At 39.0% G+C, this 144,179-nt stretch overlaps 2 protein-coding genes across 5 annotated transcripts; both read left to right on the forward strand.

The window, feature by feature from the left end:
- Window positions 1-5,553: 5,553 nt before the first annotated feature.
- On the forward strand, window positions 5,554-51,455 carry LIPA (lipase A, lysosomal acid type). Of its 4 annotated transcripts, none has more exons than XM_012454737.2 (10): window positions 5,554-5,650; window positions 8,679-8,790; window positions 10,508-10,625; window positions 28,407-28,605; window positions 29,791-29,900; window positions 31,330-31,466; window positions 34,294-34,440; window positions 35,529-35,600; window positions 42,016-42,087; window positions 49,353-51,455. In XM_012454737.2, exons 2-10 carry the CDS (start codon window positions 8,680-8,682, stop codon window positions 49,584-49,586), a joined length of 1,200 nt encoding a protein of 399 aa, XP_012310160.1. In that variant the 5' UTR covers window positions 5,554-5,650; window position 8,679; the 3' UTR covers window positions 49,587-51,455. The 4 variants fall into 4 exon arrangements, with proteins under 4 accessions (XP_012310160.1, XP_064230192.1, XP_064230193.1 ...); XM_064374122.1 differs by lacking the exon at window positions 5,554-5,650 and adding an exon at window positions 7,993-8,175; XM_064374123.1 differs by lacking the exon at window positions 5,554-5,650 and adding an exon at window positions 8,035-8,052.
- Window positions 51,456-55,511: 4,056 nt separating this feature from the next.
- CH25H (cholesterol 25-hydroxylase) lies at window positions 55,512-57,495 on the forward strand. The gene has a single exon (XM_012454701.2). The coding sequence runs from the start codon at window positions 56,149-56,151 to the stop codon at window positions 56,965-56,967; it is 819 nt and encodes a 272-aa protein (XP_012310124.1). The 5' UTR covers window positions 55,512-56,148; the 3' UTR covers window positions 56,968-57,495.
- Window positions 57,496-144,179: the final 86,684 nt, after the last annotated feature.

Raw genomic sequence — 144,179 nt, forward strand, 5'->3', positions numbered from 1 at the left:
CAACCCACCAAAAATCTCTGGTAGTTTCTCACAAAATGGAGCACTTAGTAAGTAAAGTCTAATACCACTAACATAACCTTCTCCTGCTTTTATAATTTTTCTAAAGTTGGAATAAGGTCACCATCCCTGCAGCAAAACCAAACCTGTTGTCATCTAGTAGGAATTCAGGATCTATTCATGGACCAATAGGCTTGCAGTTCACCGAGGAAGTTTTGGAGGTGGTGAAGGGCAATTAGGAGGAAGAGAAGGGAAAGTCAAAGCCAAATTGGCCCTGATACCCTCATATCTATTTTGTATGGGAAAAGCAGTTCTAGGAAGAAAGGGGTAAGGAATTCATGAAGACTTGATGGAATCTCTAGTTGCCTATCCCCTTTATTCTGCCTCAGCTGCCAATAGCAACGTTAGTATGTTTTAAAGTAACTCCAACAACTGCACATGTGATTGGGCTTGGCGGTTTTTATTGTTCCCTTCACAAAAAGGGATTGTCAACTGAGAGGAATGCTAGACAAGGGCCCACTAGGATTTCTGAGGAAATATGTGGAAAGTGTTTGGAATTGTTTTGATGAAATTTACTACAAAGATGAAAAATACATTTAATAGGTAGAATCTTGTAGAGAGTGCTTCTCAAACATTCCTCATGTGTCACCCGGGGATCTGATAAATATGCAGATTCTGATTCAGTAGTTTGGAGGTGAGGCCAGAATTTTGGCATTTCTTACATACTCCCAGATGATCACAACGTGCTGGGCCAGGGGTCATTCTTTGCGTAGCAAGATTGTAAAAAGGCTGGGATAGTCTGATGACATCCGCAAACTGAAGATATAAAAATGTCAAGGTTTGCTTAGCAAAGCTGTGATTCAGACAGGAAGAAAGATATTGAGTCTCGATGACCCTTTGCTTATTGTGGGTTCCTATAGGAGCCTTAGGCTGTGGGTATAGAGAGACAAGGAAAAGAGAGACTCCAACAAGTGCTGAATGGAGAATGCAGAGACAAAGAGAACAGCTTGTGAACTGACTCCAGGATGGCCTGAGGCCACTGAAGGAAGGCTTTCTAGACACTCAGTCCTGTTTAATTCATGCCTTATTGCCTGTATAGTAGCTTGCCGCTGTCAGAGGGTATATTCTGGTTTTTTTTGGAAAGTTCAGTCCATTGGTGTGTGCTAAATGAGAGTGCTAGCAATCGTGTACCTTCCCATAGGGAATACCAAGAGTATGTGTGTCCTCAGCCCTAGTCAGGTAACAATAAAAATCTTTGTTTCTATTATCTTATCTTTTCCTGATTCTAGCTTGAAGAAGCCAGCAGTAAGCATTGGGTAAATGGGTAAGGAAAGACCTGGGAAAAGGAAAAGAACAGATAACATACCTCTTCCCATGGCTGGATTCATCTCAAGCAGTTTTGAAATAAAAGAGGGGGAGAAACTTTGAATTGAAAAATGAGATTGGAATTGGACTGGTTACGGCAAAAAAAAATCAACCTAAGGGGCTGTGAGGGGTTAAGGAGGGAGCTCAGAAATAGCACGGTACGGGACAGTCATAGAGAGAAAGAATTTCTTGATGTATCCCAGCAAGTTCGGCCTATTCAATATAAATTAGTGTTAGATGCACATGTTTGAACAAGGAAGAGTAAGAATAAACTACAGAAGGTACAGGATGAGAATAGAGTTCTATTCTCCTCTGCACTGAGAGGGACTGGACTTGACCTATGCCAATACGTTTTCCCACAATTCTAAGACATTTATTTTATTTTATAATCAAGAGCTAGCATTCTCTCTGTTTTTCAAGAGAAGCCAGGATTATATATTTTTATGTGAGCACTTCTGATTTTTAACTGTTGACTACTAGTTCAAATTTCTACAACAGCCAGAAGGTCCAGCTATGTTGACAAAGGATGCATATCTGAGGGCCTCTGGGTATGACCTCTGGACTAAGCATCACACCCAGTTACTCACATTTATGTGGGAGGGCACTGAAAGCTTGGACTTAGTCATTTCTGTGTCCTCAGCTCCGGGCTAATTCTTTAGTAGGCGTCCATAGGTGTTAACAGGAATCAAAGGCAACTATGGGCTGTAAATTAAAGGCCCTTAGACAATAATTTCTAGAAATTCTTCCGGTGCTAAAATGTGTCACTGCTAGCTACCTCTCACTTTTTGTGATGAAACTGACTGAGAAGCCCAGCATAGGAAAAGGAAGAGGAACCCTAGCTCACCATCACGGGTCAAAGCCTGGAGTGTCCTGGATACATGAACACCATCTTCAAATGCATGCTAGTAAGCGCTTCATCAGCACTTCCAATGGAAAAAGACAGAACAGGACATGCTTAAACGGCCTCCCTTTGGGAGGCAGGGCAGTTTGCCCTGTGTATCAAACATGTGCTACCTTTCCTGTGCGTACTAAGTAAATGCCTCCCTCCCTTTACTGAGCACATGGAGATGGAGAACCTTGAATTCTTAAGCACTAAAAGGTGTGCAGAGGTGGGAAAAACATAGTCCACCAGAGACAGCCCATTGAGACACTGAGGCGCCAAGTACCAAAATGTGTCAGGACCTCCCAGGAGGAGCTCCAAACTTGCATAGGCCCAGACCCAGTCTTCCTTGGGAACTGCTGTCCCCTGCTGGCAATGAAGGGTGAGACAGCATTCAGTTCTAATTAGCTTAGCCAATCTTCTCCACAGCTACCCAACCTCTCATCCACAAGCCAGGTGAGCTGGGCCTTTCTGTTTTGAGTCTCAGGTTCTCCAGCTTCTTGCTTCCTCCACTATTCACTGAGGGCAGGAGCCAGGTATCCTTGTTCAGCTCTGAATCTCCAACCCTTAGGAGAGTGGCCTGTCACTGAGGGTTGGAGATTCGGAGGCGAACAAGGATATGAACTTGTTGAATGAAAATGGGTTAAATTATTGGTAGTTAAGAAGAGCTGGATCTGTGGCATCAGGCTACTTGAGTTTATATATCATCTTTGTGACTTGAGTCTCTGTATCCTCATCTGAAGAAAGGGAAAACACCTCTGTTGGATGGTTACTGGTTCAACAAGACAGTGAATACAAAGTGTTAGGATTGTATCTGTTATGTAGTAAAAGCTCAAAAAATAGTAACTGTTAATATTTTTTAAAATAGGCTTACCAAAGTATGACTGATGAAGATTAAACTGCACATATTTAAAGTGTACATTTTGATGAGTTTTGACGTGTATATACCTGTGAAACCATCACTACAGTGAAGATAACAAACATATTTATTCCCTCCAAGTTTCCCCATGCCCTTCTGTCATCCAGCCTTCTCTTCTCCCCCAAGAAAAATATGCACATAGTGTACTATGGCACACTCCGACCTCAGAATGGTAGATCCACTGACAGCTCACACTGTGAACCTGGAAAAGCTGCAGACACTCAACACAAGCCTGTGAAAGCAGCCAGGAGGAAGGCTGTACCCTGGAAAGCCATAGGGGTGGAGCTGCCCGAGATCATGGGAACCCACCTCTTGCATCAGTGTGACCTGGATGTGAGACATGGAGTCAAAGGAGATCATTTTGGAGTTTTAAGAATTGACTGCCTTGATGGATCTGGACTTGCATGGGGCTTTTAGCACCTTTATTTTGGCCAGTTTCTCCCATTTGAAATGGGTGTTTTCATCAAATGCCTGTACTCCCATTGTATCTAGGAAGCAACTAATTTGTTTTTGATTTTATAGGCTCATAGGCGAAAGGGACTTGCCTTGTCTCAGATGAGACTTTGGACTGTGGACTTTTGAGTTAATGCTGAAATGAGTTAAGACTTATGGGGACTGTTGGGAAGGCGTGATAGGTTTTGAAATATGAGGACATGAGATTTGGGAGTGGCCAAGGGCAGAATGATATGGTTTGGCTCTGTCCCCATCCAAATCTCATCTTGAATTGTAGATCCCATAATTCTCACATGTTGTGGGAGGGACCTGGTGGGAGATAACTGAATCATGGGGTCAGTTTCCCTCATACTGTTCTTGTGGCATTGAACAAGTCTCACGAAGTTTGACGGTTTTGTATGAGGAAACCCCTTTCACTTGTTTTTTTCTCTCATGTCTGCTGCCATAGATGTGCCTTTCGCTTTCTGCCATGATTGTGAGGCCTTACCCAGCCCTGTGGAACTATGAGTTAATTAAACCTCTTTCCTTTATAAATGATGCAGTCTTGGGTATGTCTTTATTAGCAGCATGAGAACAGACTAATATACCTTCTAATTTGTCTCCCTGGTTCTGTAGTTCAGAGTGATCTTTCTAAACTATATTATGTTGCCCTTCTATTGAAAATTCTCCACTGGCTTCTCATCTTAGTCAGGAGATGTGGTAAAATCTTGACAAGTGCTCCCAACGCACCAAACTTCTAGGACTTCATGTTCTACTACTTTCTACTATGTACATTCTGTTTTAGCCACAAAGACCTCACCACTCTGGCAAGGGCCCACCAGAAATATTCCTACCACAGGGCCTTTGTTCTTGCTATTTTCACCCAGCATGTGCTTTCTCCAGTATCTAAGGCTGTTGACTACCTCCTTGTCTGTGCTCAGATGCCACTTCATCAGAGTCCTTTTCTGATTACCATACACATATCATTCTCCTTCATTATCCCTGTTTTGTTTTGTGTTTTTGAGGTGGAGTCTCCGTCTGTTGCTTAGGCTGGAGTGCAGTGGTGTGATCTTGGCTCACTGCAACCTCCACCTCCCTGGTTCAAGAGATTTTCCTGCCTTGGCCTCCTGAGTAGCTGGGATTACGGTGGCGCACCACTATGCCCAGCTAATTTTGTATTTTTAGTAGAGACGGGATTTTGCCATGTTGGCCAGGCTGGTCTTGAACACCTGTCCTCAGGTGATCTGCCCTCCTCAGCCTCTCAAAGTGCTGGGATTACAGGTGTGAGCCACCGTGCCTGGCCCCTTGTGTGTGTGTGTGTGTGTGTGTGTGTTTGCTGTTGTTGTTCTTTATAGCACTTATCACCACCTCAATTATTACATAGTTATTCATGATCTGTCTCTTCCTGTCAGAATATAAACAAGAGAACAGGAGCCTTGTTTGGTTGGTTTCTATACTTCTACTGTCTTACCAATGCCTGGCATTTAGTAGGTGCTCAATAAAATCTTTGTTTCAAGGAATGATTAATAAATAATAGTGCATATTGAATATTGTTTCCTCTTTTAACAAATCTTTAATAATAATAAAAAATTAAAAGCAGCAAAATTGCTCTGCATCAGGCACAATGATAAGCATGTTAAATAGAGCTTATGATTCACTTTCATTTATAGAGCCCGCATGCTCTCCGCCAGGTGCAGAGGGTGCCAGCCCTGCAGGAGCCGCGGGGGCGGAGCAGAAAGCCGCCTAAAAGAGCCTCTGCTAAGAGAGCAGGCGTGGGCGGCGAGCTGGTAGAGCTGGGGACCCGCCAGCTGGGGACCCGCCTACGGCGCATGCTCTGCAGGATCAACTGCTGGCTGGCAAGTGGCGACTCTGGGCCGGGGCGGAGTCTCCGGGGCACTTCCCGGTGGCTGACTGCTCTGATTGGCTGAACAAATAGCCTGAGGGTGGTGGGCACCCGCCCTCCCGCCAAGGCCGACTAGGCCTTCTGCAGGTGCCCTATCCGCACCCTCACCCCTGCCCCTGCGACTCGAGACAGCGGCCCGGGAGGACGACTCCAGGTGAGTGCCAGCTCCGCGGCGCTGCCAGGTGCGGGTGAGGCGTGGAAGCTGGTGCCTCCACCAAGGGGAGGGCCGCGCCCCTCTCTCGGGTACTCGGTCCCCGCGCCCCGCGACGCTGCAGGCCAGCAGGACTCTCTGCGTTTGGACCCCGCGAGTCTTGCCTGGGGGGCCTGAGGGTGGCTTTTCTGCAGGCATTGGCTCAAGGCATCTGCCAATCAACCGGGAGTCGGGGGCTCTCTGAAGTTGCCCACTCTTCCCTGGGCGCTCTCCGCTTTCCTGGACAGGCGCAGTCGGCGGTCAGTGAAGCTGCCCAGTGCTCCTGGACTGAGGGGACAGCAGGGATGCCTGATTCCTGTCTCTGCATCCTCGTGCCTCCTCCCATTAGCTTCTCCAGGCATAGCGTCCCAGCTCTCGTTAGCCAACGGCGTGGTCGAGAGCAGACTTGGGCTTCAGTCCTGGTTAAAATCTCAGCGATACTGCCTTTTAAGCAGCTGACAGTTTCCTGAAAAGTGGAATTAATGGCACTGCCATAGGGTCGGTGGAGAAGTTTGACATAGTAGATCAGAAGTGCTGCCTGCGGTGGCTGGCGCCTCGCAAGAGCTTAAATGGGAGTCTTAATAATTGTTACTAGAAAGCTAAATGGCATGCTGCGTTGGGGCCTTTTCTTCTGCCACGGAACTGTTGGACTGCTCCTATCTTTTCAGAATCTGTACTATGCATCTAATATGTACGTGACATTTCGCTGGGTCCTGGGGGTGCAAAGTTGAATCAGACTCAGGCTGTGCCCTGTGGACTGGGTGAAATGAGCGGACACAAGTATTTAATTGGATTGTTACGAAGTCTAAAGAACTGAGATAAAGGTGTTGATGCAGCCCAGAAAAGCACACAGAATTCAGCCTGGAGGGTCCCCCCACCACGACTTCAAGATTTTCACAGTATCTCCTTCTTTGTAGGAATTGCTTGGTTTAGTATGTTGAGAAAAACATACTAAGTATGTAGTGTTGTGTTGGAAGGGAAACTTAACTGGGTGAGATTTTCAGTTGAGTAGCTTTAGCTGTTACTCCCATGGAGCTTCCTCTGGGCAGTTGGTGCAGGTTCTGTAGGAAAAGCACTGAATGAATGCAGCTACTGCAGATGCTACTCTATTTTCTATTGTGGTAATTCCTTTAATTTTTTCCCTTTTGGTTTACTCCTTATTCTCTAGTAATAATAGACTTTTGGGAGGTTGCATTTATGATAAAAAGAAGCCTGGGGCTGTACAATCCTTCCTAGCTATCATAAAGAAGTGCAAAGTTGTAAGTGGAAGTGGCGGCCTTGCTTTGCCAATGTACCCTGAAGATAATGTTTGCTCCTGTTTCGAATTTCAGGGTTAACTACTTCTTGGAAAAATAATCCCAGGAGGAATTGCATCAACAGAAGGGATTCAGTTTACTTTTGCAATCTCCTGAAAAGCATTTTCTTAAGACTTGTGGAATACTCAGTTTAAACCCAAGACTGTTTAAAAACAAACAGCTGTATTGGAGTATTATTGACATACAATAGCATGACATATTGCAATTGTACAATTGTGTAAGTTTTCACGTGTATACGCCTATGAAACCATCAGTACATTCAATATTACGAACCTGTACATCACCCCCAAAAGATTTTTTGTGCATACCTCTTTGTAATCCTTTCTTATTGCCCCTTCTCTCCCTAGGAAAACATCGATCTGCTTTCTGTCAATATAAATTAGATTGCATTTTATGGAGTTTTATATGAATGGGGTCAGACAGTACTTATTTCTTTATTTTGATCTGGCTTCTTTTAGAATAATTATTTTAAGATTCATCTATATTGTTTTGTGTTCATTCCCTTTTATAGCTGAGTAGTAGGTATATACCACAATTTATCCAGTCACCTATTTAAAGCATTTGGGTTTTTCCAGTTTTTGGCTATTACATCCAAAGCTGCTATAAACATTTATATACAAGCCTTTGTATGGGCATGCATGCCTGCATCTTTTTAAGTGATTCTACTTACTTTTTAAAAATGTAGAAGCTCTGGGCTCTAGTCCTAGGTTTTTCTCTAACCATTTGTGTGTTCTTAGGAGAGGCATTTAACTTTGCCTTCAGCAACCTCAAGGTCTTTGCTGTGATTTTGAGTCATCACTGCCAGAAACCAAGATGGTCTTTGTTGATTTGATGGTTAGAGAGTTTCAGAAGGAGATAGATGGGTCAAATTCTTCCTCTCTCTTTCTTTTGAAGGCTCTATTTTCTTTCATTTCACTTTTTTTCCCATGATGACAAATTTAAATGCTGACATATAATTTGGGGCAAGAACAGAAGTGGTTAAATAAGTAGGAGGAAGAGCTAATAGTGGTTGAACTTAAACATATCTAAATCACAGACGGAGGGCAAGAGGTGGGAAATAAGCAAGCTCAGAAATTTTGTGGCTCTTCCTTTTTCTCAAACTATCCTCTTCGAAGTCTTGCCTTTTGTTATTTTTCCAGGAACAATTTGTTTTTTTAACTTTGGGGTTAGGAGGTGAGTGGATATGCTGGACTTCAAAAGTCATATATTAACTGGAGGTGATGGATGGGAGGTTTCTTAGTTAAAAATAATTCTTCTGGGAGGCCGAGGTGGGCAGATCACAATGTTGGGAGGTTGAGACCAGCCTGGCCAATATGGTGAAACTCCGTCTCTACTAAAAATACAAAAATTAGCTGGGCACAGTGGCGTACACCTGTAGTCCCAGTCACTCGGGAGGCTGAGGCAGAAGAAGCGCTTGAACCCAGGAGGTGGCAGTGAGCCAAGATCATGCCACTGCACTCAAGCCTGGGTGACAGAGCGAGACTCCATCTCAAAAAAAAAAAAAAATCCTTATTTTCTTCTTTCAGATATGGCTGGAGTCGTTTGTTTCATATTTTCCCTTCACCTTTTACTTGCCCTAAATCTGATTCAGAACCTTTCATTGGAGTGTTAATCTATGAGAATATTTTTGTGTACTAAAATTCAAGCAAATAATAATGGACTATTTTATTTTACAGAATGAAAATGTGGCTCTTGGGGTTGGTGATCTGTTTGGTTCTCTGGACCCCACATTCTGAGGGGTCTGGAGGGAAACTGACAGCTGTGGATCCTGAAACAAAGATGAATGTGGTAAGTTTCTCAAAGTTTTGTGCTTTTAAAATGCATCTGTGACAATATTATTTTCCCAGATCCAGTTATGTACGCTACATGAAGCCATACATTCATCTCTTTATAACTCCTTTTCTTTTCAATTTCTCTGAACCTTTTTTTTTTTTTTTTGAGATGGAGTCTCACTCTGTCATCTGCCCAGGCTGGAGTGCAGTGGCATGATCTTGGCTCACTGCAACCTCTGCCTCTGGGGCTCAAGCAATTCTTGTGCCTCATCCTCCTGAGTAGCTGTGACTACAGGCATGAGCCACCATGCCTAGCTAACTTTTTTTTTTGTATTTTAGTAGAGATGGGGTTTCGTCATGTTGCCCAGGGTGAGTCTCGAACTCCTGAGCTCAGGTGATCTGCCTGCCTTGGCCTCGCAAAGTGCTGGAATTACAGGTGTGAGCTACCACACCGTGCCCAATTTCTCTGAATCTTAGATTCAGTTTGCTAGACTTTTCTCACCAGGTAATATGTAGTTAACAAACCTCAGTTTACTGTTGTATATACTTCTTAATAAGATAAATTATGATTTTTATTAATTTCATTTTTAAGTCTTACTAAATTTGTTTAAAAAATAAAAACGTATTTAAACTGTGCAAGAACATTACTGCTACTGAGTACTTGTTTTAGAGTACATTGAACAAAGATTGTGATTAAGAATATCCAGGGAATATATTTATATACAGAAGTCAAAGTATCTGAACAAAATTTTGTTAGAATATGCAAAAATAATCACTTGACTAAAACACCTGCAAGTTATTAATCATAAGTAAACAATAAAATCTGGAAGTACGTCATTTAGGCACAAAATATCAGAAAAGTACAAATTATTAAAGAAAACAGCAGCTTTAAAATAGATGTTGCAGGGACCCAGCTGAAGAATCAGGCAAGCTTAGGAACTTGTAGAGAAATTCAGAGTGAGCCAGGAGAGCATGACCTGATAACAGGGTCTTAAAGTTAAGTTTTACTTCTTAGTCCAAAGCTTTTCTTTTACCTCCCAACTTTTCCAACGTTTAAAAGAATTTTTTATAAGAATGATAAAAAATTATTTCAAGTGTTTATCGTAGAGCGGGTATGTGCACTTATCTACGTTAAGTCCTCTAGATAATTGAATTATCCATATCCCACCGAGCTCTTGATTAACAACTGTTCCATGAATCGTTCCTTATAGAGAAATGAAGGTGACCATTCTGTATTTTGTTCAGCTTTTCTTCCATCCCACCTTGACATTGTAGTGTAATTTTTTTAGTCCATTGATAAAAACAGGTTAATACTTTTTATGCTTTATTGGCCAGCAGAGGATCTCTCAAAACAAAGAAAGTGTTTTATACTTTCACAGTTCTAGCTGGAATATTTAGAAAATAAAGAAATGAGTGTTTATTTGTGCCTGGTAGGCAGGATGGAAGCAAAGAGGCCCAAGCTGTGGTAAAGTTAGGTACATCTGGTATAAAACATGCTAGAATGATGAAACTGAAGTGTGATCAAACACCTGTAGGTAGAACACAAGCGTGAAACAAGGGAGGATTTATGCTTCTGATGGGAGGTTGGCCACTAGATTTAGCTGACTAAACTTTTGATGACAAATGCTTTCTTAAAGCCTGGAAAACATAGTTTATCTGCTCCTTTGCTTGTTAATGTGGGGGACTGTTTCAGATTCTGTTCACCCAATTTCCATTGTCCTTTTTCTCTACAGAGTGAAATTATCTCTTACTGGGGATTCCCTAGTGAGGAATACCTAGTTGAGACAGAAGATGGATATATTCTGTGCCTTAACCGAATTCCTCATGGGAGAAAGAACCATTCTGACAAAGGTATGAGAAAGCTCTTAAAAGTAAAAATCAGAATTGAGCCAGTTTTTGTGTTAGTAATCAAGTTCAGATTTAACTTGAAAACATTGAAATGGGATTATTTTTAGACCAAAGCACTAAATGTGTTACAGTTTTGCAAGGCATAGAAAAATACATTTTCTTTTAGAGAAATAAGGGCAAGAGTCATCTAATTTCAAGTTTTGTTCAAAGGTCAGAATCATTTGAGGATGTGCTGAAATCTCTGCAGCTTTGTTTTTTTAAGGAAGCATCTTATTTAATGAAATGTTTTGAGTATTAAATAGATGACTTTCGCTATTTGAAAATTATTTTTTAAAAAGTTCACATAATCTAAAAATCAGAGAATTAGAAGACATACAGTGAAATGCCTCTTTTCTGTCTCACTCCCTACTTCCTACTTTTTTGTGTATCTTTCTAAAATAACTTCATTTTAAAATCTTTTTATTTCCAAAAATCTCATTAGAAACAAATACAAACATAGATTCTTATTTTCCCTTTGCTTCCATTTTAATGCAAAATATGACACTATTTTGGTCTTTGAATTTTTTACTTAATGTCTTAGAGATCTTTCAATACAATACATAAAGCACATCTTCTACAGGCGATGGTATTTCACTGTACGGCTGTATCATGATTTATTTACCAAGTGTCCTATTATTTATTTATTTATTTTTTGAGACAGAGTCTCTCTCTGTCACCCAGGCTGGAGTGCAATGGCATAATCTCAGCTCACTGCAACCTCCGCCTCCCAAGTTCAAGCAATTCTCCCTGCCTCAGGCTTCCAAGTAGCTGGGATTACGGGTGCCTGCCACCACACCCGGCTAATTGTTGTAATTTTAGTAGAGACAGGGTTTCACCATATTGGCCAGGTTGGTCTCAAACTTCTGACCTCAGGTAATCCACTTGCCTCGGCCTCCCAAAGTGTTGGGATTATAGGCATAAGCCACCGTGCTCGCTAATACCAAGTGTCCTATTAATGTATATTTGTGCTATTTCCAGTCTTCTGTTGACAAATATTGCTGCTGTAAATAAGCTTTTGTGTGTGGAAGTTTATTTATAAGATACGTGTCCAAAAATAGAATTTTTGGATCAGAGGATGTATGCATTTGTGATTTTGATATATATTGCTAAGTTGATTTTTATGTGCACGTGTCCTGATAATTACTATTACTAGGAATATATGAAAGTTCTTGGAGCTTTGGCTTAAAAAGTATATATGTACATATATATATATAATTTTTCTGTGTCTCATTTTATAAACTCAAGCAAAATTGCAGTTTCTACTGCAGATAAAGGAATTTCTAGACAAACTGACTGAAATTCTTAAGCAGGTATCGGAAGAAGGATCTGATCTTTATTAAATTATCTCTTCAGATGTAGCTTATATTTATTTATTTATTTATTTTTGAGACGGATTTTCGCTCTTGTTGCCCAGGCTGGAGTGCAATGATGCGATCTTGGCTCACTGCAACTTCCGCCTCCCCGGTTCAAGTAAAATGTAACTTATTCTCTAACATTTTTTGTTTCTGGAAACTTTTCTTGGAGAAATTAAGGTTTAGATTAAGGTAGTTAGTTCACTATTTATTCTTATATGGGCAGAAGAGCCGCCTTTGCCTCAATGCCTGCCTAAATTGTTACTCAGAGCAAACTTAAAAACCCTCTGTGTTAACAGAGGTTTTTAAATCCTTAATGTGTACATTGTATTATTTTCTGCTTTGTTTTTTCTTAGTCTAATCTGATTTAACTTTTTTCTTCCATGTGTTCTAGTTATAATAAGGATTTTAATAATGTTTAGGTGGCCATGACAACCATTTTTTTTTGAAATTTGATTTCTAACTCTTGATATTTTTATGGTTTACAGATATATGACATTAAGCTTCCTTTTTAAAAATAAATACATTATAAAATGAGTGGTGAGTTATAGTGAGAGCTTTTAGTTTTTCCTGTTTTCAAACCACTCAAAACATACATTTTATGCCAGAGTGAGCATATGATCTTGGTTTCCTTCCTTTTTTTTCCCCCCGAAAGAATAACCTCTGTATACTGATTTCAGACATTGTAGAAAGAAAAATGTTTTATATTATTTTTCTTAAAATTATAGTTGTTTAATTAGGAGTGTAAATCACTGTTAGATGATGCTAAGAATCTCAATAAAACATGCTGAGAGCTTTCCTCCTATATCCACCTTCAGGCTTCTCTCTCCATACAGTGGTTAAAACACTTAGGGTCACATGCCCTACCTGTGCATATCACACTGTTGGAGGTGAAGGTGTAGTACCCTGGAATATGAAGAAAGTGAGCATAAATCTTGATATTCTCTCACGTAATAGAAAGGAGACTTAGGGGACCTTGTGCTAGACCTGGATCTGCCCTTGACTTCCTATGTACTTTTTTTTTTTTAACTTCTGTGGGATATATGATATATACTTTTTTTTAATTTTTGGCAGGTGGGTTGGGGGTTGGGAGAGTGGAGAGTCTAGGTCTTTAGAATGGGGGCATATAGACTGAAAGTACTTACTCTAAGCTAGATCTGTTCATAGCATTTGGTCCTCGTGTGCTTTCCCTATTCTGAAGAGGCCCTCCCTGTAGGGGATCAGTGATGTGTATGTCATACCTGCTATGAGCTAACCTCAGTGGGGAGTTTTCAAGGAAGTCTACGGTGAACAACTCTGTTCGCTAAAGGAATTGTGATTTTCCTAAGAATTGCAAAGGTGCTTTTCTGATAGTTTACATTTCTACGATCTAAAACAGAGCATGGATGGAGGCTCTTTACTGTCCTTCACTCCTGTTCAAGAGCAAGGTTGTTGCCACTGGTGTTTTTTGGCTGTTTAAAGGCAAGTAGATAAAAAGAATGGAGAAGGCCTTTCATACCCAAAGTGAAACATGTCCTCTTCTCATGCACGCCACTTCTCCTCCGACTTCCTCCTCTATTATTAATAGCACCAGCATCCTCCTAATGACCTAGCCTGGAATCTGCAGAATCATTCTTGACCATCGGTCCTTTCAAGGCCACCCATGTTAAAATTGCTTCAGTTCATCTTTTTCTTCTCTTTCCCTGACCACCATCCTACATTAGGCTCTTGTTGCCACTTAACTGGGCGCCTGAAATAAACTCGGCAGCTGAGTCTTGAGCCATTTCCATTTTTAAGGCTCCCTGTATTTTAATAAAAAGAATTTCAAAACAGGACTATGGAAATTCAGTCTGCTTATATGATTTAAGAAATTAATGATTTTAATACACACAAAACTACTGCTATACATCCATACTATTTACAAGTAATTATAAAATATATTAAAACGTTATTCGTCTTTTGGTATCACATTCCTTGTGGAACCTGAGTCTACAGCTGAACGGTGAGCATCTTTCAGTCCTGTCGCTGTGGACCTCTGACTAACTGTGTAGCCTCACTTGGAGATCATGTTTTTTATGAACACAGGGCTTGGCCACATGGCTTCTCTGCCCGTGTTTGCCTACAAACTTTACCTAACTGCTGTCTTCTCTGCCAGCCTTCCTGTTCTTGTTCATCCTACATGGTTTTGCAGGAGTAAGTTTCTTAAAGCCCAGCTGTAATTATGTGAAATTGCCATTCAGCAATCTTCGGGGGTCTCAGAAATGAAGATGCACACTCTTCCTTAATATTCTGTCCTGGCTGGTATTTGTACCTTTCACCTATATTCTGTATAGTGGTAGCCCTTGGCTACTTGTGCAGTATATGTATGCTGTTTCCCACTGTTAAGCAACGTTCTTAGGAAGTGTTGAGCAACCCTTGCTTTTTGCTTTTGCTCCTGAAGGGAATTGAAATTCAGAAATTAATCCTTCATAGGGAAGTAGATCTATTTTCATCTGCTCAGCCTTATTTCAGAAAGTCATGGGGAGTTAGCAGTACAGGGATCTCAGATTCCTATCTGGGCTAGGGATTTTTGTTTTTTTTTTTAACACAGTTTGCTGGTGGATGGCAAGGTGGAATTCTTGGTTTTGGCAACCTGTGTTCTAGACTAACACCCTCATGTTGTGGGATAAGACAGCCACGTTCAAAGAGGGAAAGGAATTTGCCTCAGGTTGGAGGGTCATGGCCTGACCTGTCTGATTACAGATTCAGTGATTTTTGAACTGGAGAATGTGGCCTTACATAATAAATATTAACCCAGTTGATCCCATAATTGTCACAAGATAGATTTTATTTGACTAAAACAAGGAAATACATACTGGTCTTGCATTAAATACGTAAAACAGCAACAACAAGGCAGATTTACTTATTGTCTGACTAGGAAATTGGCCAGTCATCAAAACACCAAGAATGGCACATTTGTATCTGAAAGTTATGCATCTGATTGCTGGGTGGGTGAAGTGGCATTCTAGACTGTGAAAGCCTGGAATAACTGCCTTCAGCATTCTGAAACAGGCTTTTCAACTGTGACCTTAGCAAAGATTCCCCAGGGGCTTCCCGCTGAACTGTTAGAGTCCTAATTGAAAATTCACAGCATAATTTGTGAGTTAAGTCTTTAGAAGGAGACCATCAGCTTGTAGTTTGCTTTGATTGTTTATCTTAGGATTCTGCTTGACTTCTAGATTTTTCTTTCCTTATAGAAGTATCCTTCATTTCCAAAGAAATTATTTTTTGAATCACTGTAGTGCTCTAACAGGCTACACTTGGGCCTTAGTAATCTGGTATATAATTCCTCACCCCTGGTGGTGCTGAACAGTTGTGGGTTCATTAATCAATGCCTTAGCTTGGTGACTTGGGCTGAGCTCAGGCTCATGTGGCACCGTGATGGTGCATTGTGTAAGGGATTGTGTTAGCTTTGCTAATGGAGGAGCATAAGTGAGGTCAGCCATACAGATTGTCTTGTAGACCCAGGTTGGGAACAGAGCAGAGAGCGGAGTGGAAAGGAAGACAGTGCTCTGCCCTGTCCCTTTCCCTCCTCTTCCTCCTGGTTAATTGCTCTGACCTGTCCTCTGTCCTCAACCTAATTGTCATCTTCAGGGAGGATTTCTCCAGTCTCACAGTAGGTCAGACCTCTGGCTATCTATTCTCATAGTTCTCTGTGTTTTTCTTCCATAGCAATTAAGACAGTGAACAATATCTTATGTAGGTGATGATGTGTGTGACCTCTGTCATCTTCACCAGACTCTGTGGAGGTGAAGACTTTTCTGATTTTCTTTACCTGGTAAGTTGCTTTAGTTCCAGGCTGCAGTCTACCCAAGCATGTTTCTGCAGCCCTCCTGGGACTGGGTTGAGGAAAGCATTGCAATTTAATAGTGTCCCTTGCTCAAGGCCACACTGCATTAAGGATTCCCTACTCCTGAGCTCCTAGGAATGCACAAACACAACATGAAGGCTCCCTGTGGTGGGTAAAACTTGAAGCTTTATTGCCTTGTGGTTAAGGTGAGCATGTGAAGAGCCACCAGCTGTGGGTGTAAGTTCTAGCTCTACTACTTTAGCTGTGTGACCTTGGCAATTTTCTTTAGCTCTCAAAGTTTTGATTTATTTAATTATTAAACAGAAAAAATAATACTGCCTACTTCATAGGCTGTTGTGAAAATTTGATGAGGCCTGTGAAATATATGCAGTATAATAAGTGCAGGTGATACAGTTTCTTTTAAAATATTTATTTATTTAAAATATTTAAATGAATGAATAAATAAATAGTTTTAAAGTCTTACCCTGTCTCACAGGCTAGAGTGCAGTGGTACGATCATAGTGCACTGCATCCTCAAATGATCCTCCCACCTCAGCCTCCCAAAGTACTGGGATAACAGGCATGAACCACGGTGCCCAGCCTTGGTTTTTAATTTTGAAATATTAACATGGATTTGATGGTGGTCTCTGATATTGGCTTCTTCAGGATTCAGCCCTCCATGACAGGGATATTCTAAACTGTACAAAAAGGAGGAAGATGCCTTTGTTTACAATGGACAGAAATAAGAAAAGTAAGCAATGTGGTAGAACTATGTCTAGGGGTCAGGTGACAGCACTGTGTCCTCTCTAGCCATATGTCCCCGAAGGTGCTTTCTTCTGTGGCCCCTCTGCTCCTTCTGTTGAGGGAGCGTTTTGGATGGGAGCTGGATAATTTCCCAAAATTTGGTCAACTGTGAAACTCTGGAACTCAAGTTGCTGTGTTGCAAAGTTATCTGAAGACAGGCCGTGGTGGCACAGAGGGGCAGGGGAGACAGAAGGGCAGTTTGAGATGGAGATGATGGGCATGTTTGTCACATGACCTAGGTTTGATTCCCAGCTTCATCATATACTAACTATATGTCCTGGGGCCAATTATTTATTCTCACTAAGCCTCAGAGGCCCCAAAGGAGGAACAATGATGTAAATGGCCCAGCACCATCCTGGGTGCATGAAAAACTCTAATTATGACAATGTTCCAGAAAGTTCTGCAGTGAACAAGACAGACCACATCACTGCCTTCATGTTACCTGGTGATCAGAGTAATTAATGCTGGTGGTGGGGAGAATAGCATTCTGAGGTATGGAACAATTTTCTTCCCTGCTCTGTGATGCAGGGTGCTCTTGTGTTCACTCCTTCAGGTCGCCTGCTCCTCAGCAGGGTGACAGTGAAGTGTGAGTTCAGTGGACGGTGCAGTGGCAAAGGCCACGTGACTCTCTGAATATGTCCTGTGGACAGGCCAAGCGCTGTGCTCTGTGTGAATCATCAGGTGAACTCTCATACAATTCTAGGGCATAAGAACTTCTATTACCCCTGTTTTACAGATGAGGAAACCAAAGTTTATAGGGGTTAATTAACTTGCCCAAGATAAAGCAGCTGATGCGTAGTGAAGACAGGAGTCATACAGCCTGTGACTGTCCCTGCCCACTTGGCCCTCTTCTCAGGTCTGAGAACAGCTGTGATGTCCCTGATAAAGTCACACTATAGAAAGTATCTGATTTAGATATTCTGCAGCTTGGCTTCTGCTTACTACACCAACTCAGAGAGCTGTTAGGTGACTTATCTGAGATAATGCATGTAAAGCGCTAAGCGTTTAGCATGGTGCCTGAACATTGTCAACACTTAGTATGCTCTTGCTGTTACTATGGCTATATTACCTGGGCTAAAGAATGCCACTTCACTTTATCCTTCTTCATAGTGGTTATGTTCTAATAATATTTTATTACGTTTATAGTTGACTCTTTAACAACATGGGGGCTATTGACAACTGCATATAACTTTTGTATTTCCCAAAACTTAACTAATAGCTTACTGCTGACTGGAAGCCTCACCTATAACATACATAGTCGATTAACATATATTTTGTATGTTATATGTATTATATATCATATTGTTATAATGAGTAAGCTAGAGAAAAGAAAATGTTATTAAGGAAATTATAAGGAAAAGAAAATGTATTTACTCTTCAATAAGTGGAAGTGGATCATCATAAAGATCTTCATTCTTATTTTAGAACAGGCTAAGGAAGAGGAGGGGTTGGTCTTGCTGTCCCAGGAGTAGCAGAGGTGGGGGAGAGGGGGGAAGTGGAAGGGGAGACAGGAGAAGTAGGCACATTCGGGGTAACTTTATGAAAATACATTGTAATTTCTGTCCTTTTAACTTTTTCATTTCCCTAGAAATGTTTCTGTAGAATAGCAATTCTTCCATCATTTGCTTTAGTTTCGGTGCCTGTGTCGCAGAAGCGTCAGTGTTGTAAAAGAAGTCTTGAATAATTGCAGTTGCAGCCCTTCTGCTGAATTGTCTAATACTGGTTTGTTTTCTGGCACTGCTTCTCCCATGTCCTCTTTCCCATCATCTGGAGCTGTTTCAGAAGCACTCATCTCCATTAAGTCATCTTCTGTTAATTCCTCTGGTGTGTCTATTAGCTTTTGACTTTATTTAAGATGCACATCTTGAAACCCTTTACCTGCTCCCACCCTCCACCTTTTTGCCATATCCACAATCTTTTTCTTGATTTTCTTGATTGGCTAAGTCATGGATCCTGTGAAGTCAAGCATAACATCTGGACACAATTTTCTCCAGCAGGAATTCATTGTTTCAGGCTTGATAACTTTCATAACTTTTTCTGTAACAACAATGGCATCTTCAGTGGTGTAATTCTTCCAGACCTTTATGATGTTCTCTCTGTTGGGGTTCTCTTCCATAACGTTGTCAATCCTTTCCATAGTGTACGTGTGTCATGAGTCTTAAATGTCCTTATGACCTCCTGATTTAGAGGCTGAATTAAAGATGTGTTTGGGGACAAGTAGACCACTTCGATGCCTTTGGTATTAAATTCATGGGATTCTGCGTGGCCAGAGGCATTGTCTAATATCAAAAGATAGTCCCTTGCTGGCAAGGTACTTCCTGACTTCAGGAAAAAAGCATCAGTGGAACCAATCTGGAAATAGTTCTCATTGTCCAGTCCTTCTTACTGTACAAAAGACTGGCAGCTGGTGTCTTATGTTTTCCCTTCAATGCTCAGGGATTAGCAGATTTACAGATAAGGGCAGACCTGACCATCAACCCTACTGCATTTGCACAAAACAGTAGAGTTAGCCTATCCCATCCTGCCTTAAATCTGGTATTTGCTTCTCTTCCTTACTAATAAATGTCCTTTGTGAGTTTTTTTTTTTTTTTTTTTTAAGAATGGAACACTTTCATCTGCATTAAAAACCTGTTCAGGCAGATACATTTTCTTCCAGGAACTTATATGTAGCCTCTTGGTTGGCAGAAGCTGCTTCTTCTGTTTTCTTGACATATTTTTAAAGTTTTTTTTTTAACTTTTTAATTCTTAAAATTAATTAATTTTTGGTTTTTAGAGTCCACATCTTGCCCCTTCACCCAGCTGGAGTGCAGTGGCATGATTATAGCTCACTGTTACCTCTAAGTCCTAGGCTCAAGCAGTCTTCTCACCTAGCCTTCCAAGTAGCTGGGACTACAGACATGTACCAACCATACTCAGCTAACTTTTAAAACAATTTTTGGTAGAGATGGGGTCTCAGTATGTTTTTCAGGCTGGTCTCAAACTCTTGGCCTCAAGAGATCCTCCCACTTTGGCCTCTCAAAGTGCTGGGATTACAAACATGAGCCACCATGCCTGGCCTGTCTTGGCATTTTAAAAGCCAAACCTTTTTGTAAAATTATCAAACCATCTTTTGTTGGCATTAAATTCTCCAGCTTTAGATTCTTCACCTTCTTTTTTCTTTAAGTTGTCATATAATGACTTTGCTTTTTTTTCTTGAATCTTAGAGTCTAGAATTTATTCTTGCTTTTCCTTGAGTATTAGGGTCTAGAATCATAGTAGAGCAATTCTGCACCCACATAAAAGCTGCATTTTCAATATGAGATAAAAGGTATTTCAGAAAAAGTGCCAGGTTTTTGTGCTTGCTGTCATAGCTGCAATGACAGGAGTGGCAGAGCTGCTACATTTCTTTTTTTTAAAAGAAATTTAAAATTTTTTTTATTTTTTTAAAACAGTTGTCCTATGTGTCATTTATCTTGAAGACAATTGAAACTGCAGATCTCAATGTATGGCATATATCAAGCAATTCAACTTCTTGTAATGTCTGGACTTTTCTCTGCTTTTGGGGAGCACTCCTAGATCACTATTAGTTCTTTGCATGGGACCCATGGTGTTATTCAAGGTGTATGATATTGCACTAAACATGATGAAAAACATATAGGCACTGCAAAAGATCGCTTTGTACTGAAATATGCAATTTACTGGAGACATGAACTGCTCATGTGGAGATGATTAGTGTCACGGGAATTTTAAGCAGACATTCACAATACTTGAGCTCACCGTAAGAGCAACAGGCGGCAGCTACAAAATTGTTACAGTAGTACACTATATACTGTAGTTGATTTTATGCATTTGTGATTTAATACCACATCTTTACATTTGTTTAAATTTCTTTGAACTGTGAATGGCACCATGTGTGGTCTGTAAGCGTGTGTCTAAGTTTTGAAAATTTTCTTTTTGGCCAGGTGTGGTGGCTCACGCCTATAATCCCAGCACTTTGGGAGGCCGAGGCAGGTGGATCATGAGGTCAGGAGATCAAGACCAGCCTGGCCAAGATGGTGAAACCCTGTATCTACTAAAAATACAAAAATTAGCTGGATGTGGTGGTAGGCTCCTGTAATCCCAGTTACTTGGGAGGCTGAGGCAGGAGAATCGCTTGAACCTGGGAGGTGGAGGTTGCAGTGAGCTGAGATCACACCACTGCGCTCCAGCCTGGGAGGCAAAGCGAGACTCCGACTCAAAAAACAAAAGAAAGAAAATTTTAACTTTTTATACTTGGTGTATATTTATGGCAATGAATAAAAATTAGGCTAATATCTAAATATATTTTATGCATTCATGACATACCTAACCTTTTAGTAACTTTTCATCATTTCTAGGCTACAGAGTTGGTCTATTTTTCTCAAATTGTTGCCAATCTCCAACAAATTTTTCAATGTTTATTGAAAAAAAATCCATGTATAAGAGGATCTGTGCAGGTCAAACCTGTGTTGTTTAAGGGCCAACTGTATATATGTATTATTGTTACTATCGGGGACCGTTATTTATTCAGCTTTACTACGTATTAACTACTTGATCATCCTCATTTTAGAAAAGGACACCTATACTTCGGAAAGAGTTGAGCAAATCCTGCAAAGTTTTGTTGCCAGGAAGAACTGAGGTCTTCTTCATGCTATCACCCTGGTGTCTGACCTCCTCCTTGTTCCCTCTTTTGGTTCTGCCCTGGACCTCAGCTGGTTTCTCACATGTGTTTTGAAATGTGACAAAGTCCTATCTGGACTCAGCATCCTGGCAGAGAAGGCCAGTGCCTTGGGAGGCAGGAGGAACTTCCCCACCCACTCGGTCATCTTCCTCCTGTGGGACTGTGTGCTCAGCACATTCAGTTTCGGAGCCTGAGTAATCCCCTCCTGGCTTCCACCCACACTGGAAAGGCAGCATCATGAACTGGCACCCGATTTGTCCAAATTAGGACCTTGATGAAATTACTTGCCATCTACAGGCCAAGAAATGATCCTTTAGTCTTTTCCCTTAATCTCCAGCCCTCCTAGAACCACCTGTAGGGCACAGCTGGGGAAGGCAGCCCTTGACCTGTCATGCTGGTTTGTTGCTCAGACAAACAGGACTTCAGGGTGCCTGAGTGCATTGAGAAAGCTGGGCCCTGGAGGAGCTGCTTGAACAGGTGAGGCTGAGTGAGTGCCCCTCCTTTCATTCCCTATCCCCTCCATCTACTAGAGATTACTTTCTTCAAGCACTTTGTCCACATCCTTTCAAAATAGCTTCCTGCCTTCAGTTAGAAGGCCTCAGTGTGTTCTAGAGACTTCTCTCTTGTTAACCTTACTTCCCTAGCAAAGCAGTGAAAAGCATGGCCTGTGGTGTCAGACACACCTGGTTAGACTCCAACTCCTCCACTTCCTAGCTCTCGTTCAGCCTTGGGCAAGTTACAGAACTTCTCTGCCACAATTCCCTGTTCTGTTAAATGGCAGTAGTGCCAACTTCAAAGGATTTTCAGTACAGTACCTAGAGCATATAAGCATACAGTCAGAGCTAGCTATCATTTCAATCAGCTGTTCTCAGCAAGGTGAAGTGAAATCTGAAATAGTTCACTGGAAGATGTGAGTGGCAACAGGTTTAACCCTCCCAGAGAGAAACATCTTTTGCCAGTAAATCCTTAAATCCTTGTTTGGTGGTGGGATGGGAAAGAAGCACGCTGTACCTTACTATCGTCCCCCTGGTGGGAGCAGGTGAGAGAAGCTGGCAGACAGTTGGCTGGGCCTGCTTCCAGTGCCCAGTCTATTCCATACCCTTTGGTATTCGCCCAATGCCTGAGGGAAGGGGCAAGCAGTTTAGCAGACATTTTAAAAGGTTTTCCACCCCAGGATTCGATACTATTTTCTTTGTTGAGGATCCGTCATGCCTAATGGAACCGCTGTCTCTAGAAGCTCAGTAAGTTATATCCTCTGCATCTCCCTCCCCAGAAGGGCCTTTTTTTGTTCTGGGATGAAAGGAAACTGGCCCAGCCTGGAAAGATGTGTACTCCATGAAGTCCTTCCTATGCCCTGTGTCCCCAAGTCAGACGAGGCACTGGACTTTCCTAGTGGTTTCCCAGCCTGGCTGCGCATCAGAATCAGGCAGGGAGCCCTTCATGTGCACCATGGGGTCCCACCCAGCCAAGGCCTGGGTTCGGTGTCAGCTCTCTATTTATTTGGCTCCTGTGCTTTCTCTAGAACCCCTTGTGGAAACATCTGTCTCTTACTTAGGATCTAGGTTAAATGTTTCTCCCTCTGGCTGAGTAACTTTCTCCTTCTTCTGGATCTTCCTGAGTGGTGTTCTAGCCTTCTTCTTGCTGGGTTGGTTATTGTGTGTCTGTCTCCCTAGACGATGGAGCTCCCTGTGGGAGGGAGTGTGGGTTACCCATCTTTGCATTCCCAGCATCTATTAGGTTGGTGCAAAAGTAATTGTGGTTTTTGCCATTACTTTTTGTTTTTGGAGTTGGGGGGATGGAGTCCTGCTCTGTTGCCCAGGCTGGGGTGCAGTGGTGCAATCTCGGTACACCACAACCTCCACCTCTTGGGTTCAAACAGTTCTCCTGCCTCAGCCTCCCAAGTAGCTGGGATTACAGGTGCCCACCACCATGCCTGGATAATATATAGTTTTTGGTATTCTTATTAGACACGGGTTTCATCATGTTGGTCAGGCTGGTCTCAAACTCTTGACCTCAGTTGATCTGCCCACCTCGGCTTTCCAAAGTGCTGGGATTACAGGTGTGAGCCACTGTGCCTGGCCTGCCATTGCAAAAACCGCAATGACTTTTGCAACAACCTAGTAGCACAGTGGCTGCTACTCAGTAGGCATCACTAAAGGTTTACACAAAACGTAATGTATGTTTTCAAATTAGTTCTTGATATTTTAATTTCTAGTGCACTGCCTAAGATACAGCACGTTTTCATTAAAAATTCTTCAGCTGAATGTGGAGGTCACAGCTGAGTGGCCTCCATTACTGTAAAGCCATGCCATTTGTCAGGTGTTTGCCTTTCTTTATCAGCCCCTTTCCTCATCTGTCAGTATTTCCCATGAGAAAACAGTGTGGTCTGCAGTACCCTTTGCAGTGCTTGGCCCAGATTTTCCAGATTTGAAAACATTTAGCTTGCAAAGAATAGATTCACTGTCTCTTTCCCATCTGGTGCATCTTTTATGTCTGTTGTTCATTGAGCTTTTGTATTCAGCTTGAAGTGAGGGATGGAAGAACCCTAACAAACAAACAAGCAAAACAATTAGAAAAATAGTGGCTTTGACTTGTTCTTTCTGTATTACAGATGTCTTAATAAATCCCTGAGTTTTGTCCACACTCTCCCCATCAATCCCACTGGACAGCTTTGCTGTCACTCTGGGGTCTACACCAGCAGGTCTGTTTGTGTGCATGTGCACATACATGCGTGTGTGCCGCTGTGTTCTCTTTATCCCTGAGCTGTCACTCCCATTTTGTGCCCAGCCGCTTGTGGCATTGAGTTAGGGGTAATGAATATCCACAGATAACCCCTTCATGTAAATAGTTTATTTTAATGTTGCTAAACTGCTATTTTCTTTGTTTCTTTTTCTGTCAAACATGAACTCTTTATAACCTATATTGCAGTAATGATTGTTTTGGGCAAGGTCAAATCCACAGAAATGTAATATATGGGGCAAATGCAGGAGCTTTGGGAAAACCTTCAATGGAAGGTAAGGTAAAGGTCTGGGAACTTTGTAGAAGGCTCCTTCAAAGGATGAAGTAACTCCCTGAGAAAAGCGTTAATTAGGTCTGGGTGGAAGGAGGGTATTTACAGGTGTTCTTAGAAGCCACTCAGCTGCCTTAGACATGGTCTCCTGGGTAGCATGTGCTCCAGCTGTCCACATGCAATTGTTCACATGCATTCCTTGCTTTACACTTACCTCCCAGGAAAACTGCAGCAGCTCCTCATTGCCCTTGGGAATCCAGGAGTTATTCGTTGGGGATGTTTAAAGACTTTCCTGATATATCTTTGACTTGTCCACTTCCACATTTCCCCTTCAAAGCTCCTGGAGGTTAGAGAGGGAAGTACAGAGACTTCAGGGAAACTTTAAACATTCCCCATTGAGAGAAGGTGGGGAGCCGAGTCCTGTTCCCATGAGCTGGCCAACATCTTCCCTTCCAGCCTCTGTTCTGGCCTGGCTGCCACACATCACCGTCCTCCTCCTCTCTCAGTTATCCCTGTCCCAGGGCCCTCTCTGGCTTCAAACCATTCCTGCCTTTCTCTGGACACTCTTCCCTGAGAAGTGGAACAGGCAGCCTCAGGTTTTCCACTGTTAGCTACAGAGGCACAGATTGGAACACGTGCCAAGGATTAGGCCACCTATGGAGCCTTCCTCTTGTTTCACTTTGACTCTCCGTCCAGAGGGAAGACAATTGCAGTTGTTTTTGTTGGAAATGACCTGAACTGTGGGAGCATCCTGCTCCTGGCCTTTGAAAATCAAGTTGACTTCCTCATGGCCTAGCCCCCTAATCACTTTAGATGCGTGAAAAGGGTCTCAGCATGCCTAAGGAGCTGTGGCATGAGCAGGAAAGCCCTTCTTTCTAGAAAGTGTTAGGCACCATCAGTAGGGCAGAGCCACTGCATCGTACAGCTCCTGGGCGCCATTCACACTGCACTGTATAGTTACCGTGAGATGAGATGCTGCCTGCAGTTGCCTAACAAGGCACCCCTACTTTGGAGGAACTATTATTCAAAACACTTTTTTCAACTATAATTTAATGATGAATTAATTTTGGTGATTATTATTACTTACACTGAAGTGTATAATTTTGAACTTTTAATGATCATTTTTTCGTATTTTCCTAGCTGGATTATCATCTTCATTGAAGCGAAGAAGCCTGTGCATAAGATACGGTATCTACCACAGTGCCTTCCACATACACTTTTCATAGTAAATTCAGTCTTCTTAATATCGCATGAAAATGAATCTTTGAAGGCAAAGATGAGCTCATAGAGTAGCCCTAATCTTGTCCTATTTGCTTTCTATTTTCTCCCCTTGTCTAGAAGTTCATTTACATGGCCCTGGCATTTCTATTTTGTGATTAGAAAATCACAGCAGCCAGACATGATGGGTCACTGCTGTAATCCCTGCACTTTAAGAGCCTGAGGCAAGAGAATCACTTGAGGCCAGGAGTTTGAGACCATCTTGGGCAACACAGTAAGAACTTATCTCTATGAAATTTTTTTTCTTTTTTAAATTGGCTGGATGTTGTGGTACACACCTGTAATCCCAGCTCCTCAGGGCCCTGAGTGGGAGGATCACTTGAGCCCAGGAGTCTGAGAACAGCCTGGCAACATTGTGAAACATCCTCTCCACAAAACCCACAAAAATTAGCTGGCTGTGGTGGCGCATGCCTCTAATCGCAAACTACTCAGGAGGCTGAGGTGGAAGGATCACTTGAGCCCAGGAGGCCCAAGATCATGCCACTGCACTCCAGCCTGATGACAGACCAAGACCCTATCTCTCTCAATCAACCAATCAATCAATCAATCAATCACATAAGTGAATAAAATGAAACTCATGGTCAGTATAATGTCAGCTCCATGGCGGTACTTTTTTTTCCCTCTTGTCTTTGTTCTCTGCTTTGTTCTCAGTGCTGAGAAGAATGCCTGGCACATAGTTGGTACTCAATAAAGGCTTGTTTCACGAATAACCGAAAGGTCTCAGCATTAGAGAAGCAGCTTGAGGTCAGGTTTCTTTGGCTCCCATGTCTTTGTCTTCTTTCTTTTCTCCTTTCCTTTTCCTTTCCCTTTCCTTTCCTGCTTTTCTTTTCTTTTCTTTTTTTGAGACAGAGTCTCTCTCTGTCACCAGGGTGTAGTGTAGTGGTGCAATCTCAGCTCACTGCAACCTCTGCCTCCTGGGTTCAAGTGATTCTCCTGCCTCAGCCTCCCAAGTAGCTGGGATTACAGGCACGCACCACCACGCCCAGCTAATTGTTATATTTTTAGTAGATGGGGTTTCACCATGTTGGCCAGGATGGTCTCTATCTCTTGACCTAGTGATCCATCTGTATCGGCCTTCCAAAGTGCTGGGATTACAGGTGTGAGCCACTGCACCTGGCCTGTTTTTTTTCTGCTGTATCACTGTCTCAGGTACAAGGGAGTAGAAAATAAATTCTCACAGGCAGACACAGACACATATATTTATGAATTTGTGTGTGTGAGCCTTTTTATTTATATAACTTTTTTATTTAGCTTTAAACATTTGTATTAAATTTTATTTTTTAAAAGAAGTTTTAAGTTCATAGCAAAATTGAGTGGAAGGTACAGAGATTTCCCATATACCCTCTGCCCCCACACTCCCCTGTAATGAATGTCCTCCAGAGTGGAATTGTAATTGTTATAACTGATGAACCTACATTGACACAAGGCCATAGTTTACATTAGGGTTCACTTTTTATTTTTAAGATGGAGTCTCACTCATTTTTTTTTTTTTAAGATGGAGTTTCGTTCTGTCGCCCAGGCTGGAGTGCAGTGGTGCAATCTTGGCTCACTGTAACCTCTGCCTCCTGAGTTCAAGCAATTCTCCCGCCTCAGCTTCCTGAAGAGCTGGGATTACAGGTGCACGCCACCATGCCCAGCTATTTTTTTTTGTATTTTTAGTAGAGACAGGGTTTCACCATGTTGGCCAGGCTAGTCTCGAACTACTGACCCCAAGTGATCCACCCACCTCAGCCTCCCAAAGTGTTGGGATTACAGGTGTGAACCACCATACTCGGCCATTACGGTTCACTCTTTATGTTGCATATTCTATAGTTTTGGACAAATGTATGATGACATGTATCTACCACTTTAATATCATACTGAGTAGTCTCACGGCCCTAAAAAATCCTCTTTGCTATATGAATCCCTTCCTCTCTCTTAACCCCTGGCAACCAGGATCTTTTTTACTGTTTCTCTAGTTTTGCCTTTTCCAGCATGTCATATAGAATGCAGCCTTTATAGATTTTAGTAATATGCATTTAAGATTTCTTTATGTCTTTTCGTGGCTTGATAGCTCATTTCCTTTTAGGGCCGAACAACAATCCATCGTCGGATGTAGCACAGTTTGATCATCCATTCATTTATTGGACAACATCTTGGTTGTTTCTAAATTTTGGCAATTATGAGTAAAGCTACTATAGACATCTGTATGCAAGTTTTTGTGTAAACGTTAAGTTTTCAACTCCTTTGGGTAAAATACCAAGGAATTATGTGGTATTTTATATGGATTATATGGTAAAAGTCTGTTTAATGTTGTAAGAAACTGTCAAACTTTTCCAGTGTGGTGCTACCAGTTTGCATTTCTACCGGCAATGAATGAAAGTTCCTTTTCCTTCACATCCTCATCAGCAATTGGTGTTTTCAGCATTTTTGGATATTGGTCATTCTGATACGTGTACAGTGGTGTCTCATCATGTGTGATCTTTTTCTTTCCTTTGTTTTATTTTGTTAGGAATTACTGTGAGAGATGCAATTACCAAAGCAAATTGTAAAAACATCTTATAAGTTCTTAAAAATATATTGATTTTTGTCTATGCTGCTAAGTAAGTGTGTCTGGTTACTGGACATGCAAAACATGGTCCAGTTTCACTGCTACCTTGCCAGCGCTATTTAAAAAAGTTCTTTACTAATGTCATGTGGGAGTACATCGCTACCTCAGGATTTTAATTTACTTCTAGTTCATTATTTGCTTTTTTATGAATATTCTATTTAGCAAGATATCATGTTTGTTTTGAAGCTTGGTGCTTCTACCTCCTAAACAATGAATGTTTTTCAGGTCCCAAACCAGTTGTCTTCCTGCAACATGGCTTGCTGGCAGATTCTAGTAACTGGGTCACAAACCTTGCCAACAGCAGCCTGGGCTTCATTCTTGCTGATGCTGGTTTTGATGTGTGGATGGGCAACAGCAGAGGAAATACCTGGTCTCGGAAACATAAGACACTCTCAGTTTCTCAGGATGAATTCTGGGCTTTCAGGTATATTTGAATTGATAATGGCATGGCTGTATTTCCTTAGTACTCTTAAAGCAGACAGATTCCAGCAGAAGAGGCAGATAGGTGGGTAACTTTGAAGTTGTATGAGAGGGGAAGCTGGTGTCTTTTGAAAGTTTTTAAATGTTGCGAGGTATTTAATGACTAGCAGTAAGGTAAATTGTAAGTAAATGATTACATTAAGATTTAGATTTAGTTAGGAATTCTTAAGTTATTTTGGCATTTCTGAGAGGTGCTGGGTAAATGTGGTTCCATAACTTTCCTCCTTTCTCCATAAATATGTACTCCAGATGTTCACTTTTCTTCTTTCCAGAAATTATTCTTTCCTCTCTCTTACTTCTGGCTCTACCAATTAATTGCTGTACAACATTGGACATATTACATAAGCCCCCTGTGTCTTGGTTTCCTCATTTGTAAAATGGGGCATAATAAACACCTACCTCATAAGGTCACTGGGGGCTTAAAAGAGAGGATGCAGAGAAGGAGCCTCTACAGAGCCTGGCACATTGTAGGAGCTTGCTAGGTGTTGGCTCTTCTCCTGACAGTGGCAACAGGCACACGCACATGCCCATGCACACCTGGATTTTGGTCTATGTTTTGGTTTCAGGTATTAGACAAAGTCAGCAGCACAATAGCAGCCTCTGGGCTTGCTTCCCATTTGTAAAACCAGCGGCCACTCTAAGGACCTGAAACACAAGAATGAGAGCTTTTACCAAAAAGCATATACAATAATAGATTTATTGTCACACTATTTGTAACGGTGGAAAACAGGAAACTACCCAAATGCATGTCAGCAGTGAGTAGATAAAGTGTTGTATATTTATATAGTAGAATAAGAATGAACAACCTACAATTATATGCAGCATAAAATGGATGAAACCAGATACAGAAGAATACATACCGTATAATTCTACTTACAGAAATATTTAAAAAAGGGTGAAACTAATTTATGGTATGCAAAATGAGGACAATAGTTACCTTTGGGAGACACAATTGTAAGAGTGCCCAAGGGGGCTTCTGCGGTCCTGCTGATGTTGTTTCCTGGACTCATTGCTGGTTTTCATGGCTGTGTTTAGTTTGTGATAACTCATCAAACTGCATACTCAGTATGTGTGTGCTATTCTATTGTATGTACTATTTCAATGAAAGAGTTCTTTTCTTGGATTACAGTTATGATGAGATGGCAAAATATGACCTACCAGCTTCTATTAGCTTCATTCTGAATAAAACTGGCCAAGAACAAGTGTATTATGTGGGTCATTCTCAAGGCACCACCATAGGTATGTATGTAAATAAGATCAGAAGTTGATATAAAGTCTTCATTACAGAGTTTGTACTTAAAAATGAAATATAAAAATATGTTAGTTCAAATACAGTTTATTTTAAAATGCCAAACAGAAATAATGAATAGGATAAGGAATTTTGGTAACATTTGGTCTTCTCTGAAAATTAATGGTATATAGTTTTCTTGAAATTGAAATTAATGTAAGCCACAATGTATTATATGTTTTCCTAGATAAAGCAAGATGGGGATGTGAGAGGGTAGAAAACAAGTAGTTTCTAAATTCAGAGACATTTTAAAAGAAAACAAAAAAAAAATGTACTGCCTTCTGAAGTTAAGTGGAATTTAACTAACTACAGGTACAAGTTACATTTGGTTTACAAAGAATTTTGAAAAGTTATGTGCGTTTTAACTTATGCTGATTATTTAAGTAATGCGTGTTCACTGTAGAAAAACTGAAAATTTAGCAAAGTTAAATAAAATAAAAATTGCCCATAATTATAGTAAGCAAGAGTTTCTACTTGTGCCCTTTGCTCCACTGCTTACTAAAGTGACATTCTGGGGCCAGGTAGCAAGAAGTCAGAGAAGGTTGTATTAGTCTGTTTTCACACTGCTAATAAAGACATACATGAGACTGGGCACTTTATAAAGAAAAAGAGGTTTAATGGACTCACAGTTTAATGGATGGTGAGCTAGGGAGGCCTCACAATCATGGCGGAAGATCAAGGGATGTCTTACATGGTGGCAGACAAGAGAGAGTGAGAGCCAAGTGAAAAGGGGTTTCCCCTTATAAAACCATCAAATCTCGTGAGACTTATTCACTACCACAAGAACAGCACAGGGAGAATTGCCTCCATGATTCAATTATCCTCCATCAGGTCCCTCCCACAACACATGGGAATTATGGGAACTACAATTAAAGATGAGATTTGGGTGGGGACACAGCCAAACCGTATTAAGGGTTAAAAAATATTTTAAAGCTAGGGGATTCTAACTGTGAGTTCCTTTGAAATCATTGGTGGTTTATTTGAACGTGATGTCTGTGAATTGTTCTTTGGGGAAGGGGCATGAGTGGGATAAAGGTGAAGGGGTGAGGCTCTTGGAAATACAGTCTGTGATTTAAATTGGAAATGGAACTGGAAAGATTTTCTGGTTCTCCCAGCCTGGATTTCTTTCAGCACTTATCTAGGTTGAGATTTGGAACTAGCATTAACAAATGCTTGATTTACTAGTTTAATCAAATTCAGTGTTAGGGCACACGGAAGTTCAGAGGGCCCCGTGTCAAGTGTTTTGCCTCTTGCCGGTGGTGTTGCTTGCGTGGTCTCAGGCCACTGCGAGAGGATGGCGCGGGTGATGGCCTTTGTCTTTTCTGAGAAAAAGAAATCCCAGAAGATGGAATTCCTGCTTTCTTCTCTTTGTTCTCACAGGTTTTATAGCATTTTCACAGATCCCTGAGCTGGCCAAAAGGATTAAAATATTTTTTGCCCTGGCTCCTGTGGCTTCCGTGGACTTCTGTACTAGCCCACTGGCCAAATTAGGACGTTTTCCAGATCTTCTCATTAAGGTACTTGGACCCCTCCCATCCCTCTCCTCTCCCTACAGATTTCCTCCTCAGATCAGAAGAACTGGCCAGTGGAGGGAGAAGCTGTGCCTTCCTCCCCTGCATTTTAATATCAGTGGAGCAATGGGCTTTTCTTCTTCCATTTACCCCTCCTTCCAGACCCAGGGGTGGCTGGGGACGCCTGTCATTCCCTGTACACTGGTGCCATGTGTACTCATGGTTAGCATTGTCCGTACAGCTCTGCCCACCTCATAGGGACAGCAAGGGGGGTCTGGGAGAAAATAGTTTAAGCATTGGTGGAGTCGCCCTTTATCCCATTAGGTGAGCCTATGCACAGAGGAGGTAGGAGGAGATGGGAAACAGGAAATGTGCTCTTCCCAAAAGCTCGTCCCTAGCTACACGGAGGGAGACCTAACAACACCATCATTACCATATTTTATAAAATGGCTCCAAAACACAGCCAGTAGCTTCATTAGGGGTCTGCCCTAAAGCTTCGAGACCCCAAGCTCTGTTCAAGGAGGAAATAGATTTCATGAAAAAGAGTTTTAAGCCAGCTAAGGCCAGATGGTCTATTATGCATGCATTATATGTCTTTTATGAAATATATGTTTACACACACACATATGAAATCCTGTATAGAAATATATACTTGAAATCAGGTATAATGTCTCTCATGGGCCATTTAGAAGACTTTAACAGGAAAGATGGCCTACACTCTGATTTCAAAACCTGACTTCACATAATAGGAGATTTACTGCACCAGTGACCAGAGCATGCAGATAAGATGTAGCCCCTCTGACTAAGTTTATTTTTAATGCTTTGGGTAATGGAAGCATGAATTTTCATTGTGAACAGTTCAGAGATTACAAATAAACTTGAGGCTTGATCTATCAAGCCTTCTCCTACTTTTCTCAGAATTAAACACAGCGCTCATTTTGGGGTCTTTTCCTAAAGATCTTATATGTGAATTTATATACACACAGATGCACTGAAAGAAATATATTGTTTTGCTTGTTAGCAACACCCTGATTTCTGCCTTCATCTTCACATGCCATTCTCCCTGTGTGCATGTCTGTCTCTGTGCCCAAATTTCCCCTTTCTGTAGGGACAGCAATCATATTGCAGTAGGGCCCACCCTAATGACCTCATTTTAACTTGATTCCTCTGTAAGGAGCCTATCTCCAAATATGGCTATTCTGAGATACTGTGGGTTAGGGGTTCATTATATTTTTTTAAGGGAGATACAATTCAACTCCTAAAACTGTCTTTATAGGCATTTGGGTTATTTCTGTTTGTCCCTCTAGAGGATAGACATGAGCAAGAGTGTAAATTATAAGGGGGCAGGTTTGGGTTCAGTATAAGGAAGATCTTTATCCTCTTTCCATTGCACAAGTATGTGAAGATCTTCCTTTAGAGTGTAAAGATTGCACTGCAAATACTTGCACACAGGTTCACTGATCATTGATTAGGAACAGTGTAGGCCAGGGGTTGGCAAACTTCTCAGTCAGTAAATGAAAGGGCCAGTCAGTAAATATTTTTGACTTTGTGGACCATTGGTTTCTTGTAAAAACACCACTCTGCCATTATAACATGAAAGCAGTCAGAAACAATATGTAGAGATGAGTGTAGTAGTGCTCCAATAAAACTTTATTTATAAAAATAGGCAGTGCTGTGGGGAGGGGGAATGGGGAGTTGTTGTTCAATGAGTACTGAGTTTCAGTTTAGGAAGATAGAAAAGTTCTAAAGATGATGGCCATGGTTGCACAACAGTGTGAGTGTACTTAGTACCACTAAACTGAACTCTTCTAAATCAGCAGTCCCCAACCATTCTGGCACCAGGGACCAGTTTCATAGAAGACAGTTTTTCCATGGATGGTGTGGGGGATGGTTTGGGGATGAAACCGTTCTACCTAGGATCATCAGGCATTAGATTTTCATAAGGAGCTTGCAACCTGGATCCTTCGCATGTGCAGTTTGTAGGGTTCGTGCTCCGATGAGAATCTAATGCCACTGCTGATTTGACAGGAGGTAGAGCTCAGGTGGTAAGGCTCACTTGCCAGCCGCTCACCTCCTGCTCTGTGGCCTGATTCCTAACAGGCCATGGACTAGAATTGGTCCACGGTCTGGGAGTTGAGGATCCTTGTTTCAAATGATTAAAATGGTAAATGTTATACTATGTATGTTCTACCACAATCAAAATGTTTTTTTGTTTGTTCATTTTTGTTTTTAAACTTAATGAGGTGAGGGTCTTACCATGTTGCCCAGGCTGGTCTCAAACTCCTGGGCTCAGGGAGTCCTTCTCCCTTGGTCTCCCAAAGTGCTGGGATTGCAGGCATGAGACACCATGCCTGGCCAATAAAAAAAATTTAAAAACAAAAATCAAGGAGTGGGCTGGATTTGGCTCACTGGCCAGTAGTATTGAATTAGATGGACACACCCCTGGCAGACATTGCTGATCAATCACAGCTTTGACTGTTTCTTAGAAGTAACCACCGATCCATCAGAGTCAGATGAAAACTACTTGGGGATGACCCTGGGATGGGGGATCATTAAGGCCCTTTCCCATTGTAGAAGTCTGCTGTAAACTTATTTTATTTTATGCCTCCTTCTCTTCATTTGGAGAATTTAAATACACCTCTGTAGTGTGTGATTTTTGCCTTAGTAAACTTTTGCAAAAGCATCCTGGTTTGAATGTCCACTGGCTGCCAGTCTCTCCTGAGACTGTTTGTGGAGACACTGGGTGCTTGTCTCTGCTTCTGAGGTGAGTCATGGCGACCTGTGCACCAGAATGAAATGCTGAGATGTTCTTGGGTTTCTTTTTATTTTGTAGGACTTATTTGGAGACAAAGAATTTCTTCCCCAGAGTGCATTTTTGAAGTGGCTGGGTACCCACGTTTGCACTCATGTCATACTGAAGGAGCTCTGTGGAAATCTCTTTTTTCTTCTGTGTGGATTTAATGAGAGAAATTTAAATATGGTATGCCTGTTTATAGTAAGATTTGATTTTCTTTTATCTGTAAATATGCTTATTTGTGTTGAATGATGTGGGAGAGGCAGGACTGACCTGATCAAAACTCTAAAGAGTCTTTGCTTTGAGAGGCACGAGAATGAACTTTGGCTAATGCCAGGAATACAGTACCACCTGCTGCTATCCTGAGGCTGGAGGCCGTCACCTTCCTGTGTTGTATCCAGATGGAGACTATTGAATGAGGAGATCTGTCACAATTTAAGTTGTAATATTTATATTCATTCTAGTGATTTGTTTCTTTTAGAAATTACAGTAAGTGGTAAAGATGGGAACAATAGACACTGGGGACTCCAAAAGGAAGGAGGGAGAGGGACAAGGGCTGGAAAACTTCCTGTTGAGTACCATAGCCAATATTGAGTACTATGGTGATGGGATCATTAGAAGCCCACATCTCAGCATCATGCAATCTACCCTGGTAACAAGCCTGCACATGTATCTCCTGAATCTAAAATACACAAATTTAAAAAATTACTCTAAGTATTTAAATTTGGAATGGTCATTTACATACACATGTGTGTATACTTGCACACACACACACTTGTGTCTGTGTATGTTTAAAAAATTTTGTAAAATTTAAACCCATTTTATTTTATAAAATGTAAACCCTTGGCCAATACTATGCTGATGTTTCTAAATATATTTGTTAGTTTGTCATGTAGCATTTTGAAAACAGGTGTTAAAATCCTAGAATAAAGGCCCTAAGGAATTTAAGTGCCATTTTTCTTTTGCCTGATAATTGTTATATGAAATTTGGGAAATTCAGGAAAGCATGAAGAAGAAAATGAACATGCCCTGTAAACAACACCCACACAGTCCCATGCTTACCATATTGTTGCACCTCCTTCACATGTACTCTGAGTGTGGTTGTATGTATTTTTATAGGACAGATTTTTAGTCAAATAATTTTCTTCTACCTTTGATCTCATAAACTTGAGATTGTGGCTCTAGATTTTAGTGATTTGAAGGGCAAAACACAATGTTTATTATCAATGCCACCTTAATGCTGTTTTCTTCATTTCAATGTATTTATTTTGCAGTCTAGAGTGGATGTGTATACAACCCATTCTCCTGCTGGAACTTCTGTGCAAAACATGTTACACTGGAGCCAGGTAGGCATGCATGCCAGGAGTGCAGCTGGGCTCATGTAAAATCAACATCAGAAAGGTCTGGGCATGTAAACCCTTCCCAGATAGAAAGACCATCTGCTTACAAATCTGATCTGGTTTTCTTCCCCAGAGTCTTGGGTTTTTGTCATCACGCTTGTGTTGCTTTTGATACCCTTGGTGGGACACACTGTGTTATGCGTGGGTTCACAGACAGCTACTGGGTTGACCTCTTTCTTTTCCCTCCTCTCCCTTCTTCAAGTCTCAGGTTTATGTATTCTCTCATTTTCCTTCTCTCCCCCTTTCTTTTCCTCCTCCTGTTTCCTCCCCTCCATCTGTTTTTCACTGAGTCCTAGATTTATTTTATTTCTGTGTTGCTTCATAAAGAGTGATTTTAAAGTGGTTTTGGAGATAGAAACCACTGTTTCAGCATGAGCTCTGAACACAATATGCTTGGAACAGCAGTGGATAAACTGTAGCTAAACCAGTCATAGATGTGATTGGGGGCCCCTGACTATTGAAATACAGTTTTGATTATTTTATCATGTAAATAAGGCAAGTTCATTCTAGAAAATTTAGAAACTACATCTAGAAAAAAAATCTCCTATAGTGAAAATAAAATCATTCTATAACCCTAGATGGAGAGGAAATGCATATCTATAGATATTGAATGTCTCTACATTCTATTCTATACCTCCTTTCAAATAGATGCTGTTAAAGACATGGATAGCAATAGTAGATGTAGAGATAGATGGATTTTTCTCCTGCTTACCGTTTTACAGCTTGCTTTTCTTTTTTCACCTGACAATATGACAGGAACTTCTTTCCACCTCAGGACATAATTTTGTGCAATTTCTTTTTTAACTAAGTTCATTTTAAATATGAAACAACTCACCATTTAAGCCCTAAACCAAGATACTGTAAGTGTCTTGAATAGTAATTTCCAAACAGCTGGCAGTCACTGCTCGCATAAGAATCACTGAATTGCTTTAGAAAGTACACCCTTCAATGAAACATTGCTTTAAAAAGGTAATAGCAGTTGGGATTATAGTGGAACTCTTGGATTGGCTACCATCCAGGCTTATAAAAACAAAGACTCCTGTGTCCCAATCATTTGGACTAGAGAATCTGTACTTTTATTATTATTATTAATTTATTTTTGAGACTGAGTCTTGCTCTGTCACTCAGGCTGGAGTGCAGTGCAGTGGCGTGATCTCGGCTTACTGAAACTTCTGCCTCCCGAGTTCAAGCAATTCTCTGCCTCAGCTTCCCGAATAGCTGGGATTATAGGCACCCACCACCACGCACAGCTAATTTTTGTATTTTTAGTAGAGGTGGAGTTTCACCGTCTTGGCCAGGTTGATCTTGAACTCCTGACCTCATGATCTGCCCACCTCAGCTTCCCAAAGTGCTGGATCACAGGAGTGAGCCACTGTGCCTTGCCACTTTTATTATTATTTTTAAATTTTTATTGAGGTATAAGTGACATACAATAAAGTGCACAATTTGATATATTTCAGTGTTTGTATACACCTGTGAAACCATCACCATAATCAAGACAGTGAATGTATCATCACCCTAAAAGGTCCCTGCTGCCCCTTTGTGACACCTCCTCCTACCCCTCCCATCCATCCCACTGATCTGCTTCCTGTCACTATAGCTTAGTTTGCATTTTCTAGAGCTTGTATGAGAACAGCCATGCAGTTTATACTTGTTTTTGTCTGCCTTCTTCCACTCAGCATAATTGTTTTGTGATTTACCCATGTTTTGTATGTCAGTAGTTCATTCCTTTTTATTTTTGAGGATTTGTATTTTAAAAAAATCTGCCTGGTAGATTCTTCTGCCCCACCAGGTTTGGGAGTCACTGATCGGGACATCCTGATACTTTCATCTCCTTCTTTAGTTGCCCCAGGAACTCCAACAGTGCTATAGTTCTCCTCTCCATGGGGCTCATCTCTAAGGAACTAGGAAGAGCCTGGCCTCAGGTGCCAGGCCCTTTACAGGAATCAGAAGGCTGAGAGTTAAATGTCAGTTCCTCAGGGGCAGAGTTTGCTGTGGCCTAGAAGAGGGGCATCTGGAATGCAAATAGTTCATGACATGCTAGACAGCACACACTTACCACTTACAGAATTCCCAAAACCTTCAAAAGTTCTCAAATTCATGAATATTGAAGATTTTTGGTTCTTGGTTCAGGTCTCTGCTTGTTTTCTTGGTCACATTTATGCTGATAATCACTTGTTTTCTTCATATACCCTGTCACTAGAATTCCCCTACATTTTTGAGGATGCCCGGAACCTCTTACCTAATGCCCATTTTCCCAAAAGGCCCAATGTCTGTCACCTTAGCAGTTATGGCACCCCCAGAGATGATGGAGGGTAACTGAGTGGGCTGGAGGCAGGTGCTGAGCTTTCCTACCAGCTTAGTGACTGCCAGCAGTCCATGAACAGTCTACCCCAGGCCTCAGCAAAGTACAAATGGCCACCAGACCTGGGACTTCAGAGGCCCTTGGGAATGTTGCAACCAAGGCTGCCCTAGGACAGCTCCAGTTCATATTACAGACCTGCGTTGCTTCACCCTTCTGTGTCTTGGGCCTCCTCTTGGCATGGGGTTTGCAGTAGAGCCATTGGATTGGCTGTCATCTAGGCTACTGCTCTTGTTCCAGCCCTCTTACCCAGAAGCTAGCCAGGGTCAAAGGCTACAGGGTGAGGGCCAGAGCACTGCTCTCTGCCCCATTTGTGACCTGGTAACTTTAGATTATAACTACGCTGGAATATACCTCTAGAATATTTGCAAAGCCCAGATTTGCTGTAGAAGGCGGCCTGGGCCTTTGCTCTTCTGACCACTGTACCATCTTTTGTCAATAAAATGGTTGTTCTGTGCAGCATTTTGTATGATCTTCCCTTTGGCTCTCCCTCCTTTGGGCTATTGGCCAGGGGCTGCCACTGGTACAGGCTGCAGGCTCCAAGAGGCAGCCCAGGAAAAGGCTTCTGTGGAAGGTGGGCAGGTCTGGATGCTGGGCAGGCTGAGGCTAGAATTCAGGTGTGGCATTTGAGGGCTCTTATGGTATGAGTTTGGGGTTGACCTTAAAGGCCATTTTATTTACAGTACATTCAGAAGTTGACTTTTTGTTTAAATAATGCGTTTTAACTTGTTAATAAATGCCACACCTCATTCTTTAGTGGGCTTTTTAATTTAGTGTGCTTATCTTTCCATTCCCCTTATAAACCTGATGAATTTTGAAGCTCCCCAGAGTCGACTTGATATTATTGCTCACTTTCTTACTGGCCCTGCCCAGAGCCCAGGTACTCAAGCCTGTTTGAAGAAAGCCATCCCAACATATCTTTCCAGTGTTGTTCTGAACTACCTAAGGTGCTATTAAAAATACAGATTCTTGGGCCTGAGCCCTGTGGAGACTCTGAATTCCTAGGGCTGTGATCCTGGGATCTATGTTTGAATAAGTACCTTAGATGATACTGATGTGCTCTTTTTTTTTTAAAGGAAAAAAATCATATACTTCTGGTAGACTTCTAAAGAACACCGTAAAAAGGATATTCAGGATTATTTTTGTTATATGTGTAATATGTTTTATGAAATTTTAGAAAATATGTGAGTGAAAGAAAAATGACTGTCTAGCACCCAGCAATAGTCACTATTAATATTTTGGTATAATCTTACAATTTTATAATATAATCATTTCCATTATAAAAGTCAGATCATACTACATCTGCTTTTAAGTAAATTTTCATTTAATGAAATACCATTATGTTTGTTAGATACAAGCTAAGCTGCTGTATTAGAGACCCCAAAATACAGCTGCTAAATAAAGAGTTTCTTTCTTATAATAAAGTTCAGAGAGCAGAACCCCAGATTGATGATAGAGGGGATTGTGGCTGCTTTCTGTGAGGTCATGTAGGGACCTAGTTCCCTCCATACTATAGCTGTGCCATCCTCAGAGTGCTGTCCTCTTCTGCCTGGCTGCAGCTGGGTCACCTCTGTGTCTCTTCCAACCCACAGGAAGGCAGGAGAGAGGTAGCCCAGGGCAAGTGGCTTTGTGTGAAGGAGATAACTCAGAAGTGAGCAGTATGGCCATAGCCTGCCTGCTTGCAGGAGGATGAGGATGTGGTTTCTATCCTGGCAGCCGTGTGCTTAGGGAAAGCTTTAGGGATTCTGTTACTGAAAGGAAGAGGCAAGAATGGGCATGGGGGACAGTCTCTGCCATAATTAAAAATGCCTTTCCAGGATTTGTCATAAAGGGCAGTTTTCTGTTGCTTGAATTTTATTATCATTTTGTTTTTTGCAATGATAGTTGTTTTGCAGTCATATATCATCTGTCCTTATATGTTAGAGTGTTTTCTTAGGGTGATACATTCATAGTAGTAGACAGTAGTGAGAAGGTAGGTACAGCTTTAAGACTTCTGATACATATTGTACTCTAGAAAAGTTGAACCTGTTTACATTTTTATTACCATTCAAGACCTAAATATAATATTTAAAATGTCACTTTAAAACCATTTACCCTAATACTATAAGAATTTCCTCCTGATCATTATCTACATACTCTCTGTGATATGATTATCACAGAAATATAACTTTGATGCAGATTGTTTCATTTTCTTTTTCCATTTAATATTATTTATGAGATCATTTGTAAGCCATTTTCTGTTTCTATTTTATCATACTTGTATTTATAACTGCGGCATACTCCTTGTGTATACTGATATAACGTATTTACCCAAATATCTATTATTGGGCTTTAGCTTATTTCCAGATTTTTGTTACTATAAGTCATCTTAACACTTTTCTTTTGAAATACCCTTTCCAGTGGATAACTTGAAATCCTAAGTGAGTCTGAACACAAAGTCAAATTTAGAAGTTCAGTCTGAGCTATAGGCAAGTTTCACCTTTGTTTTCTATGCTTATGCTGGTGCTTTATATAAATGCTGAAGGATATGTCACAAAGTGATGAACTGCTGTCTGTGTTCAGTGGCAGAATAGTTTGCATCAATATATTTTCACTGACAAAGATGGGGAACAGATTCATTAACAGGTGCTGTGAATCCAAATTTTGTATTGCTTGTTAAATATGCCATAGGTATTTAATATCTGTCATTTGCAATGGCAAAAGCAGATGCCAAACATTTCTCCTGTAGTATATCATCTTACTCTGTCTTTTATTACATCAAACAGTAGAATTTTATGCAGTTGATAAGACGTCACATAAATCAAACGCAGTTTTGACAAAGAATGTGTGGACATTTCTTTTCACCAGGCGCCACCTTGTGGCCAAAACTTACCATTTTCAATTCATTTGGCTTGACAGTTTTGGGTTTAATTCTTGACGTACGTTTGAGAGTGTAGAGGAAATATGGATTTGCATTATTTCGAATTCAAAAAATAAGTGACTTTTTGCTAACATTTTTATGTTATACAATTTTAAATATAAATAAATGTAAATTTCAATGCAATTTCAATTTCATGGCTCTAATATCCCTAACTAGTTAGAACTGTGCCAGCATGCAGTCCTACATGGTGATTGTACTGGTACCAGTACTCAAGAAAAAGTGTTTAATCGATACAGTCATTAAAATTTGACTAAGTAATATAACTAGACAAGTAGAATGGGTAAATAGAAAATATTATACAGTTGTCCCTCAAGTATCTTGCAGACTGGCTCCAGACACTTCCCTCCAAACCAAAATTTAGAGATAGATACTCAAGTTCCTTATATAAAATGGGGTAGTATTTGCATATAGCCTATGAACATCCTTTCATATGCTTTAAATTTTATCTAGATTACTTATGAAGCCCAATACAATGTAAATGCTATGTAAGTAGGTGTTACATTGTGCTTTAAAATTAGTATTTTTTATTGTTTTCTTTTATTGTTTTTTCCAAATATTTTCAATCTGCAAAATATCACTTGGTTGAATCCACAGATGCAAAACTGTGGATATGGAGGTCCAATTGTATAATTATTTTCTCTCTATATATATATCCATCTCTCTATAAATATACATATGTATGTATATATGTATCTATCTGCATATCTCTATTTCCCAAGTAAAATCACTAACTCTTTGAAAAAGTTTAGGATGCAAAGTTCAATAGAAAATGTCAGCATAAAGTTCCCCTAGCAGGAGCAACTGTTGATCAAGTGTAATTCACAGCTTATGTGTATAGCTGCTTTCTTGTATCAGGTAGTAGCTGCTTAAAAATCATACAATGAGAAATTGAGTCATTCAGTAAAGTAGAACAAAACCATGCCATTTTATTTAAAATAATGCCTTGGAAATAGAGTATCTCTGGCTATTGCTGTAAAGTTGGTTTTGAGGTCATGGCTGGCTCCAGCAACCTATCTATGATGTTATCTCTAACTTTGACGTCAGATAACTTTTTTTTCCAAATTATTATCTTCTTTTAGGCTGTTAAATTCCAAAAGTTTCAAGCCTTTGACTGGGGAAGCAGTGCCAAGAATTATTTTCATTACAACCAGGTAAAGTTTTCAGTTTTTTCATTAAGGGGCGCCCTGAAAACTCATCAAGAAAGCCAGTCTGGCTTATTGGGATTCTGGCCAGGCTCAGCTGCTGTGGGAAATGTTTGGGGGAGTTCACTATTGTTTGTTTTCCATCAGTCCATTCAGAACAACCCAAGCTTTGTAGCTGATATTGTGGACTGGGCCTCCTCTCTTTGTCTTTTCCCCAGTTCTAAATAAGAGTCATCACTGTTATGCATTATTCAGAGTGATCGCAAACACAGCCAGTAGAATCAGACAGTCCTAGGTCTGTTATCTGGTAGCTGTGGGGCCCTGGCCAAATGACATTGCTTAAGCTTCTTCTTCCCTGTATAAATAAAATTAGCATTTATAAGCACACTAAATGCGCTGAAGTGTGAGATACTTTGCTCTGTTTTTTTTTTTTTTTAATTCCCAGGACATCTCTGTGGCATAGTGTGATTATCTCTGACTTAAAGATGAGGACAGTAAGGCTTGGAAAATTTCTGTGACTTGTCTTATACTCAAATGGAGGAAGTAAGAGGGCAGGACTCCAAACTCTTTCTAACCATTGGGTTCTATTGCTTTGGGTCTACTACCTATGGAGTACAATGCCTTCTTTGCCACGGATTAAACACTAATTTTGGTGCCCAGCCTACAACAGCAGCCCCACAGCTGTGGCGATTATAATTAGGATTCTTTCATTTGGGGTTAGATTTTTTTTTTGGTACTGGTAATGGTAACTTGAAAAGATACTCAAAGGGATTTAAAAAATTTAGTCTGTGTTGGTGCACAGGATGATCCAAGATGGCCAAATAGGAATAGCTCTGGATTGCAGTTCCCAGCGAAAATGCAGAGGGTTAGTGAATGCCACATTTCCAAATGAATTTCTACTGCCCACAGACCAGGAGATTCCTAGGTGGAAAAGCACCACGAGTCTCCAGCATGGCTGTTTCAGCTGGCTTGGTGGGTCTCCGCACAAAAACTCACACAAATCCAGGTGCCATTTCAACTGGTGACTGGAACGCCTGGGAGACAGAGCCGCCCATTCAACTGAAAGAAAGAGGGCTGAAACAGGGAGCCAGGTGATCTGGCTCAGTGGGTCCCACCCCCACAAAGACCAGCAATCTGAAATGCTCTGGATTGAGAGTTTCACAGCAAGCACAGCTGGACCCGGGATGGTCCAGCTCTGTTGGGGGAAGGGCCTCTGCCATTACTGAGGCAGTCTGCCATTACCAAGGCACTCAGCCATTACTGAGGCAGTCTGCCATTACTGAGCAGTCCACCATTACACAGGCAGTCCGACATTACTGGGGCAGACTGCCATTACCGAGGCAGTTCTAACTATACCTCTATAAACAAAACTGCAAGGAAGTTCACATAGCAGCTGGGCAGAGCCCATGGCAGCTCAGCACTGCCTCTGCTGGCAGAGTATGACTAGGCTACCTCCTCACTGGGCAAGGCATCTCTGAAAAAAGGCAGTCGCACATCAGGAACTTATAAATAAAGCCCCATCTTCCCAGGACAGAGCACCTTGGAAAAAAAGGGGATTATGTATTCCACTGCAGCAGACTTAAACATATTTGCCCAGCAGCTCTGAATGGAAAAATGGAGCTCACAGCTCAGCACTTGAGCTCCTACAAGGGACAGACTGTCTCCTCAAGCAGCTCCCTGACCCCCATATATTCAAAGAGACCTTTCATAAAGGAGAGCTTAGGCTGACATCTGGCGGGTATCCTTCTGGGACAAAGATAACAAAAGAAGAAACTGCCAGCAACCCTTACTGTTCTGCAGCCACTGCAGGTGATCCCCAGGCAAGCAGGGTCTGGAGTGGACCTCTAGAAGTCCTACAGCAGAGGGGCCTGTTAGAAGGAAAACTAAAAAACAGAAAGAAATAACTTCATCATCAACAAAAGGGACATCTACTCAGAGACCCCATCTGAAAGTCACCAACTACAAAACCACAGGTAGATAAATCCACAAAAATGGGAAGAAACCAGTGCAAAAAGGATGAAAACACACAAAACCAGAACACCTCTCCTCCTCCAAGGCATTACAACTCCTCACCAGCAAGGGAACAAGGCTGGTTGGAGAATGAGTCTGATGAATTGACAGAAACAGGCTTCAGAAGATGGGTAATAAAAAACTTCTCTGAGCTAAAAGAACATGTTCAAACCCAATGCAAAGAAACTAAAAACCTTGAAAAAAGGTTTGATGAAATGCTAATGAGAATAAACAGCTTAGAGAGGAATATAAATGAATTGATGGAGCTGAAAAATACAACACGAGAACTTTGTGAAGCATATACAAGTTTCAAAAGCTGAATTGACCAAGCAGAAGAAAGGATATCAGAGATTGAAGATCAACTCAATGAATAAAACCAGAAGACAAGATTAGAGAAAAAAGAGTAAAAAGAAATGAACAAAGCCTCCAAGAAATATGGGATTATGTGAAAAGACTTAATCTACATTTGATAGGTGTACCTGAATGTGATGGAGAGAATGAATCCAAGCTGGAAAACTCTTTGGGATACTATCCAGGAGAACTTCCCCAGCCTAGCAAGGCAGGCCAATATTCAAGTCCAGGAAATATAGAGAACACCACAAAGATATTCCTCAAGAAGAGCAACCCCAAGGCACATAATCATCAGATTCACCAGGGTTGAATGAAGGAAAAAATGCTAAGGGCAGCGAGAGAAAGGTCAGATTACCTACAAAGGGAAGGCCATCAGACTTACAGCGGATCTCTCGGCAGAAACCCTGCAAACCAGAAGAGAGTGGGGGCCAATATTCAACATCCTTAAAGAAAAGAACTTTCAACCTAGAATTTCATACCCAGCCAAACTAAGCTTCATAAGCGAAGGAGAAATAAAATCCTTTACAAACAAGCAACTGCTCAGAGATTTCATCACCACCAGGCCTGCCTTATAAGAGCTCCTGAAAGAAGCACTAAACATAGAAAGGAACAACCAGTACCAGCCATTCTAAAAACGTACCAAATGGTAAAGAGCATTGACACAATGAAGAAACTTCATCAACTAATGGGCAGAACAACCAGCTAGCATGAAAATGGCAGTACCAAATTCACACATAACAATGTTAACCCTAAATGTAAATGGGCTAAATGCCCCAATCAAAAGACACGACTGGCAAATTGGATAAAAAGTCAAAACCCACTGGTGTGCTATATTCAGGAAACCTATCTCACATGCAAGGACACACAAAGGCTCAAAATAAAGGGATGGAGGAAGATTTACCAAGCAAATGGAAAGCAAAAAAAAAAAAAAAAAAAAAAAAAAAAAAAAGCAAGAGCTGCAATCCTAGGCTCTGGTAAAATAGCCTTTAAACCAACAAAGATCAAAAGAGACAAAGAAGGGCATTACATAATGGTAAAAGGATCAATGCAACAAGAAGAGCTAACGATCTTAAATATATATGCACCCAATACAGGAGCACCCAGGTACATAAAGCAAGTTCTTAATGACCTACAAAGAGACTTAGATTCCCACACAATAATAGTGGGAGACTTTAACACTCCACTGTCAATATTAGACAGATCAACGAGACAGAAAATTAACAAGGATATCCAGGACTTGAACTCAGACCTGGACCAAGCAAACCTAATAGACATTTAGAGAACTCTCCACCCCAAATCCACAGAATATACATTCTTCTCAGCACCACATCACACCTACTCTAAAACTGACCACATAATTGGAAGTAAATCACTCCTCAGCAAATGCAAAAGAATGGAAATAATAACAGTCTCTCAGACCACAGTGCAATCAAATTAGAACTCAGGATTAAGAAACTAACTCAGAACTGCACAACTTCATGGAAACTGAACAACTGGCTCTTGAATGTTGAACTGGTTAAACAATGAAATGAAGGCAGAAATAAAGATGTCCTTCAAAACTAACAAGAATGAAGACACAACATACCAGAATCTCTGGGACACATTCAAAGCAGTGTCTAGAGGAAAATTTATAGCAATAAATGCCCACATGAGAAGCAAGGAAAGATCTAAAATCGATACCCTATCATCAAAATTGAAAGAGCTAGAGGAGCAAGATCAAAAAAACTCAAAAGCTAGCAGAAGACAAGAAATAACTAAGATCAGAGCAGAACTGAAGGAGACGGAGACACAAAAAACCCTTCAAAAAATCAATAAATCCAGTATCTGGTTTTTTGAAAAGATCAACAAAATAGACAGACTGCTAGCCAGATTAATAAAAAAGAAAAGAGAGAATAATCAAATAGATGCAATAAAAAACGATAAAGGGGATATCACCACAGATTCTACAGAAATACAAACCACCATCAGAGATTACTACAAACAACTCTATGCACATAAACCAGTAAACCTGGAAGAAATGGATAAATTCCTGGACACTTGCACCCTCCCAAGCCTAAACCAGGAAGAAGTCGAAACCCTGAACAGACCAATAACAAGGGCTGAAGTTGAGGCAGCAATTAATAGCTTACCAACCAAAAAAAAATCAAGGTCCAGATGGGTTCATAGCTGAATTCTACCAGATATACCAAGAGGAGCTGGTACCACTTCTTCTGAAACTATTCCAAACAATAAAAAAGAGGGAATCCTTCCCAAATCATTTTATGAGACCAACATCATCCTGATACCAAACCTGGCAGAGACTCAACAAGAAAAGAAAACTTCAGGCCAATATCCATGATGAACATAGATGGAAAAATCTTCAAAAAAAATACTGGCAAACCAATTGCAACAGCACATCAAAAAGCTTATCCATCACGATCAAGTAGGCTTCATCCTGGGGATGCAAGGCTGGATCAACATACAAAAGTCTATAAACATAATTCACCACATAAACAGAACCAAACACAAAAACCACGTGATTATCTCAATAAATGCAGAGAAGACCTTTGATAAAATTCAGCAGCCCTTTATGCTAAAAACTCTCAATATACTAGGTATCAGCAGAATGTATCTCAAAATAATAAAAGCTATTTATGACAAACCCACAGCCAATATCATACAGAATGGGCAAAAATTGGAAGCATTCCCTTTGAAATTTGGCACTAGACAAGGATGCCCTCTCTCACCAGTCCTATTCAATATAGTATTGGAAGTTCTAGCCAGAGCAATCAGGCAAGAAAAAGAAATAAAGGGAATTCAATTAGGAAAGGAGGAAGTCAAATTGTCTCTATTTGCAGATGACATGATTGTATATTTAGAAGACCCCATCATCTCAGCCCAAAATCTCCTTAAACTGATAAGCAACTTCAGCAAAGTCTCAGGAAACAAAATCAATGTGCAGAAATCACAAGCATTCCTATACACCAATAACAGACTTAAAGAGAGCCAAATCAAGAACAAACTGCCATTCACAATTGCTACAAAGAGAATAAAATACCTAGGAATACAACTAACAAAGGATGTAAAGGACCTCTTCAAGGAGAACTACAAACCACTGCTCAACGAAATAAGAGAGGACACAAACAGATAGAAAAACATTCCATGCTCATGGTAAGGAAGAATCAATATTGTGAAAATGGCCATACTTCCCAAAGTAATTTATGGATTCAACACTATCCCCATCAAGCTACCTATGACCCTCTTCACAGAACTGGAAAAAATCACCTTAAACTTCATATGGAACCAAAAGGGAGCCCACATAGCCAAGTCAATTCTAAGCAAAAAGAACAAAGCTGGAGGCATTATGCTACCTGACTTCAAACTATACTACAAGGCTACAGTAATCAAAACAGCATGGTGTTGGTACCAAAACAGAGATATAGACCAATGGAACAGAACAGAGGCCTGGGAGGCAATGCCACACATCTACAACTAACTGATCTTTGACAAACCTGACAAAAACAAGCAATTGGGAAAGAATTCCCTGTTTAATAAATGGTGTTGGGAAAACTGGCTAGCCATGTGCAGAGAGCAGAAACCGGACCCCTTCCTGATACCTTACACTAAAATTAACTCCAGAGGGATTAAAAACTTAAACATAAGACCTCACACCATAAAAACCCTAGAAGAAAACCTAGGCAAAACCATTCAGGACATAGGCATAGGCAAGGACTTCATGACTAAAACACCAAAAGCATTGGCAACAAAAGCCAAATAGACAAATGGGATCTAACTAAACTCCAGAGCTTCTGCACAGCAAAAGAAACAATCATTAGAGTGAACTGGCAACCAACAGAATGGGAAAACATTTTTGCAATCTACCCATCTGACAAAGGGCTAATATACAGAATCTACAAAGAGCTAAAACAGATTTACAAGAAAAAAGCAAACCCATTCAAAAGTGGGCAAAGGAGATGAACAGACACTTTTCAAAAGAAGACATATATGAGGCCAATAAACATATGAAAAAATGTTTATCATCACTGGCCATTAGAGAAATGCAAATCAAAACTACATTGAGAACCATCTCATGCCAGTCAGAATGGCGATCATTAAAAAATTTGGAGACAACAGACGCTGGAGAGGATGTGGAAAAACAGGAACACTTTTACACTGTTGGTGGGAGTGTTAGTTCAATCATTGTGGAAGACAGTGTGGTGATTCCTCAAGGACCTAGAAATAGAAATTCCATTTGACCCAGCAATCCCATTACTGGGTATATACCCAAAGGATTATAAATCGTTCTATTATAAAGTCACATGCACACGTATGTTCATTGCAGCACTGTTTACAATAGCAAAGACTTGGAACCAACCCAAATGCCCATTGATGATAGACTGGACAGGGAAAATGTGGCACATATATACCATAGAATACTATGCAGCCATAAAAAACGATGAGTTCGTGTCCTTTGTAGGGACATGGATGAACCTGGAAACCATCATTCTCAGCAAACTGACACAAGAACAGAAAATCAAACACCGCATGTTCTCACTCATAGGTGTGTGTTGAACAGTGAGAACACATGGACACAGGGAGGGGAGCATCACACACTGAGGTCTGTTGGCGGGGACTAGGGGAGGTACAGTTGGGGGTAGGGAGTTGGGGAGGGATAACAAGGGGAGAAATGCCAGATATAGGTGATGAGGATGGAGGCAGCAAACGACATTGCCATGTATGTACCTACGCAACAATCCTGCATGTTCTTCACATGTACCCCAGAACCTTAAGTGCAATAAAAATAAAAAATATATATATATATAATTTAGTCTGTTATTTTTAGTCAAACCTAGACAATGTTTAATGGAGATCATGTTTATTATGACTTTGAAAATTAAAACAATGAGGCTTTCTGTGTTTCCTTTTCATTGTAGAGTTACCCTCCCATGTACAATGTGAAGGACATGCTTGTGCCGACTGCAGTCTGGAGTGGGGGTCATGACTGGCTTGCAGATGTCTACGACATCAATATCTTACTGACTCAGATCACCAACTTGGTGTCCCATGAGAGCATTCCAGAGTGGGAGCATCTTGACTTCATCTGGGGCCTGGATGCCCCTTGGCGGCTGTATAACAAAATTATTAATCTAATGAGGAAATATCAGTGAAAGCTGGACTTGAGCTGTGTACCATCAAGTCAGTGAGTACGTCGTGTGAAAATGTGTTTGCTTAATTTCTGTAAAACACTTGTTTTCCTTTCCCAGGTCTTTTGTATTTTTATATCCAAGAAAATGATAACTTTGAAGATGCCCTCTTCTCTCTAGTTACGATTAGAAACACACTAGCTATTTTTTTTCTTTAATTAGGGCTGGAATAGGAAGATAGTGTCTCAACCATGGTGGTGTCTCTTTAAGTCTTTTAAATATTATTAATGTGTGAAAAAGTCATTATATCTATTCTGTTCTTAAAATTTTAAATATACTACATTGATTTTTTGCCCTTCATAGGACAAATTAATACGTATGTTGGAATTTTTAAATTGTGTTGTCATTGGTAAATCTGTCACTGACTTGAGTTAGGTATAAAAGTACACAGTTTTCATGTCCTTGCCTTAAAGGGCTCTCTAGTCTAATGGCCTTGTAGTTAGAGATCTAAATGACATTTGATCACGTTTTCCGGCAGTAGGTGCATAGTCAAATCTAGAAATACCACAGCTGTGCCAGTAACAAAGATTCTACAATGAATTTATCAAACCTAACTGTGACAGCTGTGATTTGACACATTTTAATTGCTCAGGTTACATGAAATAATCTTCTAGAGTCTTCAAAAACAAATTGCACTGATTAAAAAAAAAACAAAATATGTTTTAAATACTTGAAGACTGATACACTCAACCATCTATATTAATGAACTCCAGATTTCATGCCAGGCCATAGTTCTACTTATCTGAGAAGCAAATCCCTGTGGAGACTATATCACTATTTTTTTTTCCTGAGATTAATACACTCTTAGAATCAGCTACTGTCATTATTGATCATATCTGTATGAAGCCAAAGCCCATGGTTGCCCATGAGAAGTGTCCTAGTTCATTTTCACCCAAATGAAGTGTGAATGTGATGTTTTTGGATGAATGCTCAGCTCAGGGATTCATTTTGTCTTAGTTTTATATGTGTCTTTATTTTGAATACACCTGCTTCACGTCCCTGTGTTGGGAAGTCCATATTTTTATGCTTTTCTTGTAGCATTGTTTTTCTACAGTATTGTCCAGTGGACAAAATGACAATTGATATGTTTTTCTGATATAGTTATTTTAGCTGCAGTAACAATACAGTGCTTGGTATTGGCTAATAGAAGCAGGCAGAATACTACTTTGTAATGTTTAAAGTCTTAAACTTTTCAATAAAACTGAGCCTCATAGGCCCAAAGAATTGTGTGTCTGTCTTTTCTCTTTTATTTAATAGACATTCAATTCTTCCCTTTCTCTCTTGGCAAGACTTGGAACTCTTCTTTAAAATAATGTGTTTACTTGGGAAACGAAGGGCTACCAAGTAACGAGAGCGATTTAAAAAAAAAAAATCATGTTTTTGTTTGCCACAAGAGGGCACTCTTGGCTTTTCTTGCAAATCTTCCCAAGCCCCCTTCCCTCACTACTTTTTCTAAGATTTTCTCCAGTGTCTTCCTCTAGGGAAGGTAGAGAACTTTGTTGCATGATGAGCCAGTCGGTAATTTGATGGCCAGCCATGGTTGTATTTCTGTTCAGGAGTATGATTACTTCTTGCCTAGCGGATAACATCTGGAAGACGTTCTCAAGGAATAGCTGCCCCTCAAATGTAAACTGAAAATAAAAGTTTGCCTAATAGGTAAATGACTGATCAGAACTTCAGATGTGGTTGGGTGATGGGTGGCAGGAGGAAAAGGTTTTAACTCAGGCCTCACACATATATAGGACTGAACCCAAATAATGATTATTTTGTGTTTGTAGGTATTAAAAGTGTTAATTTGTTAAATGTAAACATTAAAAATATGCTGTAATTTGATCTCTTTTCATTTATTTTTTAACATATGAAGAGATTTTCAAAAAGAGAAGTCACCCTGATCTGTTGTGACACTGAAAGGCAACTTTGAATAGTAATTATTCTGATTTTTTAAAAAGTTATCCAACCAGTATTTTATTATGTTGTTAGGTGCAGATTTCAAGTTCAATTCTGAACTAAGCAAGTAAAACTCTATCTCTGTCAAATTGTCTTAGCATTACTAAAAATAATACTTTGCATTTTGCATTGTGCCTTGTGGGGTTTCAAAGCCTTTTCATAAGGCTTCGATCTTTGCAATAACCCTCTGACAGGTGAGGCGAGTATTTCTTTCTCTACTTTCCAGGCAAGGGTATGCCTTTTAATGGGGATGATTTTATTTGCCTTAAAATTTTCAGAGAAGTTGATGAGAGTTTCAATAGTATGAGTGAGTAGAAGCACCCATTTGCATGTGACGTGTGATTGAAATATAAAGTGTTTAAAACCAAATATGCACCAGTATTTGGACTACTAGAAGCATCAAGGGAGTGTTTGGAGGGAGCTAACATCCCCACGTTCTTCATCAGCATCTCCTATTGTTTTTGGCATGGCTAATTGTTTTCTGAGTCTTTTGTAAAGTGTCACATAAAAGCAGCTTCCGTGCCCCATTCCAACACCAAATTCCTCCTGAAGAGATACCTTAGAACCAACCCTAGCCCTTTTCTGCTCACTTTGGCTGCACCTTGCTTTTTTAACCCTAGCTAGTCTTGTCTTGACTTTTCTGAGACTGCATTTTTAATCTTTAGTCTTTAAAATGAAGGATTCGATTTTGGTCTTTGAGATCATTCCACCTCTATGAGTCTTCCATGATACACAACACTATACATTTCTAATATCCAGGAACAGTTTTAGTTAGTATCCTTACCTACAAACTAGGCCTTACCTAATTTGAGAAAGAAAAGAAATCATAAAGGTTACTTTAGAAAGGGATTATGTGACTGGTAACAGGCTTTGCTACTACATGTGCTAGTTGCAGGAAGTAGGGGAGCAGTATCCACAGTCTTCTGGTGAGTTGGTGCCATATAACTTTGAGATTGTGATTAGTATGCAGAGACTTGATTGTTGTACTCTCAGAAAAGTGATTTGGCCCCTGTAATAAGCAGAAAATAAAGGATTCCTGTCCTCCAACCCTGCCAGAAAAACCATGCCAAGACAAAAATGATATGCAGGAAGCCATGATCAGCTGGAGAAGAGATATGGCATGGCCAAAGGTCTAATGCCATCTGTCACAAAACACCCCCTTTTGTGGAAAACCATCAATTGAATAAGAAATGGTGTGGCCAAAGTTCTAATGCCATCCGTAAACACCCCATTTTAGGGTAAACCATCTTTATAGGTAAGTAGATCCAATCTACATCAACCAGTACTCCAGAAAAAAAAATTATTTTTTAGCCTCAATTTAGAGCCAATATCCTTTAAAATGAATCTTAAGTCTACAAATATATTTTGAACACTCATTTTATATAAGACGCAGTGCTTGGTACTGTGAGAAAAAGTCCTACAAGAGATACCCTGTGCTTTAAAAAGACCTATTCATCTAGCAAGCTACTAAGTTTTTGTGCAAATAAGAACTGTCTAAAGCTGCAAGTGTGCCAAACTGAAGAAATGATACCATCTTAGTTCTTCATAGAGTTCAATTTTATTTTGGTCCATTAAGCGATGCTATTTTTGGTTACCTGACATATTGTTCAGCATTCCCCATGATATAGAGTGGAGAACTAATACATCTGTAATTCATCATTTCCCCTGGGATGGTTCCCTTGGGATAGTTAGATAAAAACTTCTGTCCTGGTCAGCTGCAAGTGCAAAGATGGCAGAGAAGCTAGTTGCTAGTCTTCAAAGTGCCATGAAGTCAGAGGGGAGAGCCCCGACAAAGCAGGCTGAAGCCACAGCTCTCAGGTTTTGCTGCCCACAGCTTTCTGCAATCAGCACATGGAGACTATTCTAACAGTGATAGAAGATGGATGCACCAAAGCAGAAAACGAATGGGTTGGTTGGGGTGGGGGCGCTCAAAGAAGACAGTCTTGACAGCAAATCTAGCAGCTAAATTCAAAGTAAGCAAACCTGCCAATGCCAGTCACTTAAAAAAAGTCTGCAAGAGCATCCAAAGCACCCAAGCATGATAACTGAGATCACAAGAACAGGACAACGTGTGCTGAAAGGAAGTTTGGGGCTTAACTTCTGTTGAGGGTAAATTTGAGTGATATTTTACTTACAAGCAGAAATCCATTTTTAGTGCTGAGAAAGTGAGCTCTAATGGTTCCTTTGGAGTAGTAAGAAGGAAGCTCTTCTCCGAAACACTGCATCAAGGACAGGACCATGTCTAGTGGGAATAAGAAAGAAAAGTTTCTGGGTTGCCCTAAAAGTGACATGAAAACAGCATTGGGAAAGGGAGGAGATGGGGGGTGTGGGTGAAGGTGAACAGCCTAGGAAGGACAGGTTGTTTAATTGGAAGAAACCAGGGGCCTGCATTATACCTATTTTCTGCTATCTAGAAATCAAAGCAGCAGCATTAGAAAAATACATCCTTGTTCCCTTTTTGCATTGGCTGTCAAGAAGCTCAACGCTGCTTCTGAACCTTTATCTCATTAACAGCAAATATGTCAGTAGAATATAATCATATTTTTATGGCACACTGGGTTAAAAAAGGCGGCTGTGGGACTAGAGGCTACTGCTGAGGGCTCCTGGGAATGAGCATCTAAGGAATGTCAGGATTCCATCAGTGGCAGTTAATGAACACACAGAAGTTAGAAGATTCTGAATTACAAATTGGCCTATGTATCTATATGCTATATATTATATATTATGAATTGGCCTATTACATATGTATGCATATATGCTATATATTATCGTAGTTTTAAGCCCATATGTTGGTCCATATTTTTGTAGTACTTGTTCTTTCCTCATAATAGATGGCTTTGTATTTTTTATTTCTCTTTACATAATCTTACTTGATTTTAATTTCAAATTACTCAGTTATCTTTCAGGTAACATGTGGAGTACAAATTTAAAACTGTATGCATATTACTTTTTGTGTTTGCCATGTGCTAGGGCTTATGATTTTACTGCTGTAAACCCACAGCAATAATAATAATTCTACTTCTTGGCAGGGTGAGGAAGCCAGCTCTTTTGAGGATTGGATAAAATCACTTCAAATAAAAAACATTTAGCCAATGCGTGGCACCTAGTAGGTGGGCTTTACACGGTAGACTTAATATTTTTCCATTTAATATTCTCAATTTCCCTTTGTAGGGAATTGTGGGGATAAGAAAAGGCAAGCTTCAAGGAATGAAGGGCTGACCCCAACCACACAGATAGGAGACACTAAGAAAGAACTGGGAATGCTTCCTGGCTTCAAAGCTTGTGTCCAAAACGTCTATCCTCTAAGGGACCCTTGTGTCGTGTCATGGGTTGAACGCGAGGATTTTTATGCTGTTCCCAGGGTCTCCCGAGAGCTCTCCCTAGCACCGACTTGCTTGTGCTCGGTGTCCCCCGGCCCAAGGACCCCAGTGGGGTGGTGGAGAAATGCAGGGGATAGAGAGAGCCCCCCGTAGCCCAGCGCTGTCGGCCGGGAGTGGATTCGGGGAAGGGAGGCGGAGGGCGGGGGCAAGTTGGCCCAGCGAAGCCGACAAGGGGGAAGGGCAGGGTAGTGGCCACCTCACCTGCTCCTTCAACAGCCTCCAGGGAGGCTTCAGGAAAGCGCATCTCTTTCTCTTGATGAACAACGCAGGTGGTGGTTTGCTGAATTAACAGTTCCCACCCTAAATACAACGGCTTTTTAGCCAGATTGGCGCTGACTGGGCGTTAAATCCAGCATTTCCCCGGCAAAGCGGAGCCCTCTCTCAGCTGTGTGGTGCCTCCCCGCTCCGATCGCGGGCCGGGCGCCCCGGGAAGCGCCCCCGAGGGTAGCTCCGCGGCCGGGCTGCGGCCCCTCCCGGAGAGCCTGCGTGCTGGGGCTCTCCAGCTTGCTGCCCGCAGGCCAGGAAAACTCTCGGGAGAAGCTGGAGCTGGCGGAGGTTCCCATCCGGCCACCTTTCCCGTCTGATTTCCTGAGCTGACGGTCACCGCCGGCGGTCGGGGACCCGCGGTTCCCTCTGCGAAGGGATCATTTCCAGTTCGCGGCTGGATAGACCGCAACACCCGAGCTACAGACCGCTTGCCGCTTTAAACAATTTTAAAAAATGCGGTTATGCTTGCGTCTTTATGAAAGCACATGGATGTAGTTACACGACTGCATTAAAAAATACAAACAGTTCTACATTGATTGGCAAGATGCGCTTTCTGGTGGCAACGGAAACCGTTTAGTTTGAGACTCGTGATGACACACGTGAACTGAGTTGCCAAACTCATAGAAACTCCGCACGGTAGATCTGTACATTGTATCGTGTTAATTGTACATCAACTGAAAAACCAGAACATAGATGAAAAGTACTAAGTGCCCTGCCTGCACGCACGTATAAGAGCCGCTGAGATGCGGCTGTAGATGAGCATGTTTGCAGCAATCAAGCGCCGCTCTGCCGGGTGGATTACTTACTCAGACTTCGCACCGCGGGGAGAGAGATGGAAAGGCAGCTGACGTCACTTGGGGCGGGGCCCGGAGTCCTGTGAAAAGTCGGTGGGACTCGAGCAGCAGAGCAGCTGCTGTCCGCACAGCCTCGCCATGAGCTGCCACAACTGCTCCCAGCCCCAGGTCCTTTGCAGCCCTGAGCAGCTGTTCCTGCAGCCCCTCTGGGACCGCGTGAGGAGCTGGGAGGCCCTCATACTGTCGCCCTTCTTCCCTGTCATCTTCTCCATCACCACATACGTGGGCTTCTGCCTGCCCTTCGTGGTGCTGGACATCCTGTGCTCCTGGGTGCCCGCGCTACGGCGTTACAAGATCCACCCGGACTTCTCGCCGTCCGCGCGGCAGCTGCTGCCCTGCCTGTGGCAGACGCTCTACCAGCACGTGATGTTCGTGTTCCCCGTGACGCTGCTGCATTGGGCCCGCAGCCCGGCCCTCCTGCCCCACGAAGCCCCCGAGCTGCTCCTGCTGCTGCACCACGTCCTGCTCTGCCTGCTGCTCTTCGACACGGAGTTCTTCGTGTGGCACCTGCTGCACCACAAGGTGCCCTGGCTGTACCGCACCTTCCACAAGGTGCACCACCGGAACCCGTCCTCGTTCGCGCTGGCCACGCAGTACATGAGCGTCTGGGAACTGTTTTCTTTGGGCGTCTTCGACATGGTGAACGTCACGCTCCTCGGGTGCCACCCGCTCACTGCCCTGACCTTCCACGTGCTCAACATCTGGCTGTCCGTGGAGGACCACTCCGGCTACAACTTCCCTTGGTCCACTCACAGACTGGTGCCCTTCGGGTGGTACGGGGGTGTGGCGCACCACGACCTGCATCACTCTCACTTTAACTGCAACTTTGCCCCGTACTTCACACACTGGGACAAAATTCTGGGAACGCTGCGGCCTGCATCTGTCCCAGTGCGGTAATGTGGCTGCGGTGGGTGCCCCTAAGACTCGGGACTGCCTTTCATACTTGAATTAAGAGAAACATCTGAGCAATATATATATATATACACATATATATATATTTTAAGCAACTAACTTATTAACCGATGAAAACCATAGATAAAACCTGGTGTATTTTTGTAGTCTGACAAAGCAATTTACGTACGGTTTGTGTATCAATACAATTTTGTGTTCTTAGTATTCGTAGTCTAGCTCACTTCAACAGCCTTGAATCCTGGATGTGAAAAAGACATTCATCACAGGCATATTTAGAGTATCTCTAAAAGGACTTGTTTGTAGAATAAGGAATCCTATGTTTGAAAGTGTTCTAAAACCTGGCTAAAAGAACATATTTTTATGGATGACTCTAAAAACAGTTGAACATGTTTCTGCTGGACAGCAGCCAAGATTAGAGTGTCTTTTTATGTTTTTTATAGAACTGTATATTTATTTTGAAAGAAATGTTTTTCGTGCTTTAAAAAAGAAAAAAAGAACATGTGTTGACTTGCATTTCACTGGCATTTTGACTGATTAAAACGGGAAGAGGGAGTGGGGATACCAAGTGTCCTCCTAAGCTTCCATCAGCCTTACCATGGAAAGATAGGAATCTGGGTGTAGGGTATTTTGTTGGGGGTTGTTGGAGAGAAGGAGGCAGGAGAAGGGGGTCTGTTTGCCATTGTGCTCTGGAAATTTCATGGAGGAAAAATATGCTAATATTCCTGATGCTTTCAGCTCATTTCTGCATAACAGGCAAATGATAGGATTACTCTGTAAAGTTTCATAGAGAGATTAACACTGGGCAATCATTTTATTATTTGTGAGAAAGGATTGATTAGGGGAGGAACAGAATTGGAGGTGTGCCTTGCTTTGCAAAACTTTTACGTCAATTGCATACACTAGAGCGGCTGATAGATACAGAAGGGGGTTCTGAGGAAGGCCCTGTTTTCATGAAGCCATCCTTAGCTATTGCAAATGACCATCAAAACGCTGCTTCTGAAATCTGGAATTTTTGTATATTCAGTTTTCTTAATTAAAACATACATGCAACAGGTACAGCCCTTTCTAAAAGAAAGATAAAGTGAAATTTGGCCCTGGATCCCTGGTTTTTCATCTAGAAAAGGAGAAAGTGTCCCACGTGTTCTTGTAGGTGGCAGTAAATGTTCCTATTACTAACTACACACCCAGCATCCATCATGTACCCCCTCTAACTCCCGCCTATTCATTTTAATTTTATTTTTGGAATAGAGTTTATATATGTAAAGTTAAAAATCAAGACAATTTAGACAAAACATAAAGAATGGCAGTTTTGTGTGTAATTCTTGGCTCGTTATATTCAAACAAAATTGTCATGTTTAAAGGTAAAACATCCATCTAGAGACCTGGTCTTCACAGTCAGCCAAATGAGACTCCCAAGAAATCTGGTTAGACCCTCCAAATGTTTGGCAGAATTCGCCCAGAAGGTGGAGTCGCACAGACAGGTTTCCCATGTTCCTTAAACATGTGTGTTCCTTTAGCTTCTTGACTGAAGTTATGTCTTCCTCTGTCTGTATCAGGATCAGGCTAGGATTTAAAGATGACATTGATTTATAAAAGTGAAATCCATGAAAAGAGGAAGTGAGATGTGAGGGGAAAATGCTACATTGGCGGTAGTATATTATTATCATGTGGCGCCTGGAGGAAGAAGAGGATAAACAGGCAGATGCGGAATCTGTGGTGCAACTATTAGTTGGAAGCAGTGTGGGCACCCAAAAGTTGCCCTGTAAATCACAGATAATGACAATTTGTCACAGCTTATCCTCAGAGAACTGTAAAAATGTATCATGTTGCATCATTACATAAAGGAATTTTAGATTTGGGGCAAATTGCACACATGGAAACTGCACAATTTGGATTTAGAAACACTTTCTCACAATCAAATGTCTTAATAGTTTTTAATGCCTTGGGAGGTAGAACTGGGGAAGTGCAGAAGATGAGAAATTTTTCAGATAGCTTGAGAACCTATTAATAAAAACAGTAAAGAAAAAGTTCATATGTGCATGCGCTTTCACATAATTTCTCACTTGCTCCTTACAACACCATAAGGGATGTAGAATAGTTATCACCATCATCATCATCATCCTATGTTATGGATGGAGGATTGGTACCCACATAGGTTAAGTACCTTTTTTCCAGGCTACAAAATATGAGGAGTGGGAGCCAGTTCTACTAAACTTAGGTCTGGCAGTGTATACTGTGCCTCTGTTTTTGATAACCTAATTGCCAGAGAGCTGCAAACTCTGCAACACCAACGAGTTGGTGTTGTTCCTCCCTCTGTTGTTCCTCCTTTGTTACTACCTCTAAAACATTGTTACCCTGGCCCATGACTTCACTTCCACTTGGCTGCCAAAGCCTCTGCCTGGGTAGAAGAGAAAACCAGGAGAGGTAGATCAAGGCCAGTCTAAGCAGGATCTAGGAGAGCAGGAGGCAGGTCAAGGTCTGTGTTTTCTGCATCCTTCATTGCACCCGCATTACAAACCCAACTACTGCAGCCAGCTTACCCGGGTGGGAATCTGGGTTCTGGGACTTATACCTGAATGACTTCGGACAAGTTACTTAACCTCACTGTGCCTTAGCTTCCTTATCTGTAAAATGTGGATGATCATAGACCCTCCCTTGAAGAGTTGTTGTGAGGGATTTTTGAGTTACTCGAAGCAAAGCGCTAGATGAATCTGAAATCTGACTGTAGTGTTTGCTGTGACCGATGCTTCCCAAAGTGAGCACTAGAACTGCAGTTCAGAATGGTAAGCTTTTTGTTCACAAACATGCTTGTGCTCTTTCGTCTTCCAGGGAACCAAATAAAACCAAGTTGTTGATTCTGCTTCCATCACAAGCTGCTTCTCCTAGCATCCTTTCAAGGCAAAAGTTTTGAAAAGAGACAGAAATCTATTTTGTTTGATTTTACTTCCTTACCTCTGAGTCATTCTACTCCCACTCCTCTGGAAACTTTTGCTCTGGGTTGCCTACTAATTTTCTAATTACCAAATCCAGTGATTTTTCCCCCTTTGGTTTTCCATTTCCTTGGCTTTCATTTTTTGAAGGAATTTGCTATTGCAAACCCACTCATCTTAGAATGTGGTTCTTGCATGGCTTTAGTGAGGTTTCTCTCAACTCCTTTCCTTCCTCATTCTGCAGCTGTGTCTTCTCTCTTCAATGGCTCCTCTCTCACCACAATAGGAAGACAAGCCTCAAGGTGCTTCTCATTTTACTAAAAAATACCTGTATTGCATATAATTAATATCTTTCCTACTATCTCATTATGTACTCTATACACAATGTGTGTACATGTGTATATCACATATGCCATATATGTGTGCATATGTACATAACATGTAAACATGCTATATATGCACACACTACACACAAACTATATATTGATATGCTATTATATGTATAATACATGTATTTATACACAATGTACATATACTGTATATATGCACATATGTATAAGCATACTATATATGTGTATACACTATATGTACATACACCATATATGTAAACATGTACAAACCTGCTATATTTGTACTACATGTATACACACACTATACCTCCTTTTCTCTCGCTCTTCACATACAAAAACACAAACACAACTATTTTTGTCCTATCTGTGATTTATCTCTGTCTCTAGTACCATGTCCAGTTCTTAATAAACATTGGTTCAGTGTTGCCTGAATCCTGGAAGAACTAGAAGCATATCTTTGCCATTAATCAAAAGAATGAGTTCATGTCCCTTGTAGGGACATGGATGAAGCTGGAAACCATCATTGTCAGCAAACTGACGACGAGAACAGAAAACCAAACACCACATGTTCTCACTCATAAGTAGGTGTTGAACAATGAGAGCACATGGACACAAGGAGGGAACATCACTCATTGGGGCCTTTTTGGTGGTGGGGGGCTAGGGGAGGGATAGCATTAGGAGAAGTACCTAACGTAGATGACAAGGTGATGGATGCAGCAAATCACCATGGCATGTGTATACCTATGTAACAAACCTGTACGTTCTGCACATGTACCCCAGAACTTAAAGTATAATAATTAAAAAATCATGCATTTCTCATCCATTCCTTCTTGTTCTTATCCATCTTCCATCACTAGTCAATCCCAGATTTCTAACTCCGGCCACTTTCACAACCCATAATCTCTGTTCTAGAGGAGGTCACAGTATACTGGGAAAGAGAGTTAGGCAAGCAAATGCATTTAATCTAACGTGGCCAGTGCTGTAATGGAGGATATTAACAGGTTGTTAAGGGAGTCCAAAAAGAGATGGGACATTTGAGCTAAATCACAAAGAATTTTTGTGTCTTCACTGAGCAGGGTAAAGGGCATACCTTGCAGAAGAAACAGCAGTTGCAAAACTAGAGAGGAATGAAAGGACTTGACATTCTTGAAACAAGTCAGGAAACTCCGAGCACTGAATGAGCAAGGAAGAAATCTGTCCGACATTCAAGGCATATATCCAACAAGGCAGTTAGGGCCTGGAATTGGGTCCCAGCAACAAGCATTTGTTGTCTTGCCTCTTCACAAGCCATTGAAACTTTTTAGAACTATTGGCTCACCTGCTTATGTCCCAGGGCTTTTCACAAATTGTATGTAAAATTGCTTTGAAACAAATGTTAGAGCTTGTTACTATTTGTTGATTTATAATGAATAGATGGATAAATGCACTGAAACCTGGACTTGGGCAATTAAGAGAGTGGGGAGGGTGGTCCACAGATTTCAAGCAACGGAATAATGCTAGATCTGGTTCAAGAAGGTAACTGGCAGCAGCGAACAGTGGCAGTGAGTCCAGGTAGGAGACTGTTGCAAGTTCTGCCTGCATTCCAATCTCATGAACTGCCTCCACTGCTTATGAACTTCGTGATTTTTGAACAAGTTTCTTATTGTCACTTGGTGAGTATAAAGAATGCAGTTATTGGACACTACTTAGAAATTGCTGCAATCAATATTCTTTGCTAATCATTTGCATAAACCCAACATAAATAGTTCTGCTGACTTGTAGCAACTTGAATGACGTGTTTATTTCAAATTTTGCTAAGATCTACCCTGCTACATACTTTTGTGGGTGGGAAGTGTGAACATTGTTTTTATTCCTGTGAACTCTCAAAAGCTTTGTCTAAAAAATGTTTTAAAAAGTCTTCACACAATGGAATATGACTCAGCAATAAACAGAAAAAGATGATTAATACATGCAGCACTAAGGATGCATTCTAATTATGCTGAGTAAAAGAAGCCAGACAAAAAAGTCTAATTATGCTGAGTAAAAGAAGCCAGACAAAAAAGAGTATTTACTATATAGTTCAATTCATATAAAACTCTAGAAAATGCAAATGAATTCATTGGGACAGAAAGTAGATCAGTAGTTTTTTGGGGAAGGAAAGGGCAGCAAACATGAATTACCAAAGGGGTATGAGGAAACATTTAGTAATGAGAGATATGTTCACTATCTTGATTGTGGGGATGGTTTCACAGGTGTATACAAATGCCAACATTTATCAAATTGTATATGTTAAATATGTGTAGTTTATAGTAGGTCAGTTATACCAAATGATGATGGTGATGATGATGACGATAAATTAATCTAGGACCTCATGTTCTGAGTTTTAGCTTTGAAGCCAATTTATCATGAACACACATACAAACACACACACACACACACAGAGAGAAAGAGAGAGAGAGACTGACTATAATTCATCCTTTGCTCATCGTTTCTCCTGACCTACCAGAGAAAGCCTCTCAGGAGGAAGAAGGCATGTCTGGGAGGCTGCAAAACTCAGACCCCTTTCTTTAAGAACTTCCTTAACACCCACTATGCACACAAGCAAACACAGATTGGGCCCCTGTATCTATTGTTATGCTTTATGATCCCTACATCATGGCCACAGCTTTCTGTACCATAGTTGGAAATCTGATCCACATAGGAAGAATTAGGCTATTTCTCAGGAATTTAGGATATGTAAGCCAGTGGATCCAGGTGACCATTTTGGGGCTGCCATTCATACTGTGTGAGTAATGATGCCAAGGAAGCCCATCTGTACATAGAATGAAAGGAGGAGGAACAGATTTTCAGGGAGGGGAAATAAAAGACACATAGCCCTGGAAAGAGTAGAAGGGGAATGGGAGTTCTGGGAGCAGACCAGCACCCTGGTGTCTGGAAGCTCTTTAGGCCCAGGTTCTAGGCCCTAAACCTGCTACACTTTTTGCCTTTGGGTTCCATAACTTTCTAATAGATTCCTCTTCTTGGCTGGTTAAATACCTTTCTGGTTCTTGTACGTAAAGAGGACATTGGTTGAAATCTGAGAGTTCTGTGGTGTCCTTTTGCCTTTAGATTGCAGGAGGAAGCCCCTTAGCGCAAACCAGTATAGGAGGTTATGAGTGGTTGTCATCAGTGGACAATGAATAGCCACATCCTAATTGACAGCCAGAGGCTGTGGTGCTCCACAGGCCAGGAAGGCAAACTGACTATGTGTGGTTGTTAGGGGTCAATGTGAAGAACAAAATGAGTGTTCTGACATTATTTAGTACAAGCCAACGCCATCTTGACCTTCTATTACCCAAGGTGAGCAGGTGCTATTTTATAGCAATTCGAGTGCAGAGTTTATTCCGAACGTTTGTTAAAGGCATCTCAAGTCTCATAAAAAAGACTTTGAACCAAAGCCTACTTGGAAGCCCAAACTTTACCTGAATCCTATCCTTCCCATAGAGAGCATATCCTTATTTCCTAACAGACCTCTTATGGGTAACGGGTCCTACAGTGCCACATTGTGTTCCCCATGGGTTTGAGGTCCCGGCTGATGCTAGCAGCTTCCTAACACATAGCTTGATTTCCTCTGTTAGGATAACTTTCTGTTTGACATATCTTGACGCCTCTTGGTATTTTTCCTGTCTCTGTGTGTTTGTTTCCAGCTGTATCTCTTTTGCTGCCTTGTTCTTTTGTTTTGTTCTTTGGTTGATATTTATCAAATGCTTACTAGGTATGAGATTCTCTCAACTCATTTTACATCTAGTAACTCATTTAATTCCTGATAGCAACCCATGAATGACACAGAGACATTCAGAAACTCGCCTCGTATCTATCTTTTAGCTAGCAAGTGGCAGAGCCGTGGTACACACTGGGCACACCCTTCCAGAACCTGCCCTTATCACTTGTCATCACTGGGCTCTGCTGCCATCCCTCAGGAGCTGAGTTTTTCTTTGTCACATCTCCTTCTCATGATCTCATAGAAAAATAAGTCAAAGAGTACTTAGAAGAGTTTTTTCTTTGAGAACTTGTTCCTTTTTTCTGCAAGGAAAAGGTGAGTTGTTACAAGCACAGATTATATTTTCATAAAAAGAAGCTAGACTGTGAATCAACCCATTCAAAGGGATATGCCCATAGGCAGTTTTTTTCCATATAACCCACTACTAGACTTGCTTATGGGGATGATTTGAGATTGGATGGGGGGACTAGTGTTCATTGATGAAAGAAAAAAGTCGACCATAAATGAAAAAAGTTTGCAAAAAAACTTTTGTATACAGTGCAGGTATAATGTACATTATTGTGGTGAGGTGGGGTGGAGACCTCCTGAAGGGCAATAAAGAGGGATGGGAGAGAGAGTGCCGAGATGGGTTTCAGACTGAGTCCTGGCAGCTGAGCAGCTAGCCAGCTGTGCATCCAGCCAGGAGCTATGGTCTGGTTGTCCAAGGTTAGGACTTCTTTCTGATTTGACTCTCCTAGTGGCTGCTCTGCTCGAGGGCTTCTCTCTGATCATGTTACCAGCACAGAGCCCAGCACTTCAGGCTACTCAGGACTAGTCTATGTTGCCTCCCTGGCCTAATGCTCAGTACTTCAATTTAACAAACACCTTAATGAGCACCTACAGTGTGATAATAAATAATCATGATAACGGTGACAAGAATAATGATAATAATGGCTATTATATAACAATTGCTGACTATGGCTCAGGTGTTCTGCTAAATGTTTGGCACATACGATTCCTTTTTATCCTTAAAACAACCTATTTCCTTTTTCTTTTTCTTTTTCTTTTTTTTTGAGATGGAGTCTCACTCTGTGGCCCAGAATAGAGTGCTGTGGCATGATCTTGGCTCACTGCAACCTCCACCTCCCAGGATCAAGTGATTCTCATGCCTCAGCCTCTCGAGTAGCTGGAATTAAAGACATACACCACCATGCCTAACTAATCTTTGCATTTTTAGTAGAGACAGAGTTTCACCATGTTGGCCAGGCTGGTCTTGAACTTTTGACCTCACGTGATCCATCTGCCTCAGCCTCCCAAAGTGCTGGGATTATAGGCGTGAGCCACCACACCTGGCCAAAAAAACTTATTTTCAAAGCTAACACTCTTCTTGTTTAAGTAATACCGTCATTAACTTATCTCAAAGATCCACCCCAGATGATAAACAAATACACAAACAAATTAATTTCAGATTATGTTCATGCTATGAAAAACAATGAACTGGACTGATGTGATGGAGAGGACCTTGGAGGTGGGGAGGGTTCCTGCAGAAGGGGGATAAGAGAAGGCCTCTTTGAGAAAGTGATATGTAAGAGGAGACCTGAATGACAAAAGGGAGCCAGCCAGGTGAAGTACATTGTGTGTTCATTCCTATTTCACAGACAAGAAGGAAAGGTTAAAGTAATTGCCTGAGAGCAAATAGCTCTATGGTAAAAGCCAGAGCTGGGGCCAAGGCTGGTCCTATCACTTTGCTTCAGTCTCTTCCAATGTGTTCACTCAGCATGTCATGCCCTCTTTCAGCTGCCATTGCTTCACCTGTCCAAGTGTTCTTCCTTGCTTCGGGCGCTTGCCTCATTCGAATTCCTTTCCTATTATCCATCTCTCTGACCTCTGATTTTCCGGGTTAAAGCTCATTAGCCAGTTGTTAAGGCAGGTTTTATCTTTAGATAGAGATTATCTTCTAAAGTGGTATCCAGCCTCCATAGTAATCATGGGCTGGGGTTGTGTGTGCCTTGTGCAGAGGCAGTTTGTCTGCAGGATGCCCTTGGGGCTTAAGAGCTTCCACTCCATCCCAAGTCCCAGCCTGCGGAATAAAGATAACTAAACTCTAACAGGTTGGGATATGGAAGTATGCAAATAAAGTGTGTATGCAAATAATGACATTTTACCTCTTCCTTTCCAATCTGGATGTATTTTTTCCCTTTTTCTTGCTTTCTTCCTCTGGCTAGAAGGCTAGCCAGTAAAAATTTTACCTCCAGTAAAAATGGAATAGAAGTAATGAGAAAGAATATCCTTGCCTTGTTCTTAATATTAGAGAAAAAACACTGATTGTTTCATGGTTAAGTATGAAATTATCTCCAAATTTTTTGTACATGCCCTTCATCAGATTGAAGGATTCCCTTTTATTCCTAGTTTTCTGAGAGTTTTTAATAAAAAATGGATATGTTAAAAATAAAATTTTCTTATTATCCTTGAATGTGTATCCATATGTATATCTGAATATGTACTTTTGAACGTGAATGTATCTGTAGAATGTGCATTTATGTCACCTCCCTATACCTAACATAGATAAGTTGTGTCTTTTTTTCTCATCAGTTTAACTAGAGGTTTATCAATTTTATCAGTCTTCTCAAAGAACTTGCTTTTGCTTTCCTTTATTTTTTCATATTGTTTTTATTTTTCTTTTTTGCTTATTTCTATTTTCATTCATATTACTTCCTGTATTCAGCTTACTTTGAGTTGAACTTGCTCTTCTTTTTGTAGGTTCTTAAAAAATGAACTGGGTTGATGTGATGGAGAGGAAATGTGAGATGAGGGAGAGTTCCTGCCCAAGGGGTATAAGGGAAGTAGCTCTGCTATACACCAACAGCAACCAAGCTGAGAATCAAATCAAGAACGTAACCCCTTTTACAACAGCTGCAAAAAATAAAAGACTTAGGACTATACCTAACCAAGGAGGTGAAAGACCACTACAAGGAAAACTACGAAACACTGCTGAAAGAAGTCATATCATAGATGACACAAACAAAAGGAAACACATCCCATGCTCATAGATGGGTAGAATCAATATTGTGAAAATGATCATACTGCCAAATGCAAGCTACAAATTCAATATAATTCCCATCAAAATACCACTTCTTCACAGAACTAGGAAAAACAATCATAAAATTTATATGGAACCAAAAAAGATCCTGCATAGCCAAAGCAAGACTTAGCAAAAAGAACAAATCTGGAGACACCACATTACTCAACTTCAAACTATACTATAAGGCCATAGTCACCAAACAGCATGGTACTGGTATAAAAAGAGACACATAGACCAATGGAACGAAATAGAACCCAGAAATAAACCCAAATATTTACAGCCAACTGATCTTTGACAAAGCAAGCAAAAACCTAATGTGGGGAAAAGGACACCCTATTCAACAAACAGTGATGAGATAACTGCCAAGCCACATGTAGGAGAACGAAACTGGATCCTCATCTCTCAGCTTAAAAAAAAAAATCAACTCAAGATATATCAAGGACTTAAATCTGAGACCTGAAACTATAAACATTCTAGAAAATAACATAGGAAAAACCCTTTTAGATATTGGCTTAGGCAAAGATTTCATGACAAAGAACCCAAAATCAAATGCAATAAAAACAAAGATAAATAGGTCAAACTTAATTAAACTAAAGAGCTTCTGCACAGCCAAATAAACAGTCAGCAGAGTCAACAGACAACCCTCAGAGTGGGAGAAAATCTTCATAATCTGTACATCAGACAAAGAAATAATATCCAGAATCTACAAGGAACTCAAACAAATAAGTAAGAAAAAACCAAACAATCCCATCAAAAAGTGGGATAAGGACATAAATAGACAATTCTCAAAAGAAGATATACAAATGGCCAACAAACATATGAAAACATGCTCAACAGCAGGAATGATCAGGGAAATGCAATTCAAAACCATAATGCAATGCCACCTTACTCCTGCAAGAATGGCCATAATCAAAAAATCAAAAAATAATAGATGCTGGCATGGATGCTGTTAAAAGGGAACACTTCTTTACTGCTTGGAGGAATAGAAACTAGACAACAAAGAACTAAAAGTAGAACTACCATTTGATCCAGTGATCCCACTACTGGGTATCTACCCAGAGGACAAGAAGTCATACAGAAAAGATAGTTGCACATGCATGCACTATCTTATAGCAGCACAATAAGCAATTGCAAAAATGTGGAACAAGCCCAAATGCCCATCAACCAACTAGTGGATAAAGAAACTGTTGTATGTATACACAAACACACACACACACACATATGTGGAACATATGTATATATGGAACACGTATATATATGGAACACTACTCAGCCAGAAAGAGGAATGAGTTAATGGCATTTGGAGCAACTTGGGTGGGATTGGAGACTATTATTCTAAGTGAAGTACTCAAAAATGGAAAACCCAACATTGTATGTTCTCTCTCATAAGTGGGTACTAAGTTATTAGGATGCAAAGGCATAAGAATGATACAATGGACTTTGGGGACTCGGGGTGGGGGGAAGGGTGGGAAGAAGTTATTGTTAAGTTATTTCTCCCTTCAATTCTATCGGTTTTTGGTTCACACAATTTGGGGCTTTGTGCTAGGTGCATATGTGTGTTGAATAGCTATGTCTTCTTGATGAATTGAATATTTTATCACAATACAATCGTTTTTGTCTCTCATAAAAATATTTATCGATATATATATATATGTGTGTGTGTATATATATATACACACACACACATATATATATATATATACACATATATATATATTTGAGACAGCTTCTTCTCCAAAGCTTTCAAGTCTTTCCTCCTCACGTTTTGGTTAGTTTATTACTTGCCCAATTGCTATCTATTGCCCAAGCAGCAGCACTTGGTGAATCCAAGTTAGGTTAAATAAAGGCAAGTCTTTTGGGTTTATCTTCCAGGGAGACACCAAACTGGCCATAACAATGATCACAGTTCTTTGAAAATGAAGTCTATTCTGCTCCTGCCAGTACTAGTGCCTATAACGGGAATGCAGAATGTTATCTTTAAGGCAAACTGTTAAGATGGGAAGTGGGGCATGAAGCCAGGGTAAATTAAAATGATAAATAGCTCTCTGTTCTTACTGAGGGTCAGCCAATTTTTATTCATTAAACATTTTCCTGGTTCTTTCAAGCTTTTGTTTAGTTTCCAAAGTTCCAGAAAATGTTGATCCTGAATGTTTGTGCCTTCTTCAGAAAAATTTATATTTTGGAGTCCTAAATATTGAAGTCCTAACCCCAATGTGATGATATTTGGAGGTGGAGCCTTTGGGAGATTGATAGTTTTTGATAGTTTTTCAGTCAGGGATAATTTTTCAAGTTTCTTACCCTCTATTTCAACTCCTACTTTGTATGTTTTGAATAATTTAACATTTATGAAGGCCGTTTGTGGTCAAGAATATGATCTGTCTTGGAAAATGTTTCACGTGTGCCTATATGAGTCAGCTTGGGCTGCTATAACAAAATAATATAGACTGGCTGGCTTAAACAACAGACATTCATTTCTCATAGTTCTGGATGCGATGAGGTGCTGGCCAATTCAGTTTCTGGGGAGAGTCCCCTTCCTGACTTGAAGACAATCACCTTCTCACATGATGCTGAGAGGGCAAGTGATAGTCTTTCTTCCTCTTCTTATAAGAATGCAAATTCCATCATGGGAGCCCCACTCTCATGACCTCATCTAAACTTTTAATTAACTCCCAAAGTCTCCACCTCCAAATAGCATCACATTGAGGGTTAAGGTTTCAATATTTAGGGCTCCAAAATATAATTTTTTTTGGAGAGGGCACAAACATTCAGCCTATAACAATACTTGAAAAGAGTGTGTATTCTCTTCTTGGATGGAGTGTTCTATAGTTGTTAAGTATATCAAGTTGATTGAAGTGTATTCCACGTTTCTTTTATCCATATTTTCTTTCTACTTGTTCTATCAATTATTGAAAGTGGGTTTTGGAAATCTCTGATTATAATCGTAGATGTTTCTACTTCTTCTTTTAGCATTATCGATTTTTGCTTCATTGATTTTGAACTCTGTGAGGTGTATCTTTATATGAGGTATACAAAAATTTAGGATCATAATGCACTCCTGATTTATCAGGCAACTACTATGTGACATTTTTCTACCTGCTTTTTACACATAAATGCCTTCACTATTAAAAGCTTATTCCGTAAATGCCATCTTATTTTTAAAGAGGAGAAAAAAATGGAAGCACAAAGTCGTGAAGAATCTCGCACAAAGTTTTATATAGCAGAATAAAAACCTGAGCATGAGGCTGCAGTGCTCTCAATTTTAATTAGTATGTTATTTTAGGTGTGGAGGGGTGATTTGAACTTAGAGCAAGGACAAGATGAGGAAAATGATTAAATAGGAAGTTCCCTTGGAAACTGAGCCTTTGTTGTAGTAATTGTTGAACTGGTTCAAATCACGGCATATCAATTATTAGATGAAAGCACAAAACATATTTTCTTGCAAGATAAAAGTAATTTAACTTGGGGTGATCATTTAAATTTCACGTTTCTCCTCTCTCCATAGGTATGTGTGGTCTTAGAGCTGATCTCTTTTCCTATCCCTGGGTTATACAAAAGCAGTCCCAAGTGACTGATGAGAAGAAAGGATACTCTTAAAAATATTTTAGTGAGTCCCATAAAAGCCATTGCCAAGGAAGCTCGGTAGTCAACTCCAGTTGGCCAATAGAGCTTTCTTCAAATGCCTCCCCCAACCCCCTCTATTTCTTGCTGAATCACTTAGAGATAGGACATTGGACTTCTGATGAAAAGAAAGGATTTGAGTTTTAGCTTTTTCACCTACTAACTTTATGACTGTGACAAAGCGACTTAACTAATCTGTACAATCAATCTACTATAGTACCTACAAAAAAGTTTATTTTGATGGTAATACATAAAGCACTACTTAAATGTGGGGCATTTTCCTTATTCTTATTTTTCTTCTTTTAAATAAAGGACACTTGCTTTCTCCAGTATCTGCTTGGCAGCCTGTAAGTCATTACAGATAAATATTATTTAATAAATTCCTTCCACTTATCAGGCACTTTTATCTATATCATCTCATTTAGCCCTCATTAACCCAGAAACTTCATAAGATCTTTTTCACAATTGCCAGAGGAGGAAATTGAGGTTCAGAAAGATTACATGACTTACCCATAACCACCCAGAGTGTATGTGGAGAACCAGGATACAAATTCAGTTTGTAAGTAAAACCTGTATTTCCCATCCATTCTCTTCTCTCCCCTTCCTCCACTAATATGCTCTGTAGGTCAGCTATGTACAGCCTTGCAGGTTGTACAATGAACAACTCCAGAAGTGTCATCTTTATAGGTGGTAATGAGAATAGCGCCCCCTAGAGGTGTGGGTTACTCAATCTGCAGAGCTGTATGACGAGGCCCTGGAGCCTGTAATGTGTTTTGTTCGGCGTCAAGAAGATTTTACAGACAACCGTATCCTCACCCCAGCCTTCCTTTCAATCATTCTGACGTTGCTCTCAATGCTTTTACAAGTCTGAGTAAATGACCTAAAGGAATCTTATCACACCACCTCTAACCGTGTGGTGGGAATTTCTCAACGTTGTGGTAATTTGTATGCCTGCATTTGTTCTATTGTTGGAGGGACTATTTGCCTTCCACATGCTTCTACCTGCCTGCCAGCTTTCAAAAGTTGCTGTGAAAGAAGTTGGCTGGATTTGGCAGGAAGAGGACCAAACAGGCAAAAAGTGAACTGCTGTCTTTGAATTTGTCTTGACAGATTACCTTAATATTTAAACCATTAAAAGTCTTAGAGTCATTGTACCAAGAAAGAAGCCCTTTCATGTCTTATATTCCAGAAAATGCACATTGGCACCACTCTGTGTTTTTGGCTGTAAGATATGACTTCATCCATATATAGGAGGAAGTATGAATTAAGGGATAAATTAGAGAACATGAATACTTTTCAATTAGCCATATTTCTTTCTTCTCTAGGACAGCTCCCTAAATGCTATGGTATAGAAGCCTTTCCTACCAGCTAGGTTTTAATAAAGGTGTTTGCACTCAAGGGAGTGGAGGCAGTAGAAACATTTTTGGTGCAACTGAGTAGGGTCTAGGGTCTGGGTTGGGCCCAGTTAATGATTTTATTTAGTTATCTCAGTAGTAGTTACAAAAATATTATGTTTCCCTTAACCTTTATAAAGAGTATTATAGAATGCTTTCTCAGTAGGGAACGTTTATAAATATTACAACCTTGTGAGGTTGGATTGTTAGATAATTTTTCATCTAGCAAACAAGCAATCTAGAGCCTGAACCTAGAGATGTCAAACAAGATGTCTAAGTTCACAAAACATTTTTACTTTCTCTCCAGGATCCCAGTAGCAACTGCTGTATCCATTTGGGGGTCATGGAGATTTAAACCCTTTGCTTTCTCTATTCCTAAACCCAAAGATGGATAACATTTAAAACCTCTCCAAATGATTATAGTGATTCTGGACTAATGAGAGTTGAGTGATTATTCCAGTAGAGTAAATGCATAACAGTGTAAGCAGCCTTATCCAGAAACAGCCCTTTCTATAACAACAGCCCTTTATCTCAACAGCAAGTGCCAACATAAACAGTAAGTGGGAAGAACTTCAATAATTGTCTATTAAGAATTGCTTCAACAAGGATTATGTTAATACCAAGCAGACCTTCACACCCCAATGTAAACATGGGGTATTTACATTGGGATGTAAAAAGAAATGTGACAGGAGGCCAATGTAAACTTTACATTGGCCTATGGAGTTACAGGTAGCTAGAGTGCAAACAGCCCAGCCTATTGATTGTCATGCAACCAAATTATGATGTTATTTTGATCCATTGGGATTTGGAAATAACTATTATCTCCAGGAGACCTGTGTTCACAGCTTCGATTGGTCTCCTCTACTACTCCTGTCTTAAATTGTGGTCTCCTAGGAAGCACAGGTCTTCTGTGTCTAAATGTGTAGGTTGATAGAACCATGCATATTTATATGTGATTCATTGATGATAAAGAGGCTTTTGTTCTTTTTCAACATCTAAGTTCCTGTGAACAATTGAACAAACTTGAAGCAAGGCTCTTGATATGAAAGGCAAACATTATTTTGGAAAATGGAGGTTGGTGCTAATTCACAGTTCAATGCAGAGTTAAGCAAAGAGATTGGCCTAGACTAAGAAAAACTGGAGCAGGTTAGAATGAGAGATAATTCAGGACATGGGAAAATTAACATTGGTAGCTTCAAATATCACTGTGTGGCTTGACATGGTTTAAAAAACTTCTTCCAAGTGAGATATCAGGGCAGTATTTTCCCTGAAAGTTAAGATATCTATTGCCTCCAGCTCACTTGAGGGCAAATACCTGTAGAAAGCTTAGCTGGTGAGAGGCCAAGTGTGGTGGCTCACGCCTGTAATCCTAGCACTTTGGGAGGCTGAGGCAGGTGAATCATTTGAGGTCAGGGGTTCAAGACCAGCTTGGCCAACATGCTGAAACCCCGTCTCTACTAAAAATTCAAAAAAATTAGCTAGGTGTGGTGGTGGGTGCCTGTAATCCCAGCTACTGGGAAGCTGAGGCAGGAGAATCACTTGAACCCAGGAGGTGGAGGTTGCAGTGAGCCAAGATCACACCACTGCACTCCAGCCTGGGCAACTGAGTGAGACTGTCTCAAAAAAAAGAAAGAAAGAAAGAAAGAAAGAAAGAAAGATAGCTTAGCTGGTAGGGAAAGAGGTTTTGCAAGTAAGCACCAATTTGAGGTATATTTTCTCTGATTTGCCAGAAACACTGAAAGAAAGCAAGAAGGGGAGAGTTGAATATAGAGTTGGAAACTCTTTGTTGGAGATAAATATTTTAAAATATGTCAATTCTACACTGTTGTCTTATAAACTTTCTATCTTGTCTTAACTGAAAGCTTGTGTGGAAATGTAATAAAAATAGAGAACACTGGAGCTGTTACGGTTGAATGGGAAGTAGTTGTACAAAGCCTACTTGACTTGCCACTCATGCATCCGCAGGGGAACAATGAGGCACCTCAGAACTCTAGGGAACACAGTGAAAAACCAGTGGACCAAGGGATTTCTAGAATTTCTTGGTCTGAAATAAGGTGTTTGTTCTCCAGTCATTGCTAGGGGAGACCAGGAAAAAAAATTAGATTCTAACTCTTTGATGGGAAGCATCCAATTTCATTAATCTCTATGCTGTTGTTGACAAGCACACAATCCAGGTCTCGTCAGGGGCTGATTAATAGTTGTCGAATAAATAATTCAACTTTAAAACTATGCATTTGAGTGATCAAAGGTATCTAGAACCAAGGGAACACTGAAAGTGTGTACATTAAGGAGAAAGAATGTGGGTCTGATGTTGCCTTGATTTCCTCGTGATTTCCTACCTATTTGGTCCTAATGAAGAATGAAACACATAACGTTAATGCATCTTCCAGCTCAACATAGCTTTATATTAACAAATTATCAGGTCTAGCTCATATTATACCCTAGAAGTCAGGCTAAAAGAATCCGTCAAACTATGATTCACAAATTTTAGAATGCATAAGAATCACCAGGGAAAACTGCAAAAACGAAAACAAAACAAAAACAGCACACACAGAATAAGACTCACAGTCTGTAACCCCAGAGATTCTGATTCAGTGGGTCTAGGGTAAGGACCAAGAGTTCTTATATAAATGGTTCACGGGCCACAATTTGAGAAACCCTGATGGCACTGGATGAAAAGTGCAGCAGATGAAAAGTAACCACTTGTTCTCTGAAGGGACAACTGTACTTCCAGATTCTGTGAATTCTCAGCAAACCAAAAACTCCACTAATGAGGGCAGCCCTAGAAGTACCCCCAGCCCTCTAGAGGTTCTCAGAATGGTAGCTTCTGCTTTGCAGGTTCCCAGCTCACATGCTGCGGTAGGGCTTGCAGGGATGGAGGCCTGGGAAGGTGACTCCAATTGTAGCCGAAGCCTAGAGTTGACACATTCCTTTCCAAAACTTGGAAGAGACTCCAAAAATATCAAGTAGTAGTCAGAATGAAGTCAAAATAGTGTGGAAAGAGTGACGGAGCAACTTTCTCTGTAACTACATTCTTACAGAGAAAGTCACTTTACTAGCAGAGTCTATTCAAGTCCATCAGTAGGACAGAATCGCAAAATGAAATTCCTTTGTGATTATGGTATTTTCTGATTGCTAAATATTATGACTGTAAAGGCATACATGGCAAAAACAACCTATATTTGTATACAGTTTGTTAACAAAGGACTATTTTAATCAGTCTACAAAGAAGCCTTGAAAAGGGAGGCAAGGGCAGATTTGACTTTGGAGTATCAAGTGTATTTTTTAAAAAAGAAATACCATTTTAGATGGCTTTGGTTCTATGGTCAGTTCCAATGTTGAAAAGCTTTTTAATACTTGGGAAAATGGTTAAAATACCATATAGCAGACAAAAGCCTCTGAAGGTAGTTTCGAGAGAGAGAGATATCTCTCCCAGAATATTCTGAGCAACAGTGGCATCAGTATAGGAGGTGTAAATTAGTCCCACCAGGTGTCATTGAAATGGATCTATTATGGTATGCTTATTTGAACAAAATAGGGAATAATCAGTCTTTGATAGCCAAAATATTTGTAGATCATCGCTGACGTCTATCATCTCATCTATCCCTCAATACTGTCAGCTTGTCCTCAGAAATAGCTGCATGTGAAACTGGCACATAGTTGTAGCAGTTTGCAGCAGTACTCTTTGCAGACAGTGGGGTGTGTGTGTGTGCACATGCTGATAAGGACTGAGTAATTCTTTCCCTTTTGGGAATGCTGACTGGACTGTCATCCTGCAGCTGAATATGAGCCTCCTGATCTGATAAAAAGCAACTAAGGAATAGGCTAATAGCTCTGTGGGAACAGGAAAATGGCAGAGAAGAGTCACAGGACAAGTTCTTTCTAAATAATTCTCGGTATTTGTATGAAATTTGGCCTTGACCAACACCTGTCTTCCAATTCTTATAATATGCTACAGATGAACGGCACTTTGAGCAAATCATTACATTAAGGAGTCACTAGGAAACCAATAATTTTTCTCATCAAAGAATTGCATTATATACTTTTCCAATTAAAATTATATTCAAATGTCTACAACATTTGTAGATAATTAAAAAAAGGAGAGAGTTGTAATATGGTCTAAAAAATATACACCAAAATTTTAAAAGAGGTGGTCTCTGAATGATAAAGTTATAATGGTTTCTTTATATGTTCTTTCCTTACATTTCCATTTTTTTTAAAAAAGCATGTATTACTTATATATTAAGAGAAATATAAATGTCATATAAAAATTTAATAATAACTGTTAATAATTGTCAACTTTATCTGTGCCAAGTTCTGTGCCCAGAACTTACCCATTGTCTATTTTTTGTCCCCCAAAGACCTTGTGAGAATAGAACTTGGATTATCCACATTTAACCAATTAAGGAACAGGCTTATCAATTTTTTAGTTCAGTGACTTACCTAAGATTGAATATGTGAAACATATGGCAAAGCCAAGATTTAAACTGTGAGACAAAGTAGCAAACCCAAGAAACCATGTTTGTTCATTTCTGCTCTCCAGCATAATTTCACAAAGACCCTGACTCTATGAGCAGCTCTATGGAAGAATGCTCTGAAGACAAAACAAGATAGAGCATGTGGCCCCTCACGTCTCCTTCCCAAGTCACTACATCCTTAAAGATATATAACCATAGTCCTTGCCCTTCCCTACACATAAGATAATGTCTGACAGAGTTAGTGATTATGCCTCTATAATCTCTAACCAGATGTACTCTTGCACCTAAACTTTAGGTGATTCTGCTTTAATGTAACTTTTGAACAAATTTGATGTAACTTCTGAACACCTACTGAACTTCCACTACGTTTATGTAAGCTGCGAGCTGGAATACTGCATCAGAGCCATCAGACAGAACCTCTCTGACAGACTCTTCCAGGGAAGTAGTTCTCAACTGATAGCCCTTAAGGCTTCTGAAAACAGACTTTAATTCACAAACAAATTAATTAATTAATGAAACAAACTTTAATTTTTAAAAATCTTAATATTTTCTTTAAGTCAACAGAATTCAAGTTTCTTATAATCCTAGAGTTTTTGTCCTTGACTCCATTAATAGAATCAGAACACCTCTTCAACTCTCATTGCTGTTGAATCCTAATATCCTTGATGGGATATCTCTAAAGTATCTCTCCCACATGGCAAATTCTGAATTATTTCAAGTATCAGATATTTCCTTCACATGTTACCATCTTACTCCTCTTTTTTAAAACCTAGAATATCAGGAAATTAAACTTTTGAGCAAATGACAAGAAAAATAATTCTCAGATTCAGTCTCATTTGTCAGGACTTTTTAGATGGCCTAGGAGGCTGGCTGAAAATTAATGTCAGAAAATTTGTTATTTTCACAAATTTTTTATTTTTGATTTTCTTGTGAGTTATGTCTCCCTTTCTAAAAGGAGAGAACTCATGTGCTTTTTTGATTGAATAAAAGTTCTTTTGGCAAGTTCCGTTTAATGGAAGACTTACTATATTCCCTACTGGAGAGAAGTCAATGAGATAGTTACACAAAGGTGATATTAAAAATACCTAACATCAAACACAGCACAGGTACTAACCAATCAGAATAGTGGTCTTCTGAACTTTAGAGGCCCTTCCTGGGCTTTCAGCTCACAGGCAATGGAGAGGTCTAGGAGGTGTGTGGCTGGAGGCAGAGGTCAGGGCAGTCAAGGCAATGGGAAGACACTCTTCATGGGCAGGACTAGTAGCTACTTACTAAGAAGTGTGGAAGTACATTTGGTTCTTGTATTCATAGTAGTATGTTCTATAAAGTTGCTACAAGCACTGAATTAGTAAATCCTGAACCATTGCTCCTAGGGGAAATATAGGGTTGGGTTCCTGAGAGCCTCTGGTCACAAGACTTTTTGTCAACTGACCAATAGATAACCTTGTTTTATGTGTGTTTCTGTTTAAAACCATCTTATTTAGGATATGTTATTGATTCATTAATATTAAACATGGCCAAAAGCACTATAACTCATGCCTGAAGTAAGCTTTTTTAATACATGTATTTTCTCCATAAGGCACAGCATAGCCTCCTTGTGTTTAGGAACCCTAGATAGCAATTCAGCATTATGCCTGGGGCCATTTTAAACAGCAAAATCACCAACAAAAAAACACGAAAGTGTGAAAAAGATGGCACTAAATAGACCATCGAAAGGATATGTGTTTATAGAAAGAGAGCTAATGCAAGAAGATAGAACATTGGCTTGTTTGACCTCAGCTAGGAATGTGCCTGATGAGTAACTCAAACATTTTGCTGCTCTGAGCATGTCCACAAATGACAATAAAAGTGCCATAATTATTGATTTTGGAGGTTACATATACATTTTAGCAAGTAGGAGTCTGAGAAGAATGAGGATGACTGATTTCAATATTTTGATATCCAATAAAGCTGTACTTGTACGTGGAGCTAAAGATCAGCAATGGTACAGGATTCCATGGCCTTGGACAGCTTAGCTGTGCTCTGTGAGGCTAACCTCCTCCTTCAGACCTTAGAACACCATCTATACATCTAGTCTGGCAAATTACCTCTTCCTTTTCCCCCTTTAAACTCATCCTAAAAGCCTGTCAAAAATTCAACTTCCTCCATAGGGTCACCCTTGATAATTTATATTAGCTCCTGAACCCCCATCATAAATACCACTCTTTAACGATATCTTAGTACTGGAACTCTTTCTTCTACATCTTCTCAAGGGTTACTCAATAGAGTTAATTTTGGGGGACCGTGGCTCTCCTTTCATGCCTTCCTTACCCCCACCAAAATGCACCCTTCTTCCACAGAGTTCAGTAAAATCAATTTTTAGGCAGCCAAAGAGTGCAAAAGCTTTCATGGGATGCTGGGTTAAAAATTACATTCATAGGTAAAAGCTTCATTGAGTTCTTTAGCATAAAACTGTAACCCATAAATCTCTTTCTTAACAGATCTAATTGAATTCTACTACAGACTTCATAGTTCCTTAAGCTCTGAAGTTTGATTTGGATGCTTACATTGACATCTGTAACCCAGTTCAAAACTACTTTTCTCTCTAACTTGGCTGTAAACCTCATTGTGGGGGAAGGACTATGTGTGCCATATTTACCATGGACTCTCCAGTGACTTATACAAAATAAATGAATGTAGTCACTTAAATTCCAGTGTAAAGATTCTGTTCTCCGGTTGTTCTGACCCTGGTTAAGCAAATCTGAGTCTGCCTTTTTTGACATAAAGTGGTTACTCCCCACACATTCTGAGTCTTCTCAACTCAGCCTGCCTTGAGATTTTTATTACTCCCTGCCCGCCCCTTGTCATAGCACTTAATACCAGTGTTTTGTGTTATTGTGATTTGTGTTCACTTAGCATCTCCTCTTCAGTGCTATTAACACCTCAGAGGCAGGAATCATGTTTCAGTGGCCTTCTGCTCCCACGAGGTGATGGGGGATGTAGGCAGCAAACTACTTTGCCATGTATGTACCTATGCAATAATCCTGCATGATCTGCACATGTACCACAGAACCTAAAGTATAATTAAAAAAAAGAAAGGAAATTAACCCTTTTGCATTTTCTTAAAATACTACTAATTTTGGCCAGATTTGCAAATTTACTTGCACAAAGTTTAGCAAAATAGTCTTTTTTGATTGTTTTAATTTATTGTTTGAGTTTATTTTCTTTCTCTTATTTCATATTTTGTCTATTGAATATGAAATTTGTCTATTAAACACTCCTTTTCCTCATGCCCATCCTTTTTGTGGATTAGATTTGTTGGTGGTTTATTTTATTTATTTATTTATTTCTATTTTCCTAAAATAACTAGCTTATATATTTATTATTTCTATCTTTTTAAAATTTTCTAATTTATAGATTTCTGGGTTTATCTTTATTAATTCCTCCTGCTTTCATTTGATTTATTATGTTGTTATTTCTTCTAAACGTTAAATGGTAGAGGTTTTATTTGATTTGATTTTTTACTATTTTTGTGTTTTTGGAAATTTGGGGGTTTTGACAATAGTCATTTTTGTGGCTATTTTAAGGACTCTTAAAATAAAGAATGTTTTCTAATTTTAGAATGTATGTATATACAATCAACATTATTGGTTGTTATTTAAATCTTGTGTATGTTTTCTTACTTTTTATCCACTTATTTTTCATGGACTGAAAGAGATGAATTAATGTTTCTCAAATTCCTATTTCTTATCATATTTCCTATATCTTTGATTTATGAATATTCCTACAATATTATTTTACCTACAGATATATGTAATTATTTTATATTAATTATGGATTGTATTCTTTAGCATTATGAAGTATTCTTTGTGTGTCTCTTTTAGTAATTTTCAACCTGAATTTCACCAGGTTTGATGACCTCTACTTTCTTTTCATTTACATTTCCTTGGTATTACTTTGTTCATATATTTATTTTCAGTCTTTCTAATTAGCTTTGTTTTAGGTGTGACTTCTATTTAGCTTACTTGTGCTTTGCGTTCCACTCTGAAATCTTTTTCTTTTAATTGATGTGTTAAAAACATTTATATTTAATGTTTTACAAATTATTTGATCTTAATCTTGCCATATTACTTTAATATGTCTCTGTTTTTATGATTTCTTTTAAAATTGTTAACTATTTTGTCCTTTCTTGTTTTTAGTTCTTTTAATAGTTAAGAAGAGTTGAATTTTTGTTTAGTGATTAACCATATACATAGTAATTTTAGAGCTCTCTTTCCTTAGACATTATATATTAGTTTCCATCATGTCATTTTAGTCAAAATTATTTTTCTTGGTGTTTTTGTTCATAATGTTAATATGTTATCACATCTATGACTGATTTTGTCAGCTTTAAATATCTCTGACTTCCAAGTTTTGCAGATGAGGCAATCAGCAAATTTACTTATGTGTTCCCTTCTTTCCTCTTCATTCCTAATTTTTTGTAGTTTCTTCATTTCTACATTGTCAGTCTAGAAAATTTATATTCCATTATTGTCAGGTTCTAGAAAACTTACATTGCACCTACTACATTTGTTTTATTTTTAGTTCTATAGTAAAATATATTCATTATCACTAATCTTTTTTCCTATAGTTTACTCAGTCATCCCTTATTCAGATAAAATTTATCCTCCTGTGATTTTCTCAAGGACTCACTAGAAAACTGCTCCCTGAGTTTTCCCACATTAAAATAGATTGCTCTGCAGATTTTATACTTGGAAGGAAAGTTTTAATGGATATAAAATCCTTGGTTCACATTTTCTCAAATATCTTCTGGTATTGCTCTACAGTTTTTTTGGAATTGCATGTAGCTATGGACAAATCTGAGGTCAACCTGATTTTCTGCCACTTAGTAATTTGGTCTTCCTGCGTGGCTGTCCAAATGATTTTTTTTTTTAAATCTTTGAAGTGCATAACTTTATTAGGATATGTCTTTATGCCCAAATAAATTCTGGGTCATTTTCCAGAGTACATTGTACTCTTCCATTATGAAGATTTGTTACTTCATTTATTTTAACAATTTAATGAATCATAAATTTTATAATCTATCTTTGTTTGTAAATGTTTCACACTTTCATTGTTTCTGTCTTCTTTGAATTTCCTTTACCTATTTCTATATTGGTTTATCCCTCAACTTTTGTTGAAAATAAGATACAGCTTTTGCCTTTCAAAATGACCTTCTCTTTTAGAAAATTTATTTGCTGGCACATTCTAAGATCTGCCACTGCTAGTTCTCTTATAATTCTTTATGCTTCCTCTTGAGTGACTTCTACCCAATCTTACCTACATTTTGATATTCTACCCATTGTGGATTTTTTGCACATCTCTTTCCTAGTTTTACTGAAAATATACTTTTGTTATAGTCACCATTCTCCTCTTCCTTCTCCTCCTCCTTGTTTTCCTCTTCCTCTGCATGATTTCAAGAGTGAAAAGGATGCTGACTCATAAAACAATTTATATGCAGCAAGTTTATGTTAATATAAAAATAAATTATGTATGTACAGGTATCTTCTTAAAATGCAAACTATGGTTTTACTTTTCATATTTTAATCTTCTAGAGACATTTGTTAATAATTGTGTCTCTTATACTACAAATACCATGGTAGAAACACTACATGGCTACCATTGTTGTTTGGCCTCCAACACTCATGCATTCCTAAATCTCTTTTGTTAATTGTATATTTCTTGCTAAGAGGTTAAAAAAAATCCAAATGCTTCTTTGTGTCTCTCTCAGTAGATACAAATTATTTTTACAATGAGCTGATCATAGCAGAAGATGGGAACTCTCTAATCTTTCTGCAGTTGTTTCAATTTAAATAAAAATCTGAAGAAAGTATGTAACCCATGTATGATTTCAACTTGTTTTACTCTTCTGATCCTTGTTTTTGTTGGCAAATAATAAACATTCTTCCTCTTATATACTATTTATATGCTATAATATGAAAATATGAATCATCAAGAAAGTCCTGAGGACAAACTGCGATGTGGGAGTGAATGATGTTACACACACACGTTGCACCTGCCTCTACCTTTTGACTTCCAGAGACTACCTTCTACTCAAATGGGCACCTTCTTCTTAATGCAACCATTCTCTGCATTTCATCACCATAAGGAGATGGGGAAGACTCAGATATTAGAAACAGAATCTTGACTTTGCTATGTACAAGATGTGTGACCTTATTCAAGTTTACTTGTCCTCTCCAAACATCAATAATACTAAATTCCTAGGGTGGATTTAAGCATTAAAGAGCCAATGTCTTTAAGCAGTCAGGCACTTAAGTGCTACACAAAGGTTTGTTTCACATAGAGTATACAGTAAGCTGGCAGTGGATGGGAATAGAATAGTGAAAAGGTAGTCCACAGAGGAATCGGGTAATTCCTGATTACCGATTGTAATATTGACTCAGATGTCTGTTAGGGATGCTTCCTTGTGCTCTGATGATCCTTCTGAGAACATGGAAGGATCATGGCTGCCTCTTTGTCTGTGCCCCAGAATGAATACACATGGAAGAGATTTGAACAAAATGACAGCTTGAAGTCAAGCTTGGTCAAAGTATAGCTTGAAGCAGAGCTGCCCAGTCAAGCTTATTCAAAATTAGCCCATGTATAGATGACCTTATTTGATGACCTGCAGACTCATGTGCTTGAGAATAGGTGTTTGTTATTTTAAGCCCCTAAGTTTTGGGGCGGTTTGCAAGAAACTGTCTCTGAATTAAATGGCATCCAAACAGGACATGACCCTGGGCATAAAGGAGAGTCAGAACTAAACTCTCTCTCACTCCTCAATTTTAGGAGACTTTAGAGAAAGCTCTTGTGGTAGATGCAGAAAATAAAGAAAAAGAGCAGGAAAGACACTCCTGGGAATTTGTGGTTGCAAACTGGCTTTCATGTGGATCTGCATCTTGGGTTCACACCACCCATACCTGCCAGGGAACACTGAGCAGTGAACTTGACTTGAGGTTGTCACCAGCTGCAAACACCAGAGGTATCTGGCAGAAGCAAAGGTAAGGACTTTCCGAAAGAGGATATACTCAATGTTAGGCCTCAGGGATCACTCACAAATAATTATTTTTCAAGAGCAATGACTAGCATGCAGGTAAATTTAACAGGTATACAAGGAGAAAAGGCTACATGGCTACTAAGAAACTAAAACAACAGACATAGGAAAAGACTCTTATTGACTTCAGGTATTGGCATTTTAGAGGCAGATTGAAAAAAATATGCTTACTAGGTTTAAATAATTTATTGGGTTTGGAAATATCTGCAAATAAGAGGCCACCAGAAAAACCACAGAGCAAATTTGGGGAAAAAATAGATATGGTAAACAAAAGAACTAAAATTAAAATCTGTGGCACAGATTGAATATTACAGAATAGAGAATTAGTAAATTAGAAGATAGAGAAGAAGAAAATATTTGGATTATGGCACAAAGTGACAAAATATTGAAAAATATAGGAAAGAGTAAGAATATGGAAAATATTTTAAGAATTACTAATAGATACAGTACAGAACATGTACAGAAGTACTAATACATGTTTGATTGCTGAAAAAATAAGGCAAAGGCAAAATTTCAAACATGGTAACTGAAAATTTTCCAGAGCTGTTGGCACCCAACCATTCATAGGCCTATGCGAGCAAGATAAAATTTTTAAAAATCTTCATTTAGACATTATACATTTAGAGAAACCCAAAAGCCAGGAGAAAAGTTTTGAAAGAATCCAGAGAAAAGACATCTTACCTTCAAAGCAATGACCATTAGAATAATTGCTGACCTAATGAAAACAAAAGTGGAAGGTAGAAACCAGTGAAATGCTATCTGTTGATTAAGAAATAACTACTAATCTAGAATTTTTAGCTCAGTTAAAATATATTTTAACAATAAAGATAAAGTAAAAGAATTTTCAGAGAAATTATGTATGAGAAATTTAGTAATCAATAGATCACCGAGTTTCCAGGTTTCTGGCCTGCCTTGTGTACTTAGGACTTGCCAACGTCCACAACTGCACAAACCAATTCCTTAAAATACATCTCTATAAAGACATATTTTCCTCTTGGTTCTGATTCTCTGGAGAACCCTGAAAGATACAGAGTTCATACTACATCTTTTCCTGACAGTGACAATGGCTTTTAAGTGAAAGTCATTCAGATAAGTTATCAGATATTGGTTTACCAGGGATGAGAAGAAGCAGGTGGTAGCTGATGCTTCATTAGACATGCCTCATGAAACAGAGGCACAGTATAATAGCTTCCTTTGAGCAAAGCTCAAAACCAAATTCATTCAAGGTACATGACACTTAGATGAGTAGCAGTGAGGTACTAAAATGCTTTTTCCCAGGTTATTTATTTTTTGCCATAGCTAAGTACATAACCCTTGAAGCCCTCCAAATCTTCAAACATATTCATTAATTCCTACATTGATTTATTCATTCATGAACTACTTATTGAATAGGGCAGGGACTTTCTTTGTCCTGTTTACTACTATATTACCAGCATTTATCACAGTGCCTGGGATATGGAAAACACTAGAATATTTGTTGGATAAATGATGTATAAATTGCCTATTTGTGTGTCAATTGCATAAATAAGTAAACCAGAACATCTGCAGAGGGTTTTTAGCTTCCTAGTTTGCTCCAAGCCAACTCCTGGCAAAGGTATTTACTATGACCTGCCTTATTTATTGGTCCCACATTAGAAAACTTTTTTTAAAAAAATATATATTTTATTTCACTTTAGGTTCTGGAGTACGTGTGAAGAACATGCAGGATTGTTGCATAGGTACATACATAGCAATCTGATTTGCTGCCTCCATCCCCATCACCTATATCTGGCATTTCTCCCCATGTTATCCCTCCCCAACTCCCTACCTACCACTGTCCCTCCCCCAGTCCCCCACAATAGACCTCAGTGTGTGATGCTCCCCTCCCTGTGTTCATGTGTTCTCATTGTTCAACACCTGCCTATGAGTGAGAACATGTGGTGTTTGATTTTCTGTTCTTGTGTCAGTTTGCTGAGAATGATGGTTTCCAGGTTCATCCATGCCCCTAAAAAGGACATGAACTAATCTTTTTTTTTTTGTATGGCTGCATAGTATTCCATGGTGTATATGTGCTGGCGATTCCTCAAGGACCTAGAAATAGAAATTCCATTTGACCCAGCAATCCCATTATTGGGTATATATCCAAAGGATTATAAATCGTTCTATTATAAAGACACATGCACACGTATGTTCATTTCAGCACTGTTTACAATAGCAAAGACTTGGAACCAACCCAAAAGCCCATTGATGATAGACTGGGCAGGGAAAATGTGGCACATAGAAACCTTTTAAGTGGAAGGAACTTGGCTCCTATCTGCAGGCTAATTCTAATTCAGAGTTTGGGACTGGTGATGTTCTGGAAGGCAGCATCTGAGAAGTTTTCACTCTGCAGTTTTGGGTAATCAGAAGGCATCACTTGTTCCTGGGCATGCTCTGACTTTAGACTTCTGCACCTGTGCTAGGCACTTGCATTTCCTTTGTTTAAGGCATACTCCTACTTTTTAGTCCAGATGATTAATACTGTGGTAGATCCTTCTACTCCAAAAAAGCAGTGTGGTACAATGTCATAGTCATGGGCTTTGGACTGCCTTTCACCTGGGTTCAAATTTTAGTATTGCCTTTTATTAGCTTGAGCCCTTTCTCCCTCATCTGAAGAAATAAACATGGCAATGCCCCTCTTGTACAGTTGTTTTAAGTATTAAGTGATGATATAAGTTCTACCACTGAAAAATGCAGAAGGGTCACCCAATAAATGTTTATTTCTTCTCCCACATTCTGGTATTTAAGCCTATCTTGATTGTTCTTGTGCTTCCAGTAGGTGCTATGCCTTGGGCAAGTCAATTTACCTCTGTGGGCAAACATTTTCCCACCTATACAATAAAAGGTTGAAACTGGGAAACTAGGTCTTATTTCCAAACTGTATTTTGTGAAACAGCTGATGTTTTTTGAACAATTTATCACAAACACTTTTTGAGTGCTAAATTTGTATCAGGCACTTCTGTGTGCTCAAGATACAGTGGTGAACAAAGAAGAAAAGATTCGTGTTTACCTGGAATTTTAACTTAACGTGCAGAAAATTAAAATAGGCATCACTGAAATATGACAGAGTGGACTAATGGCGAGTTGAAATTTGGTGTTCAGGAAAGTTTCCCTGAAAAGGTGCCATTTAACCTGAGATTCTAATAAGAAAGAGGCAGTCATGTGATGATTAGAAGGAAGATAATTTGAAGCAGAGGGAATTGCTCATTCCGAAATCTTCACTTCGTATGTTGATGTGACTAAAAGAAGACCAACGCAAGTCAAGCATAGAGATTGAGGAAAGAAACTTTGATGTGGTTTTGTGAAATGGGAATCTTCAAGGAGATAATCTGGTTTACAACATTTTTCCAAGTTTACTGGACACAGAACTGTTTTTGCATAGTTAACATCTCTTGGCAAATAATTCCAACACCAGCTTCTAATTTATTTCTGTTTTTGTTTTATTAAGACGCAGTCTTTCTCTGTTGCCCAGGCTGGAGTGCAGTGGCGCAATCTCAGTTCACTGCAACCTCTGCTTCCTGGGTTGAAGCAAATCTCCTGCCTCAGCCTCCCAAGTAGCTGGGATTACAGCTACATGCCACCATACCTGGCTAATATTTGTATTTTCAGTAGAGATGGGGTTTCACCATGTTGGCCAGGCTGGTCTTCAACTCCTCACTTCAGGTGATCCACACACCTTGGCCTCCTAGAGTGCTGGGATTACAGGCATGAGCCACCATGCCTGGCCTATTTCTGTGTTTAGATTTTCCTACTCAGCTTCAGTTCTGGCCAAAAATCTGTTTGAAGAGAAGTCATATGATGCCAGGCATTGAACAAATTTTGTGTCTCTCTATGGAAAGGTGCTAGCCCTAGTTTTGGTAACTGAGTGTTCTGGTTTTTGTCCAATCAGAAATCATTACAGGTTTTTTTTTTTCCCCACAAATGCAATGACAAGGCATTTTTTTCTTCAGGGTGACAATGGCCTGCTGGAGATTTCTTTCCAAGTAGAGATTATTTGGAGGGCTGGGCTGGTCAAAGGCAATGAGTTGGGAGAGGTTTACTTGAATTTCTGCTGTGGTAACCCACCTCCCTCTCTCAGTGCCATATCTTTGCCCAGACTCATTTTCACAGTGAATTGTCTAATGGAGAAATGGGGTTATTCCTTTATAAATTTTAATTCTTATTCTCACTTGTGTAAGGAAAACGGTTACTTCAAATTGGAAAGACGATTAGGTACACAATATTTCTAGATACAGAAATCCTCAGCAAAAGCTACAGTGCCACAGAATGACCGGGCTAGGCTGTAAACCAGGACTTTCAATTACAAAGTTTCTTTTTCTTTACACGGTACAATGCTACTTTCTTGAAATTAAGAATTATCTTCCCAGTCAGATCCATGGTGTGGCCCTAGTTTGCAAACCCCTTTTAATGCCTCCACACTCTTCATATATCCAACACATACACAGCAGTAACTTTCCATTATTTTCATTTTACTATTTTTATTACACAAAGTAAGGGAGAAGGCGTACTTTCCTGGTGGGATTGTATCAGAATCCCAGGGAGAGCAAGCCCTAGTGTTAATCCCTGGTGAATCCAGTTCATTTTCAATATTCAGTCACTAACACTGGAATTAAAAGATATTTAAATACAGTGCATGCCTACATTTCTTGAAAGCTCTGTGAGGTAGGAGAGTGAAATCTGGCTTCTTATGCCTGACTCGGATGGGTCATCAGTGCCTGGGAAACTTTAACCAGATTTAACTGCTTTTGCGGTCTTGGTTATCGTGAGGTTGTTTCCAAGGAAGAAACCGGCTACCTGTGAAGAAATCTTACAGCACAAAATTGGATCACAAGCTCCATGAGAATAGAATCTTTGTCTTGTTCTTTTTTCTCAGAACCTGGCATGATGCTGGATATACAGAGCTCAATATTTGTCAAATAAAAGTGGATTCAGCATTGTGTAGCATCAGGTACGCAGTCCAGGCTCTGGACTCAAACTGCAAACCCAGATTACCAGCTTTACTGGAAACTCCCATGAATTAATTAGTTCATCAAAAAGTAATTAACAAGGAAGGAATTCCTTTTTCCATGGTGCCCAGTTTCTAGCATTTCAGCACCTAAGAAGCTACAGTAGGTGCCAGGTGGTGGCTACCTCCGCCATGTTGGTTCTAGTAAGCCATCCTCACCTCATCTTTGCTTCTCCAAACTGCATTTCTCTAAGTTCTCAACTTCATCCATTGCTACATTCTTGGTTTACTTGAATTATTATTCCTCATTAATCTAGATAGCCATTCCCACTGAGGTAGTTATGTTTATGGATTTAGAATATTTTCTTTCTCTTCATCCTAAAAGTCCAATCTCAAAGGACAACCCTAATTTCCCTTATTTCTTAGTTTCTGGGGAGAATGGGACTGTTGTACTCATGTTATCTCCAAAATTGCCCTGAAGGAATTATTAATTTTCTCATTTTCAGCATTAATCAGAGATGTTTTCATATACAATTTGCTTCTTGGCTCTATAACCGTGGTATTCTGTTACACTTGGCTCAAATAGCAGTACTTATTTGGCCCCTTCATTTGAGTTTAAATTTATGGGGAAAGTAAAATGAATTTTATGCCTGCATGACTCAAATAGATATAGACCCAAATAGACTCAAATAGTCCTTTTAATTTTCCTCAAATACCTTCCGGCTGTTGTAACACAACACAGTCAAGATGACTGAGAGGACAAAGCAACCTGCCCTATCCTCCTACACAAATCTCATCTTTCCTGATGAATGCTTGCCTATAAGCCGGAAAGAAAGACGCTCTGAACCTACACGTATTCCTGGGAAATGGCCAGGTACAGTCTTGCATGATATTTCATGCGATATGAAAGTGTAAGTTCCCACACCTGGGTTCAACAACTCAACTGTATAAAGATAAACATCATACCTAGATTGACTGATAATGAACATTGTATTTTTGATATGATTTACACTAATTTGTATGTAGCATGAAACCTTAGCCAAGGGTAACTATACGGAATTTTGCAAGTTCACTTGAGTTTAAATTTATGGGGAGAGTAAAATGAATTTCATCTAATATCATCCCTATTATGCCTTCTGTATTTATTGTAATAAATATTTTTGAGACAGAGTGTCATTCTGTCACTCAGGCTGGAGTGTAGTGGCATGATATTGGCTCACTGCAGCCTCTGTCACCTGGGTTCAAGTGATTCTTGTGCCTCAGCCTCCGTAGCAGCTGAGATTACAGATGTGTGGCACCATGCCTGGTTAAATTTTGTATTTTTAGTTGAAACGGGGTTTTGCCATGTTGAACAGGTTGGTCTTGAACTCCTGACCTCAGGTGATAATCCTAGCTTTGGCCTCTCAAAGTGCTGGGATTATAGGAGTGAGCCACCATGCCTGGCCTTTTCCCAGGAGTAAGTGTAGGTTCTGAGTGTCTGTCTTTCAGGTTTATAAGAAAGCAATGATCAGGAAACATAAGACTCATATAGGAGGATAGGGCAGGTTTCTTTGTCCTCTGAATCATCTTCATTGTGTTGTGTTAGAACAGCCTGAAGATATTTGGGGAAAATGAAAAAGACCACTCCATTTATTTGAGTCATGCAGGCATGAAATTCATTTTACTTTCCCCATAAATTTAAACTCAAGTGAAGGTGCCAAATTTCATGTAGTTACACTTGACTGAGGTTTCATGCTACATACAAATTAGTGTAAACCATAACAAAAACATAATGTTCAATATCAGTCAATCTACTTATGATGTTTATCTTTACACACTGGAGTTGTTGAACCCAGGTGTGGGAACTTACACTTTCATATTGCATTCTCTGAGCTTTGGCCTATTCCTCCGGCTAAACTCTTTTTGGAACGTAATGCTGCCATCATTCATAGTCCTATTCAACTTGGCTTTTTGTCTCATACATTTTGATATTCAGTTTCTCTCTAACTGCATTTAGGTTATTAGGGGGAAAATGTAAACAGGATAACACTGAGGACAGATCCCAGCAATAGATTTCCCCACATCCACTACCACCTGTAGAGCAGCTATTCCCATCAGATTTTTCCTTGTGATTTCCAAATGCATTTGGGAAGAAATAAGAAAAATGCAACCTCTTTTCAACCAGGAGGAAGAAAGGAAACAAGTATTTGTTAAGTGACTGCTACATAACGGGAGCTTTTGGGCTGGATGCTTTATGGTAATTATATACTATCTCATTTAATTTAATCTTTATTACAATGCAGAGAGAATGGTTTTATTGTGGCTACAGAAAATGCAATAATTTTCTAAAGACCATTTGATGATAATTGAGAGAGCTAGGATTCAAACCTAGGCCACCAGGTGCCATGTTGCTCCTCTATGTCACTTTAGCTCATTTAGCTTCTTCCTTTCAAACTTCACCTTGTCCCTCAGATCCTTCTGAGAGAGTTATCTGTTCCCTGACTCAGCTGGAGAGAGCAGTGAGATACATTTCAGGTAGCTCATGTACACTCACTCCAATAAGACATCCCTAGTGGCCACAACAGGACTCCACACAGCTGCTACCATTCCCACTGCAGGACTGCATACCAGGACCTGGAAGTGCTTGGGATCCTCCAAGAACTTCTATTGCTCTGCATTTTTTTTTTCATCTGAAGGATGAGCCTTATGTCTGTCATGATATTTTGTGAGGCAGAGTTTATTCCTACTTCTTTTCTTCGAAGCTGTTTTTATTCCTCCTCCTCTTCATTCGACTCTTATTTTCAGCCTCCTCTTGTTACTCCTCTTTTTTCTGTTCTTTTCTATTTTCTTATTCTCCTTTCCCCTCCTCCTCCCTTCCTCTTCTTCCTTATCATCCTCTTTCTTCTTTTCTTCTCACCCTCCTCACCCTCCTTTCCTTGCTCCAATTCTTCTCCCTTCAACTCCTTTCCTCTTCCTTCTTGTTGTTCCACATCTTCTTTTATATTCCGTTCATCATTGGCTTGGATGGTTTTCAGTGGGATCACCACTATTGTGTGAAACATGGGACACTGTTCACTAATTCAACAAATTATTCTGAGGTGCTCATTACATACCAGGATTTGAGCTTGGTGCAAGGGTTATGACAGTGAGTGAGTTCCCAATCCTGCCACGGTAAATTTTTGACATTTGTGGAAACAGAGACAAGTAAGCCGATGATTAGGATGTTGTGCAATGCAGGCTTTAACAGGTGGGAGAGAAGATGCTACTTGAACACATACAATATCTCTCCAAGTCAGTGTTGGGGTATAGAGGAAGTAGGGAAGGCTTCCTAGAGGATCTGATATTTAAAGTGAGGCCTAAGTGTGCAGATGTTTCCTCTGTGGAGAACTTCATACTTACAGTTAGTTCTAAAGACACAGCTTCCTTTTTCTTACACTCTTGTTTCGGCTTTGGTTCCTTCAACCTTATAAGGTTCTTGACATCTTATTGTATTTTCTGTAACCCTGCTACAAATTCTTCATTTTCTCCAATGAGTCAAACTTTGGAGAAGCATTCCTCTGTTCACTCCTTTTCTCCTTGAATGCAACATTGACTTGCAGTATTGCATTCTTGCAAACAGAGCTGGTTCTGACTTTTCCTCCCACCCCCAATACCACAAAGTTAGTGGTAGAACCATAAGTAGAATTCCCAATCAAGAACTCTCTGTTAGATGACACCGAATCAAACCTAACAGTTCTATCAATAAAAATTACATGCCCTGTTGCATAAACAAGCGATTATGTAAGTTGTGTGCTGGCGGAGCAGTGTTGAAACATGCTGTCTGGCAATTGGTCTCCCTTGTTTGGCTGCAAGTTTCGGTTTCCTGGCAAGTCTTGTTTCACTGTCCATCTGGTACAAGTGAGCACAGCAGACAGCCACGTTGAGTAGAAAGCCCACAGTTACAGGAAAAGGTACTTATCTTGCAGGTGATGTCAGTTCTTTCAGACAACTAGTCACTTTTTCCTTTCTGCATCCAGATTATAATCTATTTGTCTTTGGAGAGTTGATCGCTAGAGGCACTATTTTAGCTTCTCAGAGACATGCATAGAGCTGATTATCTTGTTTGGCACAGGATATAGTTCTGCTTTACATAGAGGAAACCACTAAGATTGACCTTACCAGGAAGGAGAATAGAAAGCTGCCTCTGAAAAGCGCCAAGCTGAGACCCACACTTACTACATTCTATCCAGGGCCAGTCCTGCCTCAGCCACCAGCACCAAAGTTACCATTGCCTGAGTTTAGGTCATGTAATTTCACTTTCTTGGGCAGGTCCATTAACTCTGAGCTCAACTTCTTCATTTGTGAAATGGGAGTAATAACATTACCTTGCAAGATTGTTTTAAAAATTTAATAATTTCAGGCTGGGTGCAGCGGCTCACTCCTGTAATCCCAGCACTTTGGGAGGTCAAGGTGAGTGGATCATCTGAGGTCAGGAGTTCAAGACCAGCCTGGCCCACATAGTGAAACCCCATCTCTACTAAATATTCAAAAATTACTCAGGCGTGGTGTACAGTGTTGCTTAGGCTGGAGTACAGTGGTACGATCTCAGCCCACTGAAACCTCCACCTCTCAGGTTCCAGCGATTCTCCTGCTCAGCCTCCCAAGTAGCTGGGATTACAGGTTGCGCCACCATGCCAGACTAATTTTAGTACAGACGGGGTTTCACTATGTTGGCCAGGCTGGTCTTGAACTCTTGGCCTCAGGTGATCCACCCACCTCAGCATCCCAAAGTGCAGGGATTACAGGTGTGAGCCACCATGCCCAGTCCCCCAAAGGCTTTTTTTTTTTTTTTTTCATTTCAAAAGTTCTATCTTGCTTTTTTTTCTGAAAAAATTAAAAAGACTATGTTTAGCTGATTGGTGATGAGAACAGGTCTTTTGTCCTGGAGAGGTGTGTCTTTAAGCAGGAGCCTCATTCATGCTGCAAACACAGCTAGCCATCCTCAGTGGTGAGGTTGCTGTTTGCACTTATGGCTATGTCTCTAATTCTTCTTCATATTAATTCCCAATGGAAATTCCTGTTCTAGTTAGCAGCCACTCACGTTTTAATTGCCAAGCCTGAGACAGAGGAGTCAGACCATTTTAAGTAGAGAATGTTGCCCATTAAAAGACAATAGAGTTTGATCAGCTGTGAGCTGGATATTCATCAGCTAGGATGTAAAGTTCTTATACCAGAAGTGTTACCATTTCATTGGCCACAGGGGCACTCAAGACCTTCCTAGAAGGAAGTCATTTTAAGACATCTTGTTATTATGGGTCAAAGTATTATAAGTGGCTTATGAAAACAAGAAAAGTTGACAGAATTTGGATGGAATGAATGGCAAAAGGAGATGATTAATAAGTAGACTATCAGATTGGAGGGATGTCTCTCATACTGTGCATATAGGTTCTACTCTTAGATCTACCTTGTTTTGTATTAGTCAGTAACTTAGAAAAATTCATTTTGATGATCAGGTTTGAGTATGACATGAAACTGAGAAGAATGTCAGGTTCATTGGTAGATACTGTGTTGAAAAATCTCTTAGCCACCTACCATGGTGGAAAAGGCAACTGAGCTAAAAGTAAGATCTGCTCTGAAATCCCAAAAGGCATATGCACAGAATCACCTGGGAGTTTTAATGAAAGTCTGATTTAACTGTTTGGGTGGAACTGAGGTACGGAATTTTTTTCTTTTCCAAAATGAAGTTGGTAGAACCATAGCAGCCCTTCGTTCCTTGGCTCTCATCTACTACACATATAACATAGTAGAAACAGGTCATCCGGGAAACATACAAGCATTATTTAGAATTATAAAACAATTTATAGTCTGCCAGAAAATGACAAATTTGAAGGAAGTAGAATAGTAGTGGCTAACAGGTCTCATTCTTGCAAGGATTAGGAAAGAAAAACATTGGCATTAGGCAGCTTTATTCAGGTCTCAATTTTGCAACTTACTGGTCAGGTGACCTTGAAAAGTTATCTACCCTTTTTTAGGTTTATCTTCAACTTTAAGATAAAGTTTATTCTAAAAGCTACTCATAGAGTTGTAAAAATTAAATAATATAATTAGATATTTTTATATAATATGTTCTTGGTATACTGCTAGTTTTATTAATATTGCTGATATCTTTGGATTCAATTACTTTGATGGAGTGATTGGCGAATTATAGTCCATGAAAGGTTGAGATCTACCATAGAGTTCATTCTTACCTATTCCTAAATCATTTTGTCTCATTTCTAGTTAGCCTTTTTTCTCTTTTCCTTTCTCCTTTACTTCTATTCTTTCTTTCCTGCTCTTCTTCCTTCCTGTCTTCCTTTCTTCTTTCTTTCCTTCCTTCCTCTCTTTCTTTCTTTCTCTTTCTTCAAATATCAATTTGTATAAACATCCAAATTTTTTAATGTATACATGGAAACTGACCATAACCACATTATGACACATATACCCATTCGGGGGGAGGGGGTGGCATATTTTTTGAAATCCTCTTTATTCACCTGAAATCCACTTGTTTAAATTATATCAAAATGTTCTTGTAGCAGTTAGTCATTCCTGACCTATCAGTAGAACTGAGTCTTCTTTCATTACAGTGGTGTCCACAGTCCTAATGATTTGTTTTCCTTGAAGCCGTGACTCTAAAATCCGTCAGTAATTGGTCTCATTCCTGCTAGAATCAGAAAAGCCAGGCTTGTTAAGAAGTGGAATCCAGATTACTTTCTGTTTAGCTGATCTCCCTGTGCTGTAAAACATGTGTGGTTTTTTGGAAAGCAATGAAAACTGTATGCTATATATTTTCAGTTTTATTGATTTGCAGGCTCATTAATCAGTCTTCTCATTCTTTTTTTTCTTCCCCCCAAATAAAATAAAGCTATTTCCCAATAAGAAGGCCCATTTTCCCAAGAATATTACGAAGTCTAAATGTTAGATATAGCTGGTAAAATATGGGAATGATTAAAGAGCAAGTCAATTTAGTCATGTTAGTATTTGTGATTTTTATAAAACAAAATAAGTCAAATAGTAAAATATGTATATAGAGACTCTCATGCCAATTATTCTTTCTAGAGTTAATAAATGTATTTTCACATTTATTTTCTTAATTAAAAATATTGGGTAAATTGTCAATAGGATTTATCTTGAGGTTAGAAATATATGAAACCCTAGTAGTTTAATTGATTTTGGAATCAAGTGTCAAATAAAAAAATAGCCAATAAAATGGCTTAGACTTTATCATTGCTTAATCCTAATCTGCTTAAAGAAATAATTTTTTTAAACATAGATTTTTACCAACAAAATTCCCTTGAGTTAATCGTTGTTAATTTAAATAAGATCACACTTTTGAACTCTTTGTTTAAAGAAGAAATACAACAATCTTAGATTTAATTTTATTTTTTAAACTTCTAGCAGTGTGGGAGGCAAGGGAATTTCAAACTAAGGTTCTGACTTAAAGAAAACTCAAATAATTTATTTTTTTCAGGGAACAGAGATATAAATTTAAATATCACTATCAGGGCATAATATTATTAAATAAGACAACCAATCAAAATTACACTCTTTTAGAAATTATAAGGTTAGTTCCTCAAGACATTGAAACAAACTTGAAGTCTGGTAATTACGTAGTACTAGTTATCACAGTTAAAGACAGAGAGATGCAGAGCAAGTGGGGGATTCTAAGATAAATACTTGCCATGTTTTTGAAAAGGGCAATGTTTTGAAAGGGAAGAATAGAAGATGAGTAAATGAGCTGGGCATGATGGCTCATGCCTGTAATAGCAGCACTTTGGGAGGCTGAAGTGAAAGAGGAACCTTAGGCCGGGAGTTTAAAACTAGCCTGGGTAACAGTGAGACTTCTCTTAAAAAAAAACAAAAATTTAGCCAGGAATGGAGGGACATGCCAGTAGTTCTGGCTACTTTGGAGGCTGAAGTGGGAAGATTGCTTGAGGCCAGGAGTTCAAGGTTACAATGATCCATGACTGTCCCGACTGCACTCCAGCTTGGGTGACAGACTAAGACCCTGTCTCTATTTAAAACAAAAAAAAAGAAGTTGAATAAATGAAACAATGAGCACATATTTTTTGTCTACATTTCTGAGTCCCAACTTTTGGTGAAGATCCATGAAATAAAGATATAACTTCCAAGTGATTACAAGAATATTCTTAAAAATTATCAATTTGTACATTTAATAACAAGTATAGAACAAGATACTATTTGAGACAAACTTCTTAAGTTTAAGATCATTAATTAATTTGAAAAATTCCATCAAGTGATGTTGCCAACTTGGTAACAAAAATGTTAGTATGTCACTGGCCAATGTTTTCACTCACTAGTAACCTCAAAAGAGTGTGTAGGACAAATAATCCTTCTATCTTTTCTTCAGTCCAATCATTAGCCAAGTGTCTGAAGTGCCTCTCTTCACTCTTCAAATTTCAGCGCCTCCTCTACCCTTCTCATTTCATCGAGGATCTTTTCTCTTATTTTTCTGAGAAAAGGGAAGCCACATGGACAGAGTTTTCCTGCACTCACACCATCATACCTCACTGCCTAGACTGCTTTTTCTCCTTCTAAGGATGAGTGGCCATGTCCCTATCTAAGCCAATTCCTCCATTTGGCACATCTCTCCTACTCAGAGACAGGGCTCTTGCAATTGTGTCCTCTTACTTAAGTATCACTCATTTATTCTGTTTACAGGATCATTCCATTCAGCTTCCAAATGTGTTTTAATGACCTCAATCTTTAAAAAATAATTTCTTAATTCTCCCCTTCCCTTTAATTCCCCCCATTTCTCTATTTGTAGCAAAATTGCTTGAATGTGTTGTCTAAACTCACTGTCTCCAGTTCTCCTTCCTTCTCCCTTGAATCTATTCAGTGAGGCTACATCCCCACTCCTCTGCCAAAACAGTGCTTTTCCTACAAGGATACATTCAATGATTAGTTCTCAGGCCTCACCTGTCTCTATATACTGAAATAGTAGATTTATTTTCTTGTTTTGGAAACCTATTCATCTCTTGGCTTCCACAACCTACTCTCTCATGGGGCTTTTCCCATTCCACTAGTAACACCTTTTCATTCTCCTTTTAGTTCCTCATTTTCTCAAACTCTAAACTTTGAAGAACTTTGGAGTTCCATCCTTAAATCTCTTCACTGCTCTATCAACATAGAACTTTTAAGTAAATGCATCTAACCCTGTGGCAGGTAACTTCCAAATTCGTATCTCCAATCTGGACCTCTCCTTTGTCTTATACTTGTGTATCCAAATACCTAATCACCATCTTCACATGAGGCTGGGTGCTGTGGCTCATGCCTGTAATCCCAGAACTTTAGGAGGCCACAGCGGGCAGGTCACGAGATCAAGAGATCGAGACCATCCTGGCCAACATGGTGAAACCCCATCTCCACTAAAAATACAAAAAATTATCTGGGCCTGGTGGCGCACGCCTGTAGTCCTTGCTATTCGGGAGGCTGAGGCAGGAGGATTGCTTGAACCCAGGAGGCTGAGTTTGCGGTGAGCTAATCGTGCCACTGGACTCCAGTCTGGCAACAGAGCGAATCTCCATCTCAAAAAACAAAACAAAACAACATCTTCACATTAATGTCCAATGGACATCTTCCACTATACATATCCAAAATTGAACTCTTGTTTGCCTTTTTTTTCAGTCAAGTATGCATCTTTCCATGGTCACATCTTTCCACGGTCATTTCTATCTCAGTAAATGGCATCTTCATTTTTCTACTAGCTCAGTTAAAAAACAAATCCTTGATGCTTCTCTTTCTTCATAACATGTAAATACATCAGTAAATTCTATCAGCTTTTCTATCAAAAAAATTTCTAGGATCTGACCGCTTTTGGCTCAGAGCCTTGTGTCAACAAATGCTTGTAGAATATAATTTCTAATTTTTCTGTTCATGTTGGGAATAGTCCTGGCCCTCTATAACAAAGCTGCTGGCATCCATGGATAGATGATAACATATTTGGTATTTACAGATTATTTTACACAGCATTAGCCCCCAGGAAGAGTGGCCAGGCAAGAAGATGAGCTAGATTGTACCCTCTTTCTTCCTGTTTCTCAGCTATTCTTTAATGAATCTCCTACCTCCACGTTCCTAGGGTTGCCTCATCCTGGCCCTGGCAGTTCCAGGGTCTCCATTTCACTCTCATTCATTGTAGAATTTAGTCTGTCCAGGTACCACACTTCACCTCACCCCCACTTTCCTCTCTTATCACTGGCCTTTATTCTTCTTCTTTCCTTCTTACATTCTTAGACATAACTGAAAAGTAGATGAAATGCTCTCTTTAGTCCTCTCATTTCTCTCTTTAGGGTAACTCCTTACCCTCTTTTGGTATCCAGAGACCTGTTGGTCTTTTCCCCTAGAATGGTGAAGACATAATGGTGAAGGCCTTACTGTACCACCTATTAGATGTGTGGGCTGTGAGTAACTTAATCACTTTGTGCCACAGTTTCCTCACCTGTGAAATGGTGATAAAAATAACACCTATCTCATAAAATATCAGTGCTTTGAATCAGGAGTGATTCACAAAGTTTTGTAATGCAATTGAATGAATTATCAACAACATCACACAAGTGATTGTAACACATTATAAATGTCAGATGTGCAACTAAAATGTGTGATAAGGACTACTGTGAATATATTATTATATATTAGTCATATAACATTTGGAGTTCATATTTTGTTGCACAACCATATATGAGAAAAGTACTTTACTTGATTGCTGGGAGATATCACACAGTATCGTACTCAACTAATAATTTTGCATGAGCAAATATACATCAGCCTGAACTCTTCGAAATGCCATAAAATACTTAACTTTTTTAACAATGGTACACTTCGAAGATATACAAATATATTCATGAAGACAGTGGGAGAAGCTTTATCCAAATGCTTGCAAACAGAAAAAGAAAGAAAGAAAAGAATTTGGCTGCATGATGCCAAAGAAAAAAAGACTAATATTTATTGAATAGCTATCACGTGCCATGACTGATCTACATGATTTACATTCACTCTCCAATTTCACTCTCAAAACAACGCTAGAGATGGATACTACTTTTTAAAATCCAAAAGATAAGCAATTCATTTTTCTTTGTTTACAAAGTATTTTGGGGCAGGCGTAGTGGCTCACGCCTGTAATCCCAGCACTTTGGGAGGCCAAGGCAGGTGGATCACCTAGGTCTGGAGTTCAAGACCAGCCTGGCTAACATGGCCAACATGGTGAAACCCCATCTCTACTAAAAATACAAAAAAAATTAGCCAGGCATGGTGGCATATGCCTGTAATTCCAGCTACTCAGGAGGCTGAAACAGGAGAATCGCTTGAACCCAGGAGGTGGAGCAGTGAACGAGATTGCACCATTGCACTCCAGCCTGGATTGACACTTAAGGTGACATTTTGATTATCTGAATTAATTTTTTTAATGTGAAGTATATATGTTGCCTGGGCAACAAGAGAGAAACTCTGTCTAAATAAATAAATAAATAGTGTTTTATACTACAACTCAATAACACCCCCCCAAAAAATATAATTACAAATAGGCAAAGGATTCAAATAGACATTTCTCCAAAGAAGATATACCATAACCATAGGACAGATAATCAATATCATTAATTATCAGGGAAATTCCAGTTAAAACTACAATGAGATATCATTTTATAACTGTTAAGATGGCTACTATCAAAAACAATGGAAAACAACAGGTGTTATTTCTTCCAAAATGCTGGGATTACAGACATGAGCCACTGCGTCCAGCCTTAAATGTAATAAATTTTATGATAAATGAACACACAAGTACATGTTTGTAAACACATGTATTTTTTATATTCTTTAGATTGGTATTTCTCTATCTGGATCAAGATAGGAGGGCTCTCTAAATTCTCCACCACAGATGCAGAGGGACAAAGGAGTGGTCCAGGACTAAATGCTTGGGCCTGACACAGTCAGAATTTACCCCAGTGGTGTATGGGCTGCAGGTAGAGAAATAGTGATCTTGAACTTGGTTTTCTTCTGAAATAGAACCCAGGCTTTGGATTAGACAGCTCTGTATTCAATTCCCAACTAATCTGCTTATTTGCTGTGTGACTTTGGGAATGTTACATGATATCTGTAAGCTTCATTTTCCTCTTTTAGGAACCACAATAAGGTCTTCCTCCTCTGGGATCATTAGGTAAATTGGATGAGATAATACATGTCAGGTTCCAATCCCAGTGTCTGGGATTGACTTCAAAGTCATTTTTATTCCAAAGCAAACCACAAAACTTAAAAGCTAAGTCCTCGTGGATGAAACCAAGTTATCCATTACTTACTGAGCACTTTGTATGTGCAATTATATGTATACAACAACTGTGGGCTCCAGAGAGTAACCTGAGAAATGGTTGTGGTATCTAATTGGTGACTAACTGCTGAGTAGGATGTTTGGAATTACAGCCCTGTCTCACAGAGTACTTTTTCCCACATTTAAAATCATTCATACAAAATGTGTGAATGATTTTCTTCTCTGTCTTGCCACCATAATTATTTGCTCTGGGAGATAATTAGCATTTTATATGTGACTTGTATAGTGATTTGTTTGAAACTCACCCCATGGCACTGATCTCATAGCTTCTTCATTTCTAACTCCAGCTCCCTCATCCTTGTTTAATCTTGCAACAAGTATGTTTGGGAGTGGAGAGCAAAAACTGCATTCATGATCATATCTATATTGCTTTAAAGTTCTCTTGAGTCATCCTTATCTCAATGTGTCTCTGTCTTCAAAACTCTCCTTTTCCCTTCTCCTCATTGCTCCCCAATTTTTCTAAACCTCCATACATATAATGTTTTTCGTTTTGCCTGTCTGCCTGTCTTCTTTCCTTTTTTCATAATTAAATGTAAATCTCACCTTTATGTAAGTAATTATCTAAGTAATGCATATATGCTTCACATTACAAAAATTCAGAAAATTCAGATAATCAAAATGTCACCTTCAGTGTCAACCCTTAGTCCCAGTCTTCTTTCTAGAGATTACCAGGGTTATTAGTTGATATAGAGCCTTCTATGTCTTTTTCCCTATAATTGTTGTTAGATCACATAAAATTGTTGCTTTTGTAGGTTACCAACGATCAAATATCATTGTGCATAATTACCTTTGTTTACTTTCACAAATGTATAAAGGTGTTACATGTAATAAGTTTTTGTTTTATAGGATTCATCCTTCTATCTGTAGAGGTGTAGAGTATTATTTTGTGAATTTAAAAAGTAAATAGAATCATATTACACATATTTTATTGCAATTTGTTTTTTTCCCACAAAGTAATATATCCTCGAGATCTTCTAGGTCAGTGCATGTATCACTACCCTATTCTTTTTAACAGCTTATAATTAGTATGGATCACTCATTTAATTTATCTACTTACCCACTTATCAGTTTATCATCTATCTATTTATCTATTACAATTTTAAATCCTAGAGTTCTTGACTTATGTGAGAATATTAAACATTTATTTTATAAAGCAAATGCTTACATAAAGAAATGAATTAGAAATAGGTTAGTTGTTATTCCCTATAGAATTAGTAGTTGACATAGTCCTAATTATTAGTAGTGTGTCTTTGCCTAGAGGCACCCCTCTCTGGGTTTAACATGTTTTGATCTGGCTTTGGGCACCTTCCAGCTTTGTGGTCTCTGCTATTTGGCTGTTAGGAGCTCTCACTGGGATAACCATCTTTGTTATGATAAATGTAGAAACATAATCCTAGCAGCCAGGTTCTATGCTTCTTGAATAAATGATCTGCTTCATCATGCTGTAGGATTTAAATAACTGATCTGCATGCTTCAAACTTTTCTATCACAAATGCCGCCCCCCCCCCCCACCTTTTGTATTTTTCCTAACTGCAGACACTTCAGAATTTAAAATATTTATTTTTGGCTACCAAACAGAATATATTAATCAATACATTTGATTTTATAAATACTTATTATAGGTACAGAAATATATAAATTGGTCTGATCAGCATGAGTGAACAAATGTGTTGCACTGAGTTACTGTGAGTCCAGATCAAAGTGAGGAAATGTCATAGTTGGATCTGTGTCAGATCCTTATTGAAGGTTGATGTACTATTTCATTAGATTAGTCAAAAGATTGAAGAAAAGCTCTAGGCCTCTCTACTGCCTGTGCTAAGTAAATAAAAGCTGGGGCTTCTCATAGCCTAGCATGGAATCTCACTCAAAGAAACACAGTATGCCAAATGAAAGGGATTCAAGCATTTTCCATATTTATTAAAAATCTCTTGCAAAACATCTGTGAGGTCAGAATTTATATCCCACAGCAAAATTTTCGTTTCTTATTCCTTTATAAAATTCTATTTTCAGGAACAGCAAGATGGCCGGTTAGGAGGAGCTCGGGATTGCAGGTCCGAGTGAAAGCGCAGAGGGTGAGTGGACGCCGCATTTCCAGACAGATTCTTACTGCCCACAGACCAGGAGATTCACAGGTGGAGGAACCCCATGGGTCGCCAGCGCTGCTATTTTGGCCGGCGCGGCTGTTTGGCCTGCGTCCTGGCGCAGCAGTTCCCAATGCAGAGTGAGCGAAACTGAGTCCCCTCTTAGCCAGCAAGGGGAGTTGAAATGGGGAGCCAGGCCAGGAGATTCCCGGGCTAAAAAGCGCCATGAATCTCAGAGCCGCAGTTTCAGCCAATGCAGCAGCTCCCAATGCAGAGCAAACAAGACGGTGTCCCCTCTTAGCCAGCAAGGGGAGCTGAAACAGGGAGCCAGGCCAGGAGATTCCCAGGCAAAAAAGCGCCATGAATCTCAGAGCCATGGTTTCAGCCAACGCAGTGGCTCCCAGTGCAGAGTAAACAGGACGGTGTCCCCTCTTAGCCAGCAAGGGGAGCTGAAGCAGGGAGCCAAGCCAGGAGATTCCCAGGCAAAAAAGCACCACGAATCTCAGAGCCGCGATTTCAGCCGCGCAGTGGGTTGCTTCACGGGAAATCACACAGGTCCCGGCGCCTATTCAACAGGCGACCAGGTCACCTGGTAGAGAGCCGACTGTTCAACTAAAAAACAAAAGGCTCTGAGGCAGGGAGCCAGGTGACAAGGCCCGACTGGTCCCACCCCCACAAAAACAAAAAAACAGCAATTGGAAACGCTCTGAGTTGAGACTTTCTCGGCAAACACAACTGAACCTGGGACAGTCCAGCTCTGTGGAGGAGGGGCGTCCGCCATTACAGAGGCACCCTGCAGTTCCCGGGCAATCTGCCATCGCCAAGGCAACCCACCACTACAGAGAGTGCATCACTACAGAGGCGGGCCAACATAGCGGAAACAGTTCTAACTACACCCATATAAACAGGACTGCAGGGAAGTTCACATGGCAGCTGGGCAGAGCCCACAGCAGCTCAGCGAAGACTCTGCAGGCTGAGTGTGACTAGGCTGCCACCTTGTGGGCAGGGAAAACGGCAGTGGCACAGCAGAAATGCATAAAGCCCTAACTCCCTGGGACAGAACACCTCGGGGGAAGAAAAGGGGGTTTATGAGTTCTGCTGCTGCAGACTTAAACTTACCAAAATCAGAAAGTCAGCAAACACAAAGATGGGAAGAAACCAGCGCAAAAAGGACGAAAACATCCGAAACCAGAACACCTCTCCTCCTACAAGGGATCACAACTCCTCACCAGCAAGGGAACAAGACTGGATGGAGAATGAGTGTGATGAAATGACAGATTCAGCTTTCAGAAAGTGGATAATAAGAAACTTCTGTGAGCTAAAATAACACGTTCTAACCCAATGCAAAGAAACTAAAAATCTTGAAAAAAGACGACGAAATGCTAACAAGAATGGACAACTTAGAGAGGAATATGAGTGAATTGATGGAGCTGAAAAACACAACACGAGAACTTTGCGAAGCATGCACAAGTTTCAACAGCCGAATTGACCAAGCAGAAGATAGGATATCAGAGGTCGAAGATCAACTCAATGAAATAAAACGAGAAGGCAAGATTAGAGAAAACAGGGTAAAAAGGAATGAACAAAGTCAACAAGAAATATGGGACTATGTGAAAAGACCTAATCTACATTTGATAGGTGTATCCGAATGTGACAAAGAGAATGCATCCAAGCTGGAAAATACTCTTCAGGATATTATCCAGGAAAACTTCCCCAACCTAGCAAGGCAGGCCAATATTCAAGTCCAGGAAATACAGAGAACACCACAAAGATATTCCTCTAGAAGAGCAACCCCAAGGCACATAATCATCAGATTCATCAGGGTTGAAATGAAGAAGAAAATACTAAGGGCAGCCAGAGAGAAAGGTCGGGTTACCCACAAAGGGAAGCCCATCAGACTCACAGCAGATCTCTCAGCAGAAACCCTACAAGCCAGAAGAGAGTGGGGGCCGATATTCAACATCCTTAAAGAAAAGAACTTTCAACCCAGAATTTCATATCCAGCCAAACTAAGCTTCATAAGTGAAGGAAAAATAAAATCCTTTGTGAACAAGCAAGTACTCAGAGATTTCATCACCACCAGACCGGCTTTACAAGAGCTCCTGAAGGAGGAACTACACATAGAAAAGAATAACCAGTACCAGCCACTCCAAAAACACATGAAATGGTAAAGAGCATCAACACAATGAAGAATCTGCATTAACCAATGGGCAAAACAGCCAGCTAGCATCAAAATGACAGGATCAAATTCAAATTCACACATAACAATATTAACCCTAAACGTAAATGGACTAAATGCCCCAATCAAAAGACACAGACTGGCAAATTGGATAAAAAGGCAAAACCCATCAGCGTGCTGTATCCAGGAAACCCATCTCACATGCAAGGATACATAAAGGCTCAAAATAAAGGGTTGGAGGAAGATTTACCAAGCAAATGGAGAGCAAAAAAAGCAGGAGTTGCAATTTTCATCTCTGATAAAATAGACTTTAAAGCAACAAAGATCAAAAGAGACAAAGAAGGACATTACATAATGGTAAAAGGATCAATGCAACAAGAAGAGCTAACGATCCTAAATATATATGCACCTAATACAGGAGCACCCAGATACATAAGGCAAGTTCTTAAAGACTTACAAAGAGACTTAGACTCCCACACAATAATAGTGGGAGACTTTAACACACCATTGTCAATATTAGACAGATCAATAAGACAGAAAATTAACAAGGATATTCAGGACTTGAACTCAGACCTGGAACAAGCAAACCTAATAGACATTTACAGAACTCTCCACCCCAAATCCACAGAATATACATTCTTCTCAGCACCGCATCACACCTACTCTAAAATTGACCACATAATTGGAAGTAAATCACTCCTCAGCAAATGCAAAAGAACAGAAACCATAATAGTCTCTCAGACCACAGTGCAATGAAGTTAGAACTCAGAATTCAGAAACCAACCCCGAACCGCACAGCTTCATGGAAAATGAACAACTTTCTCCTGAATGTTGACTGGATAAACAATGAAATGAAGGCAGAAATAAAAATGTTCTTCAAAACCAATGAGAATGAAGACACCACATACCAGAATCTCTGGGAAACATTTAAAGCAGTCTCTAGAGGAAAACATATAGCAATAAGTGCCCACATGAGAAGAAAGGAGAGATCTAAAATTGACACCCTATCATCAAAATTGAAAGAGCTAGAGGAGCAAGATCAAAAAAACTCAAAACCTAGCAGAAGACAAAAAATAACTAAGATCAAAGCAGAATTGAAGGAGATAGAGACACGAAAAACCCTACGAAAAATCAATAAATCCAGGAGCTGGTTTTTTGAAAAGATCAACAAAATAGACCACTAGCCAGATTAATAAAAAAGGAAAGAGAGAATAACCAAATAGATGCAATAAAAAATGATAAAGGGGATATCACCACAGATTCCACAGAAATTCAAACCATCATCAGAGATTATTACAAACAACTCTATGCACATAAACTAGAAAACCGGGAAGAAATGGATAAATTCCTGGACAGTTGCCTCCTCCCAAGCCTAAACCAGGAAGAAGTCGAAACCCTGAATAGACCAATAACAAGGTCTGAAGTCGAGGCAGCAATTAAGAGCCTACCAGCCAAAAAAAGCCCAGGTCCAGAATGGTTCACAGCCGAATTCTACCAGACATACAAAGAGGAACTGGTACCATTCCTTCTGAAACTATTCCAAATAATCCAAAAAGAGGGAATGCTTCCCAAATCATTTTATGAGACCAACATCATCCTGATACCAAAAGCCGGCAGAGACTCAACAAGAAAAGAAAACTTCAGGCCAATATCCATGATGAACATAGATGCAAAAATCTTCAATCAAATACTGGCAAGCCTATTACAACAGCACATCAAAAAGCTTATCCACCATGATCAAGTAGGATTCATCCCGGGGATGCAAGGCTGGTTCAATATACACAAGTCGATAAATGTAATTCACCACATAAACAGAACCAAAGACAAAAACCACATGATTATCTGAGTTGATGCAGAGAAGGCCTTCGACAAAATTCAACAGCACTTTATGCTAAAAACCCTCAATAAACTAGGTATCAACGGAACGTATCTCAAAATAATAAAAGCTATTTACGACAAACAAACAGCCAATATCATACTGAATGGGCAAAAACTGGAAGCATTCCCTTTGAAATCTGGCACTAGACAAGGATGCCCTCTCTCACCACTCCTATTCAATATAGTACTGGAAGTTCTAGCCAGAGCAATCAGGCAAGAAAAAGAAATAAAGGGTATTCAATTAGGAAAGGAGGAAGTCAAATTGTCTCTACTTGCAGACAACATGATGGTATATCTAGAAGACCCCATCGTCTCAGCCCAAAATCTCCTGAAACTGATAGCAACTTCAGCAAAGTCTCAGGATACAAAATCAATGTGCAAAAATCACAAGCATTCCTATACACCAATAACAGACTTAAAGAGAGCCAAATCAAGAACAAACTGCCATTCACAATTGCTACAAAGAGAATAAAATACCTAGGAATACAACTAACAAGGAACGTAAAGGACCTCTTCAAGGAAAACTACAAACCACTGCTCAACGAAATAAGAGAGGACACAAACAGATGGAGAAACATTCCATGTTCATGGTAAGGAAGAATCAATATTGTGAAAACGGCCATACTGCCCAAAGTAATTTACAGATTCAATGCTATCCCCATCAAGCTACCAATGACCTTCTTCACAGAACTGGAAAAAACCATCTTAAACTTCATATGGAACCAAAAGAGAGCCCACATAGCCAAGTCAATTCTAAGGAAAAAGAACAAAGTGGGAAGCATCACACTACCGGACATCAAACTATACTACAAGGCTACAGTAATCAAAACAGCATGGTACTGGTACCAAAACAGAGATATAGACCAATGGAACAGAACAGAGGCGTCGGAGGCAACACAACATATCTACAACCATCTGATCTTTGACAAACCCGATAAAAACAAGCAATGAGGAAAGGATTCCCTGTTTAATAAGTGGTGTTGGGAAAACTGGCTAGCCATATGCAGAAAGCAGAAATTGGACCCCTTCCTGACACCTTACACTAAAATTGACTCCAGATGGATTAAAGACTTAAACATAAGACCTAACACCATAAAAACCCTAGAAGGAAACCTAGGCAAAACCATTCAGGACATAGGCGTAGGCAGGGACTTTATGACCAAAACACCAAAAGCATTGGCAACAAAAGCCAAAATAGACAAATGGGACCTAATCAAACTCCACAGCTTTTGCACGGTGAAAGAAACAGTCGATAGAGTGAATTGGCAACCAACAGAATGGGAAAAAATTTTTGCAGCCTACCCATCTGACAAAGGGCTGATATGCAGAATTTACAACGAACTAAAACAGATTTACAAGAAAAAAACAAACAAGCCCATTCAAAAATGGGTGAAGGATATGAACAGATACTTTACAAAAGAAGACATACATGAGGCCAACAAGCATATGAAAAAATGCTCATCATCACTGTCATTAGAGAAATGCAAATCAAAACTACATTGAGATACCATCTCACACCAGTTAGAATGGTGATCATTAAAAAATCTGGAGACAACAGATGCTGGAGAGGATGTGGAGAAATGGGAACACTTTTACACTGTTGGTGTGAGTGTAAATTAGTTCAACCATTGTGGAAGACAGTGTGGAGACTCCTCAAGGACCTAGAAATAGAAATTCCATTTGACCCAGCAATCCCATTACTGGGTATATATCCAAAGGATTATAAATCATTCTACTATAAGGACACATGCACACGAATGTTCATTGCAGCACAGTTTACAATAGCAAAGACCTGGAACCAACCCAAATGCCCATCGATGATAGACTGGACAGGAAAAATGTGGCACATATACACCATGGAATATTATGCAGCCATCAAAAGTGATGAGTTCGCGTCCTTTGTAGGGACATGGACAAACCTGGAAACCATCATTCTCAGCAAACTGACACAAGAACACAAAATCAAACATTGCATGTTCTCACTCATAGACGGGTATTGAACAATGGGAACACATGGACACAGGGAGGGGAGCACTATACACTGGAGTCTTTTGGGGGGGAGTCAGGGGGACAGCAGGGGGTGGGGAATCGGGGAGAGATAGCATGGGGAGAAATGCCACATATAGGTGAAGGGGAGGAAGGCAGCAAATCATACTGCCACGTATGCACCTATGCAACAACCTTGCATGTTTTTCACATGTACCCCAAAACCTAAAATGCAAAAAAAAAAAAAAATTTATTTTATGTTGGTTCAATATATGCAAGTAAATAAGTGTGATTCACCACATAAACAGAATTAAAAACAAAACCCACATGATTATCTCAATAGATGCAGAAAGCGTTTTTAATAAAATTCAACATCCCTTCATGTTAAAAACTCTCAACCAATTAGGTGTTGCAGGAACACACCTCAAAGTAATGAGAGCCATCTATGACAAACCCACAGCCAAGCATCATACTGAACAGGCAAAAGCTAGAACTATTCCCAGTGAGAATCAGAACAAGACAAGAATACCCACTCTCACTACACCTATTCAACATAGTACTGGCAGTCTTAGCCAGAGCAATCAGGCAAGAGAAAGAAATAAAAGTCATCTAAACAGCAAGAGTAATAGTAAGATGGTAAGATAGTCAAACGATCTCTCTTTACAGATGATATGATTCTAAATTTAGAAAACCCCATAGTCTCTGTCAAAGGGGTCCTAGAACTGATAAATAATTTCAGTAAAGTTTCAGGATACAAAATCAATGTGTAAAAGTCAGTAGCATTTCTATACACCAATACTGTTTAAGCTGAGAGCCAAATCAAGAACATGATTCCATTTACAATAGCTACCCAACGAATAAAATACCTAGGAATACAACTAACCAAGGAGGTGAAAGATCTCTATGATGAGTGCTACAAAACATTGCTGAAAGAAATCAGAGATGACACAAACAAATGTACAAACATTCCATGTTCATGGATAAGAAGAATCAATATTGTTAAAACGACTGTATTGCCCAAAGCAATTTACAGATTTAATGTTATTGAATCTACCAACATCATTTTTCACAGAATTAGAAAAAAGCTATTCTAATAGTCATATGGAACCAAAAAAGAGCTTGAACAGCCAAAACAATCCTATGCAAAAGTAAGAAGCCCAGAGGAATCACCTTACCCAACTTCAAACTATACTACAAGGCTACAGTAATTAAAGCAATACAGTACTGGAACAAAAACAGAAACATGGACCAACAGAATAGAATATAGCCCCTAAAAATAAAGCCACACACTTACAATTACCTGATCTTCAACAAATTTGACCTTTTTGTTATGAAAAACAATGGGGAAAAAACTCTCTATTCAATAAATGGCATTGGGATAACTGGCTGGCCATATGCAGAAGAATGAAACTGGACCCCTTGCTTTCATCATACACAAAAATGAACTCAAGATGGATTAAAGACTTAAATGTAAGACCTAGAACTACAAAAACCCTAGAAGAAAATCCAGGAATTACTATTTTGGACATTAGCCTTGGAAAAGAATTTATAACTAAGAAATCCCCAAAAGCAATTGCAACAAAACCAAAAATTGGCAAATGGTATCAGATTAAACTAAAGAGATTCTGCACAGCAAAAGAGACTATCAACAGAGTAAAGAGACAACCTACAGAATGGGAAAATATTTATAAAACATTCGTCCAATAAAGGGTTAGGGTATATAACAATTCTACAAGCAACAATCAAATAACTCCATTAAAAATGGACAAAAATGCCCATCAATGATAGACTGGATAAAGAAAATGTGGCACATACCATGGAATATTATGCAGCCATAAAAAAGGATGAGATCATGTCCTTTACAGGGACATGGATGAAGCTGGAAACCATCATTCTCACAAACTAACACAGGAACATAAAACTAAACACTGCATGTTTTAATTCATAAGTGGGAGTTGAACAATGAGAACACATGGACACAGGGAGAGAACATCACACACTGGGCCTGTTGAGGGGATGGCTGCTAGGGGAGGGATAGCATTAGGAGAAGTACCTAATATAGATAAGAGATTTATGGGTGCAGCAAACCACCATGACACATGTATACCTATATAACAAACCTGCACATTCTGCACATGTATCCCAGAACTTAAAGTATAATAAAAAAAATCTAAAAAAAAATTGGCAAAAGACGTGAACAGACACATCTCAAAAGAAGACATACAAGCAGGCAAAAAACACATGAAAAATGCTCAGCATCACTAATCATTAGAGAAATGAAAATCAAGACCACAATGAGAAACCATCTTACAGCAGTCAGAATGGCTATTATCAAAAAGTCAAAAACCGAAAAACAAAAACAGATATTGGTGAGGCTGTGGAGAAAAGGGAACTCTTATATACTGCTGGTGGGAATGTAAATTAGTTTAGGAGGTGTGGAAAGAAGTGTAGAGATTTCTCAAAGTACTTAAAACAGAACTACCACTTGACCCAGCAATCCCATTATTGTATATACCCAAATGAAAATAAATTGTTTACCAAAAATACCAATGCATTTATATGTTCATCATAGCACTATTTGCAATAGTAAAGACATGGAATCAACCTAGATACCCATCAACAGTGGACTGCATAAAGAAAATGTGGTACATATATACCATGGAATATTATGCAGCCATAAAAAAGAACAAAATCATGTCCTTTTTAGCAACATGGATGCTGCTGGAGACCATTATCCCAAGTGAATTAATGCAGGAACAGAAAACCAAATACCACCTGTTCTCATGTATAAGCAGGAGCTAAATAATGAATACATGTGAACACAAAGGTAGGAACAATAGACAGTGGTGATTAGTTGAGGGAGCAGAATGGGAAGGAGTGAGGCTTGAAAAACTACCTATCAGGTACTAACTATGCACACTACCTGGGTGACAGGATTGATCGTATCCCAAACCTTAGCAACATGCATTGTATGCATCTAACAAATTTGCACATGTACACGCTGAACCAAAAATAAAAGTCAGGAAAGAAACTTATTTCTCATTTCTTTTGGTCTTAAAATCTTTCAATCCATAATTATCATGAAGACTCTCTCTTTGCTTCTCAGTTTCAACTCCATACAAACTTCCTCCACACTCACCCCTGCATGGTTCTTGATTTCCTTGTCCCTCACCTCTCCCTTACAATGTAGGACAGTGGTGTGTGGGCAGCATGGACTCATGGTTGTCGGAAACTTGTGCTCATGGGAGAGAGAAATAAGGGTACAGGAAATTGGAATCAGAAACCAGACATTCCAACTCTGAGCATAAAATTCCAAATATTTTCTTGCATACGCCCATTTCTGCTCCAAATGAATCCCAGACATAAAGTCAGTTAGGAAGCCACATCTAAAAAGATGTGTTTGTCTCTATTTATCTGGCATTCAGTAAATATCTTATTAGGTTCCCGCTGAGGAAGTTGTCCTGTAATGGGTGCAGCTTGTGCAAGGTGAGTAAGACTTGGAGCCTGTGCTCAGACACTCTCAGTCTAATTGTTAAATAAGACATATAAATAACTTACTATACTATAAGATGTAGTGGAGCAAGACTACCCTGAAAGTTGAAAGGAAGAGGGATTTATTTGGACCATAAGAATTAGGGAAGGCTACAGAGGAGGATTTTGTGCTGGGGTTTGAAGGTTGAATAAGAACTTTTAAAGTTTTTTTTTTTTTTGCATATAAAGAAATATACACTCACTATATATTTTAAAAATGTATAAAAATGAAGAAAATTAAAATAACTTACAATATCTACACTAAAAGATAATGTTTGCATTTGGCATACAATTTCTAGTCTTTTTAATTAACATATATGTATACACACATATGTGTGTATTTATATTTTTCCTTAGTAGAATTGGAATTAGAAGGATCCAGTAGCTCCTATCACGTGAATATATAATAATTTATAGATTTTTATATTTTTAAAATAAATTCCCTTTGGTTACACATTCAGATTGCATACAACTTGAAAGGATTATAAACAAACAGCATTAGACATTTCTGTGTTCATCTTGGAAACTGTCCTTAGGATAAGTTCTTAGAAGTGGAACATAGGGATAAAGATTTAGATATTCACAAGCATTCTGGTATCTTTTGCCAAATAGTCTTCTAGAAAATCTGTCCTCAATCATACTCCCGTATGCAAGGGTGAATATGACTATGAGAAAGATTTTGCTGGTTAGAGACTAGCACTTCAATTTATTGAACTACATGGACAAGCATGACTTGAGCCCAACATATTTGGGGAATAATAAAGATCCCACTATGAAAGAAGCAAAAGGTACTTGGCAGATGTTGCAGGAGGTGAGCATGGAGAGATGGTTGCACGTCATGATAGGAAGTTTGAGATTTACTCTGTAGGCAATTGGGAGCTTTCAAAGAATTCAGAGCCAGAGAAGGCCCTACCTGTGTTCAGTGAGCCTTATCAGACAGCAACATGAAGATAAATTATGCAGCTGGGAAACTGGAGGCACAGAGATGGGTTGGGGGAAATTATAATGACTCAGGTGAGAGGTATAGATATCTGAATAGGCAGTAGTATCAGGGATGGAGAAGACACAATGGATATGAAATGCCTTAGGAAAGTAAAATTAATGCAATTAGATATACATTTTTCTGTTTGGGTGATGGCTGGGCCTGTTTGGGTGATGACATTTTTCCAAGGCTGGGAGAGTCCATTACAGGCAAATTGTGTCTGGGAAAGGGGTTACTTGGGCCTGAGGGATAATGGAAGTTCTTCTCTGGCGGAAATAATGGGCCCTTTGGAGTTGGGCTTGAGTTTGAATCCTTGTTCTGCTCCTTGTTGGATCAGTGACCCAGAGCCAATTCTTTACTGTCTCTGAACCTGAATTTTCTCCTCTCTGAGATGGAGCTAATTCTACTCACATTATAGTTCCATTATGAGAACTATAGATAACATGTGCCAAGCACTTCCACAGCCACATGGATGCTGGTTCCTTGCTTTCCCCTCAAGGGACCCAATCCATCTGCTTTATACTGCTGGAGTGAATGAGCAGCAGCAAGTCCTACAAATACGATCTGATTTCATTGTAGTCAGAAGAAAGTTGACTTTTATAACAACTTGTAAGCCTCACCCTAAGCTCTTTGTGTGTGTTATCTTTATTAATACTTACTTGCAGCAATCTTCAAAGGAGTGCTATTATTCCCACTTTAGATGGGGACAATGAAATTCGAAATCCAGACAGCCCTGCTGGAAAATGGCAAAGCTAGGAGTAATATTTTGCATGAGTTAGACTCACTCTCCACAAGTCCTATTGGTGTGGCTGCACTGGCAGGAAGAGAAAAGGATATTTACTGCTAACTCTGCAGTCAGAGAAAAGGTGTGTTTCCTGGTGTTTTAAATCAAACCTTATTTTTAGAGGAGCCATAGAATGTGACAAACCTCTACTTCCTATGCTGTTTCTGTGTGAAGAATATTCAAGGACTATTTGTTGAGACAGAGGAAAGAGGAGGTGACAGGAAGGAATAAAGAGGAAGCATTATTCATTTCCTTTTTTGCTTTGATTCAAGTTCTCTGAAACAGATCACTTTGAACATGGTACTTCAGGTGAGATACCTGATACTTCCTAATTATTTGATGGTGTGTTAACATGTCTTATTAAAAATGTAGTCCTGCTGAAGAGGAGAGCACCGAGTCCAAAAAAACTTGTCATTTACAAAAACTAAAGCTGAAGAATGAAAGTGACCATGGAAAAACTCTTTCAAATATAGGCAATATTTGACATGGAGATTTGGTGTCAAACAGACTAGCATTCAATTCACAGCTTTGCAATCGACTAGCTCTGTGACCTTGGGAACGCCCATCCTGAACCTGTGTTCCTGTAGCTGTAAAATGGAATCCTACATTTATTTAGTGACTGTTTAGCAACAACTATATGCCATGCAGTATTCTAGGCACAGGGCATGCAGTACAGAAAAAAGAAAACAAGGATCCTTTATTTTTATTTATTATTATTATTTATTATTATACTTTAAGTTGTGGGGTACATGTCCAGAACATGCAGATTTGTTATATAGGTATACATGTGCCATGGTGGTTGGCTGCATCCATCAACCCATCATCTATATTAGGTATTTCTCCTAATACTATCCCTCCCCTAGCCCCCCAGCCCCCAACAGGCCCCAGTGTGTGATGTTCCCCTCTCTGTGTCCATGTGTTTTCATTGTTCAGCTCCCACTTATGAGTGAGAACATGTGGTGTTTGGTTTTCTGTTCTTGTGTTAGTTTGCTGAGAATGATGGTTTCCAATTTCATCCATGTCCCTGCAAAGGACATGAACTCATCCTGTTTTATGGCTGCATAGTATTCCATAGTGGATATATGCCACATTTTCTTTATTCAGTCTATCTTTGATGGGCATTTGGGCTGGTTCCAAGTCTTTGCTATTGTGAACAGTGCTGCAATAAACATAGGTGTGCATGTATCTTTATAATAGAATGATGTATAATCCTTTGGGTATATACCCAGTAATGGAATTGCTGGGTCAAATGGTATTTCTAGTTCTAGATCCTTGAGGAATTGCCACACTGTCTGCCACAATGGTTGAACTAATCCCAACAGTGTAAAAGTGTTCCTATTTCTCCACATCCTCTCCAGCATCTGTTGTCTCCTGACTTTTTAATGATTGTCATTCTAACTGGTGTGAAATAGTATCTCATTATGGTTTTGAATTGCATTTCTCTAATGATCATCGATGATGAGCCTTTTTTCATATATTTGTTGGCTGCAAAATGTCTTATTTTGAGAAGTGTCTGTTCATATCCTTCACCCACTTTTTGGTGGGGTTGTTTGTTTGTTTTTCCTATAAATTTGTTTAAGTTCTTTGTAGATTCTGGATATTAGCCCTTTGTCATATGGGTTGATTGCAAAAATTTTCTCCCATTCTGTAGGTTGCTGGTTCACTCTAATGATAGTTTCTTTGGCTGTGCAGAAGCTCTTTAGTTTAATTAGATCCCATTTGTCTATTTTGGCTTTTGCTGCCATTGCTTTTGGTGTTTTAGTCATGAAGTCTTTTCCCATACCTATGTCCTGAATGGTATTGCCTAGGTTTTCTTCTAGGGTTTTTATGGCTTTAAGTCTATGTTTAAATCTTTAATCCATCTTGAGTTATTTTTTGTATAAGGTATAAGGAAGAGATCCAGTTTCAGCTTTCTGCATATGGCTAGCCAGTTTTCCTACCATGATTTATTAAATAGGGAATCTTTTCCCCATTGCTTGTTTTTGTCAGGTTTGTCAAAGATCAGATTGTTGTAGGTGTGTGGCTTTATTTCTGAGGCCATTGGTCTATATCTATGTTTTGGTACCAGTACGATGTTGTTTTGATTACTGTAGCCTTGTAGTATAGTTTGAAGTCAGGTACAAAGATCCTTTTCTAGTGGCGCTTACATTCAAGTGAGGGAGGAAGGAGAAATAATAAGTAAGGTATATAAAGCTAAAACATGTAATACATTAGAAAGTGATAAGTGATAGGAATAAAAAATAAAAAGGAAAGGAAGATGTGTATTTTTGTGTGGAGGAAGGGTAGTTAGAATTTTAGGATGCCCAGGGTAGGTCTCAATGAGAAAGTGATTTTTTTATGTAAAGAGACTAAAGAAGTGAAGGAACGACCTATGCAGATGGCTGGAGGCAATAGTAGGTGGTTATATACATGGGTTTGTTATTTAGGGGAAAGTTCCAAGCTACAGATATAATTTAGAAGTCATCACCTCATAGTTGATATTATAATTAAAGCCATTGAGGTTGAATGAGGTCACCAGGGAGTGATTTGTAGACAGAAAAAAATTGGTCCAAATACTGAGACCTACAGCATGTCATTATGTGCAAGTATAAAAGAGAGAAGGTGCCTGTAAATGGGACTGAGAAGGAATAGCAACGATGTAAGAGGAGGACTAGGTGAGTGCGGTATCCTGGAATCAAAATGAAAATGTATGTTAAGGCAGAAAGTACTGTTGATACACTAAATAAATGAGATGAAGACTGAGAAAGGAAATCTGTGGTCACAGGTGTCCTTGGGAAAAGCTGTTTTGGTGGAGTGTTGGGGACAAAATCCTGCTTGGAGTGGGCGCAAGAGAGTAAGGAAATGAAGGAAGAAGAGTATGTCTAGACAACTTGTTTGAGAAGCTTCGATATCAAGGGAAGGAGAGAGAGAAATGTGGCTATGATGGAGACAACGTAGCATCAGGGCAGGAGTTCTATTTATTATTCTGATGGGGGAAATTAGTCCCAAATATGTCTCCATGTCAGTGCAAAAAATCTAGTAGAGCAGGAAAAACAGACGAGGTTTCTGAATATCTAGAGAGAATTGGGATAACAGTAATAACCATAAAATTATAACTGATCTTTTAAATTAAATACCTTCTGTGAGTCAGGTTTCTGTACTTGGCCCTTTGCGTTTATTATCATCCTCTAAATGCCCTGCTTATCATTCCCATTTTACAGACAAGGAAACCGGGGCTTGGAATGTTAGTTATCATGCTCTAGAGCAAGGTTCTCAGATTCTAATGTGTGTACACATCACCTGGGGAAATTGTTAAAATGCAGATTTTGATTCAATAGGTCTGAGCCGGGTCCTGAGAATCTGCATTCGTAATTTGCTCCCAGGTGATGCTGATAGTGCTGGACTGCACGATGACTAAATGGAGTCTAGAAAAGATCACGTGTACTGTACTGAATTTCTGGCCTGTTTGACAAAAATCCCACGTCCCTTTTACAGGTGCCGTGTGTCCTCCCATGATATTGGTTGGGTTACAAATGAGAAAAACCAAAGTGAAAAAGAAACCAAGGAAACCCAAAGAGAAACCCAGGGAGGAAGGAAAACCACCAATTTTTTTTTTTCCTGCTGTCTTGTTGGAAGAATCCTGAGGAAAGTGTCACAGGCAGATTTGGGACACCAAAGCACATGCTCATTATTGAAGGACCAAGATTCCTCCACTGGGCCATCTCAGAAGAGTGTCTGGGCCAGACGGGCTTTTTCTTCCCTTCCCTTCCCTCTCCTCCCCTCCCCTTCTCTCCCCTCCCTTTTTTCTCCCTTCCCTTCTACTTTCCCATCTTTTTCTCCCCTCCCCTTTCTTCTTTCCCTTCTCCTTTCCCACCTCCTTTCCCATCTCCTTTCCCTTCTCCTTTCCTTTCTCCTTTCCCATCTCCTTTCCTCCTTTCCCACCTCCTTTCCCACCTCCTTTCCCTTCTTCTTTCCTTTCTCCTTTCCCTTCTCCTTTCCCTTCTCCTTTCCCTTCTCCTTTCCTTTCTACTTTCCCTTCTACTCTCCCATCTCCTTTCCTTTCTCCTTTCCCTTCCCCATTCCTGTCTCCTTTCCCTTCCCCTTTCCCTTCTCCTTTCCTTTCTCCTTTCCCTTCTCCTTTCCCTTCCCCCTTCCCTTCTCCTTTCCCATCTCCTTCTCTTTTCCTTTCCTTACCTTTCCTTTCTCCTCTCTTCTCCTCTCCTCTCCTTTCCTTTCCCTTCCTTTCCTTTCCCCTTTCCTTTCCCCTTCCCCTCCCCTTCCCTCCTCTCTCCTCCCCATCTCTCCTCTCCCTTCCACTTTCTTCCCCTTCCATTCCTTCCAGTCCCCTCCCCGCCCCTCCTTTCTCCTATCTGTCTTTCTCTCCTTCCTACAGAGTGTCCCTCTGTTGTCCAGGCTGTAGTTCAGTGGTGCAATCATAGCTCACTACAACCCCAAACTCCTGGGCTCAAGTGATTCTCCTGCCTCAGCCTTCTGAATATCTGAGACTATAGGCACACATCACTGCAGCTGGCTAGTCTTAAATTTATTTATTTATTTTTTGTAGAAATGACATCTTGCTATGTTGCCCAGGACGGCCTCGAACTTCTGGGTTCAAACGATCCTCTCATCTTGTGCTGAGATTACAAGCATGACCCACCATGCCCAGCCAGACAGGCTTTTCTAGTCATGATGAAGTGTCACCTCATCCCAATTCATTCCCTGCCTCGGTAGTATAATATATCAGAGTTAGTCCCACATCTAGACTCGAATGGAAAAACAGCTTTATGGTAGTCCAGCTTGAAAACTTGCTCTTTGCATCAGCAAGGTGTGGTGCAAGGTGGAGCACTCAGATTTGGGAGTTAGGTGTAATCAGTTTTAAATCTTGGCCCTGCTATTTATTAAATGTGTGATCTGAGCACATTTTGAATCTATAGTTTGGTGCAAAAGTAATTGCAGTTTTGCCATCCCTTAATGGCAAAAAACACAATTACTTTTGTACCAACCTAACATATTCTCATCTCTAAAATGGAGATAATGCTCTCTAATTTACAGATAAGTAGTACCAATTCATGTTAAAAGCATGGCCATTGGAAGGATTAATATAAGAGCTTAAATCATAAGGCTATGATTTCCCAGTTGTGTTTTTAACTCCCGTAAGCCTTAGTGTTTCTCATCTATAAAACTGGGAGATTAACCTTACTTCCTAAGATTTGTGTTCCAACAAATGAGATGCTCTATGTAGAGATCAATATATGTTGGCTCTTATAATTAATATTAATGCTCTTTTTACAGGGCTTTTGTGAGAAGCGATTGAGACACAGATGTGAGAACACACAGTATGGCATCTTTCACGGAGGAGCCACCCTGTACGTCTTTGTTTTCCTTTCCTCCTTATCTCTGGGGTTAATACATGAAGTTAGTTAATAGAAAACAATTTTAAAAGAAGCATCTTAAGTATCCAGAATCTAGCAATAAAGTTAACTTAGCCTTTAGCCTGAGGCATAACTGAAGAATAGAAGAAATTCAAAGGAACCATAAATCATTTTTTTTTCTTGGGCAATAGGAGATACCAAAAGGATGAGGTAAAGCCATCTTATAGAAGTGTCTGTCTGTGCACTTTATTTAAACTACCTTGAAATATCACTATTTCAACTCCTAGATCTTCAAATATTATATGGAAAAGCATATTTACCATTTTAAATCTATTTTAGAGAATTAAAAACCATTACAATTCATGTAATGGCATAATTTTAATGACTGCAAGCAACATAGTATTTTAAGATTATCTTTAAGAGAAAAAATTGCAAAGTTTATCAACTATTTCATCATCTTAAAGTGCCTAGTCACTATGTATAGGCATTATAACCAAAATAAAATAAACATTGTCTCTGTCTTCCAAGAAATTGCAGAAATGTGGAGGTTATGAATAAGTAAGGAATGAGGTAGAAAACTGAAAGTTTCTTAAGCTAAATGTAAATACACTAACAGCTCAGAAAAAATTATTTCAGGGAAATTTCATAGAGAGGATAACAGGTGGCTTCAGTCTTAAGGGTTAGATGGGATACAGAAATGAATCATCAAAATCCACTCAATTTGCAAACTTGGATTTATGAATTCACATGTACTAATTACACAAACTCTTTGAGGCACAGGAAGTTTTGAAGACAAAGATCCTTATTTAATAATAACGAGTCATTTCCACTGTGGAGAGATTCCACTGAATTAGGCACTATGCTCAGGATAATCTTCTGGAATGCTGTCCTTCTGAGATAGAGAATGAAATGAATTTCTGACATGCACACGTAAGAGTGCATCAGTTTATCATCATCAAAACTCACCTTCGGTGACATGATAGTATTTGTTTCTAAAACAGCATGCTGTTTCTCTCCTCTGTGCTTGTGCTCAAACTATTCCTTCTGCCAAGAATGTCCTTCCCCTACTTCTTTTTTTTCCTTCAACATTTATTTTAAATTCTGGGGTACATGTGCAGGATGGGCAGGTTTGTTACATAGGTAAAAGTGTGCCATAGTGGTTTGCTGCACAGATTATCCCATCACCTAAGTATTTAAGCCCAGTATCCATTAGCTATTTTTCCTGATGTTCTCTCTCCCCAACCCCTCCCTCCAACAGGTCCCAGTGTATGTTGTTCCCCTCCCTGTGTCCATGTGTTCTCATCACTCAGCTTCCACTTACAAGTGAGCATATGTGGTGTTTGGTTTTCTGTTCCTGAATTAATTTGCTGAGGATAATGGCTTCCAGCTCCATCCATGTTCTTGCAAAGGACATAATTTCATTCATTTTTATGGCTGCATAGTATTCCATGGTACATATATACCGCATTTTCTTTATCCAGTCTATCACTGATGGGCATTTGGGCTGATTCCATATCTTTGATATTGTGAATAGCAATGAACATACACATGTATGTGTCTTTGTAATAGAATAATTTATATTCCTTTCAGTGTATACCCAGTAATGGGATTTCTGGGTCAAATGGTATTTCTGCTTCTCAGTCTTTGAGGAATTGTCACACTGTTTTCCACAATGGTTGAACTAATTTACACTTCTGCTTACAGTGTAAAAGCTTTCCTTTTTCTCTGCAACCTCACCAGCATCTGTTGTTTCTGGACTTTTTAATAATCACCATTCTGACTGGCATGAGATAGTATCTCATTGTGGTTTGGATTTGCATTTCTCTAATGATCAGTGAGGTTGAGCTTATTTTTCATATGTTTGTTGGCCACATGAGTGTCTTCTTTCGAGAAGTGACTGTTTGTCCTTTGCCCACTTTTTAATGGCCTTCCCCTACTTCCTGACCTAGGCAACTCAACTTAGTGGCTACCTGCCAAGACATGTGACTTCACAAAGAGAATGATGCCCCTCTTGCCAGTGCTCCTGTAACACCGTGGGATAATGTCTGCCCTCAGACTAATCTTATGGTACTAAAGATGGAGTAATCATTGCCTGATTTCCTACTGTGTCATGAGCTCCTGACCTTTGCTACCCCTTCTGCATTGCATAATCCTTGGCACATAGCAGGTACCACAGTCTGACACTATCTGTCTTTTACTGGGCAAATGTATATTCTGTGATTAATGGACATATTTGAATTTATTTCTATAGTTTTGTTTGATTCTATTTAAACAGTTTTTCTATGCCTTATTTGAAAAAATCTTCCTGAAATCTTTTGGAAGATTAAAAAAATTATTTTTACTTCTCATTGTGGCTTGAAGCTGTACATTTTAGTTCTACTATAGTCTATTTCTATGGCTAAACTTAACCTTTTAAAAATGTATACTTCACTTTAGAAAGTCAAGTAAATAAACATTTGTACTCTTCCTAAACAGTTCAATGCCCTTAGTATTTTAGTGCAATGATGCTTTAAATCTCATCAGTCTAATTTTGCATATCATTGCCTAATATTTTAGTTCATTTTTATTATTGTTGTGTTTATTTAAAAATGAAAGTTACTTTTGCCAAAGAACAACAGACTACATATGGATGGGTTTAATTCTGAGCTTTTTCTATTTTGTTCCATTCATCTATTGATGTTTAATCTACCCATAATAAAATTTATCAATTTTAAGTATACAAGTTTACAAATTTATGCAATCATTTAATCACTACCACAGACATAGCATAGCATATATCTTTACCTGACATAGTTTTCTTATGCTCATTGCAGTCAAAACCCATTCATCATGGTCTCGGGAAACCACTGATTTGCTTCCTACCACAATTGACAAGATTCATCTTTTCTAGAGCTTCACAAAAATTAAATAAACCATTATGTATTGTTTTGTGTTTAACTCCATTCACGTAGTTTAATATTGTTGAGAGCCAAACATGTTGTGTGTATCAATTTTTTTATTACCAAGAATTCCGTGATACGAATATACCAATACCACAACTATTCTTATTCATGAATCAATTGATAAACATTTGGGTTATTTCCAGTTTGGGGATATTATGAATAAAGCTGGTATGCATTTTAAACAATTTTTTGAGTGGACATAAGTATTTCTCTTGGATAATTACCTAGGAGTTGAGTTGCTGAGCTTTATGGCAAGTGTATGCTTTTTTTTTTTTTAATTATCACCATAATTCTAATCAGTTGGCATATTAATATTACATATGCTTTAAAAAATACAAATATTTTCAAAGCTATGTTACACAGTGTGATATCAACAGTGTGGAGGTAAGTCAGGTAAGTGTAAGTTTATTTTTATAAGAAACTTCTAAACTGTTTTTAAAAGTTGGTTGTACCTTTTTGCATATCCATCTGCAAAATATGAGAGTTCCAGTTGCTCTACATCCTCATTAATCCTTGAAATTATCAGTCTTTTTAATTTTTAGCTGTTCTGTGGCTGTAGGGTGGTACGTTGTGGTTTTAAAATGAAATTTCCTCAAGACTAGTCATGTGGAGAATTATTTTATGTCCTGTAGCCATTCATACACTTTTTTTTGTTGCCCAGCCTGGAGTGCAGTGATGTTCTCTTGGTTCACTGCAACCTCCACCTCCTGGGTTCAGGTGATTCTCATGCCTCAGCTTCCTGAGTAGATGGGATTACAGGTGCGCACCACCACACCCAGCTAACTTTTTGTACTTTAGTAGAGATGGGGTTTCACCGTGTTGGCCAGGCTGGTCTTGACCTCCTGACCTCAGGTGATCCACTTGCCTTGGCCTTCCAAATGCTGGGATTATAGGCGTAAGCCACCAAGCCCGGTCTCATATACTTTCTTTTATGAAGTGTCTACTCAATTTTTTTTGTATATTAAAAAATGTGTTTTTCTTATTATTACTGAGTTATAAGGATTATTTGAGTATTCTTATCATGAATATTTTCTACCTGTCTTTGTAGCTTGCCTTTTTGTTGTCTTAATAGTATCTTTCATGAAGAAGTTGTTTTATATTTTGATGAAGTCAATTTTATCAGTGTTTTCTTTTATAGTTCATGGTGATTGGGTCCTATCTAAGAAATTCTAACCCTATTTTGCAAAGGTTGTCTAAAAAATCTATAAAATTTATATTTTATAGAATAAAAATTATAATTTTCTTTGTAAAATTACAGCTAATTTATGAAATTATAGATTTATAATTTATGAGCTCCTGCCCTTTATAAATTTATAGTTTATAAATTATAAAGATTTATAAATTATAAAGCTTTATAATTTTAAAATTTTAAATTCTAAACATAAATTTTGGATTTATATTGAGTTAATATTGTGCATGTTGTGAGGGTAAGGGTTGAAGTTTGTTGTTTTTCTTATAGAGATTTAAGGTTTTCAGCACCATTTTTAAAAAAGACAGTCCTTTGTCCATTTCCCCATTTCCCAGCTGGTCTAAAGTTAAGACTGTATACATGTGTGCATCTATTTCTGGACTTTTCATTCTGCTCTGTTGACCTTTTTGCTTATTCTGTCATCAACACCACACTCTATTTCCGTAATTGTGTAGTTAACTTTTAATCAGGTATATACATCTTGCTACGTTATCCTACTCTTTCTAAATAGTTTAGGATCTTCTGGGCCTTTTTAAAATGCCATATAAATCTTAGAATCATTTTGTCAGCTTCTGTTAAAAAAAAAAAGCTTGCTAGGATTTTGATTTAATTTTGATTAGTGATCCAATTTTACTTTTTAAAAATATAGATCATCACTGGCCATTAGAGAAATGCAAATCAAAACTACATTGAGATACCATCTCACGCCAGTTAGAATGGCAATCATTAAAAAATCTGGAGACAACAGATGCTGGAGAGGATGTGGAGAAATAGGAACACTTTTACACTGTTGGTGGGAGTGTAAATTAGTTCAACCATTGTGGAAGACAGTGTGGTGATTCCTCAAGGACCTAGAAATAGAAATTCCATTAGACCCAGCAATCCCATTACTGGGTATATATCCAAAGGATTATAAATTGTTCTACTATAAGGACACATGCACATGAATGTTCATTGCAGCACAGTTTACAATAGCAAAGACCTGGAACCAACCCGAATGCCCATCAATGATAGACTGGACAGGGAAAATGTGGCATATATACACCATGGAATATTATGCAGCCATCTAAAACGATGAGTTCGTGTCCTTTGTAGGGACATGGATGAAGCTGGCAACCATCATTCTCAACAAACTGACACAAGAACAGAAAATCAAACACCACATGTTCTCACTCATAGGCGGTTGTTGAACAATGAGAACACATGGACACAGGGAGGGGAGCAGTATACACTGGGGTCTGTTGGGGGGAAATAGGGGAGGGACAGCGGGGGGTGGGAAGTTGGGGAGAGATAGCATGGGGAGAAATGCCACATATAGGTGAAGGGGAGGAAGGCAGCAAATCACACTGCCACGTATGTACCTATGCAACAATCTTGCATGTTCTTCACATGTACCCCAAAACCTAAAATGCAATAAAAAAAATATAGATAACAATTTTCCCAGCACACTTAAAAATAACTATCCACCCCGATTTTCACAGCCACATATATCTAGGCAATCTATTGTTTCATTCACACTTCGTTCCAGTTTTCTTCCACTAATAATACATGGTTTTGATAATTACAATTTTATAATAATTCTAGCTATATAGTAAGGGCCATTGCCCCTCCTTGTTCTTTTATTTTTAGGAATGTTTTAACCATTTGTAGCATTTTTACTTTTCACATTACATTGTCAGTTTCTAAAAAATAAATGCCCCCAAACAAAAAAACAAAAACCTGTTTGTATTCTGATTGGTATGACTTTAAATTCTTAGATGAATTTGAGGAAGAATGAACTTCTTTATTTTATTACATCTTCCAATACACTGAATCTGTTTTTTCTCTTAATTTATTTAAGCCTTTAAAAACACTTTTGAACAATGTTTTAATTTTTCCCCATAAATATCGTACATGTTTTTTTGTTAGCTGTAATATTAGGTATTTTACATTCCTGAAAGTTATTGTAAATGACAATCGTTTTTCTTAAAATTACAGTTTCTGTGTGTTGTATGGAAATGTGAACAATTTATTATTCTGATTTCACAATTAGCTAAACTCTTGTAAGTTCATTTTTCCTCTTTAAAAAATTTTTCAAGCCACTTAATCAGTCCAACTCTGATAAATTCAAATCATTTTAAAGATTCCTTGGATTTCTAAGATTATAATTTTATCATCTAATTAAACAGATTTTATTTTGTTCTTTGTAATCTATAGCCTTTTATTTTCTTACTAGATTGGCTAGGACTTCTAATGCAACATTGAAAAGAAAAGATGGTGATAGAAAGTACCCTTGTATTATTCTGATCTCAAATGAAAAGCTTTCAGCACTTTACTATTAAATATGTTTACTTTACCTATCCTTAGTGCTGAACTGACCTAAGTCTATTTGGTCAGGTACAAAGTTTAGGACAGGTTATATAAACGGTTTTGAATCTGCTTATAAATATATATTTGCTTAATAATTTTCTGTCATTGTGGTCAAATTTGGTTTTAGATTTACTTTAATTACGTGCAAGAACGTTGACTTTTATCGGAAGGGTTTTTCTGCATTAAGTTGATCAAATAATTTTTCTTCTTTAATTTATTAATTGTAGTAAATTACACTAATTGATATTTTAATATTAATCCAACTTTACATTCCTGGGATAAACAGAACTTGATCATCACATATTAATTGTTACTGCAGTATAATAAGTTATACATTATACATTACTATATTTGTTATATTTCATTTAGAATTTTTACATCTATCTCCATAAGTAGGATTGACCTACAATTCCTCCTCTGTCACCCAGGCTGGAGTGCAGTGGTGTGATCGTAGCTCACTGTTTTGAGATGTTAAAAGCTGACTCCCTAAACATTATCAACACGACCCCCCCATGAGACAAAGCTGACAGTTTGACGAGACAAATGCTTACAGCAGTATACTAACTCTGCTAAGCTTTAGCAATGTCTCTGAAGATAGGAGGTAAAGGCAAAGTTTATTGAATTGGAAGTTGATTTAAGAAGACTCTTTCAAGGGTGGTGAAGGCTGGCTAATTAGGATTGGGTAAACATCAAGATATAACTGTTCAGCATGGGAAAAGACTAGGAAGGATTCAAACAACTGCAGGGTGCAAACTGTTGATGTTTACCATTGAAAAGTTATTGGGTCTTTTAAGAACTTTCTATAATAAAGAATCAGAAAACCATGTGCCTGAGCAAGATACTCCCAGAAGGCAAAAGTCATTTTACTGAAGACAAAGGGATAGCACCAAGTCATGATAACATAGCCCATGAGTGTGGTTTTGATTCATAGTGTCCAGGCTGAGTGTAAGGTAGTGTCTATTCTTTGGAGCTTGCTGTCAAGATTGTGCAAAATTGATAAAACGAGCTGTGAAGTGCTCTTTAATTTTTTACAGTATGACATAGTTTGTGTAAAATTATAATTATGTATTATTTCAGTATTTGTGAATATTTCCCTTCTAAAATTGTCTAGGACTTGCATTTTCTTTGTAGGAAGATTAGTTAGCTTTGATTTAATTTTCATGTTTTCTGTTCTTTAATCTTTCTAAAAAATAGATCTTATTTTTTAGAGTGGTTTTAGATTCACAGCAAAATTAGGTGAAAAGTCAGAAATCTCCCATATATTCCCTGGACCCTCCATACCATACACATCCTGGACTCAACATCACACACCAGAGTGCTACATTTTTTTACAATTGATGAATCTGCATTGACACATCATTATCATCCAAAGCCCATAGTTTACATTAGAAATCACTTTTGATGTTGTACATTCTGTGGGCTTGGGTAAATGCATAATGACATGTATCCAGCACCATGGTTTCACTGCCCTAAAAATCCTCTGTGCTTTCTTATTCTGATAATATGGTAATTGCTTTGCCCTGTTAATCATTGATCTTTTTTTTTTTTTTTTTTTTGAGACAGAGTCTCACTCTGTCACTCAGGCTGGAGTGCACTGGTGCAGTCTCGGCTTACTGCAGCCTGTGCTTCCTGGGTTCAAGCAGTTCTCCTGTCTCAGCCTCCAGAGTAGCTGGGTACTACAGGGGTGCAACATAACACCCGGCTAATTTTTTTAAATTTCAGTAGAGATAGGGTTTTGCTATGTTGGCTAGGCTGGTCTCAAACTCCTGAACTCTAGTGATTCGTCTACCTCAGCCTCCCAAAGTGCTGGAATCACAAGCATGAGCCACCGCGCGCCTGGCCATCACTAATCTTTTTACTGTCTCCATAGTTTTGCTTTCTCTAAGACGTCATGTAATTGGAATTATTTAGCCTTCTCAGATTGGCTTCTTTCACTTAGTAATAAATATTTAAGGTTTCTTCGTGTTTTTTCATGGTTTGATAGCACGTTTCTTTTTAGTGCTGCGTAATATTCCATTGTCTTGATTCACCACAGAATTTCTATCTCTTCACCTACTGTAGGACATCTTGGTTGTGTTCAAGCTTTGGCAATTTTATAATTGCCAAATGACCCATCTAAAGCTGCCATAAACATCTATGTGCAGGTTTTTGTGTGGACATCAGTTTTCATCTCATTTGGGTAAATAGCAAAGAACACAATTGCTGGATCATATGGCAAGAGTATGGTTAGTTTTCTAAGAAACTGCCAAACTGTCATCCAATGTAGGTGTACCATTTTACATTTTCACTAGAAATAAATGAGAGTTCCTGTTACTTCACATCCTCACCAGCATTTGATGTTGTCAGTGCTTCGAATTTTGGCCATTATAATAGATATATAATGGTATTAATATCTTTATATTGTTTCAATTTTCATTTCTCTAATGACATGATATTTGAGCATCTTTTCATATGCTTATTTATCATTTACATATCATCTTTGGTGCGGTGTCTGTTCAGATCTTTTTCATTTAAATTTTTTTTAATTGTTGAATTTTAAGAGTTCTTTGTGTGTTTTGGATAACAATTCTTTATCAGGTATATCTTTTCCAAATATTCTCTCCCAGTTGTTGCTTGTCTCAATCTCTCGACAGTATCTTTGGCAGAGAAGTTTTTAATTTTAGTGAAGTTCAGTTTATCAGTTATTTCTTTCACAGATTGCATCTTTGATGTCATATCTGAAATGTTATCACCATACCTCATGTCATCTAGATTTTCTCCTATGCTATCTTCTAAGGAGTTCTATAATTTTGTTCTTTACATATAGGTCTATGATCCATTTTGTGTTAATTTTTGTGAAGAGTGTGAGGTGTATGTTTAGGTTTTTTTTTTTCTTCATGTAGATGTTCAATTGTTTCAGCACTATTTGTCCAATTTTTTTTTAAGCTTAGCTGTGTATTTAAAAGGATCCTTATTTGATTTTCCCGTCATTTTCAGCTATTTTAAAGGGGGAAGTTTTTCAGTGTATCTATTTCATCATGGTGCTAGAAAAGAAAGTCCCCTAAAAATGTTGGTTGAAATGAATAAGGCACATGACTAAAAAAAATACTGGAAATTGAGTTTGTTAGGAAAAAATAAAAGATGAATTAGCAAATTCAGCTGTTTTCTAGTTTTATATATAATTTGATTTCCAAGATTTCATCAGTATGCATTCTGTTTTACATGAAACCACAGACACACCATAGTGTTACTCAACCTTAGCCATGGGCATGATTTTCTTGGGTTAGGTCCAGGCCCAACATCTGTGGTGAGTTCAGATCCTGTTTGTGGCTGGACCGTGGCTGGTTGTATTGGTGGTATGGGATCAGGAAATGGTGGTTATCTGGCCCGCAGAAAGAAGATACCAGAAAATAAAAAGACCTGCCATGTTGTTCTAAAGAGAGAACTATCACTGTTAAAAGTTAATTTTCAAAAAAAGGATAAAGGACAATGGATAAGAGGATCATGGCTCTTACAGAGATGAAAATGAACATGTGTTAAATATCTTATTTAACTCATACAGTTATAACTATATAAATGTTCTAAGCAGTTCAAAGAAGTCACAAAATCACACTTTTATATTAAGTAAAGAAATGCTGAAATGAATGTGCATGAGGAGGCAACATTAATTTCTTCCTCATTGGAGAGAAGCCAAATAAACCTCTACTAGACAGGACAACATTGCAGGTCTATAAACAAGAAATTATTTGTCAGTTATTCATATTTTTCAGATTTGTGAAGTAGTTTCTGCAGAATTACATTAAGATATCCTAGAAGAGTATGCTGTAGACAACATGTAGCTTTCTGTTGAAACACAAATTTTTTCTTTTATACCACTAAAGACAGACTCACTGTTTTAAGAAAATGTGTCAATCCATAAAATGAGGGTAATTTACTAAAAAGTAAGCTCCTTCTAGCACTGTGAATTTAGTTTTCTGAAGTATGACTGATACACAAACCTGGTTTAAGTGAAATGGAGAAGGAAATAAGAATACTGTCTCATCTACCTGTTTCCCCTGCTGTTTCTGCCTGCTAGAACTCTCAACCATAGAGTCTCATCCACCCAAATTGGTATATACTGAACACTTTGGACCACACACATAGTATGTGTACTGTGCATTGCAACACAGCGCGAGCACACTCACAGCTGAAATAGAAGTTACAAAACAGTTACAAAACAAATTCTACCTTTATTATGCAGAATACTGTCTTATATTTTCTTTTACAACCAATATTTTGTAAAATGATGGTTGTGACCCACAAAATTAATGCTAAGACCCACGAGTGAAGTGATTTTTAACTTTCCCTGTGCATCACAATTATCCGCAAAGCTTTCAAAAGACAGATGCCTGAGGTGTAATTCCCAAAGAGTCTAATCTAAATGCTCTGGCTGTGGCCTGGGAATCTATATTATTAAAAGTCTCTCTGGTAATTTGCTGAATGGTCAATATTGAGAATTGTTGCCCTAAACAGACCCACACATGCCTACTCCTTTTCTGGGTATGCCTGGCTTGTATTTGAACCTTAAAATGTATTAGCAATGGAGTGTGGTAATTAGATAAATCAATCCTTGCTAAAAGGATAAAATAATCATTTTGCCTTAAGGAAAGGCAAAGTGAACCTATCCTTTTAGATGATCTTTATGGAATAATTCTAATTATTGTAATTTTCAAGTATCTGACTGCCTGAGGCAACCCAAACAAAACTTCTTATTATTGATTTCTCTAACATTATTGAATGTTCTTTTTAAGCCAAGCTTCTTACATCTCATCTACAGCTTCTATAATCCATTAATTATCAAAATTATGCCCTATTTGGCCTCCTAAATTTCCTGTCATGATTAGAACTCAGCTCTTTGCATAAAGCCTAGAAATTTATTCTTGATCTTCCACCTGCAATCTTTGTGACTAGTCAAACTCAACCTCCCTGTGTTTCAGTTTCTTCATCAAATTATTTAAATTATTTCTGTCTTCTCACTCTCACAGTATTATTTGATAAGACTTGTAAATTGTGACAAGACTAAAACTGGTAATAAGATACCTAACCTTTTCAGAAGCTCCCTAATTTACTTTCATGCCTCCAGGCAATAACATTTTTATAGGACATTGACTATGCATCAGCAAATATTTCAGGAATTGGTTTACAAAGGTAACTAGGATATAATTTTTCATGTCAAGTTGTTCACAGGTGGAGCAATAGCCAGGGAAACAATGGCAATCCAATATGATAACTGCCAGCCTAGAGTTGTGCTCCCCACATGATCACGCTAAGGGGATGTGGGCGAAGTTTCCTTGGGACCATCACTGAAGTCTTCCAGAGAAGCCTGTTCTGAGATGCTTAGGGCTCTGAGCTGATCACACTGGTCACACACACTCATTTGTCTGAGCACTGAAGCTGAGCAGCAGTCAGTGTCATTTTCTTTTCCCTACTATCTGTTTATGCTGAGGTTTTTTCTTCAACCACTGTGTTTTCTTCATCAAAACTACATTTTGATTCCAAGCTATTATATAATCTTTTAATCTTTGATACTTTAAACAAACTAGAAATGTCTTTCTTGGCAGGGATAATAGTTTCTTAAAGCAAAGGGACAGGGTGAGTGATTAAATACCATCTCTCTGCTTTAAAGCCATCCTGTCTCAGAATGTTGTCTCTCATTTTTAAACCAACTCTGGAGCAGAGTTTAATCAAGTCAGTTGTGCTTCTACAAAATAAAAGATGACTGGATTACATATGTCAGATCAAATAGCAATAAAACTCATTTAGATGGGACTTTTGTTTAAAGACTTTAGCCATTTCATAAACGATCCTTAATTCTCCTTAAAATTTAATTTAATTCTCCATATACTGTCTGTGTCAGGCATGGAGTTGGTTTCAGAAAACTTGTCTTTTAGATACTAATTTGAGATTAGGGTTCCATGCAGTGTCATATGGCCAGAAGACTCAGATATAACTAAATTCCACCTTTTAAGTAACACAGATTAAATCACAGCTGAGGACCAAGGACAGGAAAAGAAAAAAATTTAATTTAATCTCATCTAGGGTCCAAAACCATAATCCATACAGCCCTGGTAACCTAGACTTGAGAAAGTGGTTTAGCTAGTGTGCTAAACAACCTCTTTCTTGTTTCTAAACCCAAATACCAGTCTAACACTGCAAATTATATTTGTCTTCCATGCTGACAAACAGGGGCCACTGCCCCTGTTTCAGGAGAAATCTTCGCCAGCTAACTCATTACTGGGGTAGCCTAGGGTGATGGCTTAGGGTATTCTAATAGACGTTTTCATAGATGCCACGCTACAGAGCAGTATAGAAGGGACTAATGTTTCTAAAAGTAAGCCATAAAAGCTGAAACATTTTTATTTACAGTTGCATGTATATTTTAGTATATTTGGAAATATATGGGCAGATTATCAAACCTGTGATTTTACAAATGAGGCTAACCACATTTAAAGGAAAGAAGTGAATAAATTAAAAAATATTAAGCAAATACGATTACAAATGGGAGGTGGTATGAAAGCTCCAAAGTCATCACTGAGGGTTCAGCTTGTAATGCGACATGGTCTGGTTTCAAATCCTAGGTTCACTGTTTACTAAGTGTATTGCTTTGAATAAGCCATGTAGGTTTTCAAATCCTCAGTCTCCTCAGCTGTAAAATGGAGAAAATACCACTTACTTCATAAGTTGTTATGAGGATGAAATGAACATATAAAATACTTTGTACTGTTCCTGTCACATAGTAAAGTCTCAGTACACAAAAGGCAGTGCCATTATGATCGTTAACCTAATTACTTTCAAAAATACATCTTTACTGAGCTAATAAGGGTTAAACATTGTCTAAGACTCAGAGACCAAAGAAATAAATAAGACATGGTCCCTATTTTCAAGATGCTAAAAATCTTGAGAAAAATAAGAAGATGTATATAAACCATTTGAAATTACTGTGTAGAATAATAGTACCAGGGTGCACTGGTATTGCATAACAACCAGCAATATGGGGGTGGGGTGAATACATTTATACATACATACAATTATGATAAATTTTACGAATATAAAGGATGTGTAGCACACAATTTACCAATAATAAAATATTCAATAATTTTTATTGTAAATTTTATATAACCAATTTATTCTCAAAGAATTTTTTTTTTTTTAATTGGTTTTTAGCTGAACTCTTGCATCCATCATTAACTTCTGGTTACAATTGACAAAAGAAGGTAGCTTTGATATGAATGCTTGTTGATATCTTCATGTACATTAATGCATAAGATGAAAGTGAAAAAACAATGATATATGTTAGAACCTCACTCATTCACCAATTTTGTGGACAGCTTTGTTGCTGAATTGTTTTCAGAATAATAGAAGAATATTTCCTAACTGTTGGTACTATTTGCAACGTAAAATCTGTGACCCACTTTTAAGTATAATCTGCATAATGTTTCTCCATTGCTTTCTTAGGTATAGACCAAGTATTTTCAAATTAAAACCAAAACTACCCCATCATCCAAATTCACCTTGATTATATAAAAAAGTTTTATTAGAACACAAGCATATCTATTTGTTTTTATTTTGTCTGTGTTTTTAGTTGTAGCTACTTCCAACCTACAACTACACAGTTGAGTAGTTGCAATAGAGATTGCCTATAAAGTCTAAAATATTTATTACCTGGCTCTTTATACAAAAAGTTTACTAATCCATGATGTAGACAATCAACAAAATGATAAATCACATTTTGTTCTACAGTGCTTGACAATTTACTTGTAAATACTCCAAGGCCAATTTTAAACTACCTACATGACATCGCTAAACATAGAATTGAGAAGAGATGCACGGTAGTTTATGATTATATATTTTCACCATATAGTTATGATCAGCGTAAATAATCACAGGGGCATAGATAACAGTAAGATAGAGTAAAATAATCACAAAGTAATGAGTTTTAAAATATAATTAACTTTAAGCTTATACAATTTGTTCTTTTATAATGGTTAGGTTGAATAACTGACTTGCAAAATTCCTGATCATTTAAAATAGACTCTCATGATCTGATATAAGGTGGCTTCAGAACACCACTGTAAATAGCACCCTTGTGCATGGGAAATTACTGGTGCAGAGGGGAGAGTTGCCTACTTTTGGGTTTGTGTTACATTTGTATGGCTAGTAATTAGAAACAACTTCAAAGGAGGAAAATGGGAGGAAAGAAAGAAGAAAAGAATGGAGAATCCTTAAAGAATGAGTAGGAGTTAGACTGAATAAATGTTCATTTTTATGAACATTCTCAAAACGGATAAAAATTCATAAAAATGAACATTTATTGAGAACATACAGGCATTGGCTGAAAGCTAGAGATACAAATATGAGTAAGACACAAGCCTTGTTTTTAGACTTCACAACTAATGGAAGAGGTATATGGTAGAATAGATACCACACAAAAACACTTACGATGCAAAGCATTAAATGCCACAATAGAAATATGTTTTCAAAATGTTATAAGAACATAGAGAAGGAAGGAATTAATTGTCTGGAAGGATTAAGAGCTTTTGTACAATCCTTTAGGTTACATTCTATATTTGCATATCACTTTCTCCTTCCAAATTAATTGTCTCATTGTCTTTGAAAAGGCTATGGGCTTCCCATCTTTCTTGCCTTTTAGTCTTCATTTGATCTGGCTGCTCTTACCTCATCTGCCTATCCAAATTTGAACCACTCCTTAAGACTCAGTTAAAATCTGACCTCCTTCCTGAAGGTTTCACTGGCCTTCCCCAGGGAACAGCTTTATGTGCCCGCTCTTAGCTCCAGCAGCCTTTGCTGACTATAAAGTTCTCTTGAGTATTTTGTAATCATCAACTGTGTATATCAGTGTAAGGTGGGCTGAACATACCGTAAACACTGCTGACACCTGAGTCAATAGAAGTCAGAATTCTAGGATCCTGTTACATATGACTGACTGAAAAAAAAGGATTTGTAAGTTTTTGCAATGTTATGGACTCTCTCCATGTTAGTGAATATAAGCATTTGGCAGAATATGAACCAAAAACGTGAGGATTTACAAAAGGATCTGAGGCCAGGAGAAGGCTGTGTGGTATGGTAGGAAGAAGATGGGTTTTAGCCACAAGGGGGGCCTGTGTTTAAATTCCTGCCCTTTTATTTATTAGCTATATGTCCTAGGATGAGTTATTTAACTTTTTGGAGGCTTTTTTTCCCCTGTATCTGGAAATGGGAGATAATACAACTCTCTCACATGACTACTGTGAGGATTACTAGAAACAAGAGCAAATGGATTGGCTGATGCTCATTTTTCTGCCCTTTGTGTCTCGCAGTACGTTAGTTTGTAATATGAACTTGAGTCAGCTCTCAGTTATTACTATGAAATAAGTTAGAAACCTCATTACTTCTCACTGCAATGGAGTAGATACATGGACATTTCCTCCATTCACGTGACCACAGTAACAACTTATGTTTGTAACTGATGAAGGAAATAAAACTAATGTTAAAAGAAGAAGTGAAATCTAGGACTCAGTGGATTCGTTAACATGATCTGGTTCCTTCCTATGGTCACTCACTTTAGCTATGTCTGGACCATTTCCTAAAGTCTCAGTGTACAGAGTTTTCCATCCTCTGGGAATTCTGTCCTTTCCAAGTTGTCTGTGCTTGCAGAATTCGCCAGTTATGGGCCAGTGTGAATTGCCCGTGGTGAGGAATGGAGAAAAAGGTGTATTTTTTTGGCACACAGTACTCTTTCCTATGCAGGTTGTTTCTGGAATTATTAAGTGCATTGGAAACACAGGGGGACCAAAGCAGTCATTATAAAGATTAAGACCTGTTATACATTCCTCCTTAGTATCTTTTCATTGGTGACAACTTTTAAGAGCTGACATCTATTTACTGAGTCAGGGCTAGGATTAGGTCACCATGTGGCAGGCAGAATAACGGTCCCCCAAAAGCATCCACATCCTAATCCCCAGAACCTAAAAATAAGTTACCTTTTATGGCAGTTGTGATTAAGTTAAGAATTATAACATAGGGAGAGTATTCTAGATTATGCAGGTGGGCCTAGTATAATCACAAAGATCTGCAAAAGGTGGGAGAAGAAAGAGAGTCAGAGGAGAAGTCAGGATGGAAGCAGAGGCTGGAGTGATGTCATTACTGGCTTTGAAGCTGGAGGAAGGGGCAACAAGGCAACAAATGTAGGTAGCCTCCAGAAACTGGAAAGGGAAGTAAACAGTTTGCTTCCTAGAGCCTGCAGAAAGACTGCAGTCCTGCCTGCACATTGGCTTTAGGCTGGTAAGACTCATTTTGGATTTCTAACCTCCAGAACAGTATGATGATAAATTTGTGTTGCTTTTAAGCCACTAAATTTGTGATGATTTGTTACACAGCAACTGGAAACGAATACACCATGCCTTCCTCCTAGCCAATAAATTACAATGACTCATTGTGGACTGGCCTAAGAAGCCCCACTGTTCTGCTCATTGTTCAGGGCCTTCATCATCTGAACCTCTGTCTGAGGCTGAGAACTTTTCATTTCTTCTAGACACATTGGTGCTATTACTCTTCCTCTAAACTTCCCAGAACATAATACATACGTATACATACACACTCTACTCCAGAAAATCTGTTTTCCCCTCTTCACACATCCAAATTCTACCAGTTCTTATAGTCTCATATTTGTTCTAAAAGCCTTCTCCATTTCATCCTACTTGACCTCTCTTATTACTGAACACGTATGACCCCCTCTTTGTAGTTTGATATTTGATAACAGAGTGTATGTGAGAGGAATAGGACACATGTCTTATTTTTCTCCTCATTTTTCTTTATTTGCTAAGAGCTAGATACATAATCAAACTCAAAAGTTACTTGTCTTACTCATTCTTCTGAATGTGGTGAGTTGCCAAGCTTTGGTCATGAGTTCCTTTGCTTAGCTCCAGATCCTATTAAAATTTTAGTTACTATCAGGTTACAAAATTAAAAATTGTGTTTAGTAAGTACAATTTTAGTAAGTACTTCCAAATGGCTGCCTGGACTGTGAGTTTCTGGCTGGCGATAGACTCCACACCCAACATGGCCATGAACTTGTTTGATTGCATGGGAAGTTCAGAACTGTGTACCACTTCTGCACAGTCTGCATCAAAAATATTTGTTCTCTTTTCTGTCTAAATTGATGACATCACCCTTCCTAACTTCTTAAAGTTCACTAAATTCACTAATCTTAGTCTGGTTTAGTGTTGACTTGCAAAAGAACACTAACTGACTTTGTCTTTGTAAGTAGCACTTTCATTATTTGTAATGATATTGTTTATATGTTTGTCCATCTACTTCTCTCTCTCATTATCTTTTGCTCACTCATGAAAGTAATATGTCATGTTTTGTGTCCTTTGGTTATATTTCACCAGGACTGTCTTTGAACCACAACATATCCAGGTGTGAGGCATGAACCTAATATTTTACTATCGATAGATAAATCTTCATATAAGTACTATTTTTCAACAAAGTAAAAAAAAAATGTAGTGGAGGCAACACAACACTGTCTACCTGCTGACTACCCCCAAATTATTATAAGAACCACTTCTTCCATGTGACTTACTGGCCTTTTTGCTCAACTTAAGCTATTGCCATTGGGATCCTGCTGCCTTTTAAAAGGGAAGTGACTACTCTTTATGATGGACAAGATTCTCCTGCTCTAGCCTGATTAGATTCCCCATCCGGCATGTATATAAGAAGCCAGATTTTCCCCATAAATACTTAAATAAATAAATGAAACTATAGTGAAAATTCCGCTTTGTGCTGAGGCTCAAGTGGCTTTTGCAGATTGCTATAATTAACGACCCAAAAGAATGCAAGCTGACCTAGAACCAAAGTCTTCCAAAAGTTGAGGACACAAGAATGCAGCATTGCTAAGGAAGATATTTCTAAAGACTGGGGAAATTCCGATGTTTAAACATCGTAGCACAGTTAATTATCCGTGTTGGAATGTGGAAGAAACCCATGAAATAGCCATTCTGTTTTCCGTCTGATTCTTACTCCAATCCATTCTCAATATCAATGTGACAGCGATTTTTCTAAAATCCTCATCAGGTACAGCCAGTCTTTTGTTTTCAGTCTTCACTGAAGCCCATCCCCACACCCTGTTGAAGAATCTGGACCCCTTCTGCTTCTCCAGACTCAGGTCCTATCACTCTCACCTCACCTGCCACGACCTAGTGATGCCAGACTTCCCAGAGGTGCCCAAAAGTGCTGTCCTATTTCATGCCTCCATCCCATTGTTTATGGTTTGTCCTTCACAGGAAAGTCCCATATCTGTGTCCACTTTGCAAATGGCACTTCCTAGTCTTTGTTCAAAACCCAAATGTTCCTCACTGTATTACTTTTAATATGTAAAAACTGGAAGTCTTATGGATTTCTACTACCATAGAATGAATAAATTGTTGTATATTCACACAATAGAGTATTATATAACAATGAAATAGAGCAGACAACTACACACACAACAGCATAGGTAACACTCACAAATAACTGAGCAAAACAAGCCAGACACAAAAGAATAGATGCTACTTAATTCACTTCATATCAAGTTCAACAATCCTGCAAAATTTTTCTGTGGTATTAGAAGACAGGATAGCGGTTTCCTGTGAGGAGAATAGTGGCTGGAGGGAGGCAATGTGGGGAATTCTGGGATGTTGGTAGTGTTTTCTTTTTTGATCTGGGTGCTAATTATGTATGTGTGTTCACTTTTTGAAAATTTATTGAGATGTGTTATGATTTTTTCACCTTTATGAGTGTGTTTTATCAAAAAGTTTAAAGAAAACCCAAAGTCAACTCAAGCACTACTTTTGCAAGATAAAGGGAATTATTTACTTCTAGCTCCCTCTGTATTGTATTTCTGTATTGCATGCATTCTTTCTTTGTAGTTGCTTTGGTCACACTGAATTGAAATGTATAGGGCTACCTGCCTTTTTGTTGGATTTCTTTTTTCTTTTTTTTTTTTTTTTGCTGCTCTAGATTCCCTTTGCTTCCTTCTCTAGCACACCCTGTATTCCAGGAAGCTTTTCTGGATTGAGTGTATCAGTAAGCTTACTTTTACTCCAGTTGGGTTCAACCAAAAGGAAGCACCAGCAAGAGCAGAGTGAAAGGAGAGTGAGAGGGAGTATTTATTTACTCCCTCCTTCTCTGCCAGCTGCACTTAGTTGGCTGCCTTCTGCTATTAAAGCCCTCTCTCTATTAAAGGGCTCTTTTAGCTGGTCCTGTCCAAAGGCTGCAGCCACCCTCCCTGAGCTCTCTCCCCTTGCTTCTTCAGGCCTAAGATAGAAACAGCTCCTTGCTCTTGCTAGCCCTGGTGTATTTTACCATCACTTGTTTGTTTTCTTTAAACTTGCTCACAGCTTTGCAAATAATTCCATTATTAAACACTCCTTAAATATCCTGTTTGCCCATATTTCCTCTTGGACTTGCTGATATAGCACACTTTCCCAACTCTCTATCAGAAATCTGAAGTCTGTGATACCCAGTTTTATTCATATTTCTATCATCCTAAACCACCAAATAGTCCTTCTCAATAGTAGGCACCAAGAAATATTGACTGAATCTTATATCCTTGTGAACAGCCTAAAATAATTATAGATGAAATGCAAGAAGCACAAAATGGCTAAATTTTGAAACTTAGTAATGAATACATAAGAGTTCATTTTACTATTCTCTCTACTTTGGGGAATATCTGAAATTTTCCTTAACAAACTTTTTAAAAAGATCTTTAACCTTTAATTATTCTTTTTTGAGTTTTGTCTTTCTTGAAGTTTTGATCTGGATTTTCTTTTCCTTTCCTCCTCATTCTAGATTTTCTGCCAAGTAATTTCGGTAATATCTACAGTTTCTACTGTGAGTTCTTACCTGGATTACTGTAAGTTTCCCAGCTTGTCTTCCTGTCTTGGATCTATATATCTTTTCTGTAGCCAGAATGGTGTTTTCTAAGATGTATATCATATAATAAATTTGTTCATTTTTTAAGAAATATTAATTAACCATTATATGCAAGCTACTGTCCTAAGCACTGAAAACAGGTTCTCTGCCCTCAAACAACTTAAATTCAAATGGAAAGAGACAGAAAATAAATAAATACAGGCATAAACATGATATTTTCTTAAGAAGTATGTTTCTATCTCTTATGTATAACTATGTAATAAGCTGTCTCAAGCCTAAAGCCTTAAAGCAACATTTATTTTACTTAAAAATCTGCAGAATGGATCTGGCTCAGCAATGATAATTTATCTATGGTCCTTTTTATTATTATTATACTTTAAGTTCTGGGGTACATGAGCAGAACATACAGGTTTGTTACATAGTTATATACGTGCCATGGTGGTTTGCTCCATCCATCAACCCATCATCTACATTAGGTATTTCACCTAATGCTATCCCTCCCTTAATCCCCCACCCCCTGACAGGTCCCAATGTGTGATCTTCCCCTCCCTGTGTCCATGTGTTCTCATTGTTCAACCCCCACTAATGAGTGAGAACATGCAGTGTTCGGTTTTCTGTTCTTGTATCAGTTTGCTGAGAATGATGGTTTCCAGATTCACCCATGTCCCTGCAAAGGACATAAACTCATCCTTTTTTATGGCTGCATAGTATTCCATGGTGTATATGTGGCACATTTTCTTTACTGGTCTATCATTAATGGGCATTTAGGTTGGTTCCAGGTCTTTGCTATTGTAAATAGTGCCGCAATAAGCATAGGTGTGCTTGTGTCTTTATAATAGAATGATTTACAATCCTTTGGGTATATACCCAGTAATGGGATTGCTGGGTTAAATGGTATTTCTAGTTCTAGATCCTTGAGGAATCACCACACTGTCTTCCACAATGGTTGAACTAATTTACACTCCCATAAACAGTGTAAGTGTTCCTGTTTCTCCATATCCTCTCTAGCATCTGTTGTCTCCAGATTTTTTAATGATTGCCATTCTAACTGGCATGAGATGGTGTCTCATGTGGTTTTGATTTGCATTTCTCTAATGACCAATGATGATGAGCAATTTTTCATATGTTTGTTGGCTGCATAAATGTCTTCTTTTGAAAAATGTCTGTTCATATCCTCCTTCACTCACTTTTTGATGGGGTTGTTTTTTTCTTGTAAATCTGCTTTAGTACTTTGTAGATTCTGGATATTAGCCCTTTACCAGATGGGTAGCTTGTGAAAATTTTTTCCCATTCTGTTGGTTGCCGGGTCACTCTAATGGTTGTTTCTTTTGCTGTGCAGAAGCTCTTAAGTTTAATTAGATCCCATTTGTCTATTTTGGTTTATGCTGCCATTGCTTTTGGTGTTTTAGTTATGAAGGACTTGCCTATGCCTATGTCCTGAATGGTGTTGCCTATGTTTTCTTGTAAGGTTTCTATGGTGTTAGGTCTTATGTTTAAATCTTTAATCCATCTGGAGTTAATTTTTGTGTAAGATGTAAGGAAGGGGTCCAGTTGCATCTTTCTGCACATGGCTAGCTAGTTTTCCCAACACCATTTATTAACAGGGAATTCTTTCCCCATTGCTTGTTTTTGTCGGGTTTGTCAAAGATCAGATGGTTGTAGATGTGTGGCATTATTTCTGAGGCCTCTGTTCTGTTCCATTGGTCTATATCTCTGTTTTGGTACCAGTATTATGCTGTTTTGATTACTGTAGGCTTGTAGTATAGTTTGAAATCAAGTAGCATGATGCCTCCAGCTTTGTTCTTTTTGCTTAGGATTGTCTTGGCTATGCGGGGATTTCTTTTGTTTGTTTCATGTGAAGTTTAAGTTGTTTTTTTCCAGTTCTGTGAAGAAGGTCAATGATAGCTTGATGGGTATAGCATTGAATCTATAAATTACTTTGGGCAGTATGGTCATTTTCCTGAAATTGATTCTTCCTAACCATGAGCACAGAATGCTTTTCCATCTGTTTGTGTCCTTTGTGTCCTCTCTTATTTCCTTGAGCTGTGGTTTGTAGTTCTCCTTGAAGAGGTCCTTCACATCCTTTGTTAGCTGTATTCCTAGGTATTTTATTCTCTTTGTAGCAGTTGTGAATGGGAGTTCGCTCATGATTTGGCTCTCTGTTTGTCTGTTATTGGTTTATAGGAATGCTTGTAATTTTTGCACATTGATTGCATCCTGAGACTTTGCTTAAGTTGCTTATCATCTTAAAGAGATTTTGGGCTGAGACGAAGGGATCTTCTAAATACACAATCACGTTGTCTGCAAGTAGCGACAATCTGACTTCCTCTTTTCCTAATTGAATACCTTTTATTTCTTTTTCTTGCCTGATTGCTCTGGCTAAAACTTCCAATACTATGCTGAATAAGAATGGTGAGAGACGGTACCCTTGTCTGGTACCAGTTTTCAAAGGGAATGCTTCCAGTTTTTGCCCATTCAGTATGATATTGGCTGTGGGTTTGTCATAAATAGCTTTTATTAATTTGAGATGCAGTCCATCGAATCCCCGAATAGACCAATAACAAGGTCTGAAGCTGAGGCAGCAATTAATAGTCTACCAATCAAAAAAAGTCCAAGTCCAGATGGGTTCAAAGCTGAATTCTACAAGACGTACAAAGAGGAGCCGATACCATTCTTTCTGAAACTATTCCAAACAATACAAAAAGAGAGAATCCTCCCTATCTCATTTTATGAGACCAACATCATCCTGATACCAAAACCTGGAAAAGACACAGTTAAAAATGAAAACTTCTGGCCAATATTCATGATGAACATCGATGCAAAAATCTTCAATAAAATACCAGCAAACCGACTGCAACAGCACATCAAAAACTTATCCATCACGATCAAGTAGACTTCATACCAGGGATGCAAGGCTGGTTCAATATACGCAAATCTATAAACATAATCCATCACATAAACAGAACCAAAGACAAAAACCACATGATCATCTCAATAGATGCAGAGAAGGCCTTTGACAAAATTCAACAGCCCTTTATACTAAAAACTCTCAATAAACGTTTAAATCTTTAACCCATCTTGAGTTAATTTTTGTATAAGGTGTAAGGAAGGGATCCAGTTTCAGCTTTCTGCATATGGCTAGCCAGTTTTCCCAGTGCCATTTATTAAATAGGGAATCCTTTCCCCATTGCTTGTTTTCGTCAGGTTTGTCAAAGATCAGATGATTATAGGTATCTGGTATTATTTCTCAGGCCTCTGTTCTGTTCCATTGGTCTATAGCTCTGTTTTGGTACCAGTACAATGCTGTTTTGATTACTGTAGCCTTGTAGTATAGTTTGAAGACAGATAGCACAATGCCTTCCACTTTGCTTTTGTTTTTGTTTTTTCTTAGGATTGTCTTGGCTATGCAGGCTCTTTTTTGGTTCCATATGAAATTTAAGGTGTTTTTTTCCAATTCTGTCAAGAAAGTTAATGGTAGCTTGATGGGGATAGTACTGAATCTATAAATTACTTTGGGCATGGCCATTTTCACAATATTGATTCTTCCTAACCATGAACATGGAATGTTTTTCAATTTGTTTGTGTCCTCTCTTATTTCCTTGAGCAGTGCTTTGTAGTTCTCCTTGAAGAGGTCCTTCACATCCCTTGTTAGTTGTATTCCTAGATATTTTATTCTCTTTGTAGCAATTGTGAATGGGAGTTCACTCATGATTTGGCTCTCTGTTAGTCTGTTATTGTTGTATAAGAATGCTTGTGATTTCTGCACATTGATTTTTGTATCCTGAGACTTTGCTGAAGTTGCTTATCAGCTTAAGGAGATTTTGGGCTGAGATGATGGAGTCTTCTAAATATACAACCATGTCATCTGCAAATAGAGACAATCTGACTTCCTCTTTTCCTAATTGAATATCCTTTATTGATTTGTCTTACCTAATTGCTTGAGCCAGAACTTCCAATACTGTGTTGAATAGCAGTGGTGAGAAAGGGCATCCTTGTCTTGTGCCTGTTTTCAAAGAAAAGACTTCCAGTTTTTGCCCATTCCGTATGATATTGGCTGTGGGTTTGTCATAAATAGCTCAT

This window comes from Aotus nancymaae, unplaced genomic scaffold, assembly GCF_030222135.1.
Source record: "Aotus nancymaae isolate 86718 unplaced genomic scaffold, 86718_ANA_hifiasm-v0.15.2.pri h1tg000010l, whole genome shotgun sequence".
NCBI lineage: Eukaryota > Metazoa > Chordata > Mammalia > Primates > Aotidae > Aotus > Aotus nancymaae.

What these genes read in the sequence shown, in the direction of transcription:
- LIPA (XM_012454737.2), top strand. Translation starts at nt 8,680, where the DNA reads ATGAAAATGTGGCTCTTGGGGTTGGTGATCTGTTTGGTTCTCTGGACC. An exon ending in CTGAAACAAAGATGAATGTG is followed by an intron (nt 8,791 to 10,507) that starts GTAAGTTTCTCA and finishes TTTTCTCTACAG; the next exon opens with AGTGAAATTATCTCTTACTG. An exon ending in GATGAATTCTGGGCTTTCAG is followed by an intron (nt 28,606 to 29,790) that starts GTATATTTGAAT and finishes CTTGGATTACAG; the next exon opens with TTATGATGAGATGGCAAAAT.
- CH25H (XM_012454701.2), top strand. Translation starts at nt 56,149, where the DNA reads ATGAGCTGCCACAACTGCTCCCAGCCCCAGGTCCTTTGCAGCCCTGAG.